The 128442-nt window shown below is 47.7% G+C and overlaps 9 protein-coding genes across 27 annotated transcripts; 7 read left to right on the top strand and 2 right to left on the bottom strand.

Moving 5' to 3' along the window:
* The first annotated feature begins 17900 nt into the window (after positions 1-17900).
* CCL21 (C-C motif chemokine ligand 21) lies at positions 17901-19054 on the top strand. The gene is made up of 4 exons (XM_047829426.1): positions 17901-18057; positions 18152-18272; positions 18361-18543; positions 18625-19054. The coding sequence occupies exons 1-4, from the start codon at positions 17991-17993 to the stop codon at positions 18656-18658; spliced, it is 405 nt and encodes a 134-aa protein (XP_047685382.1). The 5' UTR covers positions 17901-17990; the 3' UTR covers positions 18659-19054.
* A 17090-nt stretch (positions 19055-36144) lies between these two features.
* CCL19 (C-C motif chemokine ligand 19) lies at positions 36145-37965 on the top strand. The gene is made up of 4 exons (XM_047829428.1): positions 36145-36437; positions 37150-37276; positions 37510-37603; positions 37694-37965. Exons 1-4 carry the CDS (start codon positions 36377-36379, stop codon positions 37712-37714), a joined length of 303 nt encoding a protein of 100 aa, XP_047685384.1. The 5' UTR covers positions 36145-36376; the 3' UTR covers positions 37715-37965.
* A 20598-nt stretch (positions 37966-58563) lies between these two features.
* IL11RA (interleukin 11 receptor subunit alpha) lies at positions 58564-74702 on the bottom strand. 4 transcript variants are annotated; one of them, XM_047829422.1, is made up of 14 exons: positions 74578-74702; positions 71539-71638; positions 71165-71225; positions 70270-70439; positions 70019-70133; positions 69605-69637; positions 69354-69520; positions 68516-68679; positions 67579-67720; positions 67193-67312; positions 66984-67080; positions 66649-66731; positions 62949-63042; positions 58564-58909 (listed from the first exon to the last, which is right to left on the bottom strand). In XM_047829422.1, the coding sequence occupies exons 2-14, from the start codon at positions 71636-71638 to the stop codon at positions 58750-58752; spliced, it is 1506 nt and encodes a 501-aa protein (XP_047685378.1). In that variant the 5' UTR covers positions 74578-74702; the 3' UTR covers positions 58564-58749. The 4 variants fall into 4 exon arrangements, with proteins under 4 accessions (XP_047685378.1, XP_047685379.1, XP_047685380.1 ...); XM_047829423.1 differs by lacking the exon at positions 74578-74702 and adding an exon at positions 72848-72865; XM_047829424.1 differs by lacking the exon at positions 62949-63042 and having other exon boundaries at positions 58745-58909; positions 74578-74701.
* CCL27 (C-C motif chemokine ligand 27) lies at positions 63904-65602 on the top strand. The gene is made up of 3 exons (XM_047829427.1): positions 63904-64983; positions 65127-65259; positions 65458-65602. The coding sequence occupies exons 1-3, from the start codon at positions 64914-64916 to the stop codon at positions 65600-65602; spliced, it is 348 nt and encodes a 115-aa protein (XP_047685383.1). The 5' UTR covers positions 63904-64913.
* A 1791-nt stretch (positions 74703-76493) lies between the features above and the next one.
* On the bottom strand, positions 76494-95705 carry GALT (galactose-1-phosphate uridylyltransferase). 3 transcript variants are annotated; one of them, XM_047830079.1, is made up of 13 exons: positions 95701-95705; positions 91224-91226; positions 79695-79783; positions 79221-79390; positions 78915-78990; positions 78780-78828; positions 78530-78659; positions 78320-78376; positions 78039-78161; positions 77628-77760; positions 77441-77524; positions 76968-77122; positions 76494-76672 (listed from the first exon to the last, which is right to left on the bottom strand). In XM_047830079.1, exons 3-13 carry the CDS (start codon positions 79774-79776, stop codon positions 76592-76594), a joined length of 1140 nt encoding a protein of 379 aa, XP_047686035.1. In that variant the 5' UTR covers positions 79777-79783; positions 91224-91226; positions 95701-95705; the 3' UTR covers positions 76494-76591. The 3 variants fall into 3 exon arrangements, with proteins under 3 accessions (XP_047686035.1, XP_047686034.1, XP_047686036.1); XM_047830078.1 differs by lacking the exon at positions 91224-91226; XM_047830080.1 differs by lacking the exons at positions 91224-91226; positions 95701-95705 and having other exon boundaries at positions 79613-79806.
* Positions 84751-87795, top strand: SIGMAR1 (sigma non-opioid intracellular receptor 1). Its single transcript, XM_047830084.1, has 5 exons — positions 84751-84884; positions 85184-85347; positions 85492-85692; positions 85826-85918; positions 86735-87795. The coding sequence occupies exons 2-5, from the start codon at positions 85197-85199 to the stop codon at positions 86959-86961; spliced, it is 672 nt and encodes a 223-aa protein (XP_047686040.1). The 5' UTR covers positions 84751-84884; positions 85184-85196; the 3' UTR covers positions 86962-87795.
* A 47-nt stretch (positions 95706-95752) lies between the features above and the next one.
* On the top strand, positions 95753-103191 carry ARID3C (AT-rich interaction domain 3C). Of its 2 annotated transcripts, XM_047830083.1 has the most exons (7): positions 95753-96459; positions 98311-98383; positions 100233-100416; positions 100562-100845; positions 101413-101595; positions 101827-101916; positions 102377-103191. In XM_047830083.1, exons 1-7 carry the CDS (start codon positions 96145-96147, stop codon positions 102475-102477), a joined length of 1230 nt encoding a protein of 409 aa, XP_047686039.1. In that variant the 5' UTR covers positions 95753-96144; the 3' UTR covers positions 102478-103191. The 2 variants fall into 2 exon arrangements, with proteins under 2 accessions (XP_047686039.1, XP_047686037.1); XM_047830081.1 differs by lacking the exon at positions 101827-101916.
* A 252-nt stretch (positions 103192-103443) lies between these two features.
* On the top strand, positions 103444-109293 carry DCTN3 (dynactin subunit 3). 9 transcript variants are annotated; one of them, XM_047830090.1, is made up of 8 exons: positions 103448-103613; positions 105114-105198; positions 105895-105981; positions 106983-107066; positions 107230-107282; positions 108053-108111; positions 108730-108819; positions 108949-108982. In XM_047830090.1, the coding sequence occupies exons 1-8, from the start codon at positions 103518-103520 to the stop codon at positions 108965-108967; spliced, it is 573 nt and encodes a 190-aa protein (XP_047686046.1). In that variant the 5' UTR covers positions 103448-103517; the 3' UTR covers positions 108968-108982. The 9 variants fall into 9 exon arrangements, with proteins under 9 accessions (XP_047686041.1, XP_047686042.1, XP_047686046.1 ...); XM_047830088.1 differs by having other exon boundaries at positions 103454-103613; positions 108730-108789; positions 108979-109293; XM_047830086.1 differs by lacking the exon at positions 107230-107282 and having other exon boundaries at positions 103447-103613; positions 106983-107078; positions 108949-109293.
* A 573-nt stretch (positions 109294-109866) lies between these two features.
* On the top strand, positions 109867-113312 carry RPP25L (ribonuclease P/MRP subunit p25 like). 5 transcript variants are annotated; one of them, XM_047831436.1, is made up of 3 exons: positions 109867-110838; positions 111165-111233; positions 112485-113312. In XM_047831436.1, the coding sequence occupies exon 3, from the start codon at positions 112519-112521 to the stop codon at positions 113008-113010; it is 492 nt and encodes a 163-aa protein (XP_047687392.1). In that variant the 5' UTR covers positions 109867-110838; positions 111165-111233; positions 112485-112518; the 3' UTR covers positions 113011-113312. The 5 variants fall into 5 exon arrangements, with proteins under 5 accessions (XP_047687392.1, XP_047687390.1, XP_047687393.1 ...); XM_047831437.1 differs by lacking the exon at positions 109867-110838 and adding an exon at positions 110867-111068; XM_047831434.1 differs by lacking the exon at positions 111165-111233.
* The last annotated feature ends 15130 nt before the right edge of the window (positions 113313-128442 follow it).

Raw genomic sequence — 128442 nt, forward strand, 5'->3', positions numbered from 1 at the left:
ATGAGGACTTTAAGAGACAAAACAGATGAACATAATGGAAGGGAAACAAAAATAATATAAAAACAGGGAGGGGGACAAAACAGAAGAGACTCATAATATGGAGAACAAACTGAGGGTTACAGGAGGGATTGTGGGAGGGGGGATGGGCTAAATGGGTAAGGGGCACTAAGGAATCTACTCCTGAAATCATTGTTGCACTATATGCTAACTAATTTGGATGTAAATTTAAAAAAATAAAAAATAAAACAAGTTAAAAAATAAAATAAAATACAACCTTTCATCCATCAACTCAACTCTTAGGAATTTCTCCTATATATTCATACCTATGTAAGGACTTATACACTTAAGGTTTGTGTTAGCATTATTATTCAAAGCAAAAGACTGTAAATAACTAAATATCCATGAATGTGGGACTGAAGATAAGCTGAGCTGTACTTGTACCAAAGAAGACTGTTTAATCATCAAAGAAAATTATATAAACAAGATATATTCATACTATGAAATAAAACAACAAAGAAGGAAAACAGTGTATCATATGTTTCCATTTGTAAAGAAAAATATATTAGTTTATTTATGTTTCCTATACTAAATTAATTCTGAAAGATCCATAGGGAAGAAAATTCTGAATGATACACACGGAAGAAAAAGAGGACACAAAGGTAGGAAAGAGACACAGTATATACACCTTCTTTTGCCTTTTGAATCTTGTACATGTATATGTATACCTACTTAAAAAAATAATAATTTTAGTTATTGAATAAAATAAATACCTCCATCAAGAGACCTCATCCCTGATACTCCAATCTTTTGCCTCAAAGCCTCTCCAATCCACCCATCTATACCTCCATTAGAGATAGACTGCATTTCATACTGCCAAATGCATTCTGTGGCCCTTTGCTCTGTGTTGCCTTTTGTTCATAAGTTTCTCTCCACATGAACATGGTTCTTTCCCCAACAGCCTACACTTTAGGAGCCAACTCCTATGTCACTCTACCCAGGAACCCTCTTTGACTACCCAGATCCTCATTATGTTTTCTCTCCTCCAGAATGGAAAGTTTGTGACCTGACACTTACAAATGAGTATATAATTCTATTTGTTTTAGATTATTGGATTTTACTTTGTGTGAATTAATCTTATCTTGGAAGCCAGATAGTTAAGTATCTCGAGAGCATGAAAGCAATACAACTCAAATTTCTCTGTACCCTTGACATTGCTCAGTTTAGGGATGCTCATGCCTCAGGGTGAAGGGCAGACTGGATACTGGAAGAAGGGCCAAAATAGCCTCTTCAGAGATTTTGAGCTCAAGGATTTTTGGTTATCAGACCACTGTCACCAGAGCAACACAGTCTCAAAGAAATTCAGAAATCCTGGGATATTGGAGTCATAACACAATACCCACAGAGGCCAAGAAGGTAACATAAGGAGTAAATCAATAGTCAAGGTATAGGACTGATGGGTCCTGAAGCTGACTGGAAAACACCCGTCCTGTCTAAAAGTTACCATAATTTAAGTTAAAGGAAAACAACAACAACAAAAAAAAAACTCCTCAGGTAAACATATATCTAGAGTAGATAAGTAGGTCCATGAACAAGAATTAGTTTGTGACCCCTACTTGGAAGTAGCCACTCATGTCTATATGAAGTCATCTCCTGTAGCAAGCAGAAGGCTATCACATGGATAGCGACATCTCTGGAACACAAAAGGATGATGCTCCAGAAGTGAGTCAAATTTATGTGCCTTCATGGAAGGTAGTGTTCATAATCTCTTCCCATTACAGAATGAAGGCTTCCTTTCACCACATATTTAAAACTAAAGTAAGCTCCAGCACCACTCCCACTCCCAGCAACTCCACTCTGCCTCAGTCCTGGGCCACCCCCGCCACTGCCCTCGGCACTGTCCTAGAGTGGCTTTTGCTACCCAACCAGGGAACCTGCCCTAGGTCTCAACTCTCATCTTAGAGAGTTGGTCTGCTCAAGAAGACCCAACACAATCAAATGTCTGCATCCCTTGAAGAAGACTGCTACTGTCATTTTCATTAATGTGCATTAATGTGCAGGTGGGGCAGAGCACCACTGAAATATACTCTATATCTCTAAGCAAAGGAGATATACACTCTATATCTCTAAGTTAAGGGAAGGCATGAGGGGAGGCTAAAATGTTCTACCCATCTAGAGAAGGAGCTTTATTTTTAATTTTTCTTAATGTCTATTTATTTTTGAGAAAGAGAGAGACAGAGCATGAGTTGGGGAGGGGCAGAGAGAGAGACACACACAAACAGAATCAGGAACAGAATCAGAATCAGAATCAGAATCAGCTCCAAGCTGTCAGCCCAGAGCCCAACCCAGGGCTCAAACCCACAAACTATGAGATCATGACCTGAGCTGATGTCGGATGCTTATCCGACTGAGTCACCCAGGTGCCCCAGAGAAGGAGCTTTAACCCACACTTAAGCTGGGTCAGCATTCCACACAACTCTTCCCAGCCCACCCTGGACTATGGATAAATGGACTTGAGCAGAAAAGGAAGGTAAGTTAAATAAAGACCAGGTCTGAATTCTATCATGGCTTCCCATGATATGCTTGAGCCAGAGGAGCAATATGGACCTGAGGATAGTAGTGACATGAAGGAGTGGCCAGGAATCCCACAGGCAGAATTCATTGATGACTTCTATATATGTCCACAGTCTCAATGCCAGGTTTTCAGAGGAGCACCACCATGCTCCAACCTTGAGGAGGTACCTTGTGTTTATCAAAAGCACATAACTAATATGACAAGATATGAAAAGCAAATGATAGAATCTCCCCTCCTCTGCTCCCTGTTGGTTATTGGTAAGATCTTTCTGGAGAACTCATCTCAGAAGCTGCTGCAGCTCTCTTACCTATATCCCACCTCCACTGCCTGTTAGCTGCATGGAATTAGTGACTCCTGGAATGAAGATCACAGTAGGACTTGAAGAGGGGCTTGTCTTCCGCTCCCAAGGCCTGGCAGGGAGACAATCAGGGAGGGGGAGCATGTAGATGGAGGCCTGAGTACCTGGACAGAAGCTGACATGTTCCTGACCAGGATATGATGAGAGAGAAAAGCCAATTTGCTTTGCACTCAAAACAGCCTGGAGCCAGGAAGTCAACCCATGGTTTAAGTGCTCTTGGGGGAAGTAGGTGAGTAAATCTGAGCTTCAATCTGCTTGCTCAACGTGTGATAAAGAGCAATGGGCTAAACCTTGTTGTCCAAAGGCAATGCAAATTAATTCTAAATCAGAACACTCACCCTCTATTCTCCCAAACTGTGACCCAATGTCTGGTAATGGTGTAACTAAAAGTAAGTTTTTTGCTTAGCCCAAATATGAAGTCAGTCACTGAGTTCTAATCTTGATATCTCTCAACTTTGCCCCCTTTCCTCTATTTTTAACTGCTTCTGTTTGTATTCAGTTTCTCATCCATTCTTGCCTGAATAATTTAAATAGTGGCTCATATCCCCGGGGCTTAGAATAGTGGCTGGTGTACAGTAATTCCTTAATAGCACTTGAAACAAAATTCTGAGCTGAGGAGCAGACAAATCACTATATTAGTGTGATGAGTCCTATGGAATGGGGGAATCCTGTCACAGGAGGAAGTACTCAGCTAATGGGGACCCCAGAAGGATCACAATAAGAATGACTTTGAGAAGTGTCTTACATTCAACAATAAAAGTAGTTGATCACTTACTATATGCAAGGTTCTATAGCAAACACAATAATGAAGAAGACAGAGGATTTACACAATGGAGCTCATGATCTCATGGGATAGACAGTCTTACATACCAAAACTGTCTAATCAAAATATATACTTGGGGATGCCTGGGTGGCTCAGTTGGTTAAGCAGCTGACTTCAGCTCAGGTCATGATCTCATGGTTTGTGGGTTTGAGCCTCATGTCTGACTCTGTGCTGACAGCTCAGAGCCTGGAGCCTGCTTTGGATTCTGTTTCTCCCTCTCTCTCTGCCCCTCCCCTGCTCACACTCTGTCTCTCTCTCAAAAATAAACATTACCAAAAAAATTTTTAATTAAAAAAAATATGTGTATAAATGTATATATATATTTATTTATATATTTATATATGTATATATAGAAAGATATACTTGGATGTCCAATATTCATCTCAAAGTATAGAAAAGTGAACTCCTGATACCCTACCCATCACCATCGCCCAATCACATATACAAAACATGCTTTCATCACAGTATTCACCCTATCAGTTAATGACAACTCTATCTTACCATTTTCTCAGGACAAAAATATTGGTGTCATCTTTGACTTTTTTTCCTAATAGTCCATATTCAATCCATCAGTAAACCCTGTTGTCTCTACCTATAAAATGAATTCAGAACATGACCATGTCTCACTCCCTCAGCTGCTATGAATATTGCAGTAGCATCTCCCAGCTTCTTCCTGAGACTATACGTCCAACAGTCTGTTCTCAACACAGAAGCCTGATGGTCCTCAGGGAGGGTCCTAGCTGTGGATGATTAGATAGATAGATAGATAGATAGATAGATAGATAGATAGATAGATAGAGGCGGCTGGATGGCTCAGTCAGTTGAGCATCTGACTTGGTTTCAGCTCAAGTCATGATCTCACAGTTCGTGCATTCAAGCCCCTCACCAGGCTCTGTCAGCAGTGTGGAGCCTGCTTGGGATTCTCTGTTTCTCTCTCTGTGTTTCCCTCCCTTCCTCCCTCCCTCTCTCTCTCTCTGTCTATCTCTCTCAAAATAAATATTTTTTTTAAAAGATAGATAGATAAAACATATATAGATGTAAAACCATGAGATTAGATAGGATCACCAAAGAAATGAGTGTTAATGAAGGAGAGATCTAAGAACTAGGTTCTGGAGTACTCTAACATTAACACATTAGGGGGGTGGGGGGTATAGGAACTAAAAAGCAGAGACTGCAAAGTAGTAGCCAATGAGGTAGGAAGAAAAGCAGAAGAGTGTAAAATACTGGGAGCCAAGAAAGAAGATTATTGCAAGGATAAAGTGAGCAACTGCATGAAAATTTGCCAATCAGCCAAGTAAGATGAGGATGCAGAGATGATTGTTAGGTTTAGTAACATAGTCATTGTTTATGGTCTTGAGAACAATAGACTCAGGTGAGTAGTGGAGGTAAAGGTGTGACTGGAGTGAATTCGAGAAAGAATGAAAGAGCAATTGGTGATAACAAATATAATCAACTGTCTCAAGAAGTTTCATTCCACAGACGTGCAGAAAATGAGGACAGAACAGAGCAGGGTATTTAAGGTGGGAGACACAGCATGTTGGATATTGATGGAAAAGATCCAGTGGAGGGAAATAAGTTGATGATGCAGGAGAGCAAAGTAACAGAATATGAGTGAGTCCCTAAGAAGAGGGGTTGGCCTTGACTAAGCACAGACACTGCACTGGTGTAAAGAGAAGGTAACATTAATAAGGGAAGACTTTGGCTCAGTCAGTTTAAGCATCCAACTTTGGCTCAGGTCATGATCTCACAGTTCCTGAGCTGAAGCTCCACGTCAGGTAAACTCCAGCCCCACTTCGGGCTCTGTTCTCTGTCTGCCTCTCGCTCACTCATGCTCTCTCTCTCTAAAAAATAAATATACTTTAAAAATTTTAAATAAAAAAATGTTTAAATGATGGAGGACTTTGTACACCAAAAGAAGCAAAGTTTCCCCACAACTAAGAGAGTGGTGAAAAAGATCTAGAGGGGAGAAAGAGGAGCTGGGAAAGGATCGTGGCAAGTGGGGAGGAGGGACAAAATGGAAAGCCAAAGCCAGAGGTGGAGCAGAATTCTAGAAATTACCATAGCGAGTTATTTTTAGGGACTAAGAAGTCAGTAGCAGCATGTGAGCCAGGGTGGGCAGAAAAATTGGCTGAAGTTGGTGATCATATGTGTGAAATAGTTGCTCTTGGAACATAGTAGGAGAGATGGCAGAGAAAGCTCTATATGCATGGTGCATAAGGAAGAGAAGGGACCTTGAGAAAAAGAAATAGAGCAGGTGTGGTGTCCTAGTGTTCACCCAGGGACTAGGGTGATTTGGAGGTGGGAGGAGAGAATTGGAAGGCAAAAAGACAAAGAGTATGCCCTGAGTGGATGGGATAGATCTCTGTTTTGGACACTTCCTATCTCTCAGAAGGTGGCATCTCTGCATTCCCACCTTCTGACCTACCATACAGGAGCCAAGAGCTAAAGGAAGTGCAGGAATGCTGTAGTTTCCCTATGTTGTGGTATGGGGGACTGTGGGATGCCCCTGCCTCACTGATTTCTAAAGAAAACCAGGATGACTCAACATCCCATCAAACCAGGAGGTGGTGTCAGGACTCTCTTCCTCTGATAGGACCCCAGCACTTAGCACAATTTGTCCACTGCTAGCAGGATGCAGAAAATACAGGACAGGAAGAAGTATGAATGTGTCCCTCCTCTGAATGGTGACTCTGTCAGGGATGGGAACCCGGCCCCTGTTGTGGCCCTTGGGGTAATGAGGCACAAGGCCTAGGCCTGCTGAGCCAACACCCCCCAGGTGTTACCCTAAAGCACTCCAAAGATCACAGGAGGTCTTGTGACAGCCACATCCTCCCTGCCTGGGGGAGTTGGGCAGAGAGCCACACAGCAAGAAGACAAGAGGGGGACCCAAAGTGAAAGGAATGACCCAGAAAGGTCACAGCAGCATCATGTGGGAAGCCAAGGTTAATGTGCACACATCCTAACTTAGGTCCTTCCCATGGCCCCATAAGAGCCCCTATGAGTTCACAGTGCTGACCAAGTCCTACAACAAAGGGTTGAGCGCATAAAGATGAGCTGTAACCCACACCTTCAGGATTCTCAGTTTTCAGCAAAGTAAAGAGCTAAGCGAAGACAGGGTCAGAGCCTGTGACTCACGCAGGACGTTAAGGAATGAAGCCTTGCTCATCCCATCTCATAACCCTAGCACAAACCTCACTCTCTAGCTTAAGAGTAAATCCAGCATAAAAGGCCTCATGGAGGACACAAACTCAAGCATCTACTACTCCAGAATTGGTGGTAGATGCTAGGAATAAATGAATGCTTGCTAGGGAACTCTGGAGTTCACCTCTGGCCCTCTGAGGTAACATGTCATGGTGAGAGGTCCTGACCTACTGGAGCCCTTTCCTTGATCTCTGCAGAGGGCACCTGAGAAGTCTATGGAGAGAATTTCAGGCAAGTGACCACGTGCAGTGGAGGAGAGTGGCTTCTCCACAAAATCACTGCTCCTGTCAAAACACAGAGTCCTAGAAGATAGAGACCATGACTGCTTCATTTTTGTACCTGCTTACCATAGCCCATCCTGGGAGAGCAGTGAACACAGAATGAGAACAGGAATAAACCCCACAGATGCTACTCTCTGCACCATGTAAGAGGGGGCTGGGCTTCTGCTCTTTACCAGCCATCCAAAGCCTAATGCTCCACCTGGGCTCAGGGGCCCATCTGTCACAGAATGAAGAACAAGAATGATTCCTGTGTCCCATGTAGGGAGAAGAAAGAAGGGAAGACAGTCCAGACTTCAGGTGGGGATATGAGCAATGAGCACAATGTAGGCATGTAAGGTGCTAGGGGACACAGAGGACCAGATCCCTGATAGGTCTGGCTGGGCTTGCCGAGGACTGTTCATTCCCATCCATCCCCAGAGACAGTGAGGCCAGGACCCTGAATACTTGGTCTGGATGAGAGCATGAGGAGGGAAAGGGGCCTGGGAAGGGGCCAGAGGGAGATCTCTGTTTCCAGAAGGAGGGGTGGGCCCTGCCAACTGCCCCCCTTTTCTCCCTTGCCCCTCTTCTCCACTGCAACTCCTCTGGATCCACGGCCAGGCAAGGAGCACACTGGGGGCTTTCCAGAATGTATCACTTCCAAGGTCAAGCCTGCTACAGAAGCTGCAGGGGCAGGACCCTGGACAGGCAGCTGGACCCGTGGGAATCCAGATGGCGGGAAGGGAACAGAAGCCACTCCTTGCGGTAAATGGTGCTGGCAGCTGGGGAGTGTCAGGAGAGAGGGGAGGGGTAAAGCGAGAGTCCAGAGCAGAATCTCACACATAGTCAAAGACACAGGACACAGACATCAGCCACAAAGAGACACAAACACAAGGACACAAATTCAATGATGCCACTCCAAAACTAATTCAGAGTACCCAGAGACAGGTCCAGGAAACACACCTACATAGACTCAAGAACACCCTGAGTCAGACATGTGGGAGCAGACAGACACTGGCACAAGCACACATGCAGACACAGAGACAGGCTTCACACACGTAAACAGACACAGACCATCTTGCAGACCTACAAACACAAATGCAGTCCAAATCCATCCTTCAAAGTTTCTCTCCACCATAAAGCCTCCTATGCCACCTCAAACCGGGTCTGTCTCTCCCTCCTCTAAGCTCTGCTTTGCAATTTCTATGCCATTCCTTGTCCTTTACTAAAGATAGTCTTGGATTCACATGCATACCTCTGGTCTCAACAACTTGGCTGTGTGCTTTCAAAGAAATGGCAAGGTCAGCAAGTGAGTCCACTGTCCTCCTCGGCAACCCCATTGCTCACCTACACACCCATCCCTATCCCTAGCAGTGTTTCCAGTTTACTGCAGGTCCTGACCTCCAGCCTTTAAGCAGACATAGACTCTAAGGGAAGAATAAAGCAGACAGACACATCCTTTCAAAGTAATGCTGGTGGATATTACCTCCCAAAATCTTTACCTTGCCTTATGCTTACCACTGTCTACCTCCAATCTGTAACCACTATATCAGTGCTAGTCTAAGCATAGTTACCTAACACTAACCTTAACCATAGAAAGCTACACACTGAGTAATGTCTGCACCTATACTAGGCCCACAAATATCACATACTTATGACAGTATAGATCATCTGCACTCCAAGAACTCAGTAGCTCCTTCAGTAACACCTGCAGAGTCATCAGGGTAGGATGTCCCTGAAAGGCTCAGTGTTCAGCTGGAACCCAGGAGCACCAAGGTGCTCAGGCCCTTTGACCCTTCTTAGGCAGAAAAACCTACAGGGACCCAACTCATCCCAAGCCTTGTTCTGAGATTAGCCTAGCCTCTCGGCTTAAATTCCCACCATACCCCTCCCTGGCTCCTGCCTGCCAAGCTGGGAGTATCTGTTGCCCTGGAACACCATACCAGGAGGGAGCAAATGTGCCTGAGACGTGGGTCTGAAGGGATGTGGGGATTTCCAGGCTCTTGCAACACCCATACCTAGGACCTCTACCCCATAGTCTGGCCCAGGTGCCTGTCCTAAATAGGTAGTGGGCCTGCTGACACTGGGGAGAGTAGGGGTGAATTAGCACACCACTTCTCCCCCTATTAAGGATCTTACTCTGGTGAAAGAGTGTATTCACAATGAATGTATTCATAATTCATCAGCAGAGGTAAAGCTGAAGTCAGCCATGTGTACCTTCCTCATCCCCTAACCCCTCATCTCTCACCCCCAGGAACCAAGACCTTTAGGTATAGGACTCCCCTGCACCCTGGCCACCCTAGAGATTGTCAAACACTACTTAGGCTCTGTCAGAAGCTCACCAAGCCAAAATCTTCACTCAACAGACTGCAACTTTTAGGTGGACACACATCTCAGATGTATAGCCATCCGAACCTCTGTGTCCCTTTCCCCAATGTCTACATTCAGCCTGTCCTAAGAACCAAAAGAAGGACTTGGTTCAGGGCTGCAAGTTCCAACCCCCCACACCAAGCTTAGGGTTCCAATAAATTATAGGTGGGATGAGCCCAGGCCAGCAGTTGAATGCAGAGGAATGGCTATGTGGCAGACTTGAGTTCCCAGAGAAGGATAGCAACTCCCTTCACTGTCTCAACCCCTCTCCTGTGGACTATGTCTATACCTGGGTTCCACTACCTTCCAGATTCCCTCACTGCCTCCCTTCCATGCCCCTACCTCCACCTCATAGGCTGGGAAGGGGCCAGAGGCAGTGAGGGAATCTGGAAGGTCATCTGCAGCCCAGTGTGTGGCAGTCATTTTCCTGCTCTGAGAGTAGTTCTTTCCAGTCCTGGCTTTCTGTCCAGCCAAGTATCTACCTCCAGCAAAGCTTCAACTCCTTACCTTCCTTCTCTCAGGGCCCTTAACTTAGGTTCTAAGTCCCAGGAATAAGCATGGAGGCCCCAATACCTGCAAGATGAAATATCTCCCTATAGCTGGTCTAACACTACAAACTCAAGTTCAAAGGTGAGGACTTATAGTAGATCCTAGGAAAATCCCCCTGAGTTAAGGAAAGGCAGTCAAGGATGGAACCTAGGGGACTGTGAACACCACCTGACACACAAGAGCTCCCCCCTCCCCACATAATGGCATAAACAAGGGGAAGGGGACAGGATGTCTTAGGAAAGACAGGGAACCTGGGGTTTTAGTAGAGGAAGTAGCACAGTCCTCAACTCTTCCCAGCCATGCTCTACCTTTTTCTACAAGCTGCGCCAGGCCAGAAAGTCCCCTCCTTCAGGAAGGTTGGGGGTATATCACCCGAGCTTCCTCGTCCCCCAGACCATCTTTGTTACCAACCACAGGCTCTGTGCCCATCTGGGCACATGTTTGGAATGTAGCTGGAGAACTTAAAAAGAAAAAAAAATACAGATCCTTTTACTCTAATCTGAGATTCTATTTAAGATGGTCTGTGGTGGTAACTCTAATTCTGTATTTTTAACGAGCTCCTCATATAATTCCGAAGTGCAGCCAAGTTTGGAAACAGTGGAAACAATCTAATATGATATGACTATGGAATCATCTACATACATACATACTCCCAGCACTCGTGCTATCCTACCTCTCTGGGAACTCTTCAGAAACAGGCTGCTCACTACTTACTTAATCACTTCCACAGAAGGTAGGGGGGTAGGAGGGGAAGGAGAGATTGAAGATATGGGAATTAAAAGCTTTCCAGTGCCAGGATTTACCATCAGACAGGTAAAAGACCCAAGAAATCTTATCTCTTTGTTTTTGCCCAGTCCTGTCCCAAGAATGCCAGCCTCTTGCCAGCCGAGGTACTCCCTGCCCTGCCTAAAGTAAAACTCTTTGTAAAACCTCAGACGCAAGAGCTCAATTATCTCTCCTTTAATTCACTCAGATTCCAGCCCCTCTCCTCAGCGGGCCTTGAGATAAAACACCATGTCCATATCCCCTTCCAACAATATCCCCAACTCCAATCCCCAGCCTTTCTGTATCCTATAACAACACCCTTATCATAGGCATAATCTTTCTGTCACTATCTTGTACTTTGCCAACCCTGTCCTGACTTTATTCCTCCCATTTCTTACCCTCTCCACATCTCCCTATGGTCTCTCTATCCCCATACAAGTTGTTCTTCAGAAATGTGGGATAAGCCTGGCTATGAGGGACCCTGGTGCTGGGTTTAGCACTCTGAGAACTAGATGGCTTTTCGAGTCCTAACCTGATGATTACAACTCTGAAGTCCCAATCTGTATTTAAATATAGGTTCTAAGTCATGACCCAATAATACACACACCATACACCAGCATAAATTCCAAACAGAGAAAAGATTTAAAACATTAAAAACTAAACTACAGGAATGACAGCATGCAAAATGGCAGAGTAGGAAACTCTAGGGGTTGGTCCCTCCACTAAAGCAACCACTAAGCTGGAAAGAGCAATTGAAAGTACCTATTTCAGAACTCTGGAAAGTACTTATCAGACGCTTATAACAATCAGGGGAGTGCTTGATTAAGGGAGAGGATGCTTGATCTTTCATAAGAGACCATCATGCATCAACTAGCTACTAGCTAACACTGTGGAGACAGTGGTACACATTCCTGGAGTTTCTGGCTGGTGGCAGAGAATCTCATCCTCCAAAAATTGGGGATTGTGCATTTTGGTCAGTCTGGTGGTTCCCTGAGGGACAGGTGAGATGCTTGCCTTGGTTGCAGCCCTCTTGGGCTGCAGCAGCTTCCACAGGGGCATAAATCAAAATGTTAAAAGGGACAGAACCCTTTTAGTGGGAAGTGGGTAGAGAAACTTTTGTCAGGTCACTGGCTAACTGCATAGATAACAGAACAGAAACTTCAGGGACCACACACAACAAAGAATGCATACCTAGCAAAAATTGTTTGGAAAAGTCAAAACATCTGTTCAAAGAGCTGAAGGAGACCATGGGCAAAGAACTAAGGGAAATCTCAAAAAACAATGTCTGAGCAAAATGAGACTATCAATAAAGAGGTACAAATTATTTAAAATGAGCCAAACAAAAATTCTAGAGCCAAAAATACAATAACTTAAATGAAAAAAAAAAATAACTGGGGGACTTCAACAACCAACTTGAGAAGGTGGAAGGAAGGATCAGCATACTTGAATATAATGCAATTGAAATTACTCAGTCTAACTTGAATATAAGACCTGAAACCATAAAACTCCTGGAAGCAAACATAGTAATAAGTTCTTTGACGTCAGTCTTAGCAAATTTTTTTGGATCAATCTCCTTATACAAGGACAACAATAGCTAAAATAAATAAATGGGATTACATCAAATTACATGTACAATGTAGGAAACCATTAACAAAATGAAAGGCCTACTGAATCAGAGAAGGTATTTGCAAATCACATATCCAATAAGAGGCTAAAATCCAAAATATATAAAGAATTCATACAACTTAATATAAAAACAATTTTTTAATAAGTAAAGGAGGGGAACCTGGGTGGCTCAGTCAGTTAAGCATCTGACTTGATTTCCACTCAGGCCATGATCTCACAGTTCATGAGATCAAACCCCATGTCCATCTCCGTGCTGAGAGTACAGAGCCTGCTTGGGATTCTCTCCCCCCCCCTCCCCCTCTCTCCTCTCTCTCTCTCTCTCTCTCTCTGCCCCTCTCCCACTTTCTCTCTCTCTCTCTCTCTCAAAATAAAAAAATAAAAATTTTTAAAAACAAGAAAAAAATAAGTAGAGGATTTGAGTAGACATTTTTCCAAAGAAAACACACAAATGGCCAACAGGCACATGAAAAGATGCTTAACATCACTAATCCATCAGGGAACTGCAAATCAAAACAACAATGAGATATCAACTCATACCTGTCAGATTGGCTATTATGAAAAAGAAAAAAAATAACAAGTGCTGGTAAGGATATGGAGAAAAGGGAACCATAGTACACTGTTGGTGGAGATGTGAATTTGTGCAGCAATGGAAGCAGTTAGAGATTTTTACTGGAAAATAAAATCAGAAATGAAAAAGGAGGCATTACAACTGATACCACACAAATACAAAGGATCATAAGAGACCACTATGAACAATTATATATATAACCAATATTCATAATATATATAACCAACAAATTGGGTATCCTAGAAAATATGGACAAATTCCTAGAAACATACAACCTACCAAGATTGAATCATGAAGAAATAGAAAATATGAATAGACCCATAACTAGTTAGGACACTAAATCAAGAATAAAAAATCTCCCAATGGAGAAAAGCCCAGGACCAGATGGACCTGGTAAATTCTACCAGGTGAATCCTTCACTGGTAAATTCTACCAAACATTTAAAGAAGAATTAATACCAATCAAACTCTTCCAAAAAATTGAAGATGAAGGAACACTCCCAAACTCATTTTATGAGGCCAGCCTTACCCTGATACTAAAACCAGACAAGGACACTTCAAGAAAAGAAAACTACAGGCCAAGATCCCTGATTAACTTACATGCAAAAATCCTCAACAAAATACTTACAAACCATATTTGGCAGCACATTAAGAGTCATACACCATGATCAAGTGGGATTTATCCCTGAGATGCAAGGGTGGTTCATATATTCAAATCAACAAATGTGAAACACATTAATATAATGAAGGATAAAAATTATAGGATCATCTCAACAGATGCAATAAAAAGCATTTGACAAAATTCAACATTCTTTCATGATAAAAACTCTCAATACATTAGGTATAGAAGGAATGTACCTCAACATAAGTAAAGTCATATATGACAATATTTCAGCTATATATTTCATATATGACAATATTTCAAGAGTGAAAGGTCGAAAGCTTTTTCTGTATGATCAGGAACAAAACTGGGGCACCTGGCTGGTTCGATCAGTAGAGCTTGTGACTCTTGATCTAGGGGGTCTGAGTTCAAGCCCCACGTTGGGCATAGACTTTATTTTTAAAAAATATTTGGGATGCCTGGCTGGCACAGATGATAGAACATGTGATTCTTGATCTCAGGGTTGTGAGTTCAAGCCCCACGCTGGGGGAGATTAGGAACAACAAGGGTGCTTACTATCAACACTTCTATTCAACTCAGTACTCGAAGTCCTAGCCAGAGCAATTAGGCAAAAAAAAAGAAATGAAAAGCATCCAGATCGTTTGCTTGTACATTGCTTGTAAAATTGTCATTTGTTTGCAGATGTCACAATCTTATATATAGAAAATCCCAAGGACTCCACCAAAACACACACACACACACACACACACACACACATACACACACACACACACACACACACACACACACACCCAAAAAACTAATAAACAAATTCAGTAAAGTTTCAGGATACAAAATCAACACACAAAAATTAGCGATATTTCTATATACTAACAACAAACTATCTAGAAGAGAAATTTTTTTTAAATCCCATTTATAATATCATCAAAAGCAATAAAATACTTAGGGCTAATTTAACCAAGGAAGTGAAAGAACCATACACTGAAAAATATAAGATACTGATGAAAGAAACTGAGGAGGACACAAATAAATGGAAAGATATCCTGTGTTCTTGGATTGTAATATTAATATTGTTAAAATGTCCATACTACCCAAAGTGAGCTAAAGATTCAATGCAGGATGAGCACTGGGTATTGTATGTAAGTCAATTTGACAATAAATTATATTTAAATTTTTAAAAAGATTCAATGAAATCTCTGTCAAAATTCCAATGGCATTTTTTACATAAATAGAAAAAAAGGCAACCTAAAATTCATATAGAACCACAAAAGACTCGGAGTGCCTGGGTGGCTCAGTCGGTTGAGCAGCCGACTTCGGCTCAGGTCATGATCTCGCGGTCAGTGAGTTCAAGCCCCGTGTCGGGCTCTGTGCTGACAGCTCAGATCCTGGAGCCTGTTTCAGATTCTGTCTCTCCCTCTCTCTGACCCTTCCCCGTTCATGCTCTGTCTCTCTCTGTCTCAAAAATAAATAAACGTGGGGTGCCTGGGTGGCGCAGTCGGTTAAGCGTCCGACTTCAGCCAGGTCACAATCTTGCGGTCCGTGAGTTCGAGCCCCGCGTCAGGCTCTGGGCTGATGGCTCAGAGCCTGGAACCTGTTTCTGATTCTGTGTCTCCCTCTCTCTCTGCCCCTACCCCGTTCATGCTCTGTCTCTCTCCGTCCCAAAAATAAATAAACGTTGAAAAAAAAAAAGTTTAAAAAATAAATAAACGTTAAAAAAATTAAAAAAAAAAAAAAAGAACCACAAAAGACTCCAAACAACCAGAATCATGAAGAAGAAAAACAAAGCTGGAAGCATCATACTTCATAATTTCAAACTATATTAAAATGCTATAGTTATTAAAACAGTATGGTACTAGCATGCAAACAGATACATAGACCAATGGAAGAGAATAAAGAGCACAGAAATAAACCCATGCATATGTGGTCAGTTAATCTTTGACAATGGCACCAAGAACAACAATGTTGGTAAAACTGGATGGCCACATCTACAGGAATGAAACTGGACCCGTATCTTACACCACACACAAAAATTAGCTCAAAATGGATAAAGACTTAAATGTAAGACCTGTAACTGTAAAACTCCTAGAAAAGGAAAAACTACTTGATATTGGTCTTGGCAATTACTTTCGGGGGATATGACACCAAAAGCAAAATAAACAAGTGGGACTACATCAAACTAAAAAGCTTCTGCACAGAAAAGGAAGCCATCAGCAAAATGAAAATGTAACTTAGGGAATGGGAGAAAATATTTACAAACTATCTGATAAGGGGTAATATCTAAAATATATAAGCAACTCATAAGCTCAATAGCAAAATAAACAAACAAAATATGATTTAAAAATGGACAAAGGACCTGAGTAGACAGTTTTCCAAAGAATATACAAATGCCTAACAGGTATATAAAAATATGCTCAACATCACTAATCATCAGGGAAATGCAAACCAAAAACCACAAGGATATATCACCTCATACCTGTTAGAATGGTTATTATCAAAAAGACAAGAGATAACAAATGTTGAAGAGGATGTGGAGAAAAGGGACCCCTCTACATTGTTGATAAGAATGTAAATCGGTACATACATTATGAAAAACAATATGGATTTCCTCAAATAATTAAAAATAGAACTACATATGGTCTAGCAACCCCACTTCTCGGTATATATCCAAAGGAAATGAAACCACTACCTCAAAGTGTTATTTGTCCTCCCTTATTCATTGTTATCATTATTCACAATGGCCAAGACATGGAAACAACCTAAGTGTCTACTGATGGATGAATGGATAAAGAAGATCTAATACATACATACATACAATGGAATATTATTCAGCCATAAAAAAGAAGGAAACTGCCATCATGACAACATGGATGAACCTGGAAAGCCTTTTTTATTAAGTGAAATAAGCCAGACAGAGAAACACAAATAGTATATGGTATCACTTATATGTGGAATCAAAAAAAAAAAAATTCAAACACATAGAAACAGAGTGGTGGCTGCCAGGAGTTGGGGGCAGGGGGAGCATGGGGAGATGTTGGTCAAAGGTACAAACTTTCAGTTATAAGATGAATAAGTTCTAAGGAGTGAATGTACAGCATGGTGACTGTAGTTAATAATACTATATTGTATACTTGAAATTGGTAAGAAAGTAGATCTTAAGCATTCTCACCACAAAAAAGGAGAAACTATATGAAAAGGTAACATGTGAAGTGACAGAGGTATTAATTAACTTGATTATGGTAATTATTTCATAATGTATACCTGTATGAAGTCATCATGTTGTACACTTTAAATACATACAATTTTGTCAATTATACCTCAATAAAGTTGAGGGGAAAAACAAGGAGAAATCTTCATGGCCTTAGATTTGGCATAGGTTTCTTAAATATGACACTAAAAGCAAGGTAACAGAAAAATAAATAGATAAGTAGGACTTCACCAAAATTTTAAAATTCTATGTATCAAAGGACACTATCAAGATAGTGAAAATCCACAGAATAGGAGGATATATTTGCAAATCATGTATCTGATAAGGGTCTATTATCCAGAATGCATAAAGAACTTTCAAAATCCAGAGGCGTCTGGCTAGCTCAGTCCAAAGAGCATGCGTGTGACTCGTGACCTCGGGATCATGAGTCCAAGCCCCACACTCGGTGTAGAGATTACTTAAATAAATAATACTTCAAAGAAATATCTTTGGGGTGGCTCAGTCAGTTAAGCGTCCGACTCTCAATCTCAGCTCAGGTCTTGATCTCAGGGTTGTGAGTTCAAGTCCCACACTGGGCTCCACACTAAGCATCAAGCCTACTTTAAAAAAAAAAAAAAAAAGAACTCTTACAATCCAAAAATCAAATGCACATTTTAGGAAGCAACAGTCCTCAGCCTGTGGAAGAATGGGGAGAATATGGAACCTAAAATGCAGTGAAGAGGCAATCATAGTGTTCCAGGAGAGACACAGTGAAGCCTGGACCAAAACAGTGGCCAAAGGTAGAAAAAGGGCTGGACAGATTCAATTGATATTGAGGAGATAGACTCAGGAGGCTTGGGATCCGATGGGCTGTGTGAAGTTTTCGTTTCCGCATACTAGTGAGGCAGCCTTTCAGGAAGGAAAAGGAGGGAGATCCCTATTCTTGCATGGACAGAGTGGCTGGGGATGGAGGAAGTGAAAGTGTCTGCCTGCATAAATAGGCAGCAGACCAGTCCTAGCTGACACACGGACCCCCAACTTGCAGCTGTCCACCTCGCCTACCGCTTTGGCCTCACACTCACCTTCTACCACAGCCATGGCTCAGTCATTGGCTCTGAGCCTCCTTGTCCTGGTCCTGGCCTTCTGCATCCCCTGGACCCAAGGTATCAAAGAGGGAGTTGCCTAGGATGGGGAGAAGGGGAGGTGCGGGTGGGAGCCTACCAGGAGCCCCGGCTCCCTGTAAACCCCACCCTGCAGGCAGTGATGGAGGGGCGCAGGATTGTTGCCTCAAGTACAGCCTAAGGAAGATTCCCGCCCGGGTTGTCCGCAGCTACCGGAAGCAGGAGCCAAGCAGGGGCTGCCCCATCTCAGCTATCCTGTGAGTGGGTGCAAGAAGGTGGGTGCAGCTGAGTGGGGAGGGCATGGCGGGCAAAACTAGGACAGGCTTGCTAATGCCCAACCCCCAGGTTCTCACCTCGGAAGCGCTCTCAGCCAGAGCTATGCGCAGACCCCAAAGAGACCTGGGTGCAGCAGCTGATGCAACGTCTGGACAAGCCACCAGCCCCACGGAAACAAGTCCAGGGCTGTAAGAGGGACAAAGGAGCCCCCAAGTCTGGCAAGAAGGGAAAGGGCTCCAAAGGCTGTAAGAGGTGAGGAAGCTAGAGGGACAGTGGGAGGGAAGTGAAGGGGAGCCCTGATAAGCCCCTCAAACCCCTCTTCTGCCCTCCCAGGACTGAACAGCCACAGACCCCAAAAGGGTCATAGCCCAGTGACCAGCCTGGAGCCCAGGAGGCCCCCACCAGCCTCACTGGGGCTTGGAGCCCCAATCCAAGGAGCAAGAACTGGGCTAGGAGAGGGGGTAGACTCAGGGGCCGCAGAGCAGCCACCTCATGCTGGCCTTGCCTCACCCCTTCTCCTGCTTCAACCATCCCATCTGTATACCCAGCCCTACCCTGCATGGCTACGTTGCCCACACCAGGCCAGACCCAGAAAGGCAGAGGAGGGAGAGTCTCCCAGGAAGTGTGAGAGGAGGCAGCAGGACTGTCCCCTCTGAGAAAAGGTCACCCAGGATACTGGACCTGACCCTACTCCCACTGCACGCTACTGCTTTCTTGTAAATACAATTTATACCTAACAATAAAAACCTGTTCCAGCCTCCCACCCAAGTATCTGTTCCTGTGTGTTTGCGTCAATGGGGAAGCCAGTGTCACTACAGGGTGGGGTCACACACTCTGGTCCCAGCCAAGAACTTGACCTGGAAAATTCTATTTTCTCACCTATCCCAAGAGTTTTCTTGCGTCCCAGTTACCCTGGCAGTAGAGGGATCTGGGCTGCTCCCGGTCTCTGAGAAATCCCTGTCAGTGAGAGATGGTGGACCAAGAGCACACATCGCCAAAAGCTCTGCAGGCCTCTAAGACCCTGAAGAGGGCCCTTCCCTGGTTATGTCCAGCATGCTATCACTTCAGGAGTGACCTCCAGATCTTTTCCTAGCTCTGCCTGGGACTGCCACCACTTTCCCTGGGGTCCTCTGAATACGAAGGTCCAAGGACTTCTTTGGGAGGGTCCCCAGAAGGGAGAATGGAACCTGGGCCTGCCTGTAACACAGGCAAACACAAGTTCTACTAAAACCTACCCTATGCACAGTTCTGGCCCTGGGACCCCTTCAGAGCCCCCATCCCTTCCCAAATACCCACACACTCCTGCCCTCATCAGTGAAGCTGGGTCTCTCTTTGTTTAATGGAGCTGTGTGCTTCTCTATTCCTATCTGGGCTTCTTGACTCCCTAAGCTCCCTCCCAGGTGGGAAAGCCTTCTCTCCTTCCCTTTCTTCCCTAGGGTACTTTAGCCCCTTTAATCTCTGAGACCAAGGACTAAGTCTCCTGTGGCAGGTATTTAGAACCCCAGAATTCAAAGGCAAATCAGTGTCCTCTCTAAGAAGACTCTGGCCTGGCTCTTCTCTACCTCTTCCTCCCCAGAGCAGAGATCCCCTCATTGCCTCTTTTATCCCCATATATAGGGAGAGGGAAAACCATTGGGGAGCCAGGCCATGTGGGAAAGAAGGGAATAGATCCTGGGTGAGGGGCGAGAAGCTAGAGGTGACTTCCCCACCACCTTTTCCTTCCGTGGGAGCCTGAGCACACCACATCATTTACTACTTATCATAAAGTCATTAAAGTAAGTGCTGTCTGGTCCTCCTGCAACGGGCGAAGATGGAGGCTCTTCCTACCTATCCTCGTGCAGCAGGTGTGATCTTAGTCTGAAAATTCAGATATGCAAGAATTACTGCATTTGTGTGTGTGTGTGTGTGTGTGTGTGTGTGTGTGTGTGTTTTAATTATTTTTGAGAGAACATGACCAGGGGAGGGGCAGAGAGAGATGGAGACAGAGGATCCGAAGCAGGCTCTGCGTAGTCAGAACCGCAGTGTGGGGCTTGAACCCACAAATCATGAGATCATGACCTGAGCTGAAGTCGGACACTCAACCAACTGAGCCACCCAGGTGCCACAAGAATTATTGCATTTTAAAATGTTCTTTCAATGAACTTAATCCTACTCCAAGCCCCTGCACTGGAGTGCTAATAAGGAATTCAACATCAGGAAGTCTGGAGATCCCACTTGCCAAGGGCTGTGCAAAGGTCATAGAAACATCAAGGCACAGAAGAGGCTTCCTATCTGCTCCCCACACCATCCCATCACTGGACATCAGCCTTACCAGTAAATGCTAAGGCCCTTGTGGTACTAGCAGGTATGACTCTTCAGGTGCTGGCTTCTCAAACTCTTAGCTCTGTGCCACATTAGAGACACGGGAACTCAGCTATAAAAGCCTCTGGGCTTGAACCTGGCTTCCCATGACACCCCCACAGAGCCATTCACTCAGATGCTGACACTTGCTTCAACACAGCCAGGGATTACAGCCCATTGCTGGACGTGCACACCAATTCCCTCCCAGTCAGAAAGACCTTTCTTCAAAATCCTTCCTCTCCCCAGTCCCTCCGGGGTATAACCTCTTCCCAGGTGTGCTTCCGACTTTTACAAAAGCAGAAGGGCCTTTGACATCAGGATGCCTCTATTCTTAGCCATGCCAAAACTCGAGGTTGCTCCGGAGTGAAAGGAAACACATAAGCAGAACTTCATATTTCACTAAATTATCCTGCTAATTATCTATGCCTCATCTGTGCCTCAAACCCTGCCCTGAGCAGGCATGCAATATATTCCTTATTCCATCAGAAAACGAGTGGCCACTCTCCTTATCTGCCTTCATCTTTGACGTTATCTTGTTCTTTCTTTTTTCTTAAGATGCATAATTTAAAAAAAAAAATTAAGTAATAGTCATGGCTTTTCAAAATATCAAAAAACTTTTGAAAACCATTTCCTACAAATTTTTTAAATGTTTTTATTCATTTTTGAGAGAGAGAGAGAGAAAGAGAGAATGAGCAGAGGCAGGGCAGAGAGGTGGGGGTGGACAGAGGATTCAAAGCGGGCTCTGAGCTGATAGCAGTGGGCCCAATGCAGGGCTCAAACTCTTGAACCACAAGATCATGACCTGAGCTGAAGTCAGATGCTCAACGGACTGAGCCACCCAGGTGCCCCACTTCCTGCAAATTTTAACTCTTAAGCTACTTCTTCTAGGAGTTAGTGCCATACATCTAAATACTTTGTTCACACTTCTGTTTCTCGGTTTATCTATTTAAACGTTGCCAATTGGCTTCCTATTATAAAAAATGGGGAATTAACTCTTACCAACCCTCCTCTTCTGTCACCCTGTCCTCTAAATATAGTCATACCACTATATTTAGGTCATGATCAGAGTTTACATTATTATCACCATGTAATTGTTCACTGCATAGCACAGTAGTGTACTTGGCTTACTTTTCCTTTGCCACTTGCCTTTTGGGGTTTTTTCTAAGTTCTAATTTCTCTTCCATTTTTAAAACACCTCTATCTTGTCACTATCATAAACTCAATATTTTTCAATGTTTCATCATATGAGATGAATGAAAGACCCAATGTTTAAAATATATGTAATAGAGGAAGCTATAGATACGTGTGTTTATAACCTTGAGATAGAAAGAGCTTAAGATGTAAAACCAAAACCAAGACAAAAAGATTAAAACCATAAAACACAAACCATAAAGGAAAAGATCAACAGCATTAAATTCAAAGACTAGTAGGAGTTCAGGGTAAAGATGGCAAATTAAACACATGCATTTATTTGTACTTCTTCCTGAGCCCCAACTAAAACTACAGTAAATGTTTTTGGTGTGTGTATGTGTGTAAAGGACAGAAATGGGAGAGGAGATGAAGGTAAATTTCCAAAAGACTGCTGCTTAGACAAGGAAATATTTCCATAAAAACAAGTACAAAGCATACAATAAAATTATAAATTTGAAGGACTTCCAATGCCTTGCTCATGCATATGTAAAAGTAAATATTTTACTGAATAGTAGTATACCTGTGTTCAATAGGGAGACAATGGCTTCTACTAGGAATGTAAAAGAAGAAAAAAAATTCTAAAGAACAAACATCCCCCAAATTTACAAAATCATCATCCCCTCAATCATGAAAAGCCACTGTAATCCCTGGAATCCAGAGTTTTCCTTTAACACTAAAGCACTAAAACATTTCATTGCTTTAAAACTGGGTCTATTGCAGGGCACCTGGGAGGCTCAGTCAGTTAAGTGTCCAACTTCAGCTCAGGTCATGATCTCCCAGTTCATGAGTTCAAGCCCTACATCGGGCTCTGTGCTGACAGCTCAGAGCCTGGAGCCTGCTTTGGATTGTGTGTCTCCCTCTTTCTCTGCCCCTGCCCTGCTCACACTCTGTCTCTGTCTCTCAAAAAGTGAATAAACGTTAAAAAATATATATATATATTTTTTAAATGGGTCTATTGCTTTAAAACTTTCTGCTAACAATAAGTCATCCTCAGGACCATTCAGAAAATTACTAATACCATGTTTTTAAATGATCTTGTCACTATCTCTCCCATGAAATAACACACACACTTATGAAATGATGGGCCAGCTCCTTCTTGTCAGAGTTGCCTGGGAATTAGAAGCCTCCCATTTCCCCTGGCCCTCCTTTCTTTAAGGACCACTTTGATACAAATGTTAAGGGGTTTTGGGGCGCCTGGGTGGTTCAGTCGGTTGAGCGGCTGACTTCGGCTCAGGTCATGATCTCGCGGTCAGTGAGTTCGAGCCCCGCGTTGGGCTCTGTGCTGACCGCTCAGAGCCTGGAGCCTGTTTCAGATTCTGTGTCTCCCTCTCTCTGACCCTCCCCCGTTCATGCTCTGTCTCTCTCTGTCTCAAAAATAAATAAACGTTAAAAAAAATTTCAAATGTAAGGGGTTTGTATCCCATATCCTTAACCCTGTCCAGAGCTAGTGAGACCTCCTTAAAACATCTTAAGCTCAGTAATATGAACCTGAAACTAATTCCAAACTAAGCAATCAGATTTCTCAACCACACCTCCCACAATACTTGGGCCATACTCTGGCTAGCCACTATTTCATTCTTTCCTCATCAACCCAATCCTTTAGAGGGTCATGATCACCAATGACAGAGCCTTTCTTTTGATATATTCCTTTCAAAAATTAAAAATAGAACAATATAGAGCTACCAGCACAGCACCACTAACACACTTGGCATCTGTACCTTGCATTAGGGCACAGGAAGGTCAGAGGGACTGGGCCCACACTTACTATTTATGAAACTCAAAATTAATTTGTTTCCTGGCTTTAAGCATTTACCTGTGAAAACGCCTTCAGCTTCACTGGCCTCTTTTGTGAAGTTCTTTCTCTTTCCCACATCCAGGTGCTATTTTTCCTTGTATTTTGGGTCAAAATGATGCTGTGTTGTTTTATGAAATTCATCAATGCTTCTATCCTTTGGCATCAGTCTTGACCAATGAGTTACCATTTTCATAAATGCTTAAGTTGCCAAGCGTCTTTTTCTAACACCTATATTTTTAATTCTTCTATTGGTGTTTACAGTTCCACCTGCAGAGAATGTATTAGCTATGAAAAGAAGCTGAAGACTTTGTTTTCTTCAGGACATCCCTTTCTCAGTGGTGACAAACCAAAAAACACCCCAGGGAAACTCTGATGCCATGTTCTTGAAGACTTTCGCTTTAGAGCTATGGAACTGTGGTCATAATAAATTTCAATCTAATATTAAGAGAACGAAACTCCACTATTGACCACCTGGGCAGCCAGAGCCAATTTCGGTTCAGAATCCACGCCGTCACTGCCACCACCACTCCCACCCTGCGAAACTCCACTTGACTGTGATAACTGCGTTGCCCCGTTCCGCCACCAGGAGGCAGCATCGTCCTCGGTCGGCTACATGCAAACAGCAGGTTTGTGGGTTGAATTTTGTTTTCATTTCCTTTATCTTTCTGGGACCAGAAAGATTTTTTTTTTATTACTTGTCCTCAAATGTGTCTCATGATAGGCCAGAGGTCTGGCGTTTTCCTGTGGCCAATGACGAATAGTATAAATTCCTTTTCCGCTCATATCCATGTTAAAGGCCTTCATCCTCTGGCGCCGAGCCTCACGCTGGCACAGTTAGGCTCTCAATAAACCTTCTCTGAACAAAGAAACCCTTTTTTAGGGTTAGCACCGTAATTATGCGGTGTAAGGAATCAATCGGGTGCAGGTTATTCTGTGAAGGAAGTGCCAGAGGTGATGTGAACTTCCTTTAGCCTTTAAGGCAAACATTATTTCGTCTTCTACGTTAGTGCCTTGGACTCAGGGTATGTTGGAGTGGGAGTGAGGGAGATAAATATTTGTAGACAAACACAGGCCTTCGCCCGCCCACGCGTCTCTGCCAGCGAGCTGTGTACAGACGAGTTCAGGGGCCTGAGTGGCGGGGATTTGGGGGGAGGGCCGTTGTTCTAAACCTGGGGTAATGGTCACCCGGGGGGGGGGGCATCTGAGGCCCACGCTGGCCCCAGGCCCCCGGGGGTGTGGTCCCACTTACAGTCCAAGTCTCCCCTCCGCGTATCCGGCCCGTTGTCCGGGACCTCCGGCTTCGGGGGCCCACGGGTGCCTGGAGCAAGCAGAGCACCAGAAGTCGGCCCCGGCCCAGGAACTTTGGGCCCAACGCCCTTCCCGGACTCTCTGAGGAGCCCCCGGGGTCAGGGCCTCCCCGCCCCTGCTATAATACCCCTAGCCAACCACAGCTTCCCTACACCTCTCCTCCAGAGCCCCGCCCCACTCGAGAGCCTCCCTTCCCAGGCTGGGGCGCCCTCTGCAGGCTTGGGAGAGGAGATACACAGCCACATACACCACTAACTGCGCGAGGTAGGCGTGGGGAGGCCCACACACAGGATGGGCACCTCAGGTACACACATACACACACACACACACACACACACACACACGACAAGCACATCAGTCAAGCACAGCTCCAGGGACACAGCTTGGGATACACACATTCATTCATTCAACAAACACTAAGCATCTAGTCGAGGTCCTCTCCCCACAACCATTAACTCCCCTACCATGGACTTGGTTGACTTCCCAGGCACAGCTGCTCCCTTCCCTGTCCCAACAGCTATGACCCACTATCCAAGGTCTGTGATTCCTGAGGTGTGGATATGGTCAAACCAGGAAGCATGAAGTCCGTGTGGGCTCCTTGGAGGAGTGTGGGTATAGGCTGGAAAAAGCTGCCCTGAGCTGTAAGATTTGTCCAGGGCTCACACAAAAGCAACCTGGCTGGGAAGTGGGTGAACTAGGTGAAGCATGTAGCCCACTTAGAGTTCTGTGTATGTGATCAGGAACTGTTTTAAACCCACCTGCTTGGCATCCAATCCCCCACTTCCACCCCCATTGGATCATCTAAACCAATGGGCTAGGGAGTTGGTGCTTAAGCCTTCCACCCACAGACCCTGTGTCCTTTCCCTGTTTGCCATGAAAGTGGGTACCATCGTAACACCCTGACAGCACCCCTCCTTCCCTGATTCCTCTTCATATCCCTGATCTGTCGATGTTGGGGAGCTTCAGGACTTGGAACATGAACCTCTTCTACCTACACTCACTCCCTTGGAGATCTCAATGTCTTATGGCCTTACATACCATCCATATGCTCCCAAATTTGTATTTTCAGCTAAAATTTCTCCCCTGAACTTCAAACTCACATTACCAGCTGCCTACTTAACATCTCCACTTATATATCCCAAATGCTGCTTCATCCTAACAAGTCAAACCAGGCCCCTGATCTTCCCACACACCCACTCCTCTGTAGTCATCCACATCTTGGTAAATGCAACTCCATCCATCACATTGCTCAAGCCAAAAATATTGCAGTATTCTTGCCTCTTCTTTCCTCTCACATTGTATGCTGAACCCCGCACCAAAGCCCATGACTTTACCTTCAAAATATTTCCAGAATCTAATCACTTCTCACCAACTCCCAGTAACATTGTGTCCTCCTCAATTATTGCAATAGCCTCTGACCTGGTCTCCCTGCTTCCATTCTTGCACTACTTTGATCCGACAGCCAGAAGGAGACTTTAAAACATATCAGATCATGTCACACCTCCATTTAAAACCCTCCAATCGTTCCCCATCTCACTCAAAATAAAACATAAACCCTACAATGGCCTACAAAGCCTTAATTATTTGGCCCATATTAATATCTGACTATATCTCCCACCACTCTTTGCTCACTTCCCTCCCATAACATTGGCCTCCTTTCTATTCCTCAAACATACTCTCACCTCAAAATCTTCACACTGGCTATTTTCTTTGCCTAGAACATCTTCCCCAGATCTCTGAATGGCTCTCTCCCTCACCTTCTTCACATCAGCTTTCTGTTCAAATGTTGTCACCAAAGTTTTCCCTGACCACACTCCCCAATACTCCCTATCCCTCTGGCCTTCTTTATTTTTCTTCATAGCACTTACTGTCCTCTGAAGTATATACATTTTTCGTGTTTTCTTATTGCCTGTCTCCTTCATTAGAATAAAAACTCTGCAAGAGCAGAAACATCCATCTGTTTTGTTTACTGCCATATCCCAGTGCCAAGAACAGTGTCTGGAACATAGGGGGCCCTCAATAAATATTTATTGAATGAATGTGTTACAAATCCCTTGTTTATTATTATTTTGTTATTTTACTCTTTCCTGCGGATTCTCAAGGTCTTTCTCAACAGGCATTCCAGGCAGACAGTAATGAAATTTAATTGAACCCTATTATGCTCCCTCTGCACTATACTCTTGTATCATTCAGGATCTTGGCGGGAAACAAATGGCATGCCCAGAAAGGTTTAATGGAAAAAAATTTTAGTGAAGGAACCATTCACAAAGGTGAGGGCAGGGTTATTGTAGGCAGCCACTGCATGTGAATTAGTATACCTCCAAACCTCAGGCTGTCTCTACTTCCCATCAATGTTGACATTCAAAGTACTGCCTGAAATTCTGCCCGCTGAGAGGAATTCCCTTCACCACTGTCTTTCAAGGCCACCTCTGAATGTAAGCAACTGTCTACTTCTGACGGATGCCAGCATACCTTAGAGACCCATTTAAACATCAAGACCATGCATTTTTTTCCCTCTGTTAACTGTAGAAAACTTCTCCTTGAAGGTATAAGTGTAATCAGAAGAAGAAACAATACAAGTAGGAATCTGAGCCACCTACCCATGCTTTTACTCTTGCCTTCTGAAATTTGTAAGGCCTGATCTCATATGTACAATGGCCATTTAACAATGGAATGATGCTGCTGTGCACATCCAACTATATGATTTGCTATAGATAACACCGTTAGGCCACATTGTCACCGAGTGAACTAGAGCCTGAGTGTTCACCCAGGCCCAGTGGCAAATCAGGAACTGCTTTTCAAATAGAAAATAATCATTAGCAAAAGAGGTGTGGCCTTACTCCAACACCCTAAGGGTCTTTGCTGTAATTCTCCTATTGGAGCTCCTACAGCACCCTTTTTCTGCCACAGAAAATCTGAAGTTCATTGGATTTATGAGTCATAACACCCAAGTAGCAGCGCAACTTTCCTGGAAACTGGACCTGCTGCTGAGCCCTCCTTGCTCTGGGCTTCATTCAAAATCATCAGCTTTATGTCATATCCAGTAAATATTTTACAGCAGTACACCTAAATATAGCATATGTTGCCTCCAAAATCTAAACTTCCCTTTAAGTATTGTGTCTCTTTCTTCATGGTGAAGTTACAACACACCACAGACCACCGTTTTTCAGCTTCTCTCCACCCACAGTAGCCGAGAAACTTCACCTATATGGCAGGATCCTGAATTTTTGTAAGATTTCTTTCTCTCTCTCTGGCACATATGGGTCTTAACTAAGGCATTTAAGGGGACTGCTGTTTCTTGTGCACCAAGACAGTAAGCATAATGTCGTCAGTTGATATTCTATGGGATGTCAAGATTATGACAGTTGATATTCTATGGGATGTCCTGCTCTTACAACAAAGAGCAGGAATGCTGATACATCCCTGGGGTAAGACAGTGATGGTGTAGTCCTGTCATTCCAATTGAAAAGAAACTGATTTCAGGCTGCCTGGGTGGCTCAGTCAGTTAAGCATCCAACTTCGGCTCAGGTCATGATCTCACAGTTTGTGGGTTTGAGCCCCATGGTGGGCTCTGTGCCGACAGCTCGGAGCTTGGAGCCTGCTTCAGATTCTGTGTCTCCCTCTCTCTCTGCCCCTCCCCCACTCTCTCTCTCTCTGTCTCTCAAAAATAAATAAACATTAAAAATATTTTAAGAAAAGAAGCTGATTTCAATGGTCTTTAATTGACTGGTATAGAAAAAAAGGCATGTGCTAGATTATTAGCTGTAATATTCTGTGCCAGGCATTATGGCATCTCTTAGGTCTTTGAAGGTGCTCTAATTTATGCAATTTCTCTAGGAATGTAGCATTACTTTAAGTTTACTATTTAGTGGGAAATGTGATAGGGCAGGTATAGTTTAAAGGACTTCCGCTTGGTCTTTCCTACTATAATTTTCCTTATTCACACAGGAATCAGTGTGGACATTTGGATAATTACTAAGTATACTTATTCCCACTATACATTCTAAACCTAGGGAAATAATGTGGACAGGTGTTAGAGACCCTCTGTGAGACAGACCTGTATTAAGATCCTCCTGTAACTTGACCTCTATAAACCTTCACTCCAACTGGCAGACCACAGTAGGATTTTGGGTCCCTAAGACTAGCATTAACTTGAGACAGTATCCAATAATGCCCCAAAGGTCTGAGTATGTCCTATTCTACATTCAGACTCACCCTAGCAAAATGGCTACAGATCTCTCTATAGAGAAGACTTAGAGCAGTGACTCTCAAATTTTAGCATACATCAGAATTACAAGGAAGGCTTGTTAAAGTATAGACTGCTAAACCATTTGCAGACTTGCTGATCCAATGAAGTTGGGGCAGAGCCCAATAATTTGCATTTCTGGCAAGTTCTCAGGTGATGCAGATGCTGTTGGTCCAGGGCCCACACTTTGAGAACCACTAACTAGGAGAAAAATGTATAGAATCTACCTGTGAAAGAGACTCAAGCCCTCCCACCTTCCACTCGATCAAAGGGCTTTTGGTTTAGGAAACTGACTTAAGTAGAGGAACTAGGCAAAAGGTTGTAAATCCCCAGTACAATTTGGATCAAATTTTTGCCCACTTAGATGTTTCCACTTAGACAGGTCAAGTAGCACATCAATAAGCTGTCCATCTATTTCATTCCTAGGAATGCTATAATCAATTAGCTAGCACCACAGATCCCTGTGGGCAAAGCACATAAATTACCAACTTGTCCTTACAGTTTATATGTAATTTCATTTACCTTATTGCTTATGGTTAGGTGCCCACATCTGACCTCTACCGCTTAAGGATTCCATTATTCCCCTTGAAATAAGATTTTACAGTCCCAAGAAGGCATCTTCTATCTTCATCTCTTTCCTGCTAAAGAAGCCACTATAGTACTTTTCAGAGAAGTTACTGTCCCCTTCATTAAGCTTTTCTTATTGCCTTGGAGAAGGAAGTATCTTTTGGAGCCCTTCAGAGGTGTACAGTTAGTGGTTGTACATAACAAGTGCACTCCAACATTCCCATCTCTCTCAAATTTTGCGGTCCTTCCTCTACTTTGCCCCTCAAAGTATAGTCTATGGACCAATAGCATCAGCATCACTTAGAAGTTTGTTACAAATGCAGCATCTTGGGGGTGCCTGGGTGGCTCAGTCAGTTAAGCATCCAACTTGGCTTAAGCCATGACCTCATGGTTCATGAGTGTGAGTCCTGCATCGAGGTCACTGCTATCAGCTCGGAACCCACTCCGGATCCTCTGTCCCCACCTCCCCACCCCTCCCCTGCTTGTGCGTGCACTCTCTCTCTCTCTCTCTCTCTCTCTCTCTCTCTCAAAAATAAAAATAAAATAAAAAAGAAATGCAGCATCTTGGGTTTCACCCCAAACCTACTTAATCAGAATCTACTGTTTAATAAGACTCCCATGTAAATCACATGCACATCAAAGTTTTATGTCAGTGAGGTTCTAACATCTCGACTTTATTGATCAAAGGCCACTGTTGAGTCCACACTTCCAGTAACCAACCCAACAGACTATTAATATCACTCCCAGGTGCTGAACTAATACAATTCTTGGGTAAGGGCACCATGTCAACAAATTTGTCCTCACTGGTCCCCAAGATTCTCCCAATAGAGTTTCAAGTTCCTGCAAATCCTTCAGCATACATGCTGTTGTTCTTAGAGCACATCTTATATATCCCTGTAGGCCTGGAGACTATGAGGAGTTGTCAGGGTAAGTCTTGAAGAAAAAAATGCATGCCCTAGGAGTTATTAAAAACATGTTTTTAATGGAATAAAGGCCAGGTCATTCATGGTTTGCAGGAGGAGGAAGAGTGTTCTTCTACCAGCAAGAAATGTTCAAAGGAATTTGAAGATATTAAATTATCAGCTTTAGGGGCACTTGGCTAGCTCAGTTGGTAGAGCATGTGACTCTTGATCTCAGGGTTGTAAATTTGAGCCCCATGTTGGGCATAGAGATTACGTTTAAAAATTTTTTTAAATTAGGGGGGCTGGGTTGGCTCAGTCAGTTAAGTGTCTGACTCTTGATCTCAGCTCAGGTTTTGATCTCAGGATCATGAATTCAAGCTCTGCATTAGGCTCTGTGCTGGGCATGAAGCTTACTTTAAAAAAATATTAAAATATTACAATTTTTTTTAACAAACAAAAAACATTATCAGCTCTGTTCATCTCTGTCCAAACATCCTCATCACAAGTCTCAGAATCCTGCTCCTTTCCAACAGCACCCTAGCATCAGGTATGGTGAGGTTGTGCATTTACCTGGTGTTATAACTCTACAACCCATACAATCAGGTCTTGGGCTTGATCCTCAGCCACATCTGTAATGTGATCACATACAATAAATATTTCTTAAGAATTCCATAGACTTTATCTGGATCTCCACCCATACTTTGAGTTAGAAGTTCATGGTATCTGGGAATGCAAGCTGGTGCAGCCACTCTGGAAAACAGTATGGAGGTTCTTCAAAAAATTAAAAATAGAACTACCCTACGACCCAGCAATTGCACTACTAGGAATTTAACCATGGGATACAGGTGTGCTGTTTTGAAGGGACACATGCACCCCCATGTTTATAGCAGCACTATCAACAATAGCCAAAGTATGGAAAGAGCCCAAATGTCCATCAACGGATGAATGGATAAAGAAGATGTGGTATATATATGCAATGGAGTATTACTCGGCAATCAAAAAGAATGAAATCTTGTTATTTGCAACTATGTGGATGGAACTGGAAGGTATTATGCTAAGTGAAAGTAGTCAGTCAGAGAAAGACAAAAATCATATGACTTCACTCATGTGAGGACTTTAAGAGACAAAACAGATGAACTTAAGGGAAGGGAAATTAAAAATAATATAAAAACAGGGAGGGGGACAAAACAGAAGAGACTCATAAATATGGAGAACAAACTGAGGGTTACGGGAGGCATTGTGGGAGGGGGGATGGGCTAAATGGGTAAGGGGCACTAAGGAATCTACTCCTGAAATCATTGTTGCACTATATGCTAATTTGGATGTAAATTTTAAAAATTATAATAAAAAAGAAAATAAGTTAAAAAGAAAAAAAAAGAAGTTCATGGTATCTTTTCACCCTTTTTTAAAATGTTTGTTTATTTATTTATTTGGTAGGGGTGGGGTGCAAGAATAGGGGAGGGGCAGAGAAAGAGGGAGAGAGAGAATCCCTAACACAGGGCTCAATCTCACGAACTGTGAAATCATGACCTGAGCCCAAATGAAGAATTGGATGCTCAACCAACCAAACCACCCAGGCATCCCTCATCTTTTTTTTTTTTAATATAATTTTGCTAGCATTATCACAAACAGGCAGCCCATTCAACTATATATGTAATCACCATTTGAAATCCCATTTGTGGCCATAGTAATTAAGTACCTCTGTCATTTTTATCTCCTAATGCCTTATCTCCACCAACATTACACCCTGTACTTCAGTGGTGATAATCCAAGTGACTGTGATGTTTCTTCGTGCTTCAGATTACTTAGTGTCTTCTTTACCCATGTAAAGGGATTATCTGTGACTCATCAAACATTTGAGCGTCCCAATCCTAGAATCCCATTGTGGGAATCTATTTCCTTGGATCTCTTCTGGTACCATTTACTGTATCAATCAGGATCCTGGCAGGTGGCACACTCAAAAAATTTTAACCAGAAAGACTTTAATAAAGGAGCTATTTAAGGGGTGAGGTGAGATTAAGAAACCAACATGGGACAGTGAGGCACCCAGGGTTTAGCAATAGTAGGAAACCATTACCATACCAAAGCCTGAAGGGGCAAGAAGAGGGAACAGTGTTTCAGGAGCCTTACAGAGAGACCCATAGAGAGGAGGGAGCCCCAAAGGATCTATAACTATAGATCAGTGGTTTTCAGACTCCAGCATGTATCAGTCACCTACAGGTGTGTTAAAATACAGATTATTCCAGTAGGTCTGGAATAGAACTTCAGAATTTGCATTTCTAACAAGCCCCCAGGTGAGGCTGATGCTGCTGTCTGAAGACCACTCTTTGAGAACAACTACCAGAAAGAAAATTATTCACTGCCAGGACTGCAGCAAAATGAAGGATCTAGGGAATTAACCTCTCTCTCCTACCACCCACTGATCTCCTGCTGCTGCCTCCTGCGGACCAAACTAAAACAGAAGCTGGAGGGCAATTCAGTCTACACAGGTCAGCCTTCCAGAGAACAGAGCAGGGTGGAGAAGAGTGGAGAGTGGATGAGGGTGGGACGACAGAGCATAATCCGAACCACCATAAGCAAAAGAATGCATAGATCAATGGAAAATGAATAGATAGATGAACTGACATATATCTGAATGAAGGATAGAATAATAACAATAGTTAACAGTTGATGAGGGTTTATTATGAGCCAGCCTCTAAACTAAGGACATTATTTGCATTACCTCACTTAGCCCTAAGGAGTAGATCTAGCACCATTCCTATTTTACACAGAAGGATATTAAGACACAGGAACACCTATGGAGGAACAACTACATGGTCAACTAAGCTTTGACAAAGCAGGAAAGAATATCCAATGGAAAAAAAAAAAAAAGACTCTTCAACAAACAGTTTTCCAAACAGGACAGCAACATGCAGAAAGATGAAACTGGACCACTTTCTTACACCATACATAAAAATAAATTCAAAATGGATTAAAGACCTAAATGTGAGACAGGAAACCATTAAAATCCTATAAGAGAACACAAGGAGCAACTTCTTTCACCTCAGTCATTGCAGCTTCTTACTAGACACATTGCTGGAGGAAAGGGAAACAAAAGCAAAAATTACTTCTGCATAATAAAGGAAATAATAAAGGAAACAATCAACAGAACTAAAAGGCAGCCTACAGAATGGGAAAAGATATTTGCAAATGACACATCTGATAAAGGGTTAGTATTTAAATCTGTAAAGAACTTATCAAACTCAACACCCAAAAGCAAATAATCCAGTTAAGAAATGGGCAGAAGACATGAATAGACATTTTTCCAAAGAAGACATCCAGATGGCTAACAGACACATGAAAAGATGCTCAACATCATTCATCATCAGGGAAATACAAATCAAAACCATGGTGAGATACCACCTCACACCTAAAGGAATGGCTAAAATTAGCAACTCAGGAAACAACAGATGTTGGCCAGGATGTGGAGAAAAGGGAACCATCTTACACTGTTGGTGAGAATGCAAACTGGTGCAGCCAACCACTCTGGAAAACCGTATAGAGGTTCCTCAAAAAACTAAACATAGAACTACCCTATGATCCAGCAATTGCACTACTAGGTATTTACCAAAAAGATACAAAAATACGGATTTGAAGGGGTACCTGCACACTGATGTTTATAGCAGCATTACCAACAATAGCCAAACTATCGAAAGAGCTCAAATGTCCACTGATTGACGAATGGATAAAGAAGATGTGGAATATATATACAATGGAATATTACTTAGCCATCAAAAAGAATGAAATCTTACCATTTGCAATGATGTGGGTGGAGCTAGAGTGTATTATGCTAAGCGAAGTAAGTCAATCAGACAAAGACAAATACCATATGATTTCACTCATATGTGGAATTTAAGAAACAAAACAGATGAGCATATGGGGTGGGAGAGAGAGAGATGGTAACAAACCACAAGAGACTCTTAACAATAGAGAACAAACTGAGGGTTGATGGAGAGAGGTGGGTGGAGTGATGGACTAAATGGGTGATGGGTATTAAGAAGGGCACTTGTTACGATGAGCACTAGGTGTTAATATGTAAGTGATGAATCACTGAATTCTACTCCTGAAACCAACATTATATTATATGTTAACTAGAATTTAAATAAAAATTTGAGAATAAAAATGAAAACGCTGACTTCAAAAAAATAAAAGGCACAAGAACAGGAGAACTTGCACTTGGTGACACACCTAGCAAGTGATGGAATTTGAGTCCCAGCCAAAGCATTCTATCTGTAGAGTCTCACTCATCTGTACTGTTCTATGATCAATGGACAGTTGGCAGACAGGCAGTGTGCGATAGTGGTAAAGAATGTAAACCTTAGAGCAAAAGACCCATAAGTACAAGATACCTACTTGCCATGTGACCTTGTGCTCTGAGCCTCATTTTCTTTATGTGTAAAACAGAATAATAATATGATAATAATAAAAATTACTTCACACTTTTTGTTGGGGAAGCTAGTAAAATCAAGTCCTTGACTGAGAGCCTAGCGTGTAGTAAACAATTAGAAATACTGTTACTATTATTATTACTAATGTATGGAAAGAAAGATAAGTTAGAAACTTATGAGGAAAACACCTCCCCAATCCAAAAGAGGGTCTAAAACTTCAGTGGGATCTTTGAATGGGTGTTCCCATATTAATTTCCCTTTTGAGTCCTTCTCTTCTCATCTATCTCTGGCCTTTCTCATAAAGATGGGAAATCACTTGTCCCCTGCTCCATCTGTTGATTCCTTGAAATTTGGGGATTGTCTGAATATGAGCTGACCAGTACCTCTCCCTAAAAATCCCCTCTTGGTTCCCAGGATTGAGAGGAGGGGAAAGATGAAGGGGGCTATTCCAGGCCAGGATCCCTCCAGCTGTTCTGTTGACCCAAGTGTTAAACATCTGAACATGGTAAAAGAGAAAAGGGCAGTGCTGGCTGAGCCAGGAAGTTGAATCCCAGAGGCCTGAGATGTGGGATAGGTGCTGGGCATCCTCCCAAGGAAATTCTCTTTCAACTATACTTGTCCCAAGGAAGGGACTGGTTCCCAGATAATGGATGGGCAGGCACTAGGAGGCTACCCCAGGCTCCATGGTTGTTCTGAGAGCACCAGAGAAGCATTCCTCACCACCACCCATACCAGAGAGAATAACCACAGAGACAAGAGTGAAAATGAGGGATAAGGCTAGGGAAGGGTATGCAACTCCTCACTCTGCACCCCACCCCAATCCTGACTATCACCACTGAAAGCCATGGTTAATGATGCAAATGCCACTGATGCAATAATGGAGAACCTCTATCTGGAGCTGACATTGCAAGGTCCCTTCTCTTGGCAAGACGGCAGACTGCTTAGTTTCTCCGAGATGAAGCCAAAGAAAGCAGAAGAGCAGGGAAGCTACTGAGGCGGGAAAAGGGAGGGCAGGGTCAGGTTCCGTCAGAAAAAGGGGGGCAGAGGGGAATCCACGGAATGGATGTGGAGGGGAATTTCTGAGCAGGGAAAGTGAAAGTTCCAAGCCATAAATAGGAGGCAGTCGCAGCCTCACACAGGCTTTCGCACTCACATTCCCAGACCCCCTCACATCCCACAAGGACTCCTGTGCATTTCCCATTGCTCCCTCCCACTCCCAGCCAACTTTCAGTGTCACACAGACTCTTGCACACACCCAGAGATTCACCCGTACTCCCGCTCACTGCTGGTCTGCCTCTGTTCACCCTCCATGGCATCCTCTGCAGCTGCACTACTGACCCTCAGCCTGCTGATTCTCTGGACCTCTCCTGGTAAGCCCTGGGGACAGGGGGTGGGGGTGTCTAAATGTCAGACTATTTGATGCTGGATGTGGGGACACTGAATTAGGTCTCCATGTTTGGGTGAATCCAGAGGTTCCTTGAACACTGTGTGTGTGACTGTGTGTGTGCCTGTGTATGTGCCTGTGAGTGCCTGGGCCCCTGAATTCCAATGTTTGTCCGTCTCTTGGTGTATCCCAAGGCCTATGGCTACCTTCTCTCTGCAGCCTGTTTCCTGTTGCCTCAGTTTCCCAGACAGGAGAAAATAGTATATATTTGCTTACAGGAGAGAGAATGGGAGACAGGGCTAGTAGTCAAAATATTTAACAATTCATAAGTCCTCTAACCCCAGCCTCCTGCTACTCCCCACCCCCGACTCCCCACCTCCCCTCCCCACCCCCGTGCTGTGAACAGCATCAACTCTTCATTGATGCAGCAGTTGAGAGGTCCTGGGAGAGAAGTTGGGATGATCAGGGCAGCAGAAAGGCATTTATGAGGCCTAGGGCAGTGGTTGTTTACCAAACAGCTTAGAAGTACTTCAATATATTTAGCAACCACTAGGGCCATATTGATATATACCAGCTGAATAACTGATTTAGCTGCCTACAAACACAGACGTGTGTCCTTAACCTCAGTTAGGGCTATCTATGGCCTCCCTTCCTCAGGGTCCCTATGCCCTGACACTACTTTCTTTCCCATATCCCAGCTCTGGGTGGTGCCAACGATGCTGAAGACTGCTGCCTGTCTGTAACCCAGCGCCCCATCCCTGGGAATATCGTGCGGGCCTTTCATTACCTCCTCATCAAGGATGGCTGTAGAGTGCCTGCTGTCGTGTGAGTTGTGGGGAGGGACTTGTCTAGCCTCAGCCTCCTCTCCCCCATCAGCCATTGGTGATACCCCCACCATCTTATCTCTCTTCTCCTTGCCAAGCCCAACCTCTTCAAGTAAGTGCCTGAAACTGGTTCCCAGATGTGGTCCCCACATCTTCCTGCCCCTCACACCAGGGCCTACCAGAGATCTGGGTTCCAGGGCCCCACTGTTTCTGATAACTGACCTGTGACTTTAGGTTCACCACACTGAGAGGTCACCAGCTCTGTGCACCCCCAGACCAGCCCTGGGTGGACCGCATCATCCGGAGACTGCAGAAGAACACTGCAAAGGCAAGCCCAGCCCTCCCCAGCCCTGCCTCCTCCCTCAGAGTCCTTGCCCAAGACCCCAGCCCATGACCTTGACTCTTCTTCCTCCCCTAGAATAAGCGCCACAGCAGTTAACCCATGACAGCCCCAGAGGGAGCCCTGTGTCTGAGTGAGGGGATATGAATCACTGCAGCTCTGGGGAACCAAGGACCAAAAGGGAGGATCAGGCCTCCAGCAACTTTGTACCAGACCTGACCCAGCTGGGACAGGGCCTGCAGTGTCAATGTGAGTGTGAGTGTGAGCAGGCATGAGTGTGGCAGGAGCACAGCTTCTCCTCCACACCCAGACTGCAATGCTTCCAATAAAGCCCAACTGGTACCCATGGATCTGTCTGTTTGCTGTTTGTTTTCTGTCCAAGAGGACCAGGATAGGAAATAGGGAGATGGAATGGCAAGATCTAATTTTCACTCTGCAACCTAAGCAATCTTCTCATGGACTCCTACTTAATACCTTGGGTTTTCAGGATCAACTTCCACAACCAGGGCCCCCACCTCATGTCTCTCACAGCCCTGTGACACTCAAACTTGTGTCTGTTCAATGATTGAGCCAAACTCTTTCATGCCTCCCAGTCTTTGCTCTCCAAGGCAAAGTATCCAGATGTCTCAGGGATCAGGTTTCACCAGGGTGGGAAGGGGCTTATCAAGAACCAGTTCTCATGGCCAGGGGCAGGAAGAGGCCCAGCTCTACTATCTGGGGGGAAAGTACCCAAACAGCCATGCCATTCCCTCTGTCAGGAACACTCTTCTCTCTCATTGGCTCACCTACCTTCCCATCTGGTTCTTAATGACTCTTTCTCCATGAGGCCTTCCTTGACTCTAGGCTGTGTTGGGTAGCCTCCCTTCATCCCAAGTCTTCAGAGAGCCCTGCTCCTCTCCCCTTGCAGTACTCATCACACTGAGTTATAACTGATAGTTTGTCAGCCTTCCTGGATAGGGATGATGCCTATTTTGGTTTCCACTGTCTCCCTGGTGTCCAGTATACTGCCTGGCACAAAATAGTCACTCAATAAATATTTGTCTAGAAAATGAATAAATATGTGAGGAAAGGCTCAACAGCCAGCAGTGAGTGTCCATATGCCCATACAGAATCTGACTTTCAGGCCAGCCTTCCTCTCTCACTCAGTCAGGCTGGGCCAGGACCAGCCCCGTTTGAGCAATCCTGGGGCCACACTTATCTGGTAGTGTGGGATAGATAGACCTGGGAGCCAGAAGTCAGAATGGGAAAGGGCCCAGCAAGTGGAAGAAGGAGTAGCCAGGGAGCTAGGGAGATTCAGCATGGAGGAATCCACCACTATCTCTACAGCCCATGTGGGCACCAGGTCCAAGGCAACACTAAGACCAGGGAGTTATAAAGGAGTCTCCTTTTTGAGAGATGAAAGCCCTGTGACTCTTGGAGCATACTACAGGGCTGCTCTGGGAGGAATGAACCCCTATGCTTGCGATGTCCCCTGAGGAAGCTGCTGGTCTCCAACTATGGCCTCTAAGGGACTGTCCCACTGAGAGCAGCAAGTCTGTGATGCTGAGGTTGGATGGTAGCTATGACAATGGACTGAGCATCATCACCTGAGCAGAAGGGTCATCACTGTACCAGATATTCCTCATCTGGCAACAAAACCAGGCCTGGGCAGCCTGGAAAGGGGAGCAGTGGTGAGGGGATTGTGCCAGCCCCTCCACACTGAGCTGAAATCATAGCAACTTCTTCCTGCCCTCTGCTTCCAGAAGTAGGTATTCAAAACCTCAGATATCCCAGGTCTTAGAGTCACAAGGAATGGGTGGGATGGGGATAATTTGCAAAAACAACTGCTATGGCTGGGAAATTTGGCTGTGATGCCTGGAAGAAATTACTCATCCAATCCATGCACCCATGCATCCATCCATTTAGCTGTCTCTGCATCCATTAGACTGCCATCCATCCATCAACCCATCTACCCATCCATTCATTAAGGCAGTCAACCATGGAGCTCCAGAGGTCCCAGCTATAGACACCTTTTGAACCCTGTGCCCTGCTCTCCAGCAGGCAAAGGACAAACACAGGTGTGAAGGGAGCACATTGCCTCAAATCCTTCTCAGTTTCCAGTGAAGCCAAGTGGAGGTCAGCGTGCCACAGAGGCAGACACAAAACCTCCCTCTGGACTCTCAGGAGAGAAACCCAGATAAAGTAGGGGAAGTGAGGGAGGGAGCCCTGAGGGAAATGCTACAATTACAGAGCCCCTTGAACACTACCTCCCTGATACTGCCACTGGGAGATGGACGGAGGGGGACAGGAACAAGTCCTGAACTCAGTGCCCAGCCCCCAATCCTACTTCTGCACTTCATTGTACCACTCCAATCAAGTCCCTTCCTTACTCCCCATCCCAACACCTTAGTTCCCCCATAAGTCAGGTGTACAAGGAGGGGAACCTAATTTTTAAGAGTCCCTCCAAAGATTTGACTCATGCATCTTTGGGTCTCAGGCTAAAACCGCAGCATTCACATAGCCTCCCCCCGCAAAGTCATACACATTCAGAAATGTCCCTACTTCTTGGGTCCCAAGGGATACCCTCTGGGAACAAAGAAGAAGCTGAGATTCAGGAAGAGAGAAAAGAATTCAGGAGCTAGTGAAGGAGCTTTGATTGAACAGCCTCTTGCCACACCCTGGAGGCCTGGTGAGTGAGGAATTTCAAGGAAGTCTGAAGGGGTGAACACTAGAGTACCACAGGGAGCAGGGATGCAGCCCTCCCCAACCGTTCTGCAGCCAATGCCTTCTCTTCCCCAGCCACCAGCCCCTCCTGGGCACTCGGTCTTATCCTCTTAACTCCTGCCAGATACAGGAGATTGCTCTTAGCCCAGCAATGTGAGACTTGTCCTTCCCCACTCAAATATTCTCAGCATTGTGACTTTATCTGTTCACACCTGCTCCCTGTTTCACTATGATTTACCCACAAGTGTTATGTCATTTTGCCAAGTCATGGCAGGCCAGAAGACTACCTGACAATGATGAGGCTTCTAGCTTCTCCAAGGGATAGTATGGACTTCCAGCTCCTCAACCAGAAGACAGGGGCCTTACTGCCTGGCTCTAGGTAGACACCCTCCTGTCTAGGACCCATGGCACCTGCTACAGGTTTAAGGTCAGCAGCTGAGTGAAAGCCCCCTACCCTGAAGGCCTATGGCCCTAGCAAACAACATCTCCCTAAAGGGACCTGACATCCCTGCTCAGAGAGCTCCCCAGCTCCCATCTACATGATGGACAAAAAGCTCTCTGTCCTGTCTATTGATAGAGTTCCCAGGGAAAGGGATTGGACCTGTTGATCTCAACTGTCAATATTGTTCTGCTCAGGGGCTGGCACAGAACAAGGCCCAGTACTCTTTTGATTAACAAAAAAATGTAACTGAAAATGGCCCTTTCCCACAATACCCCATCCCACTCATACCTGGAGCACATCCAGTTCTCAAGACATGGGGTTGTCTCTGTTGCATGGGTAAGTGTTTGGTAAGAGCCAGCCCCATACGGTTTTGATCATACTTTCATCAGCTCATGTTCAATTTCTTGGTAAGCCCCCACCCCCAACCCCCCCCTTTTCTGGTCTCCGGGAAACTTTGAACCAGCCAGAAAATCTTGGAAATCACAGTCTCACAAAGGAGCAGGACTCCCAAGTGGGGGAATTTCCTCTAAGAACCCCTCTGTAAGAATAAGCCAGCATTTCTCTGATCAGAGAACTTCCTCAGTGGTCCCTGAGACTTGTCCACATGGAAGGACATGGCTCTGTAATACCAGCTATTTCACCACTAGTGCTGGGCACTGCTTTAAGTACTAGTATCATTCTTCTGTTACAGCTGAGGAAACTGAGGTACAGAAGTTAAGTAGCTTGCCCAGGCTGGACAGATAGTGAAGTGTTGCGAGGGGGGGGGATGTTAGCTGGGCAGTTTTCTCCAGAATCTGTACTCTTAGCTACAACACATACCACCTCTCTGAGTTGACCCATTTCCTAAATAAAAGTGGGAAACAATACAGCAAGGCCAGGTCTGAGGAAGTGACCCTCGGGGAACAGGGAAAGTCATTACTTTGGGGTGCTAATCACATGCCAGGCTCCAAGCTGAGTCCTTTATGTGCATTATATCATTGCATCCGCTAGCAACCCTATGAGATGGAGATCACTAGTCCCATTTTATATATGAAGAAATTGAGGCCCAGAGAGGTAGTGTAAACTACCAAGTTCACTCAACTAGTGAGTGGCAGAGCTGAGATTGCACCCCAAGACTGCTTGAGGGGTAGCACTTGGGCTGAGGGCTGAGGGCTGAGATGTTCAGTTGGGGTAGAAAGGCTTGGCTTGCTAGGAAAAGCTAGGAAAAAAACAGAGGAGAAGCTGGAGGCTCAGACAGGACATCAGTGCTTGAGCCCAGACACAGAGATGCCGCCTGGAGGGCTTCTAGCCTCCTGGGCTCTCCAGCTAAAGGGAAGTTAGCTTCCCCAAAGCTTCCAGGAGGTAATAAGCACAGCTCTCCAGGTCTATTCAAGCCTCAGTTTTCCCAAAGTGGAGCAGTGGAGATGGGGATCAGGCTACAAATATGCCCACATTCTTAACTCCATTCCCAGGGGAGTATCAGAGGCCAAGACCAGGTGACGTTAAAAGGAAAAGAGGAATAGAAGGGTAGGACCTGGGATCCCAAAAAGTAGGGGCCAGACATTGGGGTGCTGTGGGCAAGGCTCCTGGAAGGGATGGGGCCAGGCTTCTGAGCCAGCCAGGTTCTGGAGGGAACCTCCACAGAGCAGAGCATCTGGGGACCACAGGGGTGGGATCAGATTCCAGAAGGACTGGCATCTAAGGGCCATGTCCATCTTCTGAGGGGCCAGGATCAGGCAGGACAGGGGAGGAGGCCCTACTCCTGTTCCTAGGAACTTCTAGTGTTCCATGGATCCTGTGGGGAGGCACAAGATGTGAGATTTCCTGGGCTCCAACACAGCAGAAGTGGGATGGTTTGAACCCCAGCAGCTTCCACAATGCCCTACGAGGACAACCGGATCCCCCAGGGCTCTGGTTCTCAGAATCACAGTCCCTGGAAATCTGGACCCATCACCATCAAAACCTCAATCATCTTGCTGATCTCATACCTGTCAGATCATCATTTCAAGGAGCATCCTCCAAGAAGAAACCACCCCTTCCTTCCAGGGGCCCAACACTTTAAAAGCCTTCCATCAATCCAAGAACACCTACTGATAGGACATCTCAATACCTAATAATGTCCCCATTGCTGACAGAACCCCCATGAATGTCAAAGTCCCCCATTACTATAAGGTCACTATTCCTCTCAGGGAAGTCTATCACTGTCAGGAACACCAGGCCTGGTGTTCAGGATGTACAGTGCAGGACATCCACATTGTACAACTCCAGGGACACCATTTTCCCTGTAGTCTAAGTAAATGGAACCTCTTGGCATGGCAGCCCTAAGTGTCAAAATATCTGTTAGTGTAGGACCCCCCATAGTTTAAGGGCTACCATGACATAGGGTCCTAGCTTGGCAAATCATTGTGTCTAAAGTGATGCCACATCACTGGAACCCAGAACATTTATTCTTAACAGGCACCATTCTAGGTGAACAAGACAGATATGGTCTTGGGCTTCATGAAGCTGAAGAAATCCTCTAACAAAGGTTACAGTACCTGCACACCACACCAAAAAAGGCAAATATACAAATGTATTAATAAAGATTCTTACTTGCAAGCTATTGAAACTCACTAGCTGATTTAAACAGAAAAGTAATTTATTGAAAAGACCATAGGAAGTTGTAGAAAATAGATGACTAAGGAAGGCTGAGCAGCCAGAACCATTTGCAAAGCTTGCAATAGAACCAGGATAGTCCAGACATCCCTCCAGGACAGCATCCCCAGAAGGGGATACCAAATTCCAGTACCACCCTTATGTCCAGACAACTGGAGCCCCTGCCCTGCATTCCATGTTTCAGAGGGCTCTACTCTGGCTCTCCTCCAGTCATATCTCTGGACACAGGACACAGAGGACACAGGAATAAGGAGACATGCTGACCTGTAGCTTGTGCTTCTCCTTCTAGATCACATTTCAGGAAGTGAAAACTAGAGAATTCCCTGCCCAAAGTAGTCCCAAGCAGCTTCCAGAGTCAGGCAGTCCTCTCCCACAGAGCCATCCTTCCTAGAATGGACTGCATCACTCTCTGCATCCAGAGAGTTGCCAAGAGGTAGCTATTTCCAGGGAACATGGAAGGAGCTTGTATGTATGGGGCTAGAATGTCTACACCAGGCACATGAGGCTCTTCGTGGTACAGGATATAACTGAGAGTAGGAAAAGGAGGAGGACAAGTAGAGCACTGAAGTAAGCTCCCCTTATCACCTCATTCCATCATGGAACTCCAAGGAGTCTAAGAATTCTAAATTTGAACCTGACCTTCAAGATGCTCTAAAAGCATATTTTTCAAGGCAGTAAGAAAGGTATATTTTTATTTGATTTATAACTTTTAAATATTTAGATACATGGTATGTTGGCCTTCATTTGTACTGTTACTTCAAGCCCCACAAGTATCTGGTGATCAGCTTGCCAGGTTCTACATCTGGAATCACAGCTACAGTGCCCCTGGAAAACACACATCACCTCTGCCACCATTCCTACCACTATCAAAATATATTCTCTACTACTCCTGCTCCTTTGCATCACTACTATCTTCCTATTCACAATCTTGGTAAGGTTTTTCTAATTGGCTAAGCCTAAGTCATTTGCCCAAGGGGGTAGAAGAATTAGAATGTGACCTTTGGGTATTATATGATGGAAAGTAACTATTGGTTAACTAAGACTAATACAATGGGAAATTCCTCACATATAGGAAGGAGTTAAGGTTGTGGGCAGTGAAAACAATGATAAATACCTCTATAGTCTATCCTCTGGCTATCCAACATCAACATACACCATTTGTCCAAAACCCTAGCCTTCTTAAAAATGTAAGGGTATCATCTAATATAATATCTCTTTTGCTCACACAACCAAAAAACTTCACCCCTCTCCAAAGAGACACTGTTTAGAGCTTTAGCAATTACCACATCTGTCTTATTTAGCTTGGTCTTATATAATAAAATATCATAGTCTGGGTGGCTTAATCAGTTGACATTTATTTTCTCATAGTTCTATAGGTTACAAGTTCAAGATCAAGGTGCCAGCATAGTCAATTTCTGTTGAGAGCTGGTGAGACCTCTCTACCTATCTTGCAGATGACTACCTTCTCACTATGTCCCATGACAGAGAGATCTCTCTTTTTCTTCTCTCTTTTTTTTAAAATTTTTTAAAGCTTATTTATATACTTTGAGAGAGTGTGTGTGTGTGCATGGGGGAGATGCGGGGTGGGTAGAAAATTCCAAGCAGACTCCACACTGTCACAGGGCTCAAACCCACAAACCATGAGATCATGACCTGAGCTGAAATCAAGAGTCAGACGCCCAACCAACTGAGCCAGCCAGGTGCCCCTCTCTTTCTCTTCTTATAAGGCCAAAGTCCTATCAGATTAAGGTCCTACCCTTTGACCTCATTTAACTTAAATTACTTCCTAAAGACTCTATCTCCAGATATAGTCACAATGAGGTTTAGGGCTTCAACATATGAATTTTCAGGGGATACAATTCAGCCCATAGCAAAAATCCAGTTCTAAATCCAAGATCTCAGGGTGGCATCCATTCTTCTTCTAGTTTGTTATTATATCATCTCTATTCTACAAAACCTTGTAACCACCACCAACACACCTGATTGGTCAAGGATAGGCTGGGTTATGCTGAAATAACAAATGACACCAAATCTGAGTACCTTAACACAACAAAATTCTATTCCCCATGCATATCAAGCCTGCTGTGGGTCTAGGCGGGACTTTAGCACAGCTGTGTTCCATGTGGTAGCTCAACATTCCAGACTGCCTTGATCTCTCAGCATGCTTCTTCATCTCAACACATGTTTCCATGATCACTGCAGCCAGGAAAAACAGTCAGGGGAACTCTTGTTTAAACACTTCTATCTACAAATGACACATGCCATTTCTATACACATTTCGTTGGCCAAAGTGGGTCATACAACCATGCTTAACTTTAAGGGAGCAACTGCCAGGAAGAGAAATAAATCACCGTCTTTGTGAGTAATAATAATATCACCACAACAATCTATCTTCAAGAATGAATTAAATGAGGATGAAAGAAAAGGGGAGTCAGTTAAAGAAATGGGGACATTTCAAAACCAGGAGAAAAATATGGTTAAATGCTATAGTCAGTAGTTCTGAAGCTAGCCCTGAGGCTTAATTAGCATTTATTATGTACTTCCTTTTCATACTAGTTTTCTATTGCTGTGTGACAAATCACCACAAATTTAGCAAATCCAAATTTCTTATCTCACTGTTTCTGGGGATCAATAGTTCAGGTAAATGTTGACTGGGTCTTCTGCTCAGGGTCTCACCATACTGAACTTAGGTGTCAGCCAGGGCTGCAAATTCATTTCAGTTTCAGAGTCCTCTTTCAAACTCACAAAATATTGGCAGTTGTGCTTGTAGAACTGAGGCCCTGAGTTCCTATAGCTGCCTGCCACATGGCTCTGTCTACAACATTGTAGTTTGCTTCTTCAAAGCCAATCTGAGAGCATTTGCTGATGCTTATTTCTTTTCTTTTTTAAAGTAAACTCTATGCTACATGTGGGGCTTGATCTCATGACCCTGAGATCAAGAATCACATGCTCTACCAACTGAGACAGCCAGGCACACCTTTTAAAAAAAAATTTAAGCCTGGGGCACCTGGGTGACTCAGTTGGTTAAGGATCCGACTTCAGCTCAGGTCATGATCTCATGGTCCGTGGGTTTGAGCCCTGCATCAGGCTCTGTGCTGACAGCTCGGAGCCTGGAGCCTGCTTCAGATTCTGTTTGTGTGTGTCTCTCTCTGCCCCTCCCCTGCTCACACTCTGTCTCTCTCTGTCTCAAAAATAAATAAACACTAAAAAAAAAAAAAACTTTAGGCTGCTGCTTTTTTCTTACCTCTAGACATTTTTTAAAAAATGTTTATTTATTTATTTTGAGAGAGAGAAAGAGAGCATGAGCAGGGGGAGGGGCAGAGAGAGAGGAGAGAGAGAATCCCAAGCAGGGTCCGCACTATCAGCTATCAGCGTGGAGATTGATGCAGGACTCAGTCTCAGGAACTGTGAGATCATGACCTGAGCCGAAATCAAGAGTCCAACACTCAACCGACTGAGCCACCCAGGTGCCCCTAGACACTTTCTTAAAGGGATCACCTGATTAGGTCAGGCCTATCCAGGGTAATCTCCCTTTCAATGAACTCAAAGTCAACTGATTAGGGACCTTAATTACATCTGCAAAATCCTTCCATTTTGCCATATATCATAACCTAATCCCATGAATGATATCCCATCATATACAGGTCTAGAGGTCAAGGGGATCTCCTCAAAGCAAGGAGCATACACACCAGGGGGCAGGGATTTTAGAATTATGTTCACCACACTTCTTCTGTGATTCATTCCCTCTCTACCTCCAACTGGTAGTTCACTTGGTTGACATTCTATGACTGCTAAGGGACCCAAACCTTCATGCCCAAGGAAGACAAGCCCCTAGTAGTCCTGCCTGATTAAGGTCACATGGGACTTCCATTAACTTTGACCACTAGGCATGGCATCACCAGGAGAAAGCGCCCCAAGTACCCCAGGTGTTATCCACACACACATAGCCTCTGTCACCATGTACCCTTCCCCTTCCTCACCCACATTGGGATTAATCCCAAACCCCTGTCTCTCCTCTGAGCTTTTGTACTTGTTGTTTATTCTACCTGAAATATCCTCCCTCCAGCTTCACCCATCCTCGAGGCTCTGCAGGGATCCCTCCTTCATGCAGCCTCCTCGGCATTCTCTCTGGAGCCCCAGGGCTCTTCATCTCCAGCCACAAAAATCACTTTCTGCTCTGGGTTCAGGAGCACTTGTTTCCTATACTTCCCCCAAGCAAGCTCAGCCCAGGCCCAGGAACCCTGGGGCCAGGATTAGCCCAAAGTGCAGGAAATTAAGGAGAGGAGGTGCTCAGGAACCCCTGGCAATGTTGTTACTTCAAGCTCCAGAGCACAGAAGGTAGGAAAGGGGGGTGTACTATTGCTCAAGACTTCTCCCCATTCTGATGTCCTGTCACCTCTGGAAGTCCTGTGCAACATTCTACCCACACTCTGAGACTGAAGGGCTAAGCTCTGACCCTCTGGCTGGGCCAGGACCCTCTGGATACGACAGAAGGTTTGAAGAAGGATGGGGTGTAAAGCAGACCCCTTCCCAAGGATCAGGGACTTTCAGGGGCTGAGTCATTTGGTTTCTTGCTCAATTCCAGCTCCTTTCTGGAACAAGACAGCCCAGGCTCCTCAGGCCAGGAGACACACATTTTCATTTTCTGTATACACTAGACGCCCTCTAGAGGCCCTTTGAGGTTTAGAGCCCAGACCAGGGGCCTCCTAACCCCTTTACCCTATGCAATAGATGCTCCCTGTAGGCCCTGTGAGGTTGGAAACCACAAGTGGATAGACTGAAGCAGCCAGAATACACAGCCACACACAAACAAGTGCCAACACCCTCCCCCACCCACATATGTCCATACCCACATATACATACACAGGCACCTAGTCAATCACTCATATGCATCAGAGGACACACCATAGACATTTAATCTTATAATCACAATATGGACACAGAGGCGTATCAGACACACACAATTCACACACATAGTCACAGACACACAAACACACAAACACACATGAACATAATCTTTTCTCCTAGAAAAGAGGTTTTGTGGAGCACCTGGGTGGTTCAGTCGGTTGAGCATCCAGCTCTTGGTTTCAGCCCAGGTCATGATCTCATGGTTTGTGGATTTGAGCCCCACATCAGGCTCTGCATTGACAGTGCAGAGCCTGCTTGGGATTCTGCCTCTGTCTTTTACTCTCTGCCTCTCCTGCATTCTGTCTCTCTCAAAATAAAATAAAAAAACAAAAAAATTTAAAAAGAGGGGGAGAAGCCAAGATGGTGGAAGCATGGAAGTTTTTTTGCGTCTCACATCCATGAAATACAGCCAGATCAACACTAAACTATCCTGCACACCTAAAAAACTGATTTGAGGATTAACACAACAATCTGCACAACCTGAACCACAGAACTCAGCAGGTATGTGGTGCGGAGACGTGAACTGGAGGAGAAAGAAACAGCGGAGGGCAGGGAGCTGTTTTTGCTTGTGGAGAGAAGACAGAGACAGGGGGAGAGTACAGGAAAAGCAACCCCCCCCAAAAAAAAATAAAGCAGCAGGAGAGAAAGTGGAAAAGTGGAAACAGCTACAGGGACTGCACTAAAAAGGGAGAAAGGAGAAAGGAGAGGGTTTAAATTCCACTAAGACTATATAAGAGGGGGAGTGCAGAGTCTGAAACTCCACAGCTCGATACCTGGTGGTGCTTTGGTGGGAAGGGTGAATCCCCAGGAGCAGAGTGAAGTTTAGGGTCTTCAGGCCACAACAGGAGAGGTGGTTCCCCCGCTGGGAAGACATCTGGTAGAGGCTCTGTGGTTCCCCAAAGGCAAAGGCTCCAGTGGGCCCCGGAGAACAACCACATTCGCTGGTGCTGGAACAAGGTCGCTGGGGGTGAAGCCTGGCGTCAGATGTGTGCTGTGATTGGCCATAATCCCTGAAACACTGCTGCCATACAATCACATGAACTTATTCTGTGGTGGACTGGGACCCACAGCAGTCTCTGGAGCCATCGGCAGCAGCACAGTACCGCAAATGTTCCTGGGTGTAGCCGGCACCTGGCCATTGCTGGGTGAGAACCTCCCGCAGAAGGGCAGACCAGGTTAAAGCCAAAGTCCCTCAGAAGTAAGGGGTCAGGAAACCCAGCCGCATCTGAAATAAAACTCAGGAGGGAGGTGCTGCCTGGGGCTTGGTCACAGACAGTGTAAAAGTGAGGAGCAGGCAGAAGCCGAAGACAAAGGATGGGGGCGCAATTGTTGACCTAGGAGAACAGAGTTCCAATACTACAGGTTGGATAGCTAGGTGATGCCATTTTCACCGCTCCCATGCACGCAGATACACACCTACAAGCGCCACAACAATCCACACCAGTAGGCTAAGCAGCACCATCTAGTGGAGATCGGAGCCATTACACTAAGCCCCACCGCAATGGGCTAACCTCGCTCTTCAGGAACACAAGTCTCTCTGCCTGCTTAATTTACAGACTATAAAGCACTTCATAGTTTGACTTCTAGAGGAAAACGAAGTAATTTCAATCGTATTTCAGTCTGTTCGCTGGTCCATCTATTCAATTTTCTTTTTTTTTTCTTGTTTTTGTTCTTTTTCATTTCTTTTCTTTTTCTTGAATAAAGAGAAAATTTTATTTTTATTTTCAATTTTTATTGAAAATATTTTTCTTTATTTTTTCTACTATATTTTTTACTTTTGTGTAAATATTTTCAAATTCTATTTACTTCCATCACTTCATTTTATTTCAGTGTTTTTTTTTCAAATTTTCAAACGATTTCCTTTTTTTCTTTCCCCTTTTTTCTCTAAACTGTTAAGCCCCTTTAAACACCCAGACCACAACACACCTAGGCTCTAGCATCATTTATTTCTTTTTTATGTGTGTGTTTGTTGTTTTTAAATTTTTAATTTTTTAAGTTTATTTTTTTTTAATTTTTTTACCTCATTAATTGCTTTTATCCCTTCAAAATGATGAAACGAAGGAATTCACCCCAAAAGAAAGAGAAGGGAGAAATGGCAGCCAGGCACTTAACTAACACAGATACAAACAAGATGTCTGAACAAGAATTTAGAATCACGATAATAATGCTAGCTGGAGTCAAAAATAGATTAGAATCCCTTTCTGCAGAGACAAAAGAAGTAAAAGCTAGCCAGAATGAAATGAAAAAATGCTATAACTGAGCTGCAATCTTGAATGGATGCTATGGCGGAGGATGGATGATGCAGAGCAGAAAATAAGTAATATAGAGAACAAACTTATGGAGAATAATGAAGCAAAAGAAAAGAGGGAGACTAAGGCAAAGAGCACAATATAAGAATTAGAGAAATTAGTGACTCATTAAAAAGGAACAACATCAGAATCATAGGGAATCAAGAGGAAGAGAGGGAAAAGGGGGTAGAAGGGTTATGTGAGCAAATCATAGTGAAAACTTTCCTAACCTGGGGAAAGACACAGACATCAAAATCCAGGAAGCACAGAGGACTCCCATTAGATTCAACAAAAACCAGCCACCAACAAGGCATATCATGGTCAAATTTACAAAATACTCAGGCAAGGAGAGAATCATGAAAGCAGCAAGGGAAAAAAGTCCTTAACCTACAGGGGAAGACAGATCAGGTTTGCAGCAGACCTATCCACAGAAACGTGGAAGGCCACAAAGGAGTAGCAGGATATATTCAATGTGCTGAATCAGAAAAGTATGCAGCTAAGAATTCTTTATCCCACAGGCTGTCATTCAAAATAGGAGAGATAAAAAGTTTCCCAGACAAACAAAAAATAAAGGAGTTCGTGACCACTAAACCAGCCCTGCAAGAAATTTTAAGGGGGACTCTCTGAGGGGAGAAAAGACATACATACATACATATATACATACATACATACCAAAAGCAAGAAACAAGAAAGGATCAGAGAACACCACCAGAAACTCCAACTCTACAAGTAACATAATGGCAATAAATTCATATCTTTCAGCACTTACTCTAAACATCAGTGGACTAAATGCTCCAATCAAAAGACATAGGGTAACAGAATAGATAAGAAAACAAGATCCATCTATATGCTGTTTATAAGAGACCCACTTTAGACCTAAAGACACCTTCAGATTAAAAGTGAGGGGATGGAGGACCATCTATGATGCTAATGGTCAACAAAAGAAAGCCAGAGTAGTCATACTTCTATCAGACAATCTTGACTTCAAAACAAAGACTGTAACAAGAGATGAAGAAGGGCATTATATCATAATGAAGGGGTCTATCCACCAAGAAGGCATAAACATTTATGCTCCAAATGTGGAAGTACCCAAATATACAAATCAATTAATCACAAACATAAAGAAACTCATTGATACTAGTACCATAATGATAGAGGACTTCAACACTCCACTTACAACAATGGACACATCGTCTAAACAGACAATCAAGAAATTAATGGCTTTGAATGACACACGGGACCAGATGGACTTAACAGACATATTCAGATCATTTCATCCTAAAGCAGTGGAATATACATTCCTCTCCAGTGCACATGGTACGTTTTCCAGAATAGACCACATACTGGGACACAAATCAGCCCTTAACAAGTACAAAAAGATCAAGATCATATACTGTGCATATTTTCAGACCACGATGCTATGAAACTCAAAATCAACCACAAGAAAAAATGTGGAAAGGTAACAAATACTTGGAGACGAAAGAACATCCTACTAAAGAATGAATGGGCTAACCAAGAAGTTAAAGAGGAAATTAAAAAATACATGGAAGCCAAAGAAAATGATAATACCACAACCCAAAACCTCTGGGACACAGCAAAGGCAGTCATAAAAGGAAAGTATATAGCAATCCAGGCCTTACTAAAGGAGAAAGAAAGGTCTCAGATACACAACCTAACCTTACACCTTAAAGAGATGGAAAAAGAACAGCAAATAAAACCCAAAACCAGCAGAAGACAGGAATTAATAAAGATTAGAGCAGAAATCAATGCTATCGAAACAAAAAACAACAACAACAACAACAACAACAACAAACAGTAGAACAGATCAATGAAACCAGAAACTGGCTTTTTGAAAGAATTAACAAAATTGATAAACCACTAACCAATTTGATCACAAAGAAAAAAGGAGAAAGTGAGTGTTGGGCAGGGAGGAGGGCAGTTGTTGGGATGAGCACCGTGTGTTGTATGGAAACCAATTTGACAATAAATTATATTTAAAAAAAAAAAAAGAAAAGAAAAAGGAAAGGACCCAAATAAATAAAATCAAGAATGAAAGAGGAGAGATCACAACCAACACAGCAGAAATAAAAACAATAAGAGAATATTATGAGTAATTGTATGCCAATAAAATGGGCAACCTGGAAGAAATGGACAAATTCCTAGAAACATATACACTACCAAAACTGAAACGGGAAGAAATAGAAAACTTGAACGGACTCATAATCAGTAAAGAAATTGAATTAGTAATCAAAAATCTCCCAAAAAACAAGAGTCCAGGACCAGATGGCTTTCCAGGGGAATTCTACCAAACATTTAAGGAAGAGGTAACACCTATTCTCTTGGAGCTGTTTCAAAAAATAGAAATGAAAGGAAAACTTCCAAACTCTTTCTATGAAGCCAGCATTACCTTGATTCCAAAACCAGACAAAGACCCCACTAAAAAGGAGAACTATAGACCAATTTCCCTGATGAACATGGATGCAAAGATCCTCAACAAGATATTAGCCAGCCAGATCCAGCAACACATTAAAAAAATTATTCACCATGACCAAGTGGGATTTATACCTGGGATGCATGGCTGGTTCAATATCCATGAAACAATCAATGTGATTCATCACATCAATAAAAGAAAGGACACGAACCATGTGACCCTCTCAATAGATGCAGAGAAAGCATTTGACAAAATACAGCATCATTTCTTGATAAAAACCCTCAAGAAAGTAGGGATAGAAGGAGCATACTTCAAGATCATAAAAGCCATATGTGAAAAGCCCAATGTTAATATCATCCTCAATGGGGAAAACTGAGCGCTTTCCCCCTAAGGTCAGGAACAAGACAGGGATGTCCACTCTCACCACTGTTATTCAACATAGCATTGGAAGTCTTGCCTCAGCAATCAGCAACACAAAGAAATAAAAGGCATCCAAATCAGCCGGGAGGAGGTCAAACTTTCACTCTTCTCAGATAACATAATACTCCATATGGTAAACCCAAAAGATTCCACCAAAAAACTGCTAGAACTGATCGATTAACTCAGCAAAGTTGCAGGATACAAAATCAATGCACAGAAATCAGTTGCATTCCAATACCGCAACAAAAAAGCAACAGAATGAGAAATCAAGGAATCAATCCCATTTACAAGTGCACCAAAAAACGTAAAATACCTAGGAATAAATCTAACCAGAGGTGAAAAATCTATACACTGGAAACTATAGAAAGCTTATGAAAGAAATTGAAGAAGACACACACACACACAAAAATGGAAAAATATGGGGCGCCTGGGTGGCGCAGTTGGTTAAGCATCCGACTTCAGCCAGGTCACGATCTCACGGTCCGTGAGTTCGAGCCCCGCGTCAGGCTCTGGGCTGATGGCTCGGAGCCTGGAGCCTGTTTCCGATTCTGTGTCTCCCTCTCTCTCTGCCCCTCCCCCGTTCATGCTCTGTCTCTCTCTGTCCCAAAAATAAAATTAAAAAAAAAAAAAAAAAAGGAAAAATATTCCATGCTCCTGGATAGGAAGAACAATTATTGTTAAAACGTCAAGACTGGAGCGCCTGGGTGGCGCAGTCGGTTAAGCGTCCGACTTCAGCCAGGTCACGATCTCGCGGTCCGGGAGTTCGAGCCCCGCGTCAGGCTCTGGGCTGATGGCTCAGAGCCTGGAGCCTGTTTCCGATTCTGTGTCTCCCTCTCTCTCTCTGCCCCTCCCCCATTCATGCTCTGTCTCTCTCTGTCCCCAAAAAAATAAAATTGTATTTATAAAAAAAAAAAACAAAAAAAACCCAAAAAACAAAAAACGTCAAGACTACCCAAAGCAATCTACACATTCAGTGCAATCCCTATCAAAAAGCACCAGCATTCTTCACAGAGCTAGAACAAACAATCCTAAAATTTGTATGGAACCAGAAAAGACCCCGAATAGCCAAAGCAATCTGGAAAAAGAAAACCAAAGCAGGAGGCAACACAATCCCAGACTTCAAGCTGTATTACAAAGCTGTAATCATCAAGACAGTATGGTACTGGCACAAAAACAGACACTCATATCAATGGAACAGAATAGAGAACCCAAAAATGGACCCACAAACGTATGGCCAACTAATCTTTGACAAAGCAGGAAAGAGTATCCAATGGAATAAAGACAGTCTCTCTTCAGCAAGTGGTGCTGGGAAAACTAGACAGCTACATGCAAAAAACCTGGACCACTTTCTCACACCACACACAAAATAAACTCAAAATGGATGAAAGATAATTCCTAAAGGTAAGATAGGAAGCCATCAGAATCCTCAAGGAGAAAGCAGGCAAAAACCCTTTTGACCTTAGCTGCAGCAACTTCTCACTTAACACGTCTCCAGAGGCAAGGAAACAAAAGCAAAAATGAACTATTAGGACCTCATCAAAATAAAAAGCTTCTGCACAGCGAAGGAAACAATCAGCAAAACTAAAAGGAAACTGACGGAATGGGAGAAGATACTTGCAAATGACATATCAAATAAAGGGTTAGTATCCAAAATCTATAAAGAACTTTTCAAACTCAACACCCAAAAAACAAATAATCCAGTGAAGAAATGGGCAAAAGACATGAGTAGACATTTCTCCAAAGAAGACATCCAGATGGCCAACCGACACATGAAAAAATGCTCAACATCACTCATCATCAGGGAAATACAGATCAAAACCACAATGAGATACCACCTTACACCTGTCAGAAGGGCTAACATTAACAACTCAGGCAACAACAGATGTTGGCAAGGATGCAGAGAAAGAGAATCTCTTTTGCATTGCTGGTGGGAATGCAAACCGGGGCAGCCACTTTGGAAAACAGTATGGAGGTGCCTCAAAAAACTAAAAATCGAACTACCCTATGACCCAGCAATTGCACTACTAGGCATTTATCCACGGGATACAGGGATGTTGTTTCGAAGGGGCACATGCACCCCAATGTTTATAGCAGCACTATCAACAATAGCCAAAGTATGGAAAGAGCCCAAATATCCATCGATGGATGAATAAATAAAGAAGATGTGGTACACACACACACACACACACACACACACACACACACACAATGGATTATTACTCAGCAACCAAAAAGAATGAAATCTTGCATTTGAAACTACATGGGTGGAACTAGAGGGTATTATGCTAAATGAAATTAGTCAGAGAAACACAAATAGCATATGACTTCACTCATATGAGGACTTTAAGACACAGAACAGATGAACACAAGGGAAGGGAAGCAAAAATAATAAAAAACAGGGAGGGCACAAAATATGAGACTCTTAAATATGGAGAATAAACTGAGGGTTACTGGAGGGATTGTGGGAGGGGGGATGGGCTAAATGGGTAAGGGGCATTAAGGACTCTACCCCTGAAATCATTGTTGCACTGTATGCTAACTAATTTGGATGTAAATTAAAAAAATTTTTTTGCTTTTAAATCTTAAAAATACAAAAATAAATAAACAGAGGCCCTCTTTCTCCTAATAGCAAATCTCATGAAAAGCTCCAACTAACTGTGGTTATAACACATACTCAGTTCTTCAATATATTAGAGTGTCCAGAAAGTGGAGTACTCTGATCAGAGCACTGTGGTTGACAGACCCACCAAAACCACATGAGATGGGAGAGGAGTTCCTTAAAGAAAACATAAAAAAAGAGTATAGCAGGGACCCTGGGTGCCTCAGTTGGTTGAGCATCTGACTCTTGATATCAGCTTAGGTCTTGATCTCACGGTTGTGAGTTATTAGGCCTTGCACTGGGCTTTGTTCTGGGTGTAAAGCCTACTTTGAAAAAAAAAAAAAGAAAAAGAAGAAAAGAGTATAAAAAGTGTCTACATGAACAAAAGCATAGCCCATAGTATTCTACTTCATAGATTTGTCATGAAACAATTAGCATGGTGCCTGGCACTCCAGTGTCAACAAATATGAATTATTAGCATAATAGATGGGTGAATAGATGCATTAATGATGATTGAATTATAATGGTTGAACATATGCATGAGGGAATAGAAATGAAGATATAAAAAGATAAATGAAAGATGGAAGAAGGAAGAATAAACTGATAAAGAGACAAATATAGGTGAACATATGGACACATGGATGGATAATAGAGAAGGCATAAAAAATTGTACCCACAGTTAAGTTTGTTACATCATATGCTCTAGGGCTGGAAAAGGAAACAGAATAGCACTCCACAATTAGTCTCTTAGGAGAGGTCTCCCCCTTTGGTCTCTGTCTCTGGGGCCTCTCATCAGATGGGGGAAACACTTGCTCCTCTCCCTCATTTCTAGTTTCCTTGTCTCTGTGAGCTCTTTTCCTCAGAAATTCTCTCAATTCCCAGGATAGGGAAGGCGTGGTAGAAGTGGATATTCTAGGCCAGGTTTCACTCATGCTATTCCTCTGACTCAGCTTGGCGCATAGGAAAATGGGTCAACTGGGGAAAGGGTCAGTGTTGGCTGGGCCAGGAGAGTGAAGCCCTAGAGTCCTTAGATGTGAGATACAGGAATTAGACCTGCTTCCAAAAATCTTTCGCATTAGCAAAGCTTTTCCAAGGGAAGACCAGGTCTCAGATGACAGATGCATACGCACTGTGATGGGCCCCGGGGAGACTTGGTGAACCCAGGAAGGGACCTTCTCCAGCTTTCCCTGCCATTTGTCATTGTTCTGGGGAATATGAAGAACTAGGTGAGTCCCACTTTTCCCACTCCTCCCACCCCCAGGTATACAACCACAAAGAGCTGCAGGGAGGAGGAGAAGCCTGGGAAAGAAGGAGGCACTCCTTACTCTGACCTCTAATCTGGAACCAAGCCTTGACTCCTAGTCTTGAGACTCATTGTTCAAATGCCTCCAAGGAAATTACACTGTAAACCTTCCCCTAAAGGGTGACAGTGAAACACCCCACACACACCTTGCCTTGTCCAATCTGATGATTGCTAAGATTCTCAGACCTAAAGATAAAGAATGGAAAATGGGGACCGGGAGGCTACTGAGGAGTTATGAAAGGGAAAAAGGTTCTTCCAGATAGAGACAGTGGATAAAATATGTAGCATAAACGTATCCTACCAACTCATATATTCCAATTCAATTCAGACACTAACCACTCAGAGGTAGTGTCAGATTCCACAAGTTTCAGGGCACAGTCCCCCACATCTGTGCCCCCACTTGTAGGGTCCTCAGGCCAATTGCATTTCTGACCAACTGGCTACAAGCCCAGGGAGTTCCCATAACCCCTCAGGTTCAATAATTCCTTAGAATGACTCATAACAGTCAGGCATGCTATACTTACAATTAGTTTTTATAAAAGATATGAATCAGGAACAGACAAATGAAAAGACACACAGGGCAGTCTGAGAGGGTCTCAAATGCAGAACTTCATGCTCTAATCCCACTAAGACACATAAGGCACATCACCCTCCTGGCATATTAGTGTGTTCACCAACCAGGAAGTTCTATGAGCTTTGCTGTCCAGAGTTTTGTGGGTTTTTAAGTGTTTATTCATTTATTTTGAGAGAGAGAGCTCACGTAGGTAAGAGCAGGGGAGGGACAGAGAGAGAGGAGAGAAAGAATCCCAAGCAGGCTCTGCGCCATCCACACAGAGCCCAACACAGGGCTTGAACTCACAAACCGCAAGATCATGACCTGAGCCAAAATCAAGAGTCAGGTGCCCAACCGAGTCACCCAGGAACCCCTGGTGTCCAGAATTTTTACTGAGATTTCATTACGTAAGCATGACTGCATTGTTGGCTGAACTCAATCTCCAGCGCACCTCCCCTTCCCAGAGGTTGTGCAGGCTCAAAGCTCCAGCTCTCCAGTGACATGGTTAGTCTTCCTGGTGACCAGCCCCCAGATGATCCTAAGTCATCTCATCTCTTAGCATAAACTCAGGTGTGACAATCAGCAGGACTCATAAATAACAAAGACACTCCTATTACTTGGGAAATTCAAAGATTTAAAGTCTAACTTTCAGAAATCAGGAACAAAGAGCAGTCAAAATTCTTTATTACACAACAGAAAGGAAAAAATTTCTGGATGTAAAAAAAGAAAGCTTCAGGAGGCCATAAACCAGAGATAACTATAGTCTCACACAGGCTCACACACACATCACGGGACCACCGTGGATTCCCTTACCTTCACTCTCACTCTTCCACTCACTCTCTTCCACACAGTCTCACAGTCTCACACAGGCTCCACACAAAGCAGAAGGATTCCTGCAAGCCACACATTTGCTGCTCCCAAAAATTCTACCCATTTGTCCATCTCTATCCATCTTCCATGGCCCCCCACACAGCACCTCTCCTCTTCTCAGCATACTGATTTCTTGGTCTCCCCTGGAAAGTAAGTAAGCAAATGGTAAGATGAGGGGCAGAGGAGGGATCAGGGAATCTGTGAAAGAGACTGTGAGTTCAGGTCAACACCCAGGTCCAAGTATGTCTGTGAACCTGACAGTGTACATGTGCCAAATGGGTGTGTCCTTGTGATTATGTGTCCTTGTGTACTGTGGGTTTACCTGTGCATTGTGTATATTCCTGTGCAATCTATACATGGGCGTGTGTAGTGTGGGTGTTCCTGTGTCCCATGTGTGCACCTGTGTGATATAGATGTGCCTGTGTCCCCAGTATTCCTACATGGGTCAGTACTCTGGCTGCCCTTCTCTCTAGAGGCTCTATCTCCTTTAGCCTAGGTTTCCAGAGGAAGAAAAGGACAGTGCACATGGATGGGAAAGAGAGGAACATTAAAGCTATGACCCTGGACACAGGCATCCTGAATTCTAGTCAGGACTATGGTCTTCCCACCTTAAAGCCCCTCAAGCCCTAACCCCTACACCCACCCACCCACCCAGCTCTGAATGATGCCAACAACTCTGAGGACTCTCTTGGTGAACCAACACCAATTCCCAGGAACATTTTTGGTGCCTTTTTGCTGCTACCTCCTCCTCAACAATGGCTACAAGGTGCTGTTGCCTTGTGGGTGGGGGGTGAAGAGTAACCAGTCTCTACTTCTCCCAATCACTTGCTCCATCACCTGGGCCTCCACTCACCATCTTACTCCCCTTCTCCTTGCCAAGCTCCTCCCCACAAGGAAGCCCCTGAAACAGGTTCCCAGATATGGTCCTCAGTTTCTGCCCCTCACACCAGGGCCTGCCAGGAAGCTGGGTTTCACGGCTGTTCCATTCCTTCTGATTCCAGGTTCACTGTGCTGAGAGGTCACCAGCTCTGTACACCCCAGAACAGCCCTCGATGGACCACATCACCTGGAAATCGCAGAACTCTGCAAAGGCAAGCCCAGCTCTCCCTTAGCCCTGCCTTCTCCCTCAGAGCCCCTGCCCAAGACACCCGTGACCCTGCCTCTCTTTCCCCTAGAACAAGTACCACAGTCATTAACCCATGACAGTCTCAGAGGGAGCCCCGTGAATCATCAAGGCTCTGAGGAACAAAGGACCAGAAGAGAGGACCAGCCTTCTGGCAACTCTGCACCAGACCTGACCCTGCCGGGACAGGGCCTGCAGTGTGAATGTGAGTCTAAGTGTAAGCAGGGATGAGTGTGGCAGGAGCACAGCTTCTCCTCCACACCCAGACTGTAATGTTTCCAATAAAGCCCAACTAGTACCCACGGATCTGTCTGCCATCTTGTGGCCCAAGCATAGGAAAAGAGGTATGAGACAGGGAGAAAGAAGGTGGGATGAGGGGAGAGAGTAGTTGTCTCCATTCTCCACACTTCAGCCTGAGGGAACTTTCACTTCACTTATTTCTGGTCACTCTCTCCCTTACAGTCCAGCTAGAAGGCTCCCTTCCTCCATCCCCAGACCAACTGGGGCAGCTATGTCCAACGTTTCATAATGGGTTAATTGCTCTTTCTGGACTCTACTGCAGCACCCTCTGTTGCTTCCATCCAGTGTGCTGTGTACTGTAATAATCTGTATTCTCTACTGCTGTATACCCATTCATAGCATGATACATTTGCTGAATTGAATGACAGTAGGAACAAAAATCACAGGAAGATAGCTTTCAGCTCAGAGAGGAAGGGTTGTAACCTTCTGACCATTAACGAGGCCACTCACACAAGTACTCCCGCAGCCTGCTCCATCTAGGCTGGGCCCTCTCTGGAGACCTATTCCTCCTCAGACCCGGGTCATACAAGTGGAATAAGGCAGACAAGAAAGACAAGTGGCAGGGCAGAAGCCAAAGAAAGAGGAGAGAGGATTGGGAAAACAGTACTGGATTGCGTCCCAAAGCTCTTTTCTTGCTCCCTGGTCTCCAGGGAGAGAGCTACAAAATCTGACTCTATCCCTGTAAAACAATGTCCTGTGCTCCACATCCTAGTAATAAGGCCCGACTCCGCCCCCTTAGGATAGATAGACCCTGGCTCCACCTCCAGTGTGTCACTGTGACTCCGCCTCCGTTGAAGGAATGCCCTGACTTCGCTCCTTCCGGGTAATAGGCAAGCCCCACCCCTGGTGCGCGACGGAGTCCCTATGACGTAACGGTAACGGTCTGTTTCCGGGGTGGAGCCAAGGAGGGCGGGAGTTTAGGCTGCGCCGACCCCTCAGCCCCCCTCCAGGTGATCCCCACCCCCGAAATCCTCACCCAGGGCCCCGAATATCCCAGGTCCATGACCGCAAAGCCTTTCTCCCTGATCCCCTAAATGTCCCAGATCCCCGAGGTGACCGACCTCCTAATTTCTTAACGTCTGGTGCCTCCCAATTTTTCAATCCCTCACCCTATCCCGTTGTGGCAATTGAGGCTTCCGGGGGGCACCTGCCTCAGATTACCTGAGAACAGGTCAGACGGGTCCTGAGAATGACAGAGAGGGGGACATGGGGTTGGAGAATCCTTGACCCAATCATGCTGCTCCCCAGGAGACGTTCGGAGCCCAGGACATGTCGGGATTGAGGAGATACGAGGTGGCGCTGGAGGCGGAGGAGGAGTGAGTGGAGGCGGGTTCTGCGGAGGAGGAACCTAGCCGCTCCGGGGTGGGGGAGGGCGCGAGTTCTCTGCGGGCGGGAGGCGTGGGGCCCCTCGAGGGGCGTGGGCTGCGAAGGGAACCGCCTCTAAAGGGCGGGGCGGAGCCTTCCTAGAGAGGGGCGAGGCGTCTGAACCGCAGAGTCTGTGGGGTCAGCCCCGCCCCCCCGGCCGGCTCTGCCTTCTCTCCGCAGGATCTACTGGGGTTGCTTCTACTTTTTCCCCTGGCTGCGCATGTGGCGGAGGGACAGGAGGTGAGGGGGCTGCGACGCCGCGGACCCGCCCGGGGCATACGAGGCTCAGCCTCGGGGGACGGATGGGGGTAATCTGGGAGTCCCCTCCTTGCCTTACGCCAGTGTCGGGTTGCCCTGCAGCTCGGCGCATCCGCGGGAGCAGAAGTTGGAGCCTCTGCGAGGCCTGATGAGCTGTCTGTCAAGCGGACTGGGCCCTGCCCCCCAGCGCTCGGGTCGCGGCCTCCCTCGCCGCACCCCCGCCGCCACTGCCCAGCCAGCCGGTGCATTAAAGATTTAAACCGAAGTCACCATGCTGCCCTCCTGACTCTGCCGCCGCTGCCGCCATTCGGTCTGGGAGCCCCTCTACACGCCTGCTTCTCGTTACTGACAGGGCCTCCCTCCCTGATTGGGTGCCCTTCCATATCCAGGCCCCCGTTATTCCTCAGGATCCCTCATCAGTATCAGGCCTCCCATTACTGTCTTTAACTGCCCTCCACCACCTAACCTCCCCACCCCTCCCTGTAAGTAGCCTATATGCAGAGAACTAAATAGTCCTGTCCTGGTCTTTTCTCCCACCCGTATCCCCACATAGATGTGTTCCACTTCCCTCCTAGAAAGGACTTTGCCAGGTGTCTGAAGCATCTTCTTTGTCTGAGAGTGAATCTAAAATATTTTAAGCCCAGGGTTGTAGGAAGTAGGCGGGGAGGGGAGGGGAAGATTCTTAGAGGCTGACTCCCTCAACCTGCCACAGGGGAATTACTTGGGACTGTTGGAGATCTTTCTTACAGTTAATAACCCAACTTTTGGCTCCTCCAGTCTTTTCCCGGGTTTAAAGATACTTGGCATCAGCTTACCCAACAGTTCTTGCTGTGTCCCTAGAACTCAAAGGCCACTGCTCCCTGCCACCCCTTTCTATCTTGTCATCTAGTTAACCTGAGACCCTCTAGGTCCTAAAGTGCTAAGGGTAAGGGCCTCCTGGTGGGCCTGCTTCTGTTAGGGACTGGTTCCAGCATCAGAAAAGGTACCAGAAGATTAAGTTAAAGAGACAGCCCAGTGTATGGATGAGGGCAAAGCTAACTTTTAGCCTGGGGCTGCCCCTGCCACAGCAGCTTGTGGCTGGGGAAACCACTTGGCCCTATCTTTGGAGAAGCCAAAGGGGAGAAATGGGTACATACCCAAAAGAACTCATTTCTTGCCTTCCCAGGTGTCTGGACCGATTGGTCCAGAAAAGACCACAAAGTATATGGCAGACAGCCAGCTGATGGAGATCTGTAATAAAACAATGACACCTCAAGAGCTGCACCTGAGCTCTGGGGTACATGTCCGGACTGGAGGGTGGGAGAGAGACCCTAAGGCCTCTGGTACTATCAGTTCAAGATGAGTGACCTCTGGGTTGTGGCCACCTTCAAGAACAGACCCAGACTCTTGAGCCATTTCCTCACAATGTCTACATCAAGAACCCTGTCAAAAGTGGAGTACCCTGTCAAGCCCAGGGCCTACACCTCACCAGGACAATATCAGAATTCCTGAGTATTCACAAGACAAACTCCAGGGAAAGACCTTCAAGCCTCACCCTGGACAGAAGAGAGGAGAAACTTGAATTGTTCAGCATGGGAGGGGGACTAGTTCCTACTCTTGGAACTGATGGTCCCTCCTGATTGTTTCAGCAACCCTGCAGCAGAAAGGTGCCCAGGATAGGTTTGGGTCCCTATCCCAAGAGAAGGCCTGCCCCATAGAGGATAGCTGGCCACAGAGCAGAAGGCTGCACAAGGCACCCCTGCAACAACCAGATAAAGTCTGGATTACTGGGTTATGACTCAGTTTATGTTTCGAATACAGAGCAAGACTTGAGGGTTGAAATCCCCAGACCAGGAGTGGGAAATTCTTCAAGGTGCCAGGGGCACTAAACTTAGCAACTTGCCCCCACCATAGGCAGTTCCCAGCTTCCTTGAAAGCACAAGAAGAGGAGGAGAACTTTTGTTTTAGAGGGTCAGGGGAAAAAGGGAATTAGGGCTGGTTAGAGGATAGGAGAGAAGAGACAGGGAGGAGATGAGAGGTTGGGGCTTTAGCAAGAGGATGGGATGCAGAGAGTAAGGGTTGGGGCCTGGGTTGGGGCAGGGGTGGTATTACAGGACCTGGCTGGGGAGCAGGGCCTGGCTGGAATTTGAATAGAACAAAAGAAAGCTCATTGAGCTCTTGAGTCTGATGTCTGCATAAACCAGAGACTGATTCTGGAAACCCCAGGCACCCCTCCTAGCAAGAGGATGGCATTTCTGGGATAGGACTAGGCAAAAACAGGAAGGTAAGATTTCTTGGGTCTTTTCCCTGTTTGACATCAGCAACCTGGCACCAAAGAACTTTACCTTCTTTCATCTTTCCACCCCATCCTTCCTCCCTGTCTCATCTCCCTGGGAAAAGCAGCCCCTACTTCATCATCCCCAAGGTACCCCAGTACCAAAAAGGGCCTTGTCCTGGCTTCTCACTCTGGATGTAACTGTTCCAGCCAAGACTCATCCTCAGCCAGAAGGACTTGCTTTAGGGACCCATTCTCATCAATTTCTCCTGATAAGACAGGCAGGCTAGGACAGGAAGTATATAGAGGGGAAGATGAAGGCAAGTTGGTGCTGGCCTGCCCTCTGCTCCCACCCCACCCAAAATTCCCCTATCAGAATTTGTGTGTGTTCATATGATTGTGTGACTGGATGATTGTGAAGACACAACTGTGTGGGAGTGGGACTTTGAGGCCAACTGGGGCTCTATGATTCTGTCCTTGGTTGTCTGACCATGTGAGGTTGACTGAGTGATTGAGGTGTGACTATGAATGTGACTATGGGTATATGAGTATGAATGTCCATCATGGATACCACTGTGGATCCTTAGCTGCCCTTACTTGGCCACTGTGTCATCAGCCTTCACATCATGCAGTACCCCTCTCTCCAGCTTCTCTGTCCAGGGCTTAGAAGCCATGGGAAATGGCAGCCCTAGAAGAGGAAGGGGTCTGTGGCAATTAGGGCTCAGGAATGTCACAGGATGAGCAATACATCTTCACCTGCCTCTGACTCACCTGGTGCCCCAGGTAAAAGGCACCCAGATAAAAGGTAGGGGAGGAGGAGAAGAGAGAAGTATCCAAGCTGAGCAGCATGAAGGGGCCCTCACCCACAAGCAGCCTCCTTCTGCTACTGCTGCTGCTGACCCCAGACCCTGGAGCAGGTGAGTGCTTGGGGGTCTAGAAGGCCAGGGATTTGGGTAAATGGGGTGGAGGGAAAGGGACCCAGGAAGTCCATCCTCCAGCTGTCTGATAGAAGGGTTTGGGGTTAGGAGTCCTCTGAACACATGGCCCCATTGTCCCCTAGCACTGCTACTGTCACCCAGCATTACCTGCTGTACTCAGCTCTACCGCCAGCCACTCTCGAACAAGCTACTAAGGAAAGTCATCCGGGTGGAACTGCAGGAAGCTGATGGGGACTGTCACCTCCAGGCCTTCGTGTGAGCTCTGACCCTGCCCCTCATATTGACCCCTGACTCTGACCTCAGTCCCAACCTGATGCTGACCCCAACCCCAGCCCCAGCCCCAGTTGCTAATTCTGATGCTGACTCAGGTTTTCATTTAGCCTTTGCCCTAACCCCTGGACCCTAATGTCATCTCCAAGCTATGACTATGGCTTTGCACCTTTCCTTTCCCAGGCTTCACTTGTCTCGACGCAGTGTCTGCATCCATCCTCAGAACCGCAGCCTGGCTCGGTGGTTTGAGCGCCAAGGGAGGAGATTCCAGGGTATTCTGCCTAACCTGAATTTGGAGCTGATAGGGAAAATGGACCAGGGGCCCTAATAGCCAAAATAATAAAGCATCATTGGATAATAGTCTCTGACTGTGGTCTCCAAGTTCTATGCGTTCTCCTGTGAGCCCTGAATCTGAAGCTGGGTGACATGTCAATAAACAGAAGAACCTCTTCATTCTCTTTATTCACATCTTCACAAACCCCTCCAGGGGCAAGGTCAAGAGCCAAGGACCCACACATACTCCCCAGGCACCTACATGCATAAATTTAGAGAACACACATTCCCTACCTCACATACACATGGGCACACATGGACACAAACGTACTCATCTACACACATTACTCTGGTAGACCTCCAACTCTGAGATGAAATCAGACGTCTGGATACTTCCAGCTGGCAGGTTGGGAACACAGAGTCTCATAGAAATGGGCTCCAAACAGAACTTCCAGCTGAGGCCACTCCCTGCCCCCCTGCCTCCATGGGGATCTTTCCTGCCTGGGTTTTATCTGTCTGTCCATCCACACCAGCAAGACAGAGTTACAGGTGGAATCAGCTGAAGCCCTCCTGGGTCATCTACAGGTTTGGGGCTCCTAGAAGAAGCAGGAAGCAAATCAAGGGAGATAATAGGACTGGATCTTGGCCCAGACACCCTGAGAATGAAGGAAGGGACCCAGCTCTGAGCCCAACACTTCAAGAATGAATAGGGGTGCCCAGCTCTGATTGAACCCCAATACCCTAAAGATGAGGGAGTATAACTAGTTCTAGGCCCAGGTACATTAAGAATAAGGGAGAGGACCCAGCTCTGATCCAAGATACCCCAAGAATCAGGATAGATGTCCAACTCTGAGCTTAACACCCTGAAAATAAGGGGCCCATCTAGGATCCCCAATACTGTGTAAGAGAAGGAAGAGACTGCATTCTGAGCCCAAGGACTCAAGAATGAAAGTTCCATTCCTGAGCTCAGACAGAAGAATGAAGTGACCCAACTCTGATTTCCAACACTCTTACAATGACTAGAGCATCTGGCTCTTAATCCAGACACTCAAAATGAGGGCACACATCTCCATGTCCAAACCTCCTAGAGGTCCTACTCACCTGGAAGTTTGTCCACTGGAATCACTGGAGCCAAGAACCCAGGCTTTTGGGGTCCATCCTTACCATCTGGTCTCAGTCTCAGCCTAGAGCATAAAAAGGCAGCTGTCTCCCTGACAATGGTGGGGCATCTGTCTCCTCCAAAACAGTGTATTAGTAAAGGGTCAGGAGAAAAATCAGTGAAAATAATGAAGTTGGGGGTTGGAGGGAGTAGGGGAATCATTCCAGAATCATAAATTTTTCAGTGGGAAATCATGAAGGGTGGGAATGGGTTTGGTCTGTGGGTATTAGAGCATCTGTGTGGGATCAGAATTTGAGAGCCAATGGCAGTTACTTACCAGAGCCCCAGTGCCAGGGCCCCAGCCGCCAGTCCGAGGAAAGAGAATATTCCCAAAGATGCCAGCACCGCTACCTGCTCCAGGGGGTCCCTGTGGTCTGGGGGAGGGGAGGGTCACATGCCACTGTGAGAGTGAGGCTGCCTAACCAAATCCTTTCTCTCTGGGGCTTTCCTGTCCTCTACAACCTTGGTTCACCTGCCCAAGCTCACCAAGTGGCCGTGGATCTGGCAAGAGGGAGGGCCTGGGGGAAGCGGGGCAGTCTGCCTGAGGCTCCTCCTCCAGCTGCTTGTGTGGCTGGCCCCCAGCTGGTATCTCCTTTGGCAGGGGCCCTGAAGGGAGGGGAGACCTGAGAAGAATTGCCCACACGAGGAAGAGCGGGGGAGGGTACCCAGGAGGTGGAAGCTGAAAGGGGAGAGCCAGCTTCTGGGGACCTAACAGAGGTGGAAGCTGAGGGGCAGAGCTTAAGCGAGGGCGGGGCCGCAGGCAACCCAAGCTGAAGCGAAGAAGACCATAGACCCGAAAACCCATCCAGCTGACAGAGACTGTGGGGCCGGCTCTCCGCCCATGCCCTGGGCTCAGGGGCTCAGTCTCTCACCAATGCTTGGAGTCCCCCAGGCCTCGGGGCTCCAGGCACTCCAGGTGCCAGCATCCAGAAAGTCCCGGGCACTGACTCGTACAGCATGGGGCAGCCCAGCCACAGCATCCGTGATCACTTCCTCCAATCCAGCTGGCTCCACCTGGGAATGAAGATGGTTCCTTGGCCCATTATCCAGGTTGTAAGTGCCAAGACTACCTGCCTTCCAGACTCAGTTAGCAAACAGCACCCCTTCCTCCCAGTCCTGTCCCTGTCAGACTGCTGGAGCCATCTGGCCTCATGTGGGGTGGCTGGTGGTGTCAGGCCTACACCTAGTGTTTGAAAAACAAAAGTACATAGTGGTTATGTAGACAGGCTGTGTCATCAGACTGCCAAGTTTCAAATCTTTGCTATATCACTTGGGCTGCTCTGTGCCTCGGTTTCTTCATTTGTAAAGTAGAGGTGAATGTACCTGAACAAGATAATGCATGTAAAATGTGTAGTATGGCGCCTGGCGAGCAGACAGAGCTCCATAAATATTGGTTATTACCTGAGGCAGCTGCTCCCCTGACTTGATGCTAGCCAATCTTTAACATCTCCAGAGGTGGGAATTCACTATTATCTTCATCTGGGTGTATGAATGTTTGTATGAGGTTGTGCCTCTGGGTGAAAGGCACTCCTTTTCCTAGAAAAGTTATTTGTAAAAAGCCACTCCTGTCTTCCCACAGATGGGTTTATGTTAGAGTTACAGCCCCCCAGGGCAGAGGCTAGGCCTGTCAGGCCCTGCTCCAACCCAAGCACCCAGCACAAAGGCTGGCCCATGGACAGCACTGTATGGGGGGAGGTTACAGGACTTCAGTGACCTGCTAGTGTGCCAGAAAGTAATGAAGAATAACCAGGAACATGAAACCAGAGACAGAACCTATAGCCCCAGATTGGGACATACTCCAGGTCTCACCGTGGACCAGGCTGGATGCTGCGCTGGACGGTACTGCAGTCGGAACTTGAGCAGAAAGTGGGGCTGGCGGGGCCAGGAGGCTGGGTATGTCCAGCTGGCACGCAGGCGGCGGGGGTAGCCAGGTACCGACTCTACTTGAAGCCCCTGAGGTGGGTCAGGGCGCACTGAGGGGAGTGGAGACACAAAGTCAGGACAGGCAGCAGGTACCCATCCCTTCTCCCCACTACCTCCTAAGGGAAGGTGGGTGCATGCCTAAAGGTACCTGAGGGAGGCACTTCCAAGGGGTATGGGGAAATCTTAAGCTTGACCATCCATTGGGCTCAGGACTTGTCTGTCATCCCTATTATAAAATGAGCTGAGATCTAGGGACAGGTTTTTGAAGTGTTTGTTTAGTGAATTAAAGAGTGATTTTGCTTTCTATTCAAGGAAGAAAATTAACTAGCCTAAATTTCAGCTAGAGCTTTAGTTCCCCCCTCCCACATACAGATCAATAGGAAAGAGAGACCAGCAAGGGCTTACACCAGGCAGGGAGGACATGAGACATGGTGGCCTTCAACACAGGGCTAGAAGCAAAGAGGCAACTCTGGGGCTAGGAAGCCAGGAGGGATAGTGGCAGCAGCCTCTAGAGACTGAAGTAACTCTGCCTGCTGGGCTCTGATCTCTTTGGCTTTTTGGTCTCCATGGGGGCTATCTGTATGTTAAAATGGGGTCTATGTCAGGAAGGAAGTATTTGGGTACTCTGACAGTGGGAGGTTCTGTGTTGGACTATCTGTACTCTGGAGTCCATTTGGGGTCTCTGAGGTGGGGATCTGAGGAAGCAGTAGGAATGAGTACTCACAGATGCTCTGCAAGCTCACATCCAGCAGGCGTGTACTGGCCCCTAGGGGGTTCACCTCAGTCACATTGATTCGGTACTGGCTCCAGAATTCTGCCCCATGGACTACACAGCGGGAAGCCCCTGGGGGATCCTGTGGGCATGGCCAGGGCCCTGTGGATGGACTCATCCTAGGAGGGAGGATGTGATCTTGAGCTTGGAAAGGCTCACTGCGGGACCTAGCTGGAGCCCCCAGCCTCTCTGTTATGTCCTACCTCTGGCCATCAGCTCCTGGTACTGTCTTCTTCCTGGCAGGGAAGGGTGCCATCTGAGTTCAGGAAGGCAAAGAGGATCCTCCCTCTCTCTAAGGCCTTCCTCAAGATCTCCCTCACTGCCCCCCATACCCACGTTGTGCCTGCACGCCCAAATGTATAGGCACAGGGGCGCTTGTGGCTCAGTCATTTAAGCATCTGACTCTTGATTTCAGCGCAAGTCATGATCTCACAGTCATGAGATCAAGACCCATGTCTGGCTCCACACTGACAGTGAGATTCTCTCTCTCTCTCTCCCCCTCTGCTCCTTTCCCACTTGTGTGCATGCTCTCGCTCTCTCTCTCTCTCTCTCTCTCTCTCTCTCAAAATAAACATTAAAAAAAATGTATAGGCACACACACCCAATCATGCACACACCTGTAGGAGGTGAGGTAGCGGGTGGGTAAACCGCTGACCTGACTGGGGCTCCAAGTGCAGGAGAAGTTCTCATAGTCAGCTGCTTGGCAGGAGACAACAGGGCGGGCTGGGGGGTCTAGAGGCAGAGGGTACAACCAGAATCTGAGAAGTCCCGAGGTCCTCCCCATCCCAAAGGGCTTACTCAGGTCCTGGACTCCCTCCAAGAGCCCCTTATCTCATCACTGCCACCCAATACTCTCTCCCCAACTCACAGCCCAGCTGTAGGGTCACAATGCCCTTAAGTGCACCATCCAGGGTCCGGCAGATGTAGGTGCCTTCATCAGTGCTGTCTGCCCGGGCCAAGACCAGTTCATGCCCTAGCCCAGAGTCAGGTCCTTGGAGCAGCCTTGTCTCCCCATCCCGAAACCAGGACACCGGGGCCCTGGGGGTGAGATGACGTATGATAGAGGGAAGATTTAAAGTGTAAGCCATGCCACAGCTCTCCATCGGCTTCTCATTGTGCTTGCAATAAAAACCAGAGTCCTTTTGCTGGCTTACAAAGCCCCTGGTGATCTAGCCCTTGCCTTGCTTTCCTTCTTCAGCTCCTCTCTCTCTCCCCTTCACCCACCACAATCCAGTCACACTTGTGTTCTTTCTGTTCAAGAGTATTGAGCTCATTCACACCTCAGGGCATTTGCACTAGCTGTTCCCTCTGCCTCTTTCCTGACCTTCAGAAATTAGCTTCAATATTACCTCCTCAGAGTAGCCTTCCCTGATTACCAATAAAAAGTAACCAACCAGTTATCAGTTATCTCTTCCACATCACTTTCTTTTGATTTTCTGCCCTGCAGGTACTAGTAACTGGCAAGTACCATACTTATTTGCTTATTGTCCATCTGCCCTACTAGAATGTAACCTCTGCAAGGGCAGGCTTCTTGCCAGGCTTGTGCTCTGCTGGATCCCAGAGCCTAAAATAGACCAGGGACTTGACAGGTGCTCAATACATGTTGGTTGAAATTTTCTGTTGAATAAGGATGGTTTGAGGATTAGGATAGCTAGAGAGGTGAGAATTATAGACACAGGGGGCAAGGATGGGAGGGACATGAGGACTGGACAGAGTAAGAAAGGGTCATGAGTATCAGCCCAATAGGCAGATGGGGCACTTACCCAGAAGTCACTCCAGGGCAACACAGTGTCATGGACCTGCCAGGCTGCCCATACTGGACCCCTGTGGAGGGCACATCTGAGGAGAGGCTCTTTCTTCCTTTCCCTCTCTCCCATCCCAGCCCCCACTCAGTGAGCACAATGGGGTAAGGGGGCAGACTTTTAAGCCCTGTGTGTGTGTGTGGGGGGGGGCGGTCATTGGGTCAAAGCATCATGTTATAATCTGGAGACAGATGTCAGAAGACAGGGTAGAGAGGGAATGTTGCCAGGTTTCATGTCAGGGGTTGGGGAGTCATAGACTAAGCATGGAAAGGGCCCACAGTGAGGGTGGCAAGTCACAAGTCGGAGTTAGAGTCACATAGCAGGATTCTTCTCACCTGGGGGGCCCCAGGCCTGGGGGCAGGGGGAGGAGGTGGACACCAGGGCTATAGCCACGGCCACCAGGACCCTGCTCAGCCCTGAGCAGCTGCTGCTCATCTATGGGGAGAGAGGTAGGGTCAGCAATCCCCCATTCCCAGATTGGAGGCTAAAGCCTGCCTCTTCCTCTTCTAAACTGTGATGTTCTAGGAAGAAAACTAAGGTACCAAATTGGGTAAGGATATCAGAAAACATTAGGGGATCTGATCTAAGTCTCCTTTCCACCATATACCCAGTGCTGCGTGTGCATGCACACACACACACACACACACACACACACACACACACACCCTCACACCCTCCATCTCAGTGCTGGGCCTAGGGCCCAGAACAAAAGCCGGAGGCGACAGACTGTGCCAGCAGTCCCCCCACACACACACCACTCTTGGCACCCACCCCTGGCACCAAGTGCTGGCACCAGCGCAGTCACTCCCATTAACTCCTCCAACCCAGCTGTTGGGAATTCCAGTGTCTACCCCCACCTGGCCCAGGACTACTCTTTGCCTCTGACTGACCTGAGACAGCCTTCATCACCCTTGGGTGGAGGGCTGTCATAGTAGGTCTGAGTCCACTCTGTACTCCTACCATGAGGCCTAGCCCTGCTGTGGCTGCCAGGCCTCTTCTCTCCTGGGCCTGGCTCCTTGGACCACTCATCTGGGCCTGACTCTGGAATCTTGTTGGTCTTGAGCCTGTGAGGCTGGATGGGGCGAGGGTGCAGGCTGAGACTGCAGAGTTAAGCAGATCCAGATGCCTTGGCTGCTGCCAGAGGCTGGGGGCAGGCGAAGAGCCAGGAGATGGAGACAGGGTGTCGGGGAGGGGAGAGGAGGCTGAGAGGAGCTAGGAGCCTGCAGGGAAAGGGGCCTGGAGTGGAGGCTACAGAACCAGGAGATGCTCAGAGATCAGGACTGGGAGGTGGTAGGGGCTCAGTGAGGCAAGGGATGGGCTTGGGCAGCAGGGAAGTAGAAGGGCAGAGGGAGTAAGCAACCATGTGTATATGGAGGTGGGGGTGCTAGGAGAGAGGGATTCTGGATGGGAGAAGGGCAGGATGAGAAAAGCAGTGGGGAAGTGGCCATGCGGACAGGAGAAGAAGCAGAAACAGAGAGGGCCCAGGCAGGCAAGGGCTCCAGGAGAGGAAGAGCACAGATCCCTCTCAAGTAGAGCAGAGTAAGGGCCTCCATGTGTCTGTCTGAATGTGTCTAGTGGCTCACCCCTACCCACTCCCCCACCCCCCACCCCAGAGAACATTTACCCTACGCAGCCCCGCCCTACCTCGGTGATCCCAGTGGTTGAGTGTCCATGGCCTCTAGGACTTCCTCCCACCAGCTACAGCACCCGTCTCAGCTCCACTCAGTTCTGGGACCCCAGAATCATCCCCTCCTTCCCTTTCCCTCCCCCCGCCCCTCTGGGCCCTAGAGCTCAGCCGCCCTGAGCTAGGCCCCCACCTCCCTCTCTCCTCCTCCCTCCTCTCCTTTCACCCCCCTCCCACCCGAGGCCCTGGGAAGGGAAGAGGCCTCCCCCCAGTCTGGAAATGAAGCCACAGGCACAGCCAGGGCCAGCAAGAGGGAAAGGAGGGCTGCTTATATCCCTGTCAGGGAGAGATTCCCTATGTTTTCACCCAGCCACATTCATGTGTGGACTTAATAGACACAATCAATAAAAAGACACTCCCTTGAACACATGTGGACATAACCAAATGAAAAATCAGAGATTCATGCCCCACTCTTTTCACTCCCCAGTAAATATTTCCTTAGGGCATAGTTAGCTGTTTTTTGAGGGGAAAGGAGGCCCCAGGTTGGGGGATATAAAGAAAATCCAGAGTCCAGTTCCTCCGCCCCGGGACGTTCCAGCCATTTCTCACCTCCCCCTCCACTCTTTGGGCCCCAGCACCAGGAAATGCCTTTGGTCCCTTGGTGCCAGATACATAAGACCCACACTTACCCTCAGACACACACTCTCAGATACAGCCACTCACAGTCACATGGATACACTCATTGTCACTCAGACTCATACCCTCACATAGATACACAGATACTTAGCACTCTGCCCCTCCAATGGGGTCACAGCACTCCCTAAAAGAAAATCTTCATCATGGTTTGAGTCCCCTCTTCTAGGGAGCTCTTAGTATGGCAAATCCCACATCTCATCACTGCCCCAGGCCTCCACGTAGCCAAAAAGACAAAGGTGAACAGGGAAGTCAGGCATAGGGGCACAGAGATGCACAGGACATGAGAAGCAGAACTAAAAAGCAGATACACAGAGATACCAGGGGAGACAAAGCTGTGAGGAGACACAGAAAATGACAGCTCTAGGAAAGCAGTAGTAGGGAGAGAAAAAGACATATAAGGAAACTGAGGGAAACAGAAAATAAGGAGCAGTAGACCAATGACAGGGACTCTAGAGCACAGAAAGGAAGGGAAGCCAAGTGTGTTGGGGTGAGTCTGTCTTTTCTGGACATTAAAATAGAAAGGTCAGTCCCACTGACTATTGAAGTTGGTCCCCAAGTACAACACAGCTCCACTTCTAGTCTAACACAGGACACAGGACACACACATAGTACAACTCTCACTCTTGCTCTGCTACTGCTGAAGTCACACAATGGTACACACAAACCCAGCCCCCGACTCTCACACTGGCAGACAGTCTTAAATCCCACAGAGACCTTCCCAAAATACATTCCCCATGTGGTCACAGGCCCTCTCACACAAACACACAACCCAAAAACTGCACATTGACAGAACACATAATCCCACACTTGCACAGCCACATGCAGACTCAACCACACGCACACTGACACACGCAGTCATATTAACTGCCAGTTGCACCAAGTGACACTCAGTTACAGGTCCACACACTGACATCGAGACACACACACACACACACACACACACACACACACTGTCAGTCAATCACTCCAGGCCCTTCAGATCGTACACTACCCTGCCCCGCCCTCTCCTGGCAAGGCTTCCTCCAATACTCCCGCCGGCCCCACCAGGCCTCACCTTCTGCGGCCTCCGCCGCCAGCGCCCTCCGCCCTCGCCCTCTGCCCCGGCCTCTACTCCCTCTCGCCCCGGGGCCCCCGCAGTGGGGGCGGCTCCACCCAGGCACCAATGGAAGGACAAGGGTGAAAAGGGGGAGGGTCTGGGCCCATTGGAGCCTCCAACTGCCAATCACCGCCACCCCACCTCTGCCGGACACTTCCTGTCCCGTCCGGGACTGAGAGAGACGGAGTCTGGAGTTAGATTCCTAGGTCCTTGCCAAGAGTCCTGTCCTGGGACCGCAGGACTGGAAGTTTTCAGGCCCCTCTTCCTTCCATCAGTCCAAAAACAAAACCTCAGGTTCAGTGGCTCAGGAGCCATTGGGCAGGTGACTGGAGGAGCTGTGGTACCCCTGACTCCAGATAAGGACTTGTGTGGTGCGATGGTTCTGAAAGTTTGCCGAACACTGTGGTTTTAAAATTGCCAAGCCACACTCCAAACCAATTAAATCCGAATCTCTGGAAACTGGCCTTGGCATCAGTGTTTAAATTTCCCCAATGATTCCAAAAGGCAGCCAAATCGAGTGTGGGGTCCGGTGTTTGTGTAGGTGTATGCCTTAAGAAACCAGCCAAGGGGCGCCTGGGTGGCACAGTCGGTTAAGCGTCCGACTTCAGCCAGGTCACGATGTTGCGGCCCCGTGAGTTCGAGCCCCGCGTCGGGCTCTGGGCTGATGGCTCAGAGCCTGGAGCCTGTTTCTGATTCTGTGTCTCCCTCTCTCTCTGACCCTCCCCCGTTCATGCTCTGTCTCTCTCTCTGTCCCAAAAATAAATAAACGTTGAAAAAAAAAATTAATTAAAAAAAAAAAAAAGAAAGAAACCAGCCACTCACCCAGGGTTCACATCCACTCCCCAGTCACTGGGACCTCAAGGAAGATGTGTACCATGTCTTTCTGAGCTCCTTCCAGAGACTCCAAGTCCCAGACCCTACCTGTTCAGGGTCTCAAGAAAAAACCCTGGACTGGAAGGCAGGCAGCCAAGGTTCTCCTGGGCCAAGTCATCACTGTCTAGTCTTGGCATGATAGCCCCTGCCAAACTCAGGTCCCTTGAGAGAAGATGAAGATAAAAAGCCTCTGGCCATCCTTGCATTGCTCACAAGCCCTATCCTCACCTAAAAGTTTGGAGGATACTAGGTGGCATCAGGTCTCCTGGGTTGCATGCCCCATTACTGTTACAGTATACATTCTTGCCAAGGAAACCATCCAGAGGAGAGGGAGTAGAACCCAGGGTCCCTCCAAAAACCACCCCCTCCTTCTAGGTGCTGCGGCTCCTAACTCTGATAGCCCCTTCCCTGCCAGAGCTGTTTTTTTCCTTTCTTCCCCTGCAATGACTGGGGCATATGGGGAACACAAGTGTGCAGAGTCTGCACATATATACTGCACGTGAGAGTCTAGAGAAGGACACAAAGCCATTGTACACTCCCTAACCACCCCTTCAGCCCCTGTGGGCTGGAGCAGAGCCAAGCTGCAGTCTCTCACAAAGCTAAGGTTCTGGCCAGCAGCCCAGTGTCTGGCCACTGACCACCGGTACCAGGATCTTGCTCACCAGCTCCCCACCAAACCCTCAGGCCCAGGCTTGATGAGCTGACACCCTAGGGGTGGCAGTAAAGGGTGCTTTGGCTTTCCCAAACCCTTAGCCACAGAAAAGAGCACACGATTTTAAAAGTTTCTTAAACTGTGATGCCTTTGTTTACTCCAGGAGTAAAAGAATCTATAGGCCAGACATAACATTAAGTATTAATTTTGTTCAGAGATTTGGGGTGGAATATTTGTACTCTAAGTTTTTGCACATCTGTAGACAAAGGAAAGTTGTGGCTGGCACTGTGCCTTTAACCCAGATCCCCAAGGGTTATAGTTCATAATCCTCTGGCATTAGACTATGTGATTAAAGTTTGAGAAACACAGTTTAGTTTTATTGATCCCACATCTTCCCAAACCCTAGGCCCTGGATCCCTCAAGCAGAAGGCCCTGTGGTCAGCGTGGTCAGGCGATGGTTGCTGTCTCCCTGTCCTTCTGCCCCAAGCAGTAATGAACCTCAGGAAGCATCCTTAGTCTCTCTGCAGCCTGAAAGGGAACAGGGGGAAATGAGGCAGGATAAGGGCTGCCCAGAATGGTGGTATGAAGTGGTATGAGTAGAACAGTGGTAATGAGTGCCTAGAAGACAGTGGAGGGAAGGCTTGTAGGACCAGAAGGCTGAGGATAAGGACTGCCAGAATAACCAGAGGCTAGAGCTGAGCAGCTCCTGAGTCCTCAGGAATGCCTGTGTTATACAGGTTCTCAGGGTCATGATCACTGGGCTCCTTTGGGGAAATGGGAGAGAAAAGGGAACCCAAGGAACCAGGGTGCTCTGAAACCTGACCTGCTCAGGGGTGAGGTCCCTCTGTGCCTGGGCAAGCATTTCATAGCCAACCATGAATTTCCGGATGGTGGCAGAGCGCAGGAGTGGAGGGTAGTAATGAGCATGCAACTGCCAATGGTCCCAGTTGGCTCCAGCCTCTGATCCTGTGGGAGCACCTGACAGGAAAAAGAGATAATTGGGGAGGGCCATTTTTTAGTTCTATAGATTAGCCCCGACACCCAAACCAGGCTAGGTACATGAAAACTACATCTCCCAGCATTCCCTGCCAGTGAGTAGGCCAGACATTGGAAAACACTGGGAGACATAGTTGCACCAAGTTTGCAGTTCCACCTTCAGTCCCAGCATCCCTGCTCTGGATACTTCCCTCAGCAAGTATTTCAAAGCCCGCTGGGGGTTGCAGTCCACTGAGCTAGGTCTCAGGACCTCAGAAATGGTGTTGGGGCTAGACATGGGTGGGGCTCAAAAAGCCTTACCGTGCCAGCCCATGGAGTAGGGAAAGGATGTCTCAAATAGGTTGTCATACTTGGTTAAGAGCTTCTTCATGATGGAGGCTAGATCTGGAATCAAGAATCTGACTCTCAGCCTGAGGTGCAGATGCTGGCCCTACCAGAGCCATCTGTACCCAGTGCCTGGCCCCAGGGTCCCAGTTGGGACACTCACCATCACGCTCAGCAGGGGTCAGCTCAGGCAGACGCCGCACATGCCTACGGGGCAGCAGCAGTGTCTGGAAGGGCCACACTGCCCAAAAGGGGACCAATACTAACCAGTGCTCACTGGTTAAGACCAGACGTTCCTGGCCAGACCAATTGGAGATGAAGTCATCAAGGTGGAGGGGTGGGGGTTGTCAGCAGATAGGCAGGAGAAGAAAAAATATACCCAGAATCTAATGGCTTCTTACCACCTCCACCACTACCATTCTAATCTAACCCACCATCATCTTTCCTTTAGATTATTGCTGTGGCTTCCCATCAAGCCTCTCTGCTATTTTCCTTCTATCATCCTTCACACACCTTTCTCTTTTGGGATGAGGTTAGGGGCTCCTTGGGGAAACAGGGTCTGGCTTTCTCCTACCCTTCTGAGCAGCTCCTGGTGGCCATACTCCATTAGCAGGGGCTCTCCATGCTGATTTTGATAGGCCCTCTGAGATCGCTCCTCACGCTGGGCAATATCTGGCAGGAAACTACTGGCCCACACCTATCAAGGGGCAGGAGGAGAGAATAAGCAGATAGATCCTTCACCCCCAAGCCTCCACATTACAAGCATACTTACTCTGTCCCTCTAGTTCCCTTCCCCACAGGACTGTCTTGGACTCACCCCAGAAATCCCCTGGAGCCCCTGACTCACTTACTTACCTGACAGTGGGGGTGGGGGTTGGAACAGCCCATCATGGCCCCTTTGTTTTCAAAGATCTATCAAATAGGGGTAGGGAGCTTTAGTAGCCAAAGAGACACCAAATCAGCCCCTCCAGACCACACCCTGTGAAAACAGGAATACCACTTCCCAGAAGGAAAGCTGCACCACCCCCTCTCTGCCCATTCGGGGAAAGGTGCGACCTCACAGACCTGCACCCAAGGGTACTGGGCACCCAGCTCCTCTGTCACTGAGGCCCAGGCATCGACGACAGTGCGGATCTCAGGGACTGACATGAGTGGCAGCGTTACATCCGACCAGGGGTGGAAGCACATGACCTTACTAGGTGGTGATGGAGGGAGAGATGACAGATATAGGGCTTGGCTGTGCTAGGGGCAGGGTCCAATTCCCGTGCTCAGTCCAAGCCCTGGGTTGAAGGTAAGTGAGGAAATCCATAGTTACCAAACTCCTCGAGCAGCCTCTGCTTGGAAAAGGGGATGATCACTGGGTCCTGAGAAAGAGGGGTATCACTCTCTGCAGCAGAAGTCCCCCAAGAGGTCCAGCCTCTCTTTCCAACAGCATCTAGAGCCAGGTTACCTGGACTGGGGGCATCAGGCTGCAGAGCTGGGAAGTCGTTGTCAAACAGGAAGGTGCCATCATAGTAGGGATTCACCTACTGACAAGAATGGGCTAGAAGCATTTGCTGCTTCATACCCACCTGTCATCTGGCAGGCTTCAGGGACTGGACAGGTTACAAGGGAGTGTGGAAGGCCTGCTGTGGGATCAGAAAGACTTGGTGCGACATGACCCAGAAGGAGGTCCACTTCCTTGTGGGTGAGGGGCAGCTCTGAGGGGAAGCTACTACTCCTGGCCCAGCTGCACACGTAGGTTCTAAAGTCTTACCTCTCCATTGGCCCGTGTGGCCCCGGGACACAGAGGGTTGTGGGGGTCATGGCGGGGAACTGTCTTCAAGAGCGGGGGCTCTACTTGCCCCTGCCAGGGCCGCTTCATGCGGTGAGCTGACACCAGCACCCACTCATCTTGTAGTGGGTTATAGCGGATATGCTGATGTTCTGGGGACAGAGAGGCACGATCAGTCAGCCAAACTCTCAGACCACCTCTGTCCTAAGTCTCACTCACTAGCAGGCCCAAGTTCGGAAGCACCCTCTTGGCCCTGTCCCGTTCAGGAAGGAGCAAAAGGCCGGGGCTTGAGCTTTTCCAGCTCCAATTAACCTGCGGCCCCAACTCAGGCGTGTCCCTTCGTCTCGCAGGCCTGCCCGGGTGGGCGCGCTGACCTGGGGGTAGGGACGATAACTTCCTAAGGAAAGGGAGGGCTCGGTTCCGCGTCCCAGCGAGTCCCAGAAGCCCTGCGGTTACCGCTCGCCCGGAAGGCTGTGGCCGTGGCGTCCGCCTCCGACGCCTGCTGGCGCTGCTCAGGAACTGATCCGCTGCGCGACATCAGACCACTTGCGGGTGTGGAATTCGTCTGAAAAGTCAGCAGCGCGGACTCTTCCCACCCTCTGGGTATGCCCCGCCTCTCCCCCGGTGATTGGCCATATGCCTGCACATGACTGCGTAAGGGACCGCCCGCTCAACCGCGGGCGGGACTCTGGAAAGCCTGGTATTTTGGGGGGGTGACTTTGGTCCTCCCCGTACACCCCAGGGCTAAGTTACTACCCTAGAAGAATCTCTGTAAAAGCTGCTTATGGCAGATTCCTCAGCTCCAAGGTGCTTAGATTTCTTTGCTCTATTCGAGGTCATTTGTTTAGCAAATATTTACTTAATATCTATGAATATTTACTGTGTGCCAGGCACCTAGGCTCCACTTGGACAAAGGGATCCCCTACACAAGTCAGGCATGGCCTCGGCCTTCCCGCGGCTTAAGTTCTACGGCCAAGTAAGGATATAACCCTGGATCCACAATCACCTCACTTACTTGCTCAATGCCTATGGTGTAGAAGAGGCAAACTAGCATGGCGGTGAGGGTGGGTGGGATTGATCTGCTTCCGCTGTACCCCTGGCCTCAGCTGTTACATGGAGGAGTAAATACTTTACCAAAATCATACCCCATCCCCTCCAGGCAGGAGAACAGGTTTTGGGGGAAAAAAAGGCTAAGTAACCATATTCTCTCTCTTATATGCTCATGCCTAAAGCACAAGAAGTGGGCAGTGTGAGAGGGCTACAAGAAACCTGAAAGTGGGGAGAGGGCTTGACTGTCAGTAGCTCCAGCCACCATCTAGGTGGGATCAGGGGTGTTTCCTTTACATACCCCTTTCCCTTCTCCCAATGTTTCCTTGGATCAAACCAATTGGCTAATACTAGGATAAAATTCAAATCAATCCCTCTGCTGGCACATTGATTTATTATTTTAAGATTTTATTTTAAGTAATTACTACACCAAACGTGGGGCTCAAACTCATGACCCCGAGATCAAGAGTTGTAAACTCTTCTTGGGGTGCCTGGGTAGCTCAATCGGTTAAACATCCGACTCTGCCCCTCCCCTACTCGTGCTCTGTATCTCTCTCTCTCTCAAAAATAAATAAACATTAAAAGAGTTGTAGACTCTTTTTTTTTAAATGTTTATTCTTTTAGAGAGAGAGCACAAGCAGGGTAAGGGTGGGGGGTGGGGTAGAGAGAGAGAGAGAGACTATCCGAAGCAGGCCCCCACACTGATAGGGCAGAGCAGGACTCAATCTTGATGCAGGGCTCAATCTCACCAACTCCTGAGATCATGACCTGAGCCGAAATCAAGAATCAGAAGTTCAACTGACTGAGCCACCCAATGCCCTTCCCCTAGCACTTTTTTTTTTTAAATGTTTTATTTATTTTTAAGAGAACGCACGCGGGGACGTGGGGAGGGACAGAGAGAGGAGGACAGAGTATCTGAAGTGGGCTTCTATGCTAACAGCAGCAAGCCTGATATGGGGCTTGAACTCACAAACTGTGAGATCATGACCTGAGTCGAAGTTGGACATTCAACAGAGTTACCCAGGTGCCCTCTCCCCCAGCAATTTTAGAGAGATGTCTAAATATTGTTTGAACCTCCTCCTCATTCCACAGTGAGGAACAGAAGCGTCAAGTTCACCCAGAGGATAACTGGCCAAGCTAAAATTTGAACCCAAGTTTCCAGATTCTTCTCACTGCTCTAAAATGGCTCTGAGATTTCAGTGAGACTCAGGACAGAGCTTGGCAGTAGCAGGAAGGCCCCTTCCCCCAACCCAGGCCAGGTCAACCCAGGTGTTTTGCAGCTCAAATGCAAAAACTGGGTCACAGTTCATTTACCTAATCTCTGCCCTAGGTCCTCAGACTGGAATCTGAAGAGGCCACTAGGTAGGGGGCAGGGAGCAGGGAACTGAGAAACGAGGATTTTACACGTACCACTGGCTTTTCATCCTTGGGGGTGGAGTTGGGATACAAGATTTGCTTTCCTTTCTCTCTCAGCTATCTTTGTTTTTGGGGTCACTGGATTTTGGAGGCAGCTCTATTTTTCCAAGAACACCAATGCTTTGGTGCCACTTCTTGGATCATACCAACTAATTCCTAATCCCTTTCAGAAACATCTCTTCAGGAACATTTCCAAACCTCCCCTCTGTCTCCCCAAGATCACTTTTTGGGAGAAGAGTAGAATGGCTGAGATGGGGCCTATGGAGCTCTCTGCCTACAAAATCCCAGAGGAGTGATCTCTGCAACATTGTTAAAAAGAAAACCACAGGCCCAAACCGGCATCACTTAAGTGGAGTCTCCAAACTGGGGCTTAATGCCTAAACTAATTGTGGTTTTGATGAGGGAGCAAAAGGCAAGCTGAGGGCAAAGCGTGTGTACACACACACACACACACCAGGTAGGATATGTGTGATATTCCTCAGGCATTCCTGGGCTGCCCAAGAGCAAAGGAAAGGAAAGAAAACAACAAATGGCCAACTGACAGAGATCACAGTCATACAGGACATGAGTCTCCATCGGTTTACAAATATCTTAGTAAATTACAAGAAAAAGGCAATCTTATCAATAGCCTAATCTCCAGAAACCTACAGACCCAGTTTCCTGGAACGCCTAGTATCACCCTCCCCTCCATGGTGATACAGGGTACAAAGGGAAGAAGGAAATGGCGGGTAAAATTAAATTTCCTCATAACCTGCAGCCGGTTGACAAATACTTGAGGTAAAAATAGAGTGTAACTTTTCTCCAGGAACCTCCTACTGTTTTAATGTTAATGCCTTACTAGAGGGAAAACAACCTTCGCTTGGCAATAACAAGGTCGCAGGCATCTTATGTATAAGTCTTCTTTAGCATATCAAAGTCCTCCTGTAGGTCTCCCTTTTGCCTTTACCTCCCTCAACTCCATAGTAGGTAACCAGTCACTCTGCACAACCCCGTGCAGCTCTTTCTGCCCACAAGTCTTGTTCCTGTGCTTTAATAAAATCACCTTTTTTGCACCAAAGACATCTCAAGAAAATTCTCTCTTGGCTGTCAGCTCCAAACCCTCATCACTATAAAACCCCATCAGTTTCAACCTTCCCAGAGATGTAGTCTTAACTGGTCAGTCAGGAATTTTCTAATTAGCACCAATGGGGCCCTTTCCTTCCCCCAGAGGAAGATAAGGTAATCTGTATGGTAAGATCCCCTGCTCTTCCCCCTAACAGAAAAGAAACTTGCCTGGAACAGTCCTTTTCTTTTGCTAAAAACTTTTTTTTTCCAGATTTCTTCCTATAAAAATCTTACATTTTGTGTATCTCTTGCTTGGAGGTCCTTTCTACTTGCTAGATGGGGTGCTGCCTGATTCATGAATTGTTTAATAAGGCCAATTATATCTTCAAATTTACTTGGTTGAATTTTATTTTATTTTTTAATTTTTAATGTCTATTTATTTTTGAGAGAGACAGAATGCAAGCAGGGAAGGGGCAGAGAGAGTGGGAGACACAGAATCCGAAGCAGACTCTAGGCTCTGAGCTGTCAGCACAGGGTTGGATGCAGGACTCAAACTCACAAACTGTGAGATCATGATCTGAGCTGAAGTCAGATGCTTAACCGCCTGAGCCACCCAGGCGCCCCTCGGTTGAATTTTATTTCTTAACAACATCTGGAGAATATGGCTGTGACCATTTTTTTTAAAGCATTGTGTGCTATCCTTGTGAAAGACCAAGGAAGCCACAGGCCTAGACAGTCCCAGAGGGCTTTGCCTGGAACAGGGGTGCAGAGACCAGATTTTGAGGTTAGCCCCTCAGTCTCAAGGTTCTTAAGAGGATGGTCAGCTCAGAAGCATCACAGAAGCCAGAGCCAATACAAAAACATGTTCCCTCCACCATGCATTCCCCTCTAGATAATCCCTTCTTTATCTTTCCCTTCTTGGCCAAGTTTGTCAGAAAATAGTCCAGCTTCCCAGCCTCTACTCTTACCTACACGATACACTGTAATATGTCTAGCAGCCTGTAATAGGTTAAGTAAACTTAGTTACTGTAGCAAACAACACCCTTCCCCCTGCAAACTCAGTGGCTTAGCAAGTATATTGTGGGGGGAGAGGCGAAGCAGCATTCAGAATTCTCCACTACTTAATTCCCTATTACTAAGATATTAGATGGGGGAAGAGTAAGAATGTAAAGAATTTCAGAGGAAGTTGGGAGCCAGACCTGGAAGTGGCATACCTCATTCCTGCCTATGCTTCATTGGCCAGAACACAATCATATGGCTTCATCTGCTACAGAGTATACTGTGGAATGTAATATGGCTGCCCAAGAGCAAAAAGAAATAGATTTGTATAGCATCATCTCTGCTGCATGCCCTTACTGAGAAACCTAATGACCATTTCCCATCATTTTATCAGACCTCTTAATTACATTTGACTGTGTTGACCCTTCATTCCATCACTATCATGTGTGATGCTGTGTCCTTCTAGTTCTTTTCTTCTTTGTGTCTTATTTATGTAACTAACACATATGACACCACTTGCCAGGCACTAATTGCTTTATAAATATTAACTCATTTAACCTTCATCACAATTAAGGTATGTACTATGAGGTAGACACTTTTATTCATCCCACTTTCCAGATGAGAAAACCGAGTCACAGGGCTTAAGTAGCTTACCCAAGATCACACAACTGGTAGGTTGGCAGGAGCCAGTCTTTTAACAACCAATCCAGTTCTAGCGTTTCTTTCTTAATCACTGCACCCTGCTGCCGCTTTTCTCTTTTGCTTCTCTTCCTTTATCATTCCCTCCCCATAACCCTGTTGGTGTACAATGCTCTCCTCTCACATTTTGTGCTCCAAAACAGAGAATGAATCGTAGGCCCCAAAAGGCCCCAAAAGACTCCTTGCTGTCTCTTCATAGTGCTTTTGTTCTTAGAGTACGTCTCATTCGCTGAATGCCCCTCCCCATTTTTCTAAACACCATTTAGAGGCGTCACCGCCTCCAGAAAGCCTTCCGTACTTTTCCTAGGTAGAAGCGCCTCCTCCCACTTTTGGTGCTAGCAAAGATCACAATCACAAGTCGATCGCCTGCTGCAAATTTGAGAAGGGGGCCAATCCACTCTGCTTGTCACAGCCACCTACCCCGACCACCACCCACACGCGGTAAGGAACTCGGAAAGACCTTGCTCTTAGGCCCTAACACGGACAGCTAGGAGGGTTTAGCCCCGTCCCATCGCGTCACGCGCGCAGCTCCACCCTATTCCTCGGCGCTCCACACTCCCCGCGAGGAAATGGTTCAACCCAAGGGGTGGTGCCCGGGTGCTCGGACTGTTCTGATTGGCCAGGGCGAGCCGTACCACGACTGTGGCGGGGGTACGGTTGTGAACTGCGCGCCGCAGGTTTTGAGGCTGTAAAAGTCACAGCTCCAGGCCCCGGTTTGTTCCTTCACTTCTCCCTGCTAGGACGCCTGCCGGGATGCAGTGGGCCGTGGGCCGGCGGTGGGTGTGGGCCGCGCTGCTCCTGGCTGCCGCTGCTGTGCTGGCCCAGGTGGTCTGGCTCTGGCTGGGCACGCAAAGCTTCGTCTTCCAGCACGAAGAGATCGCGCAGCTGGCCCGGCAGTATGCGGGTGAGCCGACGGGTCACCGGGGGAGCGAACGGGTGGAGGGCAGGGGTCTGGGGAGGCCCGAGCTTAGTTGGGAGTTTCAGAGACGTCTTTCCCGAGTTCCGAGTGATTCTAGCTTAGATTCTGTTGTTCCTCTGCCTCCGCCAGGGTTGGACCACGAGCTGGCGTTCTCTCGGCTGATCGTGGAATTACGGCGGCTGCACCCAGGCCACGTGCTGCCCGACGAGGAGCTGCAGTGGGTGTTTGTGAACGCGGGCGGCTGGATGGGCGCCATGTGCCTTCTGCACGCCTCGCTGTCCGAGTACGTGCTGCTCTTCGGCACCGCCCTGGGCTCTGGCGGCCACTCGGGTCAGTGCTGGCAGCGGGCCGAACTGGGAGGCTGGGGCTGTACAAGGGTCCATGCCCTCCTTTCTGATGTTTGGCCAAGACATATATTGGTGCTGATACCCTGATATTCGGTGTCCATCTGATTGTCCCTCAGGGCGCTACTGGGCTGAGATTTCCGACACCATCATCTCTGGCACCTTCCACCAGTGGAGAGAGGGCACTACCAAAAGTGAGGTCTTCTACCCAGGTGGGTCCCTTCATTCTGGGGTGCCCATAATTGGAGGAGGGTCATGGCATGGAAAGGGGGTATGTTGGGGGCTCTCCCCTCGGTTCCCTTACCCCTCAGATAAGCCACAGGTCATTATTGGTTGAAGCAGATCCAAGGGCCCCTGTCCAAGGACTTCTTCTGTCAAAAGGAAACAAAACTTAACCACTTCCTGTTAACCACGTCCGATTTTTATATACCAAGACACTGTTTTATTCATCCAATATTCCAGCAGTTGTTGGAGAGACAGTTGGGTAATCAGATATGCTGTCATACCCCCAAAGACAAGACAGACAGTTGTCTTCATTTTTTCTATAGTGAAACATTTTTTTACATAAAAAGTAGAGCTATGGATTTCCACATAAGTTTCAGATTGATAAGTTACAGGCATGACAGGCGTTATAATTGAACATTTCTCAGACAGCCACACAAGTCTTATAACCACCCCTCCCTATCTAACAGGCCCAGCCCAAGTTTAGCTAAATTTCTGCCTGACATGAGTGAGGCTTGGGAATGCAGACTTCCAGGACTCCCATACAGTGGCCCCTGGCCATGTGAGGTGGCCCTCCTTGGCTTACCCCCAAAGAGGACATGAGCCAGGTGATGCCACAGAGGAAAACTTAGGAGTGGCCATCTTGGCTTCTTACTCTTCCAGATGGGCGACCAGGCCAGTGAGGTAAGGCTTTTTCCTTTCCTGATGCTCCTGCTCTGTTTCTTGCCCCTAGACAGCCCATGGGTTAGGGAGGTGGCAGCAATGGAAGGGCTAGGCTCCTTATGTGGGTGCTCCCTGTCCTCTAGGGGAGACCGTGGTCCACGGGCCTGGTGAGGCAACAGCTGTGGAATGGGGGCCAAATACATGGATGGTGGAGTATGGTCGGGGTGTCATCCCATCTACCTTGGCCTTTGCGCTGGCTGACACAATCTTCAGCACCCAGGACTTCCTCACGCTCTTCTATACTCTTCGCGCCTATGCCCGGGGCCTCCGGCTTGAGCTCACCACCTACCTCTTTGGCCAGGACCCCTGACCAGCCAGGCCTGAACGAGGACCTGTGGATGGACAGGAGCAGGCAGGCCTGCATACATCCACTTTCTGGAGCCCATGTGAAAAGACAGGGACACAACATGCAACTACTAAGTTCCTGATGTACAAGCAGGGACACACATGCTTATGTAACCAAATACAGAGACTCGTGGGAACATATGGGACATACATGCAGATACAATCCCATGTGTACGGCAGCATCATACGTTCACAACCATCCAGAGAGGGAACCCCACATGTACCAAGGGGGCCAGTCATATTCAGACATACCACAAGCTTGAATCACTAACTCAAGCCTTTTCCAGAGTTTTCCTGCCACCAGTCAAGGCTCTGGAGTTGGTGATGGGTGTAGGTATTATACTCTGGGCCTGACCCTTCAACCCAACAGCAGCTGAGGTGGGAGGGAGATGAAGGGTTGCCTGTGGAGGCCCCCCTCATCTCCCCATCCTCACCATATGCCTTACCTCATTCTGTTCCCCTTACTATGCAAGTGCTCTCATGGCCTGTCCCCACTCTTAGCAACTAAGTCAGCTGGGAGAACCGTAAGAATGGAGAATGCTGAGGTCAGGGTCCTTCTATCCTAAAAGACCCCATGCCTTTCCCCCATTCGTCCCTTAGGAGTGTGATTGGGGGAGGCTGGCCTCAGCTCAGGGCCCACTGCTGGGCAGAGGACCTAGAGAAGTTAGCCTAGGTCCAGGGGGCCAACCCTGGCCTACAAAGGCCTTTTCTGCACACATACACCCTCATCACAGCTTCCACATACTGCCCTTGATGTCTGTCCACCTGTCTCTGTTAATAAAGACTTGTTGAACAGTCATTTCTTTGTGTGTCTGAACAGCAGGAAAACCTGCTAACTTGAAGAAAGGGGTGGGTAAGATGGTGTGTGTCTTGGTCTTGCCTTCTGCTGGTGCCATTCTGAAAATAGTCCTGGAGTCCGATCCTGGGTGGCCACGGGGTGGCAGTGTATACCCACTTTTGGGCTAATGGAGGCATGATAATCATTTTTGTCTTTCCAGTATATCCTGTCCACCCCCACCCAGAGTAGAAAGTCTTAACTTCTCCAGGACACCTGACTTGTAGAGGCCCCCAGGGGTAGAGAGCAGACATACCCCCTGGTGGTGTCTGAGGTGGGTGAGGCAAAAGAGGTGTGTAAGGTACAGTCGTCCCAGGGACTCCATTTGCCTTCTTAAATTTTGCACCTTGACACCTCACCTACCTCACCTTCTCTGAGGTTGAGTAAGATCCAGGCCACTCTCACTTCTTAGGCCTCCTGATATATCAAAAGTGGAAGGAACATGGTTATAAACATTGTAGATTCTAAAAACTCAAATTTCTAGTGAACGAAATACAGAAGACTACAGGTATGGCCATTTGGAAACAACATCAAAAGTTTATAAATTTCTGGGGTGCCTGAGTGGCTCAGTCAGTTGAGGGTTGAGTGTCTGACTTCAGCTCAGGTCACGATCTCACAGTTCGTGAGTTCGAGCCCCACATCAGGCTCTGGGCTGATCGCCCAGAACCTAGATTCTGCTTTGGATTCTGTGTTTCCCTCTGTCTGCCCCTCCGTTGCTTGCACTCTGTCTCTTGCATTGTCTCGAAAATAAATAAACGTTAAAAAAAATTGTTTTTAAGTTTATAAATTTCCTACTCTGAGTGAATGTGAGGCCCAGGCAAGATGACCATTCCAACACCCCATTCGCACCATCATGTTGGCCATGACAGAATTTGGCCGAGGCCTCATTGACAACAATGCAAAGCCAAACCTCCAAGGATTTCTCCCACCCTGTAACCCAGTTCTCCCTCTATGCTCAGAGCCCACATCTATCAGAAATGCCCAGGGGCGCCTGGGTGGCTCAGTCGGTTAAGCGTCTGACTTCGGCTCAGGTCATGATCTCACAGTTTGTGAGTTCGAGCCCCGCATCGGGCTCTGTGCTGACAGCTTGGAGCCTGGAGCCTGCTTAGATTCTGTGTCTCCCTCTCTCTCTGACCCTCCCCCCTTTCATGCTCTGTCTCTGTCTCAAAAATAAATTTTAAAAAATTGAAAAAAAAAAAATGCCCTGGAAGCTTCCCTTATAATCTCCCCCTTCCCTTCCACATAAGACTCTGCTTCCAGGCTCCTCCCTGTCTCAGCTACTAGGTCCAGTGGCTATTTCTTAACTTTCATTTGAAACACTCTTAAAACACTCTTGGCTTCTAGGACACTACTCTTCCTAAAATTGCCTCCTTTGCTTGATCTTATCTCCAGCCTTTGACTTCCCAAGATTTAATTCTCAAACTTCTCTGTCTATACCCTTCCCAGGAGTTCTTAGCCATTCATGACTTTAAATACCATCTATGTGCCTTTTATGAAAATAGTTTTATTGAGGGGTACCTGGGTGGCTCAGTTGGTTAGCATCTGACTTCAGCTCGGGTCATGATCTCAACAGTTCATGGGTTCGAGCCTCACATCCGGCTTTCTACTGTCAGCCTGGAGCCTGGATTCTGAGTCTCCCTATTTTTCTGCCCCTCCCCTGCTCATGCTCTGTCTTTCTCTGTCCCTCAATAATAAAAAAGTTTTATTGAAATATAGTTAGTATAACATAAATTACTTAAAGGTGTACAATATAATGATTTGATCTATGTATGGTGAAATGATTACCACAATAAGTTAACATCCATTACCTCACATAGTTACAGATTCTTTTTTTCTTGAGACGAGAACTTTAAAGATCTCTCTTAACAACTTTCCAATGTACAATATAGTATTTAATGTACCAATATACTACTAATATAGTATAAGAGCACTAAGCTTCACAGTACATCCCCAGGACTTACTTATAACTGGAAGTTTATGCCCCTTGGCCACCTTTCTCATTCCTCCATTCCACCTCTACCTGCGCATACCCCCTGCCTCTGGCAACTCTTAATCTGTTCTCTATTTCTATGAGTTTGGGGTTTTTTTAGATTTCACATATAAGTGAGAACATACAGTATTTTGTCTTCATCTTGACTTGCTTCACTTAGCATAATGCCCACAAGGATGAATGGATTAAAAAAAAAAAGTACATACATACATGTGCTGGGATATCATGCAACTATAAAAAAGGAAACCCTACCACTTACAACAACATGGATGGACCTCAAGGACCATCTGTACATCTTGAATCCTAGTTTGTTTGGTTTTTTTTTTAGCTTTTTAATGTTTATTTATTTTGAGAGAGAGAGACAGCGAGCAGGGGAGGGGCAGAAAGAAAGGGAGACACAGAATCTGAAGCAGGCTTCAGGCTCTGAGCTGTCAGTACAGGGCCCGATGTGGGGCTCAAACTCACAAACTGTGAGATCATGACCCGAGCCAAAGTCGGACACAACCGACTGAGCCACCCAGGCACCCCTTGACTCCTAGTTTTTTATCTTAGCCTAAACCTTTCAGCACCAGATTCAGATATCTGACTGCCTCCCTCTCCCCTGTCTAATTGGCATCTCAAACTTAAAATGGCCACACAAACTGATTTCTCTCCCAAACCAACACATCTTACAGTCTTTACTGTCTGAGTTAAAGGTACCTACATTTACTCAGGTGCCAAAAACCTTGGAGTCATCATAGATACCTTTCTTTTTTTGAGATTTTATTTATTTATTTTTTTTTTTTTTAATTTTTTTTTTTTTTTCTCAACGTTTATTTATTTTGGGGACAGAGAGAGACAGAGCATGAACAGGGGAGGGGCAGAGAGAGAGGGAGACACAGAATGGGAAACAGGCTCCAGGCTCCGAGCCATCAGCCCAGAGCCTGACGCGGGGCTCGAACTCACAGACCGCGAGATCGTGACCTGGCTGAAGTCGGACGCTTAACCGACTGCGCCACCCAGGCGCCCCGAGATTTTATTTTTAAGTAAAAGTACACCAGTCAGGCTCCCCATCTTGGATATCTTTCATTCTCACATCGAGAGAATGAGAATGAGAATCCAAGCCATCAACAGATCCTGTCAGTTTTATCTCAAAAACATATCCAGAATCTACCTATGTCTTAACACTTCCATTGCTACCACCTGGTCCAAGCCATCATCACTTGCCTGGATTACTGCAATAGCCTCCTAATTGATCTTCATGCTTATATCCTGTGTGGAGGATTCTCTACACAGTAGCCAGAGTCAAGACTTCTACTTTCTGCTCAGACATTTCTTTGTTGTTTTGTTTTGTTTTGTTTCCTTTGCTCAGACGTTTTCAATGGTTTCCATCTCATTTAGTCCTTTCACTGCCTCCAGGAACCTACTCCCAAGGCCCTTGTTACCTATGGACCAAACATCCAACCATTTACCCCAGCCACCCCAATTTAGCTCAGTGGCTTCCTTGCTTTCCTTCTGACACATCAAGCAAACTTCCATCTCAGGATGTTCGTACCTGCTATTCTGGCTGCAGAGCTCTTCCCTAGGTATTCCTATGGTTCTCTTCCTCCCCTCCTTCAATTCTTGCTTCTTCCCCTAACATTTCTGTAATAGCCCCCCCCCCTCTCTCTCTCTCTCTCTCTCTGTGTGTGTGTGTGTGTGTGTGTGTGTGTGTGTGTGTGTGTTTAGGTAGGTTCCATGCCCAATGTGGGGATCAAATTCACAACCCTGAGATCAAGAGTCACATGCTCTACCAACTGAACCAGCCAGCCACACCCCCTCCTTCTGTGGTGGTTTTAAAATAACTCCATAAAATTTTTGATAATCCTTGGGATGCTTGGGTGGCCCAGTCAGTTAAGTGTCCAGCTCTTGATAAGGGCTTAGGTCATGATCTCGTGACCTAACAGCGCAGAGCCCACTTGGGATTCCCTCTCTCCCTCTGTCTCTGCCCCTCCCCTCACTTGTTCTCTCTCTAAGTAAATAAATAAGCATTTTTTAAAATTAAAAAAAAAGTTGGGGCGCCTGGGTGGCGCAGTCGGTTGAGCGTCCGACTTCAGCCAGGTCACGATCTCGCGGTCTGTGAGTTCGAGCCCCGTGTCAGGCTCTGGGCTGATGGCTCAGAGCCTGGAGCCTGTTTCCGATTCTGTGTCTCCCTCTCTCTCTGCCCCTCCCCCGTTCATGCTCTGTCTCTCTCTGTCCCAAAAATAAATAAACGTTGAAAAAAAAAAATTTAAAAAAAATTTAAAAAAAAGTATATATCTCCCTTAAGAAGTGAAGACTAATTCCCTTCCCCTTGAATGTGGGTTGGATATTCATGTAATTTTAACAAATACATGGCAGAAGTGACTATGTAATTGCTAAGACTAGACCAAAAAAGCATTGCTGCCTCCTTTGGTCTCTCTTGGGTCACTCTCTCTGGGAGAAACCAACTGCCATGTAGGGAGGACCCTCAGGCAGGAGATCCTTTCCTATGGAGAGGTCCACCTGGGGAGAACAGCCTCCTACCAACAGCCATGTGAGTGAGTCATCTTGGAAGTGGATCCTCCAGTCCCAGTCAAGCCTTCATGTGACTGTAGCTACAGCCAACATTTATACTACAACCTCATGAGAGGCAGTGAGCCAGAACCATCCAACTAAGCCACTATCAAATTCCTGATCCACAGAATTGTGAGAAAATAAATGTTGTTTTAAGCTTGCTAAGTTTGAGTATAATTTACTATGAATACATAACATCCATCCATCTCTTTCTATTCCCCTCAACCCAGATTTATTTTTCCCCATTTTAATTATCACCATCTGATACATTATGTATTTCCCCACTGGAATTATACCATTATAATAAAGACTTTGTTTTATTTACTCCTATTTCCAACAATGTCTTGCACAAAGTAGCTGCTTGGTAAATATATGTTGGATCAATGGAGATCTAGATCTGTCTTTGTCTCTGTGAGGTATAGAATCAGATGGGAGCTAAGTGAGGGTATGAGAGACATCCTTTCTTCTTCACAGATGAAGAGAGAGATAAACCAGGTCCCAGTCAAGCTTCTTGCTTCCCCTCAACCCTTCCCAGTTGTAACCCTCCTGGTCTGGACCCCCAAGATAGGTTTACTGTGCTTGATTAATGATTGATTCCTTTCTTTGGGTGAAGCTGCTCAGTCCCTTACCCCTCTCCTCCTCTGCCCCTTGTGAAGCAATCTCCAAAACTCCCAGAACTAGAATTTCTCCAAGCCAGTTCCTACCTTTCCAAGAAGAATCTTACCATATGTCTCTCTCCAGGCACCTCCTGTTCTCTGAGCACTGAAGGGGAAATGGGTGTATGGGGAGCAAGCTGGCCATATGAGTTCTGCAGAGCTCTACCCTCTGCCAGGAGCCCCTAGGGCATGTTTGCCATGGCGTATTCAGATTCTCCCCTCTAGGCCCAGAGGAAGGGGCTTGATGCTTTCTTTCCAGGAGTATTCACACCACCCAAAGCCACTGGAGAGGGAGCATCAGTACTGAGGACAGTTGGATGACCAAGGCTTCTTGGGGGATTGGGGTCTGACTGGCTGTCAGGTCTGAAATCTGAGCAGAACACTGGAGTGAGCCAAAGTTATGAGCAGTACTGAGCTTCAGTATGGCCAGAGGTGGGCCAAAGAGAACAATGACTTAGTGCCACAGTGGAATGTGGGTCAGAGACAAGTGTGGAGGATAGAGACAAGGAACGCAGAGGGGTGGGGCTCCTGGGTGGCTCAGTTGGTTTAGCGTCTGACCCTTGATTTTGGCTCAGGTCATGATCTCAAGGTTTGTGGGATCGAGCCCCAAGTTGGGCTCTGCGCTGACAGTGCAGAACCTGCTTGGGATTCTTTCTCTCCCCTCTCTCTGCCCCTCCCCTGCTCTCTCGCTCTCTCTCTTCCTCTCAAAATGAATAAAAATAAACTTAAAACAAAAAAAAATGTTTTTAACTTAAAAAAAAAAGAGCAGAGGGGTGTCACCTACCACAAGAATCTGGTGAGAAGAGCTAGTGGTCCAGGCCGGGGCAAGCTGGGTCTGAGAGGAGGGGACTGACTGGGGGAGGAGAAAGTAGGCAAAAGTCACACCTGAATTTCTGCCTCCTAGAGGAATCTTGGCCCTGGGAACAGTGCACCTCACTAAGTATGAGGTCAGGAGATGGCCCCTGGTACTGGGTGTGATATAGCCGAGTTTCATACTCATGCCAGGTGTCACCCCGACAGATACAGGTTGTTTTGTTCATTCATTTGGTAGGTCCACCCCCTTGGGCACAGGAAGCAACTGAGGAATGTATGAGGGTTCCTATGAGGAATGGGGTCCAGGCTGCTGAGAGAAGAAATTGTGGCCTGCTACTCAGGACAGTGGCAAAAGAAAAGAAATATGCATCGGGGGGATAACTAGAGTTAGGGTGGACCTGGAGTAGTTGGCTGAGGGGTCTAGAGATACAGACTGGAGTCACACACACAGGGTTGAGGATGTGCAAAATTCTAATCACTGTTGAAATGTGGTATGAGTACCAGAGGTTCATAATACTATTCACCATTCTTGTGTATATGTTTGAAAATTTCCATAATAGAAGGTCACAAGAGATTAAAAAGAAAAAAGTGTGACTATGTATCTGCATGTGGTATGTGTGTACCCTGCCATGGATGTGGACTCAGTTCAGAGACCTCTGAGTGCCAGAGTGCAGACATGGGAGTCCACCACCATGGGCACGTATTGCACAAAGTGCAACCTCCCTGCGGTTGGGGACAGCACTTGTGCAGGGCAGGGGGAGAAGCATTTGCTCTGTGCAGACCCTCCATATTCATCTCAGTATCTTGCAGAGTGATTCCCCTTTCATGATCACAACCTGCCCAGGCCATTGGCGCTGTAGTGTCTATGTTACCAAGTATGTGAGACAGGGCAGCTGTGTGCCCGAACTTGTGACAGTATGTGTTGGTGTGTGAACACGGCTGTTCGTGTGTGAATGCCAGGCACTGAGTGTGGATGTGGAGGGCACGACTTGTGGGTGTGGCGGGGCCCTGGTCCAGAGTCCAATGGTGTTAGACTCCTCACTCTCCTTCGAACGATTCCTGGCAGCTCTCCAGCGCCCCCTCCTCCCGTTCTGGCAGTGTGGAGGGGGAACACCTGTTGGGGGGCTGGGAGCGGCAGAGCCCCGGGGGGCCTCTCCCCCCGCGCCCCCGCCCGCCCTGCCCCTCTCCGGTCCCGCCCCCGCGGCCGCCGCCAGCAGAGCGGCGCGTGAGCGCACCGCGGCCAGAAGAGCGCACCGCTGCGGGAGCGCACGGCTGGGGACCCCGCGCAGGGAGCAGAGCCGAGGTAGGGGCTGCCCGAGAGGCGGGCAGAGCAGAGGGAACGCCGTGGAGACGCCGGGGGCACCGGGGCGCGCCAGGCTGGTGAGTGCGGCCGCGGGCCGTGGGGAGCCAGAGAGCGGGCGTCGAGACCCAGCGGTCCTCAGCCCGCCCGGTCCGGGGCTCTGCCCCCCCGCCACCCTCTGTCCTCGCGGCCCCTCAGTGCTAGCCCTCTGCGTTCTCTGCCCCGTCTCTCCGTCTGTTTTTCCCTGCCTCAGTCTCTGTCTCCCTCTATTTGCTGTCTCGCCTTGTTTCTTTCTAATCTCTCTTCTCTCTTCAGTCTCTGTCTCCTGCTGCGTCGGTCTTTCCCTCTCTCTCTCAACCACTGTCTCACTGTTTGTCTCTCTCCATCTCTGTCCCTGTCTCTCTCTCTGGACTACCCGTCACTCAGGTCTTGATATTTATCTCTTACTCTTCTCTCTCTTACCTTCCCTATCTACCCAATATCTCTATCAATCTCATCTCTCCCCACCTCTGTCTCTCTGTTCTTATCTCTGCCTGATTATCTCTGTCTGTCCCCACCTGTCTCTCATTCTCTCTGTCCCATCTCCATTTCTCTTTCCGTATCTCTCCTGTCATTGTCTCTCTTTCTGATCTCGCTTGCTCACTCTCTCTCTCTCCTCTCCTGTCCTCTCTGTTTCTTGGTCCTTGTCACCCTCTCTGATCTGCTCAGTCTTTACCTGTCCTCTGTCAATATCCATTTCTGTTTCTTTGGGTCTGGTCTCTTGTCTCTCCTGCTGTTTCTACCTCTGTCTCTGTCAATGTCTGGGAAATCTATCTTTTTGCCTTTTTTCCTATGCCCCCCTGCACTTCCTTGAATCAGTAACCACCTCCTCTTGTGCTGGGGGTTGTGGGGGCAGCAGGGCCCAACACTCATAATTCCCACCCCCACAGGCGGCCCTTTCCTCGGGGCCCCGCCTGGTGCCAGCCCCCCCACCAGCGGGGGGACTGCGCCTGGAAGCTGTAATGGAGGCCCTGCAGAGGCAGCAGGCAGCCCGACTGGCCCAAGGGGTGGGGCCATTGGCCCCTCAACGCCCATTGCCACCACCACTACCTCCCTTGCCTGGCCCTCGGACCCTGCAGGCCCCTGAAGGGGCCTTGGGGGAGGTTGGGACTGAAGAAGAGGAGGATGCAGAAGAGGATGAGGAAGGGGAGGAAGCCGGGGCAGAGGAGGAGGCAGCCGAGGAGAGCCGTCCAGGGACCCGGGGCCCCAGCTCACCTTCAAGTCAACCCCCTGGACCTCATCCCCATGAATGGACCTACGAGGAACAGTTCAAGCAGGTAGGACCCCCTACATGTCTGGCCCCCTCCCCTTCCTCCTCTCTGGGCAAAAGCAAAGCCAGGTGATTCGTAGCCCATCCACCCCCACTGCCCTCTGCAGGATGGAAAAACAGAGACACGGAGACCTGGAGAGAGATAGTGGGAGGACTGTAAGATAGATAGTGACAGGGAAGCAGAAAGAGACCTCCAGAGACATGGAAAGAAGTGCATAGACACACACTGAAAGGTGTAGGAGACGCCCAGAAATGTGGAGGCATGACAGACTGGAGGCTTTTGGTGAGGCTAGAAGGGAAAGTGGGGGGGGGGGGTGTAGGAGCTTCACGAATTCTTTTCAGGGAATGGGATCTGGGGAATGGGGATTCCAGTGCCAGCACCATCTTACCCTACCTTCTCACACATCAAGTCACAAGGTCATATTCCAGCAACCAGTGGGGGTTTCCTGGGCTGCATATTTCTGTCTCTGGAAGCAGAATGGAGGTTGCCACTCCTTTCGCAAGCTGATACCCTCATCTCTTCCCTGTCACATTGCCCCCATCCAAATCCTCTCCCTGGCCTGAGTTCTATGGGTGACAGTTCCTAGCCTGTGATGGCCACACTATAGCCGCAGTGTGACTAAAGGGCTCCTGTACAGATGGGAGTGACAAGATCTTACTCTGAGAGCTTTAATTTGAGGTTCTTCCTCTCTGTGGAACCCATCTGGATGTTACTCTAAGGCACTACTTCAGGCTGTCACTATGAATGTATTATAAAGGGCTCTGACTCCAGGTGTGCTATTCTGGTGATGTTACTCTGAGGATGTTGGTCTTGGGGACTTTTCCCAAAAGTGTTAATTTGCGGCTAGTACTCTGTGGCATTAATGTAAAACTTGGAGTGTTACTCGGTGCTCTGTTGCTCTAGTGACTGTTTCTTTTGGGTATAATTCTGGGGATTATTACTTGGGAGAGCATATGTATTATTTTGGGGGATCCATCTAAGACTTTGGGCTTAGTTCTTCTGGGGAGTATAGGTCTAAAGTGGATCTCTGGGTTTTGTTTTTTTGTTTGTTTTTAATTCTGAGAGTTCTTAGTGGAGAATGGAGTGTTACCTATTGGTATTACTCAGGGACTGTTATTCTGGGTAAATGACTGTTAGTTACTCCAGGGCTTGTTTCTGCTGGGTGGTATTTGGGAGGTGATACTGGAGATGGGGCTCCAGGTGACTGGGATGACCTCTGGGTCTTTCAAGTTCTGACCCTGCAGGTCCTGGGCGGTGTAGGGCCATTACCTCTGTGGCAGCTTCTGTAGTGGGTAGGTCACTGCCCCTGGAAACAGACCAGAAGTGGGGCTGAGGGGCCCCAGGTGTCAATCCAAGAGATTCTGAGCATCTACTCTGCCTGAACAATGGGTTAGAGGCATCTCAGTCCCTCATCCCCAGCCATGGCACACAGAGATGTGAAAAGCAAGAAGCCCTTGCAAGAATAAACAAGCGTGAATGAGCAAGCACCTCAGAGACATCTGTCAGCTTCCTCAGTATAGAACACAGTCCCAGCCTGACATCCTTCCTCGGGATCTTTGCATGCCCTGGAGGGCAGGCTAAGCCTCCTAAGCTACCTTTAGTCCAATATTCCCCAGAGGGATGGTTTGAGCTTCCCAGGGCACCCCCGGCCAGTGGATCTCCGGTCTCTGTGTGTGTTAGGAAAAAGTGCCCCTCCCTGCGCCCAGGGGGAGAGAGTCTAATGCCAGGGAGTCCACATTTCAGACCCTACTCACCCCTTTAGCTGAGAACCCTTATTCAGGATTTAACCTGAGTTGGGATCCCAGGGGGAGGGGGGGAAGTCAGTGGAGCTGAAAAATGATCTCAGTCCTTCCCCAGCTGTACGAGCTTGATGCAGACCCCAAGAGGAAGGAATTTCTGGATGACCTGTTTAGCTTCATGCAGAAGAGGGGTGAGTGGGATGATGTAAGGGAAGGACCCCCACCTACCAGTTTTGAGGAAGGGAGACCCCAGGGTTTAGTCCCCAGGTTGGCTCCTCTCTGCAGAGGCCTGAGCTTGGCAACACCTAGCCTTTGGGCCCTCGATAGCGTCTTTAACCTCTGACCCTGCCCCCCTCCTCCACCCAGGGATTAATTAGTGGCCAGCCCACTGGCAGGTTAATGAGTGTGGGATCAATTGGGAGGGTGGGAGGGGAAATGGTTGGGGGCTGGCCTGGGGGGTTCCCAGGATTGGGGGGTTGGGAATGCCTTGTTCCTCTTTCAGTGGCCCTTCGTCCATCCTTGTCTCTCCTCAGTTTCCCCTTGCTTCAGGCAGGGGACATCCAATATGCTCTACAGCAGAAAGGACTGGGATTAGACTGAAGGAAGGACTTCTAAAGGGTAGGCTGGGGGCCATGTGAGTTGGGGTTGTGGAGGAGGAGGAATTCCTTTCCAGGAATCTCAGAGATAGAAGAAAATGCAAGGGTCCAGGAGGAGATCAGGGTGGGTGGCAGTCCATCACTTAGGCTTCTCCCCAGATTCATGGGTCCGAAGACTGACTCATTATCTCTCTCTACAAAGCTAATTAACTCACTCGGAGCTTGGCCTGATAAGCCACTAATTAACTGGCTGCACTGCACCCCCCTCCCTTAGTGCAGCTGCTGGTCAAAGTCCCTCAGCTCCCACCACAGGCCCAGCACCCCTTTTGGGATCCTTTCTAACCAGGGACCCTCAGTGGGGTCCCAGGTCTTTTTGGTCCCCAGGGAGGCCCAGTCATTCTGGCCCCAGTGTCCCCTCCCTGACCCTCCCTGGGAGGTCTCCCTTCCACTGGGGAAAGTGGGGTAGAGTGGTCTGAGCAGATCCCAGCATTCCCTCCATCACCCTCAGGACGGGAGCTCTGCCTCCCTCTGGTCCTTGCCTCCCTCTGCTCCCTCTGCGGGAGGGGGAGGGGGCGGGGGGGGCGGGGGGGAGGAGGTCCCGTGGGACCGATAATTTCCCCACATTAATCAGGCCGCAGCTAATTGTTCGGGTCCAAAGGAGGCGGCGGAAGGGGACGGGATCGGTAAAGAATTAACTGGGGCCCATCGCTCAGAGCAGACAGGCCCCTTTGTCAGGACTGGCCGGCGGGGGCGGCGCGAGCTACGGAGTTGGCGAGCCGGAGTTGGCGAGCCGAGGTGGGGGCTGCTGCTTCTCCCATCCGCCACTTCCGCCATCCCCCAGTCTCTGGCAGCCACCCCGGGGCCGCTGCTTAGGGGAGTTCAGCTCTTCAGCACTGTCAGGAAGTCCTTACTACGGTCTACCCTAGGGGTTGGCAAACTAAAGCCGGCTGGCCAAATCTAGCCGCCTGAGAGATAAGCATGGTTTTTACATTTTTAAATAGTGAAAAAAATTAAAAGACGAATAAAATTTCAGAACGTGTGAAATTCGAATTTCAGAGGCTGTAAATAAAGTTTTTATTGGAACACAGCCGGGCCCATTCCTTTAAATATCCTCCATAGCTGCTTTCAAGCTACAATGGCAGAGTGGAGTAGTTCTGAAGGGGAGGTTTGGCCCTCAAAATCTGTAATATTTACCGTCTGGACCTTAACAGAAGAAGTTTGCCGACCCCTGATCTAGCTTCCTGTCCTTCCTGCTACAAGCCAGATCTTGGGAGCTCTGTGGGCTCCGCCTGGAATCCCCCTTATCCCTCCCTCCCTCTTCCCTTTTCTCTGAGATCCCGTCCTGTACCCTGGCCTCCAGGCAACCGACTCCTTCAGTCCTTGAGGATGTCCGCAGACAGGTTCTTAGTCCTAGTATTCTGACTCTCTGCCTACCTCTCACCAGGGACGCCAGTGAACCGCGTGCCCATCATGGCGAAGCAGGTGCTGGACCTGTACGCGCTGTTTCGCCTGGTGACAGCCAAAGGCGGCCTGGTGGAAGTCATCAACCGCAAGGTGTGGCGGGAGGTCACGCGCGGCCTCAGCCTGCCCACCACCATCACGTCGGCAGCCTTCACTCTACGCACCCAGTGAGGCCAGGCGCGCGAGCGGAGGGGGCAAGGAGCGGGAAAGGGGTCGCAGGACGTGGAGGGCCCAGGGGCGGGCGTTTCATTGTGGGACTTGATCAGTGGGATCCAGCCTCCCATCTACCCCGCCTCGTCCGTCCGCCCCTAGGTACATGAAGTACCTGTACCCGTACGAGTGCGAGACGCGGGCGCTCAGCTCCCCAGGGGAGCTCCAGGCAGCCATCGACAGCAACCGGCGCGAGGGCCGTCGTCAGGCTTACACCGCCGCCCCGCTCTACGGCTTAGCTGGGCCTACACCTCGGGGTACTCCCGGCCAAGTCTCCGTTCCTGGTCCCGCCCCGCCCACGCCCAGCCCACGCCCTGCCCAGGGCTCCGCCTCCGGCCTGCCTGCTCACGCCTGCGCGCAGCTGAGCCCGAGCCCCATTAAGAAAGGTGTGAGGGGACAGGGTCTGAGATTTGGGTGTCTGTGAGACCTGGGGGTGCGCTGAGATACAGAGAACACTAAAATGTGGGGAGTCTGAAGTCTGAGAGGCATTGAAGTCTGTAGTAAGGACTGACAGGGCACTGAGGTTTGCTGCACGCGAAGGTTTAGGGGTCCTCAGGTTTGAGGGTCAGTGAAACCGTAGAAGGTCTGGGGTACGGGTTACTGCGGTGTGGGCCTGAAGCTCGGGAAAAGGTCCTTTATCTAGAGGAACTCCATTCCACATCTGTCCACCTAGGGCTCCTATTGGCATGTAGTTTTTGCCTCCTGTGGTCTGTATTATTTAATAACTGAGCGCAAGGAAAGGCCCTAATTGTCTTGGACCAACCTAGACATGTATATATTGGCCCTTTGGGCTCTCCAGCTTCAGAGCCTCAGGCTGAGACTCTGGATGGGAGGGAAAATTGAACTTGGTGCTTGAGCTTGGGTGACTTCCCTTCACCCCAGCCCTAGGGGGAGAACCAAATGCAGAGGCAGAGTTGGTTGGGCCATGGGAGTTGACTGACCTGTTCTTCCAGAGGAAAGCGGAATTCCAACCCCTCGACTGGCACTGCCTGTGGGCCTGGCTTTGGGACCTGCAAGGGAGAAGCTGGCACCAGAAGAGCCCCCAGAGAAGAGGGCTGTGCTGATGGGGCACATGGACCCACCTCGACCTGGAGCTCCCCCTAGTTTCCTGCCCCGTGGCAAGGTTCCCCTGAGGGGTGAGCAGGGGCTTGTTGCTGAGAGGGCTTCGGGCCTATACACTGAGGGAGGACAGACCCATCACCTAATAGGTGTTGGAGGTGGGACAGATAAATCCCTCAATAGACAACTGTGTGATTATAGGTGTGGGGCTGAAGTGGAATGGGGGCTGTCTGTAAGGATGGAGGGGGGAGCTTGAAAGTCTCAAGTCTGATTCTCCAAAATGTGACTCCCCTGTCCCTCCTGGACAGAAGAGCGGCTGGATGGGCCTCTCAATCTGGCAGGCAGTGGTATCAGCAGTATCAACATGGCCCTAGAGATCAACGGGGTGGTCTACACTGGTATGGGTACTGCAGGCTGTCTACACTGGCATGAGGTCAGGGGTATTTGCTCTGGCATGGGGATTTTAGATTTTCTCAGCTAGCATGAGGTTCAGGGATATCCAAACTTGCATGGGTAATGTGGGGTTCATGGGATTGCTACAATGGCATGGGTTAAAGGGTGTCTACAATGGCATGGGGTCTAAGGCATGACCTCTCTGGCATGGATACCATGGGATGTCTGCCTTGTCATGGACCTATGTATCAGTGTAAATATTTCTTGTTTACCTGTTTGAGGGTATCTATATTGCCATAGGAGTCTCTAACTGACCTAAGGAGCTTGTCCACATTGGTTTGTGGCAGGGATATGTGTGTGGTGTTGTAACAATCAGGACACTGACTTTTGTTTTCCTCTTCTGTTTCTGTGCCTACCTCCTCCTGCCTGTGTTTTCCCTCCACCACCTCCTCACCCCTTTATCAGGTGTCCTCTTTGCTCGCCGCCAGCCTGTGCCAGCTTCCCAGGGCCCAACCAACCCTGTACCCCCACTCCCTACAGGGCCACCTTCCAGCACTTCACCCTGAGAACTCCCACTCAGAATTAAGAGTCCCAGCCCCAATGCTGAGTGGGGCCCCCCTCACCTTGATTCTTCTTGGGCACCCAGTCTAGGACCCAGCCCTGGGAGATGACACCCCCACCCCCACCCATCCATGCCCTGTGGACTTGAAGCCAAAGAGTTTTCTTTTGATGTTACATCTACCTCATTGTAAAGGGAGAGCACCTCCTCCCTGGCCAACTCCAGCAGCATCTACCAAAGAGTTCTGCCCTCCCTAACCCCCATCATTTCCTCACGTGCCTCCTTGTGTCAGTGTCATCTCTAGGACCCCACCTCTTCAAATCAGACCTGCTTCTCCTCAGAAGCCAGGTGAAGGGTTAGGTTGGGGTGTTGTGAAGGAGATATCCCTCAGGTCACATCTGAATAATAAAGCTGCAGTCCCTCCCTCTCCAGTGCCTCTTCTTGTTTGGGTTTGGGGGTTGGGAGGAATTATGTGGTATACACAGGTTGTTTTTGGGCCAGGGGTTCTCAAGAGGGGAAGACAGAATAGCAAAGGGCCGTGAAAGTAGTGGGGCTGGGTTTCATGATTCAGACTGCCTGGGTTCAAATCCTGATTCTGCTACTATGGTGCGGAGTGGCCTTGGGCAAGGCATTAGTCGCTTGAACCTTAGAAGACTCCTAAAGATCATGGTATCTCACGGAGTCTCCTACTGATCTATGGGAATAGACCAATCCTGAAATAATAGATGTATTTATATCGGCAACCTCGGGGAATAGGGTAGGAAACGTCTCTGGTACCCTTCAATTAGAAGAAGAAAAGTAAAAGTTTGGACAAGCAGGAACTGGAAACTAGGACAGAGCCTGATAGGTAGTCGTTGCCTAGGTAACCAGACAGCTTTTGACACCTTTCGCTGGCCCTGCCGGTCACTTCCGGCACCCGAGGGCTGAGTCGTAACGTCACTTCTCGTATTGAGGGATGCCCCAGCGCTCTGATTAGCCAGCCTTCTCTATTTGGCCGGACGTCCCGCCCTCTGCCTGTTCCTCCGCTGAGGCGGGGGCGAGGTAGCTATGGCGGCTGTCAGCGACGTGCAGCGGCTACAGGCCCGTGTGGAGGAGCTGGAGCGCTGGGTGTACGGGTCTGGCGGGTCGCGCGGCTCGCGGAAGGTGAGTGATCTGGGATCCAGTGCTGCCTTTCTGGGGCAGAGCAAGAGCGGCCTACTGGCATGGTCCTCGGGATAGGTGCAACCGCTCCAGCCTCGTCGCCCGCAGCCGGACCTTTGGAATAACAAATGTTCGAAACCTTTCGGAGCTTATCGGACCCACGGGCTCCATTTCCATGGAGGACACTCAGCGTTATTAGGACCGATTGCGATGGGCTCATTGTAAACTGTGACTAAGACTGCCTCTGTCCTCTCGGGCTGGAGACCTAACACACTTGAAAATCTGACTAACGAGAGTTTCTGTAAGAGCTGAAGTCCACAATGGAAGGGCTGGCATAGAGCCCTGCGTAATCAATTGCTAAATATTGTGCAGAAAGAGGTCCGTGGGACACTGGAGGGCGCAGAGCAAAGGTGGATGAGGAAGGCTCCCGGAATGAGAGACGAGGTCTGAGAGAGCCAGAATTAGGAGGGAAGGGATTGGATACCGGGTGGGGTTTTTGTTTGTTTGTTTGTTTGTTTTTTTGAGTTTATTTATTTAGAGGCGACGGGGGGGGGGCAGGGGGGGGGGAGGCGGACCAGAGAGAGAGAGAATGAGAGAATCCCAAGCAGGCTCCCTGCTGTAGGCGTGGGGGTGGGGGGTGGCTGGATTCCACCAACGGTCATATCATGACCTGAACCAAAACCAAGAGTCCCACACCTAACCCACCGAGCCACCAGGGGCCAGAATACCGGGTGTTTAGATATGGATGGAACACTCCTTCACACCAGTGACTGAATTTTGACAACCATGAACCTTAGTTCTCCTACCCTCTCCCCCCACCCCCCACCCCCCCTTTTTAATATGGGAAGACCTTTTACTGAAGGTAAAAGAGTGTCAGGCATACCCTGGAGTTAGATGCATCAGAGATAATGATGTCTGTTTGTATACTTCTTGTGGAATTGTCACTAGCAGATTGTGCCCCATTTGAGAACTGATTTTTCAAAACATTCTCTCCCTTTGACATCCATGACAAAAATCCTCCTTGTTTTCCTTCTACCTCTGTGGCTGTTGCTGCTTAGTCCCATTTGCCTCCCCATATATTTGACCCTTGAATGTTAGCATTCTTCACCCCATATTCTAAAACCTGGGTAAGATCATTCACTTTCATAGCCTCTCCCTCTATTTGATCCTTTAATATGGGAATTCCTTACCTTCTACCCCTAGAGCCTAGGTAGGTTCAGCCAGAGAGGTAGGAACCAGGTTATGCTAATGTCCTATAAACTCTAACATAGTTAATTACCTTCCCAATCAGACTTGAAACTTCCCAGAGACTACATGACTATCTTCCCCTTCACACTGAGGATTCCCAGAAGGTGGGGTTGCATCTACTTTAAAACAAGAGAACGGGCGAACCTATTTTGCTGGGATAAAGAGATTTGGGAGATGAAGGAATGGGGGTTCTTTACCTCTTTCAAGCCTTGGTCAAGCAGTGAACCTTGGAATTAACTTTCAGTCCCCTTGCAGGTGGCTGATGGCCTGGTCAAGGTACAAGTGGCTTTGGGGAACATTGCCAGCAAGAGGGAGAGGGTGAAGATTCTGTACAAAAAGAGTAAGTGATTCCATAGGGTGCCTGCCTTCCCTCCTTCTCATGCCTATGCTTCCTGGGACCTGGCCCTTGCCTTCCAGCCCAGTAGGTCATTGGAGTCACTCTATGGGGACAGAATGTGAAGATATTTCCCTGCTGAAGTGGTGTCATGGGGTGTGATTTCTACTTTGTGGTTAAACTCCAAGCCCATGACAGTGTCATAAGTTATGGGATAAGGTCTCTGCCTCAAAAGTCCTCTGGTGAAGGAGGGAGGAGAGGTATAGTATTTCCACAGGCAAGGTTCAGAGGCAGGAGGGAAATTAGGCACTGAGAGCCCAGGCTTGGCTCAGCCATGCCTTTTTGATTATGTCAGAGCCAGCAACCTAGAAATCAGAAAAGGCTCTCACTTGTCTTGGTGGCACTGAGGAGCAAGTGGCCTTCACCTTTGGTGAAGATAGGTCAGTGGGAATGCTGAGGGTTCCAGGATAGTGGAGGCAATTGTGTTCCCAGCTGTAAAGGCTGAGTTTGGCCAGGAGGTATTCACAGGGGAGAGACAGGGAGGTGGGGCCCAGTGGAGGCCTGCTGATAGATATTGTGGGTGTCATCTCCTCACTCAAGGCTCTCCCCAAAGTTGATCACTAATATCCTTCTAATATCCTTCATAAGACAGATTTCCCACACCCCACCCCTATGCCATTTTCTGTCTTGCTTCTTTTCTAGTTGAAGACTTGATCAAATATCTGGATCCTGAGTACATTGACCGCATTGCCATACCTGATGCCTCTAAGCTGCAGTTTATCTTAGCAGGTAGTGCTGGCCAATCTGTGCACATGCATCTGGGGATTATGGATTATGGGGGAAGTTGGGCATGGAGATGGCTTCCCTGCCAGTCCTCTCATGGATACAGCACTGGAAGCTGCAGTCTGAAATTCTGGCCTGGCTCTTGGCTGAGGCCTGAGGTCATCCTGTGGTCTTCTAGTGAGCATTGGGTATGGTATACTTCTGAGCCAGCTGAGGCCATGGTGCCAGCAACAGTGGGAACTACTTCAGTTTTCTAACAGTGGTCTGCCTCTAGGATCTTCCTTCAGAACCTTCCTCACTTATGCTCACTACATAAAGGAGCTTCTAGGAAAGGGTGGGAGCAGAGAACATTGCATTTGGGAGAGGTGAGAATATTGGCACGGGTTTCAGCATTTTCCTTTCATGTGAGAAGGCACAGGTGTTTCAGAGTTCTAGGCAGGAACTATTCACCTGGCAATGTCTGCTGCTCAATTTAGTCAATCACTCCATGAGGTAGGGTTTGCCAAGTACCTGTGTTTGTTAATTCATTCAGAAGATGTTTAATGATCATTTTCTGTGATCCAGACCATCCTCAGTGTGAGGCATACAGTGGTGAACCAGAATGCCCCTGAACCATTGCCGCGGCTCAGGTGCCAAGTTCAGGAGATCTTTTCCTATACTAACTCTGGAGTCCAGCCGTTCCTTCCCTCTCTGGCCACTGTCTGCCTGGATTCACTGAGTTTGTTATAGCAGGCTAGAGGAAGAGGCCTTAGAGTTAAAACTTCAAGAAAGGTGGTATTTGGAGAAACCTAGAGGCTCCTTGGGTTCAAGACGGGTCATACCAGAGGCATCTAGGAGAGGTGGGAGCAGAATGGGGGACTGCACCTAGAGAAGGGGGCAGTGAGCAGAGTAGCTGCCCCATGCTGCAGGACTCAGCCATCTACCCTGTCAGGTCCTCAGTCCCTTGCATGGAAGTAGCAGTGTCCAGGTTTGCCTCACTGCCACTATCTTGTCTGTTTATGTCTCAGAGGAGCAGTTTATCTTATCCCAGATTGCACTCCTGGAACAGGTGGAGGCTTTGGTGCCTATGCTGGACAGCGCTCACATCAAAGGTACCTCTTTAGGTCTGCAGCTCTACCACTCTGCTTGGGGAGGTGGGTGGATGGACAGGACTTCCTTGTGCTTCAGGTTCCCTGGGTTCAAGCTAAGTCTGCTCCTTGTCTTTACCTCAACCCTGGGGATACCTGTCATCTGCATTGGGATGAAAATTGCCAGAGCAGAGAATTCATTTTCAGAACCTCAGGCAGTTTGGACCTAAGGACACTAGTGTAAGTCCAGCAGCTCCCAACTCTGAGTATTCCTTTTACCTTCTACCTCACCCCTCAGCATCTGTCCTTTAGGCTGCTATATAGCCCAGATTTTACTATAAGAGTTCCTGCCAGGTGTGTGAATGTGTATAAATTCTTCCTGCCGCACTGTTGAGAACAGTCCCTGGGCCTGAGTTTTGACAAACAGACAGTGACTTTAATTGAATCCAGATATCCATCTTGTCTGTCTCTGGAGGTATTTTTTCCTGTTCCCCCTCCCTACCCCCGATCAGCTATCTGCTGAGCATTTGACAACCTTAAGCTATAGGCTCAGCATGGTGGCCAGGGCTCTGGGTGTTGGATTCTAGGTGTCCAGCTTAGGAACCTTGCATTCATCCTCAGCCCACCTTCAGGCTCCCTCTTCTAGGCAGACCTGGACCCACTGGATTGAGAGCAAAGGAACAGATCCCATAACAAGCAAAGCTTTCTTTACCTCACCCTGCTTACAGCATTGGGGTGGGGGTATGGGGCAACTCTGGGGACCCCAAGGTTTATTTTCTCCTAGGGCCCTGTATCCCCACCCCAGCCCCCACCCCCGCCTTGGGTCCGAGAGTAAGACTGGGATGGGCAGGGAGCCACACCACCACCTTTAGCTGCAGTGGTCGATGAAGCCTGGCGTTTGCTTAGCTTCTCCACTCAATACTCTAATCCTGCTGAAGACCTAATAGACTATTGAACAGTCCCGGGGGAAGGCACAAGCATCATCGGGCAGTGTGTGTTGTGTTTTACAGCCGTTCCTGAGCATGCCACCCGCCTGCAGCGCTTGGCCCAGATCCACATCCAGCAGCAGGTATGGGAGGGGAGAGGACTGGAAGAGAAAGTAGACGTGGTGAGGCTCCTCGTCCCCACTGCTGCCACCTGGGCAAGCAGCCTCAGGCTACCCTGATGTCAGCTCCAGGGGAAACCTGAGGGTTTATCCTTTTATCTTCCTCAGCTTTAGAGAGGGAAAGGGACTTGCTTGGCCACATCGGGATCTCTTGACTCTCTGAGTAGGACTATTCTGAGATACCAGAAGATTGATGATGGGAAGTACCCAAGAATTTCTGGGGATGGTGTGTCCTTGACTATGGGTGGAGGAGCTTTTTTGGTTTTTTGTTTTGTTTTGTTTTATTTTGTTTTGCCATTCCCAGGCCCCACAGTTTAAAGAGGGTTCAAATATAGGGGGCAGGGGAGGAGGACACATATACTAGCAGGAGTGTTTCCTTAAATGTGTGGTTCACTCCCCTTAGGACTGCTGTTAGGGTACCCATCCCGGAGCCCCATTAGAAATTTCCTCCTTTTGACTCTGGGGTGAAACACTACTTTTTCTAGGCTTTATGGGCTGTGAAGGTCCCTGACGAGGCAGGAAAGTTAATGGGAAGTGGGGGCTTTATCCAACCCCTTTCTCTGCCATACGTTGTCCCCGTAGGACCAGTGTGTGGAGATCACTGAGGAGTCCAAGGCTCTCCTGGAGGAATACAACAAAACTGTATCCTTTCTGCTCAGCCAGGCCCCTGAGGAATGTTGTCCAAAGCCCTGTCCTTTTGTTCCATCTCCATCTCTGTCTCTTTCATCCCATCCCAATCAACCTGTTTCCCTCCTCCCCTACCCTTTGGCAAATGCAAAATCTCTCTGGTCCCTCACTCAGGCTCCTGTTCTCACCTTGACCTGCCACCAGACAATTCTTCTCTCCAAACAATTTGTGCAGTGGGATGAGCTACTTTGCCAGCTAGAGGCCGCCAAGCAAGTGAAGCCAGCAGAGGAGTGATGGTTGCTCCCCATCCCAGGGTGGGCCAGGACAGCAAGGTTCCAGGGCCCTGTGTTAACCTGCCTTTGTAATAGGGCAGAGGCAGGTCTATATTTATTGGATTCACAGCCTACTTGTCTGTATTCAGGGGCTCTGAGATCAGAGGTCTGGCTACTTGAGATTTGCTATTTGCACCCACTCCCCACATCAGTGTCCTATTCCAGTGACAATAAACTATAGAAATCACTGGAGCAGTGTGCCAACTTCCTGGTCTAGGATGGGAGTGGTGGTGAGGATGGGGGTGGTAGAAGGCAGAATTGTCAACCTTCCTAGTGGTTGGACCAGGAGGTATTCTCATCCTGATCTGGCTTTCTGGGAGATGTAGAGTTCTCAGGACAAATGCTCTCATTTGATTGATATGAGTGGAATATTTGTTTGTGTATCCATTTATCCCACATTTACCAAGTATCCTCTAAATGTCACGTGCCATGGTAGGTGAGGAGGACACAAGTAGGGTCCACTTGATCCCTGCTCTGCACAGACTAGCTGGGGAGACAGTCAAAGAAAAGAGCAGTCCTACCAAATGGGCACAAAACAAAAAGGAATGGGGGAGGCAGTCCTGGAGGGTGATACGCAGGATGTTTGAGAGCAAGGGAGTAGCATGTGCAAAGGAGAGAGGAACCTTGAGGTTTCTCTCATGGGAGTTTACTTGGTGCTATTAAGCGGGAAGAGGAGCCCAGAAGAGGTTTGGTTGCAGGGCTTTGGGCTCTGGGGTGGGGTTGGGGGCGGGGGGCAGGGTTGTTGCCGGGTGGAGAGGGAAGGAAGCTGAGGATAAAGAGTGGAGAAGAGTGGTGCTTCACTCCAAGTGTTTGCTGCCCCCTTGTGGTCTCAGGGAGTGCTGTGGTCCCAGATCCCTTTTTAACAGTCCTCTGGCCACCCAACGGTTTCACTAGCGTCTCAAATTCAGCGTGTCGAAAAGAAGTCTGAAACTGGGAGTCATCCTAGACTCTTTCCTTCTCAGTTCAGTCACCAACTCTTCACCAAACCTACGTCTCCCAGTTTAATCTACTTTTCTGTATTCCCACTGCCATTTCTGTTAATTCTCACAAATCATTTAACAACTATTTGAGCGCCTATTATACACTAGGCAACATACGAGTCTCAGTGGACACGCCCCCGGGACCCCGCGGCCGTTGGTCGAGGCTCAGTTCCCCCACCCCCACCCCCTCTGGCGGCAGCACAAATTGGTTTGCTCACAAATTGGTTTGCCCCCTGATGAAAACCCTCCATGGCTTGCCATGCCCACAGAATGAAGTCCAATGTCAGAACTCGGTGACCAAGGGACTCCCCCGCACAGCAGCAGTCACTTCGAACGGAACCCCTTGCCTCTGTCCAAAGTAAAACCCAATGTTTCGCCTTTGTTCTTGCTGTGCGCCCAGCTGGTGACGCCAGCGGAACCATCTTCTCAGGGCCAGATCCTTCCCAACTTTGGGACACGAGTCTCTGATGGTGGCTTCTCTCCGCAGGGCTCTCTCTCCACCCCAGTAGGGATGCCCTTGCTCTAGGATGTAACATCGGAGACTGTCTATATGTTCATGGTCTCGGGATGTTCTGGCTCAGCTGACTCCTAGAAGTCCCCGCGAAACTCAGCTTTCCCGCTGAGGCACCGCTAGGCACGGCCCCTTAGGTCCCGCCCCTACACGGCGTGCGCGGCCCCGCGGCTTCGGCGCGCTCCCGGCTTGGGCGCCATCTTGGCTCCTGATCGAATTTGAGGCGTGCGCGGCCAGGGCGGTGAGAGCGAGAACGCAGTGGGGTGGGGGGACCCTGGAGGTAGAGGGAAGAGAGGGGAGGCTGGTCCTTGGTCTCTGCGGCTTGCTGAGCTCTGGAGTCCGCCCGTGGCGGTGGAGACGGCCAGGTTGTGGACTCCACTCTATGAGTAGCCCAGGCAGCCCTCCGCGTCAAGCCTCTGCTGCCGTTTCTGAGGGATCTGGGCTGAGGGCATTGACACTGGGAATCTCAAGGTGAGGGGTGCATGGCCCTATCCTAAGGATCCCGGAGTGGGAGAGGAGTTCAGTTCTGTTTGAGGAGCATCTGGACGAGTTCTTGGCTCTTTCCAGGGAGCTTGGAGTATAGGAGCCTCTGCGAGCGGAGTGAGGGGGCCTTGTCCCGGTCTTGGAGAGCTGTAGGTGAGGAGCGCTTAGTCTGGTTTTCGAAAGTCTAGGGCAAGTGTGTAACCGGGGCCCAGGAGTGCAAGAGCACCTGGCTTTGGGATCCCAAACAGACCAGGTTCTGCCACTACTGGCTGACAAAATCCGAAGGCAGAGGGCCAAGTGGTGGTGAAACAATAAAGTAATTTATTTCAGTGAGGCCAACACCGGAAGACAGCGGACTAGGCTCAAAGACGGTCTTCAAAGTGCTGAAAATACTTCTAGGTTTATATAAGGAGAATGTGAGACAAAGGTCGGTCCGTAGGTGCAAGAAGCAGTAATGGGCAGATTGATCATTGTCTTGGGGCCAGTCAAGGGGGTCTTGCTGGCATTAGGGCAGCCGTTATTGCTTGAGGGATATTTTTGGTTCCCATCAAGGGATGCTTTGCCTGCAGGATGTTTTCCCTGAGTTAAAAGATAAACTGGAGGGGCACCTGGATGGTCTGTAGAACATGCAATTCTTGATCTTTGGGGTTGTGAGTTTGAGCCCCACATTGGGTGTAGAGCTTACGTAAAAATAAAAAAAATGTGGGGAGGAAAATATAAACTGGAAAGAACTTTTTTTTTTTAATTTTTTTAATGTTTATTTACTTTTGAGAGAGGCAGAGACACGAGTGCAAGCGGGGGAGGGGCAGAGAGAGAGAGAGACACACACACACACACACACACACAGAATCCGAAACAGGCTCCAGGCTCTGAGCTGTCAGCACAGAGCCCAATGTGGGGCTCGAACCCACGAACCATGAGATCATGACCTGAGCTGAAGTCAGTGCTTAACCAACTGAGCCACCCAGGTGCCCCTGGAAAGAACTTTATTAATTAGAAAGTATAGATTGAGGTAAAAATGGAGGTTCTTGAAGTCCTTGTTTAAGGCTCATGCCCTGTCCCAAGGAGCTCAAGATGAGAGAGGCTCATTCCCAGTCCTATGGCTCTTGGGATGAGGGGGCTTGGCCCTATCCTAAAGACCCCAGTGTTTGATGAATTTGGTCCTGTCTCAGGGACTCCAGGGTGGAGGGAGGGTTATGGCCCTGTCCAGAGGAATGGGGTATGTGGGATACAGCCCCTTCCCAGGGTAAAGTAGGCATGGCACCTTTTCTTAGAAGCCGGGGGTGAGGGGATATGGTCCTATTCCTGGGAAGTCTGGGATGAATAGGACCATATCCTGGAGAGCTGGGGTTGTGGGGTGTCCTGGGGCACATTGCCCAGCATTCATCTGACACTTCCCTGCAGTGGGCCGTGAAATTCAGACACAACAGCAAGTGGGATGGAGCACTACCGGAAAGCTGGCTCTGTGGAACTCCCAGCACCTTCTCCGATGCCCCAGCTACCTCCTGATACCCTGGAGATGCGGGTCCGAGATGGCAGCAAAATCCGCAACCTGCTGGGGCTGGCACTGGGTCGATTGGAGGGTGGTAGTGCACGGCATGTGGTGTTCTCAGGCTCTGGCAGGGCTGCAGGAAAGGCGGTCAGCTGTGCTGAGATTGTCAAGCGGCGGGTACCAGGCCTCCATCAGCTTACCAAATTGCGCTTCCTGCAGACCGAGGACAGCTGGGTGCCAGTCTCACCTGACACAGGCCTAGATCCCCTCACGGTGCGCCGCCATGTACCTGCAGTGTGGGTACTGCTCAGCCGGGACCCCCTGGACCCTAATGAATGTGGCTACCAGCCTCCAGGAGCACCCCCTGGCTTGGGCCCCACATCAAGCTCCAGCTGTGGCCCACGACCCCGAAGAAGGGTTCGAGACACTTGGTCCTGAAGACCTGCTGAGCAAGCTGTTCCCCAGGCATGAATGTCTATGATGGCTTTGCCTTCTCTGAGAAATCTCTGTAACTGTTCAACATCCCCAACAAGACTTGAATCTACAGAAAGGAGGCTCCCTGTCCTGCTTCCCCTTCTCTCTGGTGTGTGAAAAGGGACTGCTACAGTGACAGGTGTGCAGTCTTAGGTGGCTTCTGGATTGCTTGAAGGGCTTACTCAGCCTTCTCCCTACTGTGCTTCTGTCCTTTCTTCTGACAAATCCAGGGAGTGGTTAGGAAATAAAGGTTCTGCCTAATTGTCTGATGAGCCTCTGCTTGACCTGTGTAGAAGTGGGATTAAGGGAAGGGGAGTCCCTGCACCCCCCTGCCCCTGGTTTAGGGACATTTTTCTTTCTCTGCAGCATTTATTATAGTATAGTGGTTAAGGTCATGGTCTCACGTAACAGACTGTCTGAATTTGAATCTGGCTCTGCCATTTGCTAGTAAGTTACTGCTTTGTGACCTTGGGCAAGTTACTGCTCTGAGCCTTAGTATTCCCATCCATAAAACAGGATATATATAGTGCTTACCTCATAGGATTGTTAATGAGGATTTTTTTTTAATGTTTATTTATTTTGAGAGAGCAAGTGGGGAAGGGGCAGAGAGGGGGAGAAAGAATCCCAAGCAGGTTCCATGCAGTCAGCTCAGAGCCCATTGCAGGTCTGAACCCCATGACCCTGGGGTCATGACCTGAGCTGAAATCAAGAGTCATGCTCAACTGACTTAGCCACCCAGGCGTCCCAAGGATTTTTTAAAATTTATTTATTTAGAGAGAGAGAGCGCACGAGCAGGGGAGGGGCAGGGAGAGAGAATCCCAAGCAGGCTCCATACTGTCATCGCAGACCCTGATGCAGGGCTCGATCTCACATACTGTGAGATCATGACCTGAGCCAAAACCAAGAGTCAGACACTTAACTAACAGACCCACCCAGAGGATTGAGCTCCCTCAATCAGGACAGAGCGCCCCTATGAGGGTTAGATGTAGAAATATGCACATATAACTCTTAGATACCACCTGGGCATATAGTACTATATAAATGTTAATTGCTATCATTATTAATGACTCCATTTACAAACATGTATTTTCCTATCTTAAAAACATAGCTCATGGGGCATCTGGCTGGTGCAGCTGGAAGAGCATATGGCTCTTGATCTCAGGGTTGTGAGTTTGAGCCCCATGTGTGTAGAGATTACTTAAATAAATAAACTAAAAAACAAAAACAAAAACAAAAAAAACCCCAGCTCAGTCTCATATCTCCCTTCCAGGCCTCATCCTTTCTTTTTTACCCCTAGCTACTCCTTTTCTGTCTCAACTTGGCCTTAGACTCTCAGACTTACATTGGTAAGGTCAGGGGCATGAGGAGAGAGGTAAAGATTGCAATGGTAGCCAGGGGTCTGCAGGGATCAGAGCAGGATTGTGGGCAGTGGTAGACTCAGTGAAGAGTTGAATCACTTGGGTCTCCCACTGGATTTTGATGTCTTCCCCAATATTTCCAGTGACTGAGTGTCCAGTCACTAGGAAAGCATAAACTTGGGGCTGTTCTGGGTTCACACTGTGGCAGGATGAGCCCGTCAATTTGAGAGTGTTGAACTGATGTTTGGCTGAGTCTAGGCAGGAGGGGATGGATTGTTGGGAGAAATCCAACAATTGGAGGCCTCAATAAGGGCTTAGGGCAGGGATGGGGGGACCAGAAGGCCAGAAGGCTATGGTCAAAACTTGAACACTATGTTCTGTGCTTTTCAAGATAGGTTGACCAGAGTGATGTGAAAGACCTTGAGGGAAGGGCAGGTGATGCAGATTCAGGGGATATTAGAGACAGGAACCCTCTGAACTGTTGCCCAGTCAGGCCTCTCAAATACAGAGGGTCAAGGAGCATCTAATACACCCCTAGAGGCTGTGGCAGGGATTCTGGTGTCTTGCTACCAGCAACTCCTGACTTCTCCCCATTCTCTTTGTGGCTAACTCAGGTTTTTGCTCCCTCCCAGCTTCTGTGTATTGCTTTTTCTCTAAGTATCTCCACTTGTGTGTTTTCTACCATAAAGAGCTGTCTGAGTGTCATTGTTCCCCAGAGCTTTGGGGCTAGGCCACTTGCAGACTGTTGATGTGTGGCTCAGCATCCCATCCTGATCCAGCCTGCTGTGGCCAGGGTGGAATAATCACATGGAATAAGCATGCTGACCTGTGCTCAGGGGATGATTCAGTAAGGTGGTATTACAAGCTCTGGGGGTTCTAGGAAGGGTTCCCATTTGGGCAGTTCATTAAGGCACCACCTAGTAACTCCAGGATGATGGCAGGGCTTGTGTGAAAGAAACTGAGGAGGGGGTCAAAATCTCTTGGAAGGAACAGGATCTATAGCTCAGAGAATCAGGAAATAGGCCACAGGAAGAATTTTAGGAAGGGAACCCGAGAGAAGATAGTCCTTTAGAGTCAGAAAGCTTGACCCAATTTAGGAGGGAGCATAAGAGTTGTATATAATTGCTGATTCAGTGTCTTCCCATTCAAAATCTCCTCCTTAATTCACTCCAGTATGGCTTCTACCTCCATAATTTGTTAGAAAAGGTTATGCCTTGGCATGAAAGGTAAGGAAGTGGAGACAGCTCTTTCAAGAAGTGGCATTGTGAATGGAAGGAGAGAGGTGATAAATAGTTGTAGAGGAATGTGGATGCAGAGTTTTCTATTTTAATGAGTTAGAGATTTGAACATATTTGTAGGTTAATGGAAGAAGCTAATAGTAAAAGAGATTGAAGAGGCAAGAGACTCTGGATAACTCATAGAATGAGACTCTGCAAGGGGTAAAAGGGAATGGGATCCAGAAGCATGGAGGTATGGGCCTTCCAAAGGGAAGAGGAGAGATGATTCCCTGTAAATTCCCAGGGAAGAAGTTGAAGATGGGTGTGCATACGAGTGGGTGTGGAGGCAAAGGTGGGACATGAGGAAGTTCAGAAGGTTCCTATTGATGTGGGAATCCAGCTCTGCTGCTGAGAGTGGAATGAGGAGGCTGGTGGGAAGGAAGTATGGGATCGTTGTTGCAGGAGAGATAACCAGGGGGTCACAGGAGGATGACCAGGCAGGGCTAAAAGCCCAGGTAAGACTGGTGACCATGAACTTGTAGTGTTATCAGTCAGGGTGTGTGAGCTTTAGAAGCATCCATAGGACAGGTGAGGACTCAGGAATCACTGTTGCATCCTTCCAGACTAAGGTTAAGACAGGCAGAAACGATAGAAGAATAGTGAGGAGACTAGCAAGATGTAGTGAAGAATCAAGGAATCCAAAGTGGGTCAGGAGAGAAGTAAAGATAGGGGTAGGGGTCACTGTCCTGGACATCCCCATGAAAATGTCTGGGGTGGGATGGGATGAAATGGAGTAGTTGAGTGAACTAGGACAGGGCATTGTCACTACGCATTTCTAGGGCTGTTGCACCAAAGTATCACAGATTGAGTAGCTCAGAACAACAGAAATTTACTGTCTCACGGTGTTGGGAGACTAGAAGTCTGAAGTCAAGGTGTCAGCAGGGCCATTTCCCTTTCTGAAACTTGTAGGAGAATCCTTCCTTGACTTGTCCTAATTTCTAGTTTGCTGTCAGTCTTTGGCTTTCTTGGCTTTTAGATGTATCACTCCCGTCATTCATCTTCACATTTCCTTCCCTTATGTCTGTTTCTATGTCCAATTTTCTTTTTATAAGGACACCAGTCAGGGCACCTGCGTGGCTCAGTCAGTTAAGTGACTCTTGGTTTTGGCTCAGGTCATGATCTCACACCCCACATCAGGCCCTGGGCTAACTGAGCCTGCCTGGGATTCTCTTCCTCTCTCTGCTTCCCCTTCCGCACGTGTGCACAAGTGCTCTCTCTCAAAATAAAACTCAAATAAATAAATAAGGACACCAGTCATATTGGATTAGGGCCCACCCTAATAACCTCATTTTAACTTGATTACATCTGTAAAGATCTCATTTACAAACAAAGTCACCTTTTGGGGTACTAGGGGTTAGAACTTAAACATATCTTTTATGGAAAGAGATAATTCAATAGTAGTTAAAGGATGAGATGGAGGAGTTGTGGATTTGAGAGTTTTGGTTATGGGCCTGGGAGTGGAGAGCTGAGTGGCCTGGAGAGAGAGTCACTGAAGACAAGGTTGAGGAATTAAGAGGCTAGGGAGGGTGGTGATGTGTGTGTTGGGGGCAGGAGGGGGGCTTCAAGGTGGGCAATGGGGTCATCCAGGATGGAATGTGCTGAGCATTCTCACTGCTTGCCTTAGAGGTGGTGTGTATAGTGAGTTTGTTCCCCTTGAAATGGGGACTTAAGACCACAGTATGACTGGAGGGGTTATATACCTGCCACATGCAAGCAGGCACCAAATCCTGCCAATTTTACTTCCTAGGTGTCTCCATTCCCACAGCTTCTGTTGTTTTGTGCCTCTCAGCATCTTGTAACATTCTCCTTACTGGTTTCCCTGCTTCACTCCCTTCTGAGCTCTCCTCCAAACCAAGCCACTAACTTTTTCCTTTGTTTAGAATGCTCTTCTCACAGATACCTGCATGGCCATCTCCCTTCCTCCTTTAAGCCATCACTCAAATGTCACCTCAGCAAAGGCCTATTCTGACCAATCCATTTAAGACTGCAGCCAAGCACTTTTTTTCCCCTTCTAAATATAATTTACTTCTTTAAAATAGTGTTTTGTTTATTGTCTGTCTCCTCCTGATGAGAATGTAAGCTTGGAAAGGGTAGGAATCTTTTTTTTTTTTTTGGTGCAAAAAAAAAGTGATTTTATTAAAGCGTGGGGACAGAACCCATAGGCAGAAAGAACTGTGAGGAATCTTTGTTTTGTTGACTAATGTAACCTAAGGATCTTGAACACTTATTAGCATATAGTAGGTGTTTGATGAATTGATGACTGGTTAATATAAGAACGAATGGCTATTGAGCCTCCAAGTGTGTGGCCATACCCAGATCCTGTCATTCTCCCTCAGCCTTCCCATGTCCAGATTAGAGGACAAAATCCAAATTAATTCATTGGATGGTCTTAAAGGACCTCCTTGCTTGGTCACTGCCATGGCTTAGTCTATCTTTGGCCTAATCCCTTTGGACCTGGGCTCTGGGCATACTAACATCTTACTCTTCTGACATGCATGAGATTTTCTGCCTCTGAACCTTTGCTCTTGCCATTTGTCTGCTTGCCACCCATCAAGAGTGTTCAAAGGACACTAGTAATAAGCTCTGAGCGCTTGCTCCTGAGGACCTATCTCTCCACTCCCAAACCCCTCTCAATTTGGGATAAGGCCTGATTCTGTAAGGTACCTCCAGCTACCACTTTGGTCCTTGCACTAGGAAGGTGGTGTATGGTTGCACTTCTGAATATGGGCACAAGGTGGCAGCATTTACAAAGGGCTAGCCCGTCCTCTTGCAGGGTTTGTACAGAGGTTGCCAGGAGATTCAAGACCAAGGTACTAGTCTAGGCTTGAAATTTGGCCTCACTGGGCTCAGAGATCTCTCATTTGTTCCACAAACAGCTAGTGATCACCCATAATGTGACAAATATAGTCACTGGCTTCAGAACCTCTAGCCCCAGCTATAGCCACGTATATAGGGATTTTCACTATTAGTATAAGTACAGAGATTAGGGAAGTTCATTAGACTTCAGGAATTCAGAGCCCGTCCAGTCTTTAGGAAGAGTCAAAGTTTCAAAGAAGAAGACATTATGCTTGTGTAGAATCTTGAAGAAGCACAAGAAGTGAAAAGGATATTCTTGGTAAAGGGCAGGCATGAACTAAGGTATAGAGGTGAGAAAAGCACAGAGATCATCACTGGAGCATGAAGTTCAAGGCGGGGAGTGTGAGGAATCAAGCTCCAAGGTGGGTGGGAGCCAGACTGGAAGGGCCTGAGTGTCTGGCCAAGGAGCTTGGGCTTTTTCTTGAGGGTGATGGAGAGTCACTGAAGCCTTTAAGGAGGAAATGATGTGGCATTATCAGATTGGTATTTTAGGGAGAGCTCTGGCTGCTACAGTGTAGAAAATGGGTTGGGGGCACAGGCAGAAAAGTCAGTGAGGAGGTTGCTGTAGGGATCCAGGGGGAGATGGTGAAGCCAAAATTATGGCTGGAGCAGGCCTTAGAGAAGCTCTCCTAGCTCACAGGAGCTTTCATGGCCTGGCACTTTGAAAGAGTTCTTGGCCCTTGGCACCCACTTCCCTGCCATTTAAGCCACCTCAGCCCTTCTGTTTCTGAGGTTTCTTTTGGCTCTACCTTAGTTCCCCTGGTTATCCTGGTTGGAACCAGTGTTTCTGTCAGTTTCCATGTGGGGCCCTCAACTTCCTTAGGTCCCACTCTCTTGGGAGATCTGTCAACCTTCAGCACACCTACATCCCAGCCTCCCTCAGTGTGATCCTTTCATGCACATCCTTCTTTGACAGAAACACCAGATAGATATGTGACTGAGGGGCCTCCTCCACTAGGGCTGTCACTCTGCCATTGCCGCCCCCGCCGCCCCCAGCCAGCATTCATACAAACATATGTGTGTGCATACACATATGCGTGTATCATTGACAGGACTGATGCTGAAGGAAGGGCATCCCTGGCAGGCAGAGGAGTGTCATCTGAGGAAATGTCTGGAGGTAGGAAAGTACAAGGGAGTGTTTGGCGAGCAGAGGGGAATGTTGTTAGCAGGGTCTGGAAGGGACTGGTCAGGGCCTTCAAGGTTGGGCCCTGAGCCATGACCAAGTACTGCAAGCAAGGGGCACCACAGCCAGGTTTTGAGCAGAGATTGGGAGAGTCACCTTCCTTCAGTCTCATGAATATGCACAGAACCTGTTGAATTATGCAGACCGAAAGGATGTAAATGTATATGCAAATTTTCTGCTGCCCTTCTTGTTGCTATGGAAACCAAAGAATAGCAAAAGGGGGCCCAAACCCTGGGGAGACCAGACTGGAGAGACTGGAGACCAGGAGGATCTCCTCTGTCGCCTGCTTTTCCCTTTCCTTCTGTTTTAATCTTTTTCTTTGCCTCACTCTTTGTCTCCGGGCTCTCTCTTTCCATCTCTTTGCCCCTCTTGATCTTTCTGTCTCTATCTCTATTTATCCCTCCTGTTTTTTTTGTTTCTGTCTGTCAGTCTCTAAGCTTCTGTCTGTCCATGTGTATATATCTTTGACTGCATGTCACTCTTGCTCTATGACTCTGAGACAATGTTTCTCTGTGACTTCATGTCTCCCCCTATCTTTGTGTCTTAAATTCCATGGCTCTCCCTCCTGCATTTCCCTGTCTCCATGTCTCTGACTCACATCTTTTTTTCTCTGCATCTCTATTTTTGTGTCTGACTCTCTCTAATTGTGTCTATTTCTTGGTCTTTCTTCCAAGTTCTTTCCCTTCTCTTTTCACTCTGATTCTGTCTCTCTGAACTTCTTATTCCAATGCTTGTCTCTGATGGGAAGGACAGGAAGCTGCACATCTGTTCTTGACTGATGGCCCAGCCACCCACATGTTCAAAGATTCCTAGGTGCTCTCCCCACATAAAATCCTGTTGCAGGTCTGGCCCCTGTCAGTGTTGCCATTGGACCCCTGTGACAGGCCTATGCTGGCTGCCAGTACACCAGGGCTCCTGTTCTAGCCTTTGCCTACTGTGTGACCCTGCCTAGTGTTTCTCTCTCTGGATCTGTAGTCCCATCTCTCTCGAAGCTGGTGGGCATCTTGAGGCAATGAGGTATAGAGAATAGAGAAGTGAGAGGTGAGTCTTAGTGGTTCACTCATCTGGCCCTCTGCCCAAGGGCTGACGTGAAGGGTCTGGCTGGGGCCCAGGTATGAGAGTGTCTAGGGCTAGTTGAGACCAATCCTGGCCCCCAGAGAAGACTTCTTGCTGATCCACAAAATCAAGCAGCAGCCTATCCACAGTCTATCCATGCTTCTGCCTGTTGCAGACTTAAACATCCAATTACCTGTTCAGGGTCCTTTGTTTGCCCCTCTGCCATTGATTGGGCTTACATTTATAGAACACCTATTCTACACCATGCTTCTGCCTTCACAGGTCCACAGTGATAGAGAAATGTCATCTGGGCTTTTTGCATCTTCCCCCTCCCCCCCAAGAAGGGTCTCTTTGGTCCAGGTGGAAGGAAGAACACAGACCCTTCAACTCCCATAGCTTCCTATCCCTGGTGGGCTCATTTGTGGGTATAAAGCATATGCAGCTGCAAAAGTCATGGATCAAGGTTAGGAGAAACAGACACAGAGATAGAGACAAGAGTAACTGGATCTATGGAGGCAATATGTCTCCATACAGGGTTTGGGATGGGGTATAGGAAATTTAGGGCAGGACTGAGGGTGAGGGTGGGCCAGAGTATTTTGAGGGCAGGTAAGCCACCCTATGTAGAGGTGGAAGCTTCCCCTTTCAGCCCTGGGCAGGATGCCTTAACCTCTAGGGAAGCACTAGACATGGGGGATCTGGCTGGGGCCCAGGTGTGGGGGCAGTCAGAGCAGTCAGGGCAAGCCCCCCTCCTCCAAGAGACTGCCAAGCTAAGGCCCCAGCTCTCCTGTCTCGCCAGAAAGGACACAGACATAATCACTCTTCCCATTGACTGTGATTCACCCATGTTCAGGCCCAGGCGTGATTATGCTGTCAGGAATTCCATGTTTGAATTAAAAACCTCCCTGGACACCCTATCCCACCCCACCTGGGCCAGTTGTGCCAATGGGTGTTGGAGCAGGGTCAAACAAGGCTGTCTGGAGGGCTTTAGGCAAAGCCACACATGGAGAGAAAAAAAGGGATTAGGGGAAAGATGGAAAGTGAGAAAGACTGAAAGACACAGGAGACATAAACATTGATGGGTAGAAAACCAAAGCCAGCAGATGAAGGGGGCTCTGGTACCCACCAGGCTGGCACTGAACACTTGACTGGATTATCTCATTTAATTGAATCCTCACAACAGTCATAGGCAATAGGCACTATTATGATCCCATTTTATTCCTGAGTTAATTGAGGCATAGAGACATTCAGTCATTTCCCTGAGGTCACAAAGCCAGTAAATGGTGAGTAGGTACTTAAACGTTTCAGTCTCACTGAAGAACCAAGAAGACAGACAGACATAGAGACAGAGGTTGGGACAAATTCTCACACCACCACTCATGGCAAATCTGGGACTCCTGGAATCATCAGGCAGCTGTTCAGGGGAAAGCCTTCCCACAGGCCGAAGAACATGCAGCTTCCTATCCTTTCTATCAGAGTCCAGGACTGTGACAGAGACATAGAGGGAGAGAGAGAGACAAAGACATCAAAGCAGGGAGAGAGATGGAAGGGGAACTCTGTGCCACAGAATTCCTTATCTGACTTTCCTCCTTCCTGCCAGGTGTGCAGCCTGTCCTGCCCCTGAGTCTGATCTAGCCCAGCAGACACCTTGCTTTGGTGGGGCCTAGGCTTTGAGATCCACTTTTTCTTCCCTACAAATTTATTTATTTATTTTAAATTTAATGTATTTATTTTGAGAGAGAGCACATGGGAGGGGGTGGAGAGAGAAAGAGAGACTGAATCCCTAGCAGGTTCTACACTGTCAGCACAAAGCCCAGCTTAGGGCTTGAACTCATGAACCATGAGATCATGATATGAGCAAGATCAAGAGTCAGATGCTTAACCAACTGAGCCACCCAGGCACCTCCCCACACACAAATTTATTGAGCACCTACTAGTAGAGAGGCACTCCTGCTCCACATCTCCTACCTCTTTCTCTTTCACTATTGAGAAATCTTTCCCATTGTCTAACTTCAATCCCCTAGGATAGGTTCTGCAATAAGGGATCAAGATTAGAATTTGGGGACACTTTGGTATGGAGGCTTATTCTAGCCAAGTACAGAGAAGAGGCCCCTGAGGGCTGGCTTTGGGTGCCTTCTGGTTGGAGGCCCCTTCTAGTTGGTTTAGAGAAGAGGCTCATGGCCCAGCTGGTGGGGCCTAGAGAGCTGAGCTGTCAGCAGTAGGGAGGATAGGGTTGAGAAAAAAAACCAGGAACTATCCTGAGGGAGCCAGGGAGTTGGCTTTATGGTTTCTAATGTTTTAACCCTGGTTTCAATTACCCCCGGGGTCCCCAGGCTTCCCTGATGGTTGTGGGCTCCCAAGCTTGAGGGAGGCTCAGGACTCTCCTGGGAATGCCAGAAACTAGAGGCTCAGGGATAGGAGTCTGGGGGCAGGGGAGAATTTCCATCCTCTTCTTCCATGTGTCTGGCTGAGAGAGGCCGCCAGACCAAGCAGGACTCTGGGGACAGCAGGGAGGCTGGGGAAGGAGGGGCCTACACTCTGCTCACAGGCTTCTATGGAGGGTCTACATCAGCCAGCTCCTTAGCACCAGTTTGGTCCCATTGGCCTCAGCCCAATCCTGGCTGCTAAAGCCCAGAGCTCTTTCTTGGCCTCATCAGGCTCCTTTTTGGTCTTGTGACAACCCTGACTCCTGGCTTTCCTTCTGCCTCTGGGGCAACCACACCTTCCCTGCTCACTCTGTTTTTTAAAATTATTTTTTTATTTTTATTTTTTTATTTTTTGAGAGAGTGCAAGCAGGGGAGGGGCAGAGAGACAGAGAGAGAGACACACACACATACACACACACAGAGTCGGAAGCAGGCTCCAGGCTCTGAGCTGTCAGCAAAGAGCCTGACGAGGGGCCCGAACTCACAAACCAGGAGATCATGACCTGAACTGAAGTCAGATGCTTACCCAACTGAGCCACCCAGGCACCCCTCTGCCCACTCTGTTTATTAATCATGGTTCCTAGGGCTTCAGCTTCAATCCTCTCCTCCCCTCCTCCTGCCTCTCATCATTTTTTCTCCCTGCTCCTGTGATCTATCTTGTTATCTTCTAGCACATTCAGAGTGCCCAGATCAGTCCAAGACTTTGATGGATGCCCGTACAACCAGCAAGAGCCAGTTACAGGGGGCATTAGAAGCCAAACAGGGACTGCACACTTCCAACCAGGTGGCTCTTTCTCACCTTCTGTGTTCTTCCCATCCTTGTCGCTGCTGGTCACCATCCCACAGACCTTCAACTCCATGCATATGTCAAGCCCCAACTCTCTCCAGCTCAGTGAATGGCACCATCATCTCCCAGTTACTCATGCCAAAAACCTGGGAGTCATCTATGCTTTTGTACACAATGTTCCCTCTGGGCCTGGCACACAGTAGGTGCTAATAAATGTCTCTTGAACTGAGCTTAATTCAGTTTTCTCTCTTGGACTCCCATCTGCCTCTGTCTGTTTCCCTGGGACTTGGTGTCTCTGGCATTCAATCTTTAAATCTCTAATTTTTCTCTGTCTTCTCAATCACTACAATTGAGTTTCTGAGGGAGAAGCTGGGGCTTCTTTTTTTCCCTCTGTCCCTGCCCCAGGGAATCACAGGCTCGCTGGAAATGGAGCTGTGGGAGATGAAGGGAGGAAACCAATATTGGGGCCATGTGGCCCTCAGTCCTATTTGGAAATAGGGAAGCAGCTCTGCAGCAGCAAGGATCAAGGTCAGACTCTGGGCTGGCACTGGAAGGAGACAATCCTTTGAAGACATATGCCTTCTATGAAGAATTGGGGAGAAAAGGATCAAGACCCACTGGAGTGGGAGGAGGGTAAGTTCTTTGTGTTTTTGAGCAGGGAATTAGTTTCATGCAAAATTTTGCAACACAACATGAAGAAAAACGGCATCTGTGATTTTGCAAGTCTGTGTCCTTGCTCCAGCCTTCAAACACACTTGGTGTCCTAATCCTGACTTCTCTGTCCTCTTTTGTCTCTCTCCCCACCATCCACTCTGATTCCCCTATTCCTTCCCTGACCATCTACTACTCTTTCCAAACGTATCCCAGACCTTGGGATCACTGGGGGAGGGTCCTTGGAAGAGCAGACTCTAGACTAAGTGTCCAGGGGTCTGTTCTCTGTGTATAGGGCAACACAGGGGTTCCTCTGTCAAGGGAGCAGATGGAGATGAATCTGAGCCCTCCCCTCCCCCACCTCCCCTGACAAAGCCCTGTTCTTTCTTCAGCCCCAGGGCCCTGCCCTGGGTTAGATTGGAGGTCTCCCTCCCATGGGTAACTGCAGACACCTCTTCCCTGGCTGCCCCACCTTCAGCCTTAGCCTTTCTCACTACTCTGTACAGCAGCCTCAGTGATCTCACTAAAATGTAGATCTGGTTATGTTCCTCACCTACTTTATGCCTTTCCAGACTTGCATGGCCTTGGCACTAAAAGCACTTCAGGACGTGGTCTCTGAGCCACTCAGGCTATCTCAGTCTGCCTTTTGCCTTCTGGGTCACTGCTTAATCCCTTACTGGACACCAAATCCTCTTTGCCATCCCTTGAGGACGTAACCCATTCAGATAGCCTCCCTCTCCTGTGCCCTGGGACTTTTCTTCTCTGGGCCAATGTTGTCCTGCTTGCTTACCACATTCATTCATTCATTCAACATTTATTTAAATCTAGTTCAAATGTTAGGAGTACCTGTTCTATGCCAGACCCAGCTCTAGTTGTCACAGGGCTGCCCTCACGGAGCTCACAGGCACCACACAAGTAACTAGGTAGTTTAACGTCACACAAATTACTATAAGGAAAAAGACTATGGCACTATGGGAGAAGAAAAAGGGGCTTAGTCTAGGCTTCTTTTAGGTGATATTTAGGCTGTCACCTCTCGCCTAAGAGGACCATGGATTCAGACACAGCACTCTCACATGGACAAATTGTATACTTGCCTATTTTGCTTAGTATCCATCTTCCTTAACTAGAATGGGAATCCCATGAGGACAAGGGATTTTTAAACATTTTTAGACAAAAAGTAAACAGTAAAGTACACAAACCTTAAGGGTACAGATCAGATTTTGACATATGTGTTTACACTTTTGGAACCCAACATCCCCCCCCGCAACAAAGGTAAGTACAATTCCGACTTCTATCACCATAAATGAGTTTTGCCTGTTCTTGAGCTTTGCATAAATGAAATCATTCAATATGCTGTACTCTTTTCTGTTTCTTTTTTTTTTCGATTGACATTTTGTCTGTGAGCTTTATCCATTTTTGTTGTGTGTAGCTATAGCTGTTGTTTTGTTTTTGTTTTTTTTTTCTGTAACTGTATCATAATCTATTCATTTATTTGGGTTGTTTCCAGCTTGAGACTATTATGAATAAAACTGCTATGAACATTCTTTGTGAGGTAATAAGGTACATAGATGTTCAACTTAGTAGATCCTGCCAAACAATGTTCCAAAGTGGCTGTACTAACTTATACACGTACCAGTAGTGTGTGGAGTTCTAATTGCTCCACGTCCTTGAGAGGGCAGAGCTTTTTGTCTGTTTGCTTCATTGCTATGTTCTATCACTTACATCAATGTCTGGTACATAGTAGATGCTCAATATATACTTATTGATTGCCTTATGAATGGGGGAGCTATCTGCATTCCTGGGGTCCTGCTCTGGCCCAGGCACTAACTTGCTGTGTGACTCTGGGCAGGTGACTCCCCCTCTCTGAGTTGTTTCCTTGTCTGTAGCATAAGGGGAGTGACAGTAGAGGCTTTACCTTCCAGTGCCAGCTAGATGCTCTGAGAGCTGGACACCTGTTCATTCATTCAGTCCACTTGGGTCTATAAGGTCCTACTATGTACCAGGATGGTGAGGGTGTGATCCGTGACATACCACTGACAGCCTCTTTCAGGTCAGCCAAGACCAGGGGTCATTGCCCATCTTGTCCCCAACTCATCCTTCTGGAGTCTGTTCTTCCTTCCTCTGTCCAGCCCTGACCCCAGGGGGAGGGGGTCTGGACTGAGCCTGTGGATGGAAAATGTGATTAATGATCAAAAAAACATCCAAAAGGAAGAGACCAGGAAAACAACTTGGGGAAAGCTCCTCGCCCAGGGGAGGGGGGCCATGTCCTGGGCCTTGGGACAGCTCCGGCTGCCCTCCCGCCGCCCTTTCTGGGAAGCTGCCACAGAGTGGGTAATTTTAGCCAAAAGTGAAAAAAAAAAGCCACTCTAATTATTTATGAAAAAAGTTCCCCCCACCCAATGTAAATTATGCTTCCCCTGGAGGCTTCCCCCTACTGTTACTCCATTCCTAGTGGTCCCTCTGCTTGGTCAGGCTGGGGGGCCCTAGAGACACTGGGCTGGGGGCAGAGGAGGAATTTCAACATGAAATGTTTTGTTCATTAGCAGAAAACATAGGGGGAAATTCCCTTTTTGCCTGGGCCTGGGCAGCCCAGGCGAATACCCAAAACCTATTGTCAAAAATAGAGTCTGGGCTGCAGAGCAGGGTGGGGGTTTTACTGGGGTGGCGGGGGCGGGGGGGACACAGACGTTTATTCCCCTTCTCTTAGACTCCGGGCTTTCAGGGGTTTCCTGAGCCTTAATTCTTCCTTCTTTTGGGGATTTCATTCCCAATGTCTCAGGTTGCCCACAAAACTTCCTTCATAGCAAAACGGGAGGAACTGGGGTTAGACTGGCCTTAGAACTTCCAACTAAGGAGGAAGGGAGGATATCAAAGAGAGGGAGGGGAGGCCTTGGACCTATCCAAATAATTCAGAATTCTGGTAGAATATGTTGGGATCAGTAGGTAGCAAATCTGAGGGGGGCCAGGAGCAGGAATGAAACCACCTCTTTCTATCTGAGTGGATTTAGAGGGCCCCAATGAGGAGGGAAGTACGTAGATAGCTCCAGAGAGCTGAGGACAATTCCAGGCTGAATATTTAGGTTTCCCTATTATAGTTTCAGCTCTTTCCTGTTCTTTACCTTTAGGGAATCTTTGCCCTTTCCTGGTGCAAGGTTAGAAGGGTCAGGGCACTCTTAGGCAGTGGTCCAAATGACAAGATTCCAGAAGGGGCTCTGCAGCATAGGGGTGTTGTAAGTGGGTCCTAGGTGCTGTCCCAGGATAGAAGTGAGTCCTCCCTGGGGTGCTAGGCTGGACCCTGAGTGTGTGTGGGGGTGCTCAAGGGGCCCCCCTGCCTGGCTCGTCCTGGGGCTGTGTGGGGATCGGGTTTCTCGGCGCCTGGAGCCTCCGCGAGGCCGAGCTGTTCCCGGTCCCCGGCCAAGCCGCCCCGGGCGCTGGCACTGGAAGAGGAAGCAGGGGGGGGGGGGTGCGGTGAGGGGGAGCAAGAAGGGGGGGAGTGGGGGGAGCTATGAGGGCTTTTACGTAACTGCCTCCCAGAGCCCGCCCCTACTGCCAAACCCCAGAGTGGGACTTTGTGTGATTGAGTGTGTGTGCCTATGTGACATGCGGTGTGACTGAGTACATGGCTGTGTGTGACCGTGTCTGTGTGTGGAGATGGTGTATAAGTGTGCGATTCGGGGGGGTCCTGCCCTTCTGGGACCTCTAGCTGCCAGTCCTAAGCAGAGGACCCTGACTCCCAGTGTGCCATGGCGAGGTTGAATATAAACTTTTGACTCTTTGAAACTATGTTACTTTACATGACTGTGTG

The sequence above is a fragment of the Prionailurus viverrinus genome, chromosome D4, assembly GCF_022837055.1.
Source record: "Prionailurus viverrinus isolate Anna chromosome D4, UM_Priviv_1.0, whole genome shotgun sequence".
Lineage (NCBI taxonomy): Eukaryota > Metazoa > Chordata > Mammalia > Carnivora > Felidae > Prionailurus > Prionailurus viverrinus.

Bases quoted from the DNA above. Each gene is read 5' to 3' on its own strand.
- CCL21 (XM_047829426.1), top strand. From the start codon at position 17,991: ATGGCTCAGTCATTGGCTCTGAGCCTCCTTGTCCTGGTCCTGGCCTTC. The intron at 18,058-18,151 runs GTATCAAAGAGG...CCCACCCTGCAG, and splicing joins CTGCATCCCCTGGACCCAAG to GCAGTGATGGAGGGGCGCAG. The intron at 18,544-18,624 runs GTGAGGAAGCTA...CTGCCCTCCCAG, and splicing joins GGCTCCAAAGGCTGTAAGAG to GACTGAACAGCCACAGACCC.
- CCL19 (XM_047829428.1), top strand. From the start codon at position 36,377: ATGGCATCCTCTGCAGCTGCACTACTGACCCTCAGCCTGCTGATTCTC. The intron at 37,277-37,509 runs GTGAGTTGTGGG...CTGTGACTTTAG, and splicing joins TGTAGAGTGCCTGCTGTCGT to GTTCACCACACTGAGAGGTC. The intron at 37,604-37,693 runs GCAAGCCCAGCC...TTCCTCCCCTAG, and splicing joins TGCAGAAGAACACTGCAAAG to AATAAGCGCCACAGCAGTTA.
- CCL27 (XM_047829427.1), top strand. From the start codon at position 64,914: ATGAAGGGGCCCTCACCCACAAGCAGCCTCCTTCTGCTACTGCTGCTG. The intron at 64,984-65,126 runs GTGAGTGCTTGG...ATTGTCCCCTAG, and splicing joins GACCCCAGACCCTGGAGCAG to CACTGCTACTGTCACCCAGC. The intron at 65,260-65,457 runs GTGAGCTCTGAC...TTCCTTTCCCAG, and splicing joins TGTCACCTCCAGGCCTTCGT to GCTTCACTTGTCTCGACGCA.
- IL11RA (XM_047829422.1), bottom strand. From the start codon at position 71,638: ATGAGCAGCAGCTGCTCAGGGCTGAGCAGGGTCCTGGTGGCCGTGGCT. The intron at 69,521-69,604 runs GTAGGACATAAC...CCTCCCTCCTAG, and splicing joins CCAGGAGCTGATGGCCAGAG to GATGAGTCCATCCACAGGGC. The intron at 67,081-67,192 runs GTGAGCTTGGGC...CCCCTCCCCCAG, and splicing joins GCCAGATCCACGGCCACTTG to ACCACAGGGACCCCCTGGAG.
- GALT (XM_047830078.1), bottom strand. From the start codon at position 79,776: ATGTCGCGCAGCGGATCAGTTCCTGAGCAGCGCCAGCAGGCGTCGGAG. The intron at 77,761-78,038 runs GTAGGAGAAAGC...TGGTCTGGCCAG, and splicing joins ACCAGGAGCTGCTCAGAAGG to GAACGTCTGGTCTTAACCAG. The intron at 77,123-77,440 runs GTAAGGCTTTTT...TTTTCCTGTCAG, and splicing joins CTACTCCATGGGCTGGCACG to GTGCTCCCACAGGATCAGAG.
- SIGMAR1 (XM_047830084.1), top strand. From the start codon at position 85,197: ATGCAGTGGGCCGTGGGCCGGCGGTGGGTGTGGGCCGCGCTGCTCCTG. The intron at 85,348-85,491 runs GTGAGCCGACGG...TGCCTCCGCCAG, and splicing joins GCTGGCCCGGCAGTATGCGG to GGTTGGACCACGAGCTGGCG. The intron at 85,693-85,825 runs GTCAGTGCTGGC...ATTGTCCCTCAG, and splicing joins GGGCTCTGGCGGCCACTCGG to GGCGCTACTGGGCTGAGATT.
- ARID3C (XM_047830083.1), top strand. From the start codon at position 96,145: ATGGAGGCCCTGCAGAGGCAGCAGGCAGCCCGACTGGCCCAAGGGGTG. The intron at 96,460-98,310 runs GTAGGACCCCCT...GTCCTTCCCCAG, and splicing joins ACGAGGAACAGTTCAAGCAG to CTGTACGAGCTTGATGCAGA. The intron at 100,846-101,412 runs GTGTGAGGGGAC...CTGTTCTTCCAG, and splicing joins CCCGAGCCCCATTAAGAAAG to AGGAAAGCGGAATTCCAACC.
- DCTN3 (XM_047830085.1), top strand. From the start codon at position 103,518: ATGGCGGCTGTCAGCGACGTGCAGCGGCTACAGGCCCGTGTGGAGGAG. The intron at 103,614-105,113 runs GTGAGTGATCTG...GTCCCCTTGCAG, and splicing joins GGTCGCGCGGCTCGCGGAAG to GTGGCTGATGGCCTGGTCAA. The intron at 105,982-106,982 runs GTAGTGCTGGCC...TTTATGTCTCAG, and splicing joins GCTGCAGTTTATCTTAGCAG to AGGAGCAGTTTATCTTATCC.
- RPP25L (XM_047831436.1), top strand. From the start codon at position 112,519: ATGGAGCACTACCGGAAAGCTGGCTCTGTGGAACTCCCAGCACCTTCT.